This window comes from Phoca vitulina, unplaced genomic scaffold, assembly GCF_004348235.1.
Source record: "Phoca vitulina isolate PV1807 unplaced genomic scaffold, GSC_HSeal_1.0 scaffold12, whole genome shotgun sequence".
In the NCBI taxonomy this organism is placed as follows: Eukaryota; Metazoa; Chordata; class Mammalia; order Carnivora; family Phocidae; genus Phoca; species Phoca vitulina.
This window is the reverse complement of record NW_022589715.1, coordinates 9113919-9254595: the sequence shown is the minus strand read 5'-3', so window position 1 is coordinate 9254595 and position 140677 is coordinate 9113919. Positions and strand designations below refer to the sequence as shown.

General features: G+C 47.2%; 6 protein-coding genes and 1 non-coding gene across 11 annotated transcripts; 1 reads left to right on the top strand and 6 right to left on the bottom strand.

Moving 5' to 3' along the window:
* Positions 1-1443: 1443 nt before the first annotated feature.
* STARD7 (StAR related lipid transfer domain containing 7) lies at positions 1444-26975 on the bottom strand. The gene is made up of 8 exons (XM_032410414.1): positions 26168-26975; positions 15839-16047; positions 15444-15493; positions 13883-13993; positions 13720-13802; positions 13161-13260; positions 5669-5753; positions 1444-4821 (listed from the first exon to the last, which is right to left on the bottom strand). The coding sequence occupies exons 1-8, from the start codon at positions 26485-26487 to the stop codon at positions 4637-4639; spliced, it is 1143 nt and encodes a 380-aa protein (XP_032266305.1). The 5' UTR covers positions 26488-26975; the 3' UTR covers positions 1444-4636.
* Positions 26976-34800: 7825 nt separating this feature from the next.
* TMEM127 (transmembrane protein 127) lies at positions 34801-47374 on the bottom strand. 3 transcript variants are annotated; one of them, XM_032410413.1, is made up of 4 exons: positions 47057-47374; positions 46519-46836; positions 38029-38193; positions 34801-37240 (listed from the first exon to the last, which is right to left on the bottom strand). In XM_032410413.1, exons 2-4 carry the CDS (start codon positions 46760-46762, stop codon positions 36933-36935), a joined length of 717 nt encoding a protein of 238 aa, XP_032266304.1. In that variant the 5' UTR covers positions 46763-46836; positions 47057-47374; the 3' UTR covers positions 34801-36932. The 3 variants fall into 3 exon arrangements, with proteins under 3 accessions (XP_032266304.1, XP_032266303.1, XP_032266302.1); XM_032410412.1 differs by having other exon boundaries at positions 46519-46861; positions 47220-47374; XM_032410411.1 differs by having other exon boundaries at positions 47220-47374.
* Positions 47375-47504: 130 nt separating this feature from the next.
* Positions 47505-53046, top strand: CIAO1 (cytosolic iron-sulfur assembly component 1). Of its 3 annotated transcripts, none has more exons than XM_032410410.1 (7): positions 47505-47840; positions 48432-48580; positions 48734-48845; positions 48953-49041; positions 49288-49489; positions 50143-50230; positions 51048-51194. In XM_032410410.1, exons 1-7 carry the CDS (start codon positions 47702-47704, stop codon positions 51109-51111), a joined length of 843 nt encoding a protein of 280 aa, XP_032266301.1. In that variant the 5' UTR covers positions 47505-47701; the 3' UTR covers positions 51112-51194. The 3 variants fall into 3 exon arrangements, with proteins under 3 accessions (XP_032266301.1, XP_032266299.1, XP_032266300.1); XM_032410408.1 differs by having other exon boundaries at positions 47506-47840; positions 51101-53046; XM_032410409.1 differs by lacking the exon at positions 47505-47840 and adding an exon at positions 47848-48039 and having other exon boundaries at positions 51101-53046.
* Positions 53047-53845: 799 nt separating this feature from the next.
* On the bottom strand, positions 53846-53981 carry LOC116636494. Its single transcript, XR_004300344.1, has one exon. It is a non-coding gene; the product is annotated as a U4 spliceosomal RNA (small nuclear RNA).
* A 554-nt stretch (positions 53982-54535) lies between these two features.
* SNRNP200 (small nuclear ribonucleoprotein U5 subunit 200) lies at positions 54536-84269 on the bottom strand. Its single transcript, XM_032410407.1, has 45 exons — positions 84089-84269; positions 83419-83582; positions 81887-82058; positions 80772-80964; positions 80018-80073; positions 78122-78220; positions 77602-77754; positions 77394-77493; positions 77108-77244; positions 75838-75921; positions 75572-75745; positions 75145-75282; positions 74748-74903; positions 73812-73982; positions 71682-71875; positions 71345-71468; positions 70114-70263; positions 69804-69914; positions 69119-69250; positions 68766-68954; positions 67992-68189; positions 67425-67577; positions 67229-67309; positions 66888-66971; positions 66140-66246; positions 65713-65831; positions 65282-65436; positions 64976-65165; positions 64596-64769; positions 63264-63424; positions 62728-62955; positions 62169-62360; positions 61899-62077; positions 61558-61709; positions 60615-60723; positions 59591-59699; positions 58887-59076; positions 58627-58791; positions 58281-58402; positions 57915-58058; positions 57635-57811; positions 57162-57322; positions 56964-57045; positions 55205-55297; positions 54536-55017 (listed from the first exon to the last, which is right to left on the bottom strand). The coding sequence occupies exons 1-45, from the start codon at positions 84131-84133 to the stop codon at positions 54874-54876; spliced, it is 6411 nt and encodes a 2136-aa protein (XP_032266298.1). The 5' UTR covers positions 84134-84269; the 3' UTR covers positions 54536-54873.
* A 10163-nt stretch (positions 84270-94432) lies between these two features.
* Positions 94433-129639, bottom strand: NCAPH (non-SMC condensin I complex subunit H). Its single transcript, XM_032411136.1, has 18 exons — positions 129133-129639; positions 124018-124237; positions 123773-123863; positions 123016-123108; positions 122547-122685; positions 121762-121886; positions 114757-114946; positions 113324-113415; positions 112389-112594; positions 106913-107061; positions 106404-106510; positions 105733-105855; positions 103013-103123; positions 101604-101780; positions 100649-100762; positions 98872-98963; positions 98404-98479; positions 94433-94988 (listed from the first exon to the last, which is right to left on the bottom strand). Exons 1-18 carry the CDS (start codon positions 129149-129151, stop codon positions 94929-94931), a joined length of 2184 nt encoding a protein of 727 aa, XP_032267027.1. The 5' UTR covers positions 129152-129639; the 3' UTR covers positions 94433-94928.
* Positions 129640-132954: 3315 nt separating this feature from the next.
* ITPRIPL1 (ITPRIP like 1) lies at positions 132955-138408 on the bottom strand. Its single transcript, XM_032410406.1, has 3 exons — positions 138176-138408; positions 137908-138011; positions 132955-137087 (listed from the first exon to the last, which is right to left on the bottom strand). Exon 3 carries the CDS (start codon positions 137071-137073, stop codon positions 135430-135432), a length of 1644 nt encoding a protein of 547 aa, XP_032266297.1. The 5' UTR covers positions 137074-137087; positions 137908-138011; positions 138176-138408; the 3' UTR covers positions 132955-135429.
* Positions 138409-140677: the final 2269 nt, after the last annotated feature.

Below are 140677 nucleotides of genomic sequence, written 5' to 3'. Positions count from 1 at the left end.
TTTTTTACTCTTTCAAGTTTATTAGAAATCAGAGTTCTCAGATTTCATTAGGAATATTTACATTCTGAAAGGAATTTCGACTCCTGTTCTACCATGCTGAGTACAGAAACTGGTTACTTTTTAACTAAAAATTTTTAAAAAATGCTACAAGATGTCCACAAGAATATTACCCTATCCCTTTATATTAACCCATATGTCATGACAGTGGTATATATCCTCAAGTTTCCAGGAAAGAAAGTTTATGTTTCTGACACTCTAAGTAACAGCACCACCAATTAACAATTGGATGGTGGAACTAGCGGGTAAGGAGGAGGCTTAAACCATATAAAATTTAACAAGAATGGGTAAGAAGAAAGCCTATGATCCAGGTTCCAAAATAAGTCAACCACCCTGGGAAGGAATCTAGCCTAACAGTATTTATGAGGAACTAACCTAAGTGTGAAGACATGCTGCTAGAGGGGTCTTTGGAGAGCTCAAAGCTAGGTCTGCTTTCTGGCTCTGTCACTTCCCGTGTGTCCTTGAGCAAGAGAATTCCTTAACCTCTGATGTCATTTCCTTGCTTATAAAACAAGGATAACTGTTACATACTCACAGGGCTGTGGTAGGATTAGATGAGATCCTGCACAAAAGCATGAGGCATGGTGTCTGGCATCACAAGTGCTCAGTAATGGTGGCTATTATTAGCTGATCCCAAGCCCAAGCCCACAGTGTGACAAGACTGGTGACAAATTAATGACACCTTAGCCTGTATTCAAAGTGTGCCGATCGAGACTGTAGCCTATTTTTTTTTAATCTTTTGATTGCATTAACATTCAATACTTACACCCTCAGCAATACTGATGTAATTGGTCTGGGGTGAGAACGCAGCATGGGAATTTTCAAAGCTCCCAGGTACAAAGTTTGAGAACCACTGCACTACACCGCACTATCTGAAGGCACCCAGGAAGCTACATTACAAACGACTGTTGACTTAGCTACTAACACAACACAGCATACTTAATTGGATCCTGGATTTGGGGTGGGGGGTGCTGCAAGTCATTTGGGGGGTAACTGGGTAAATTTTAATATGGACTGAATTAGGTATCAATGGACACCTGGGTGGCACAGTCCATTAAGCATCCAACTCTGGTTTCAGCTCAGGTCACGATCTCAGGAATGTGAGATCAAGCTCCACATCGGGCTCCACGCTCAGTGTGGAGTCTGCTCAAAACTCTCTGCCTCTGCCCCTCCCACTCATACTCTCTAAAAATATAATTCGTTAAAAACAAAGAATATTAGATACTATGTTATTTATGTGCTACTAGTTAGTATGGTTACAAGAACATCGTTATTGTAAAAAAGCATATCCGTGTTTAGGGGTGAAATATTGTGGTTTGCAACTTATTTTCAAAAGGTCATGAAAACTACTCAGGCTACCATAACAAAATACCATAGACTGGGTAGTTTAAACAACACAACTTTATTTCTTACAGTTTGGGAGGCTAAAAGGCTAAGATCAAGATGCTGCCCAATTCTGTTCCTGGTGAGAACACTCTCCTGGCTTGCCAACAGCTTCCCTGTGTCCTCACAATGGTGGAGAGGGAGAACAAGCAAACCTCTGGTGTCTCTTCTTATAAAGGGATTAATCCCATCATGGAGGGTTCCACCCTCACCACCTCATCTAAATCTCATCACCCAAAGGCCCCATCTCCAACACTATCACATTGGGCATTAGGGAGACACAGTTCAGTCCACAGCAAAGTGTATATATAAAGACAAAGCACACACCATAGCAAGTTAACAACCAGCAATGGTAGGGAAAGGGTATACAAGGTTTTATTTTAATTTTTCAAAATAGAGTTGGGAGGACTTTTGAAGCTGCTGGTGACATAAAGCCTGGGAAAAGGTTAGGGTCACATGAGCACTGTCTTCAAGAATGTGAAGTACTATCCCATGGAACATTTTTCTTGTGTCGCTCCAAAGACAGGGCTTGACCCGCTTGACCCACTGGTAGACGATGAGGTGGCACATTTAGTCTCCATGTAAAGAACTTCCTGAAAGACACAGCTGTCCAACAATGGAAATGTTGCTCTCAGAACTCAGATGTTTCTCAGTGGAAGTGTTAATACAGAGCCTAGAGAACCACGTCAGGGAAGCCACGTGCATGGGCCTCTGTAGCAGGACGGAGGCCAGAACCACCAACTTTCCAAATTTAAGGTTATATAGACACATGTGCACCCATAAGCATTACAACGTCTAACAAGTAATCTACAAGTACAGACAGCTTTCCAGTGATTATCTTAAAACAATTTGGAGAAAAGAGTTTTAATAGTTCAGGTGTACATTTCTGTTCACCTATTGTTTCCCACAGGCAGAATCACACATAAACTCAAAATTCAGGTTATGCTCTAAAGTAGCTCTAATGTATCAATTGCCTTGCAACAAACTGACACTCTAGCAAAACTGCCTGTGTGACCCTACTTCCCACCAAGTCAAGTGGGGTTTGAGCTCACCACCCTCCCTCTCCAGCCAGAGCCCTGGTCTGCCTCCTACCCTAGACCTGGCTTGCTCAAATCCTCTCCTCCTTTCCTTGCTCCCTTTCCAAGTTTCACTGTCAGCAAAGCTCAAACACTATTTCCTCAAGTTGATCCTTCTTTAAAAGCAAAGGATATGGGTTAATAGATCAAGACAAGGAAATGGAAATAGATGGGTTTGTTTTCAGTTGCCAAACCGATCACCTGGAAAGGGCTCATGGTCAAGGCAAAGTGGTTAGTTGTGTGTCAGCCCTACCAAGGAAGACCACACCCTGCTACTTCCACGAGCCAACCCTGAGTAGAAACACTCTTTTCAACTTTCTGATCAGGAAGAAACAATTAGTCCAATATACAAGATTTCCCACCACCACATGTCCAAACACAAACACTCTTTTGTACCAATCTTTATATATTTATTCACACATTTGATAAAAATGTCACAGTTAGAAGTGAAATCATTACAATGACGTGACTGACCCCAAGTAGAGAGTCAAGTTGCCAAAAATCAGAACATGAGCAACACACAGCTCATTAACACCTGTGCACTCACACACTCTGCCCACACCCATCCATGCCCCAACAATCACAGGTGCTAAGTTCAGACGTAACCCAGGGAAACTTTCCCTGGCTTCTGTCAAGTCCTGGGGATGAGAAGAAAGAAATGATCAATGAAAAAGAAGTTGGGACCGGTCGACATATCTTTCTGTTCTGCCAGCCACCCACTCAGAGAAGTCAAGACATGAAAAGATGGGTGCAGTTATTTCCTTGGCACAAAACTTAACAGGCAACAAAAATGTCAAGGGCTTTAAGTCAGTCTGAGGTTTAGATCCCCCTTTCAACACAAAAGGGCAGCAAGTAGGGAAAAATCCAGCCATTTAAATTCTAGGGAAAAAAGAGGAGGGAGTATTGAAAACTTGATCCCTATTCTCCTGTCAGATTGCAACATGACCAAAGCAAAATCAGCCAGGCCAAACTGATACCATCTGATTGTGACTTTATCCAAACAGTGTAGTCTGCTTTCATTTTAACTCTGAAGAGAGGAAGAAAAAATTTTCAGAGGAACAAGAGGGTCAGATAAACCACATCCCCATTATATTAGTATCTGGGGGAAGATTACATCTATTTGTTCACACGGCTTGTCTACAGCTCTGAGAGCTCCAAGGGAGTGGCCCAACCCCATTCCTCTGCCTTTAGCCTTCCAAGATGGACAAGTCCTCAGCATCCAGTCAAACCTGAAGTGTGAAAAATAATGCCTGAATCCAAATGGTGTTTTCTATACAGTGGGACTATGGAGAAATCCTATTCCATTTCCCAATTCCTACTTGACACAAAGGTTAAAAAAAAAAAAAACCTAAAGTGTGAATGTTTTGAGAATTGCCATTAACCCTATCAAAACACCGATGACACAGAAAACTACCATCTGAAAATACTAATTTCCCAGTGTTCTTGGTGAATGCGCTAAGGAAGGAGGCGATGATCCAAATTAACATAGTCCATGAATACAGAAGAACTGACCAATGCAAAAGAAACTGCTTTGGGTAGGGCGAGTCAATAGGGTAGTACTGAGAGGCAGAGAAATTTCTTGGTACAAACCTGATGTCCCTAAGATAGAAGCAGGGTGAGGACAAGGCACTTACACTGCCAAACAACAGTTCACGTCCATTCAACACTAGAACTGTTACCAAGAGCACTCCCCATGACCCCTCACTGAAGACTCAACCAGCCAACTGCACTTTCCAGTTGGACCTTCAGAACTGAAGGAAATCCCAAGTGCTGCAGAACCAATGGTGGGAACTGGAATGTTGGCAGAGGAAACCACTCAGAGGAAGCAAAAAGAAGTTGTCCCCTTCTGGCCTGAGGTGAGGTTTGTTCCAGATTAGCTCAGTGAAATACTGAATTTCAAGATGCTTGGCCTGAGAATATGACAACGCCCCCATGGATGCCTCCTTCTTCTGTTTTGATAAAGAGCAATAAGGGCTCTGAATGAAACTGGACACCACTTACTGAGTTATCTTGCCCTGGTGGTTACAGCAGACGCCTTCGAATACATGTCCCTGTTCTGTAGCAGATAAGGGACTGAGACAGGGCTAGAAGCAGCCTGTCCCTTCTTATCCCAAAGCCCTTCAAGCGTACTCGATCCGGGCAGGGCCACAACTACCCTCATTCTTCCGCTCAGAAGATGGGGTGGTAGCCTTGGCTTCACTACCGGTTTCCAGAGGCTTAGACGAGATATAGTCCTTTACTTTGATCTCCATGTTCTTGGCTTTAAGAGTGGCCATGTGCAGCTTCTCCAGGAAATCTGGCATGCCTGGTGGGAGAGGGGGAAATATGGGTAGGCTGAAATACAAACCAACAGTAGGCTCAAAATTAGACGGCCTATTTCTTTCATGGTAGGGAGCCAATTCCTTCTTCTAGAGATCACAGCCTGATTGACAACCTGAGTGATAGTTGCCTCCCAAAATGTATGGGAAGTGAAAACAATCCATGACCTTTGAGATCCTCAGAAAAGGGGTGCCAATCAAGCCAATAAATCCCCAAAGCCTTTTAGGTGATTAAAATCACTTATCAGCAGCATAGCCTAAATATCTGCCAATTTTATTTAGACAAATATCAAACAGAAACACCTAATCTCTCCATTCTCCCTCTGAGGTATCAGAAGCTGCCTACAGAGCAGCAGAAGAAAGAAAATCACATGAGAATGCTTTTTAAAGCAAGGAATTGGAACGAAAAGGTGCAGTTACAGCTGTGATGTGTAGCCTTTGTCAAGACACATGGTGGCCCCCTTTCCCAGAATACTATCCTATAACAACCACATTTTCTACACTAGATTTTATGGCCTCCAACAGGATCTAAAAAGAAAAAACGATTAAGTGCATTAATGTACACAGTCCATATTTAAGGAATTAAGCAAATGTTCTCAAAACTCCCTTCTGGGCACATGTTGCTTTCTGGGATTCCACAATTTTCATCCCTCCAAAGCCCAGCTAGAGGCTTCAATATCTTCGTAATATTCAAGAATGGACTTGCAAGGATGTTTAATTTCCCCAGAAGTGCTCCCATTAGATAAGCACTAATCCTCTTGCTTGCCATTTAGAGCTAGAGAAAACAAAATGCTCAACCCAGGCTCCAGGCCCTGTATACAAGTGCCCACTCACCACTGGAAACCATCCAGCTAACGCAGTAGCGAGGAAACACAGTCTGGGGATTGTCACTGTATGTCAACAAGTAGTCAAAGCCATTCTGGAAAAGAAAAACAGCAAAAATAATGATACGTGAACTACCCACCATAGCTTCCATATCCAGTACCACAGAATAATCATGATGTGATTCTGGGGCAGACAGTGCCATTTTTTTAAAGAGTTAATACTGAAGACCACATAGGTCGCTATCCACAGAAAGGCCAGCCTGCGAGGTTGACCCTCAGGTGGTGTCAGGGAACTTGGCTCCCAGAGTATTCCCAGTCAACAGTGTACTGGTAAGAATGGCTCCCTGTGTCTTCTCTGTTCGTGCAAACATTACAGTTTATGCTGAATACCTGCTTTCTTTCTGGCACATCAGGGATTTTGGTATATGCTATGTAGAGGATCCCTATGTGACCAGCCCTCAATAAAAATCTTGGGTGCTGAGCCTCTAATGGGCTTCTCTGGGCAGAAACATCACAGACATGTTGCTTTTTTTTTTTTTTAAGATTTTATTTATTTGACAGAGAGAGAGACAGCGAGAGAGGGAACACAAGCAGGGGGAGAGGGAGAAGCAGGCTTCCTGCTGAGCAGGGAGCCCGATGCGGGGCTCAGGAGGGGCTCGATCCTGAGCCGAAGGCAGACGCTTAACAACTGAGCCACCCAGGCGCCCCTTTGTTGCTCTATTTTTGCTGCTGGAAGAAGAATGTGCTCTGTGTGACCTCTCACAGGAGAAAGAGCAGGAGGAAGCCTACATGTGGATTCCTACAGGCTCTGCCTGTCTCTTCCCTTATGATGCAGCTGTGTATCCTTACTACATGACTAGAACACATCTTAGTCAAGAGTACAACTATATGCTGAGTCCTATGAGTCCTTCTAGCAAATTTTCAAATGTAGGGTGTTCTTGAAAATTCCAACACATACCCTCAAATGTTTAAAGGTCTTAATCTTTACCAAAACAGTATAAACTCTACTACTACTACGACTAATAACAGCAAATATTTATAGAGCACTTAACAGCGAACTGCTTCCAACTTGGGACAATCCTGTAACGTAGGTACTGTTACCTCATTTTACAAAGGAGGAAACTGAGGACAAAGAATAACTTTGCCCAAGGTCACCTACATACTCAATGACAGCCAAGATAAACCCAAGATTCTGACCACAGGGCCTATGCACCCACTCTTTTTGGCTCAGCCCTCTCATTGCCTATTACAGTGAAGGACAAGGAATTAAGGAGATTTCCAGGTGTCTTGATCCTACGAGAGATCTGAACCAATTATGATCCACGGAAAGGGGTAAGAGATAACCACTTTTATGTCTGCACTTTTTAAAGCAGACTGGCCACAACTCCACATGGCAGAACTACAACTTTAAATTCCCATGCTTTTACTCCAAAGTCCATCTTCTTTTTCCCCTGAATGAATTGTTTAATCTTTTATTCATTTACTCAACATGTATTTAAATGTCTGCCTCATGTCTGGCACTGTATGCTAGATACTTAGAGCAAACAAAAATGTGCTAGTCCCTGCCCTCAGGAGCTTTCAACCGATAGAACAGATGCCATAACAGAGATACAGAATCAATACTACGGAAGTAAAGAGAAAGGAGAGGGGCGCCTAGGTGGCTCAGTTGGTTAAGCATCTGCCTTCAGGTCAGGTGATGATCCCAGGGTCCTGGGATTGAGTCCTGCGTTGGGCTCCTTGCTCAAGAGGGGAGCGTGCTTCTCTCTCTGCCTGCCGTTCCCCCCTGCTTGTGCTGACAAATAAATAAAATCGTAAGGAAAAAAAAAAGGAGAGGTAAAACCTGTACAGTGGAAACATTAACACTATCCATCACAAAGGCTGGCTGTAAATGAGTTAATACATATAGAAGATTTTATTCTTCCCATAAAACACTTGGATTGGGAAGTCAAGAGATCTGGGTTCTCAACCACCACTGCTTATATTTTATTTTTTTTTAAAGATTTTATTTACTTATTTGACAGAGAGACAGACACAGCCAGCGAGGGAACACAAGCAGGGGGACTGGGAGAGGGAGAAGCAGGCTTCCCGCCGAGCAAGGAGCCTGATGCGGGGCTCGATCCCAGGACCCTGGGATCATGACCTGAGCCGAAGGCAGATGCTTAACGACTGAGCCACCCAGGCACCCCGCTGTTTATATTTTAAAAAAGGAAACCAGGGGTGCCTGGATGGCTCAGTCGTTAAAGTGTCTGCCTTCGGCTCAGGTCATGATCCAGGGTCCTGGGATCAAGCCCCCTGTCGGACTCCCTGCTCCGCGGGAAGCCTGCTTTTCCCTCTCCCACTCCCCCTGCTTGTGTTCCCTCTCTATCAAATAAATAAATAAAATCTTAGATAGATAGACAGGTAGGTAGGTAGGTAGGTAGATAAATAAAGGAAACCAAACAAAACCAATTATTACCCATTGGAAGAAGGAAGGAACAGGGATGTAAGCAAAATCACTCTGAATAGTTATTATTTTACAGATTTGACTTTGGAAGCATAAGTTTTTTTCATAATTTAATAAAGCAAAATTAAATTTAAAAAGCAGTATCTAAAAATCAAAAGTAAAATAGAAAACAAGGAACCTAACTATGAACTGAGTCAGCAGGAAAAAGCACAAAGACAGTACCTATTTCAAGTAACTTTAAAACTCAGTATTTTGGTGGGGGTTGGGTGGCTCAGTCCTTAAGCGTCTGCCTTCGGCTCAGGTCATGATCCCAGGGTCCTGGGATCGAGCCCCACATCGGCCTCCCTGCTCAGCAGAGAGCCTGCTTCTCCCTCTCCCACTCCCCCTGCTTGTGTTCCCTCTCTCGCTGTGTCTTTCTCTGTCAAATAAATAAAAACCTTAAAAAAAAAAAAAAACCACACAGTATTTTGTACACTGCGTACACATCCTAAGGATAAAAAAAAAAATACAAATTTTAAATCACCATCACTGGTGATCTTGGTGGTATTATTCTGAGGCTGGTGTGTGTGTATTTCAGGTTAAAGCTGATGAGTAGTTATGCTCAGGTGATGAGTTGAATTTTCCAGCACAGGAAAAGATGATAGATGTAAGATATAAAATATAAATAAAAACTCTCCAGTCTGAAATATGAATTAAAAATATTAGCACATGCTTAGGATTTATCCTTAAAACAAATAAGCAACATTTATTACTTAGTTCTAGCTTCAGGCCTAAAGACAATGAGCAAGCCAATAGCTATGAGTACTCCTAGAAGCCAAATTCTAGTATTTATTTTTAAAGATTTACTTATCTGAGAGAAAGAAAGAGAGAGAGAGAATCTCAAGTAGACTCCCTGCTGAGCACGGAGCCTGACGCCGGGCTAAATCTCACGACCCTGAGATCATGACCTGAGCCGAAATCAAGAGTCAGACACTTAGCCAAATGAGCCACCCAGACACCCCTAAAGATTTTATTTTTAAGTGATCTCTACACCCAACATGGTGCTTGAACTTACAACCCCAAGATCAAGAGTCACATGCTCCACCAAATCCTGGTTTAATTTAAATGACATCTTCTTAAAAGGAACCAGGGCTCCCTAAAGAAATGCTAATTTCTAGGTTTACAGCTAAAACTATACTACAAGATGAACCTAGGACATCTTATAACACCAGAAAACAAGAGAGCCCCTGAGGTCAAGTCAAAAGGACAAGCCAGTTAAAAGAAGGCTCCTAATGGCCAATACTGGGGCAATTTGAGTGTCAGTAAGAGTAACTGTAATGGGGCGCCTGGGTGGCTCAGTTGGTTAAGCGACTGCCTTTAGTTCAGGTCATGATCCCAGGGTCCTGGGATCGAGCCCCACATTGGGCTCCCTGCTCCTCCCTCTCCCACTCCCCCTGCTTGTGCTCCCTCTCTCGCTGTCTGTCAATTAAATAAATAAATAAAATCTTAAAAAAAAATAACTGTAATGGATTAGAACTAACCAAGCATGTTAAAAACTGATATACCTATAGAAGTCTTCTATTGGTTCTTCTATAGCAAAGACTAATGGTATTTCTTTTTTTTTTTTTTTAAAGATTTTATTTATTTATTTGACAGAGAGAGACACAGCGAGAGAGGGAGCACAAGCAGGGGGAGTGGGAGAGAGAAGCAGGCTTCCCGCGGAGCAGGGAGCCCGATGCAGGGCTCGATCCCAGGACCCTGGGATCATGACCTGAGCCGAAGGCAGACGCCCAACGACTGAGCCACCCAGGCGCCCCTAATGGTATTTCTTTAAAACAAAAACAAAACTTAACCTTTGGAGGATCCCTGGTTGAAAGAACCAATTCATTATTTTCAAACTCATAAATAAAGGAAACAAATCAACCATTTCTCTTACTTCCCTTTCCTATGTAAACTAAAGGAAAACAAACAGTTGGTGAGAAAATTCTTCCTTAATGTATTTTAATAAGTGGAAATAAATGAATTACAGAATCAGCATTTTGTTATACCACTAATGAAATAATGGATCTGAGCAATAATAATTTCTAAATTCACAAAGAGACAATCAAACATCACCTGCCTTCTAATAAAGTGGTCTTGCCCAAAACAACCAACCAACCTGAATCTGTTTAAGCCTCAGGTTTTATCAATAACTACCAATACCCAGGAAATACAGGCAGGGGACAGAGGAATATGTTAAATAACACTATAGATACAATGGGGAAACACACAATCATCAAGATCCAGGACAAAGAACCCTGCTTCTTCAACAAATACAATTGCAAAAAAAAAAAAAAAAAAGGGGGGGGGAAACTTACTGACTTCAAAAGACTCAAGAGATAGTATGAACAAATTTTAGTGTCTGGGTCATATTTGGGTCCAGATTCTAATAAACCAACTCCAAAAAAATTTCATGGACAATCAGGAAAATTCAAACACTAACTAGATTATTTGATACTAGGGATTATTAGGACACTGAGGTTATGTTTTCAAAAATCTCTTCAAGGGCGCCTGGGTGGCTCAGTTGGTTAAGCGACTGCCTTCGGCTCAGGTCATGATCCTGGAGTCCCTGGATCGAGTCCCGCATCGGGCTCCCTGCTCGGCAGGGAGCCTGCTTCTCCCTATGACCCTCACCCTTCTCATGTGCTCTCTCTCTCTCTCTCATTCTCTCTGTCTCAAATAAATAAATAAAATCTTTAAAAAAAACAAAAATCTCTTCAAGATAAACACTTAAGTATCTATAGAAGAATTCTTCTATAGTGAAGCTAGAAACTGCTTCAAAATAATCAGGATAGCAGGAAAAGGAACAAGAAAGGATACAGATAAAACAAGTACGGCCATGAGTTGATGACTGTTGGAGCTGGGGATGGATACAGAAGGTTCATTATACTATTCTACTTCATCTTTCATATACATTTCAAATTTTCCCTAATAAAAAGTTAAACAAAACACCATAACTTGGCTCAAGGATCCCATCTGGCAGTCCAAATGCAGCCACCTGGTTTTCAAGTACTCTCTGTACATGGTCAATGTAATTTATCACTCCTCCCTAATCGCAACTGTCCTTTCTAAGTGGTGAGTCTCTGAACATATTCATGGCTCATTCCTGTCTTGATTTTAGGTATATCATGTCCTCTACACATCCTGTTGTCCTCTATCCAGTCTGCCTTTTCATAAGAATCAACTCAAATCTTACCTTTTTCGTAAGAGCTTGCCACAAATATACTAAAGGAATTTTACAGATAACTCTTACTGTTCCCCCACCTCAGCTGAAAAATTATTTATTTTATCCCTACTTAGATGCAACACACTCTGCTAGGTGCTAAACAATGCTTTAGCTGCTTCATGGTCACAATTTCTAAAGGTAGCAATGCTGGAACTCAATTCAGTTTTGTCAATTGGAAATAAATGGACAAGGTCCAAATTTCAAAAGCAATGTAAAGGAAAAAAGTGAGGCCTAAGTCTGCCTCCCACACTATCTCCAGCCTGACCTAGGCTCCCCTTCCTAAAGGGGACTAGCCATGGAAAGTAACCTTGCTTCTTTTCGATCTTCTAAAGTAAGGACTTTCAAACATTTTTAACTATGACACACTGTAAATAATACTTTTTACACTGCAACCAGTTCTCTCTCTCAGCCTCCTACACACACATTCATACATATTTATCTAACTAAAGTCTCATGAAATATGCTTACACTCAGATGATTTCTTTTTTTTTTTTTTTTTTGTTTTAAAGATTTTATTTATTTATTCATGAGAGACAGAGAGAGAGAGAGAGAGAGGCAGAGGGAGAAGCAGGCTCCCAAGGAGCAGGGAGCCCGATGTGGGACTCGATCCCAGGACCCCGGGATCATGACCTGAGCCGAAGGCAGACGCTCAACCATCTGAGCCACCCAGACGCCCACACTCAGATGATTTCTATTCTATGTATTCTCTCTTTTTAAGCTGATCATAATGCACTAAAATAGTTTTGTCTTCCACTAATGGGGAGCAATTCGAGGTTTGAAAAACACTGCTCTAAAAATACTACACAAGTAAACACACAGATCTCCCTGTTAAGAGTCAAACACCACATTGACTGAAATGAACCACCACTTCTATCATATTTAAAGTCCCATTTCAGGCAGTATAAATAGAACAACTTGTTGAAAACAAAACCATACTAAAGTACACAATTCATACACCATGAAAACAAAAGTAATGGGGAGAAAACAAAGCCTTTAGTTATAAAGTGAAATACAACTAAAAACAGCAACCAGTGGAATATGTAAACTCAACAGAAATTTGGCTAAAAAAAAATAAATAAAACACTCCCTAAGTTAAAAAAAATATTCTTCTCAAAGAAAGGTCAACAGAATTTTATTTTTATTTATTTATTTTATTTTTTTAAAGATTTTATTTATTTATTTGACAGAGACAGAGACAGCGAGAGAGGGAACACAAGCGGGCGAGTGGGAGAGGGAGACGCAGGCTTCCCGCTGAGCAGGGAGCCCGATGCGGGGCTCGATCCCAGGACCCTGGAATCATGACCTGAGCCGAAGGCAGACGCTTAAGACTGAGCCACCCAGGCGCCCCCAACAGAATTTTAAAGAAGGCTGAGAGGATTAGTCTAACCCTCTCATTTTACAGATAAGGATACAAAAGTCCAGAAAGGTTTTAAGTGTTCTGCCCACTGTGGTGAAATTTTGATGGAAAAGGTGCTCCCTTCAGTTCCTAAAGAATGCTGCTAACCACAAGCCAGTCTTCTCCTGTCTCTCCCACGAATGGGAGTCGGTGGGTCATTAGTCTCTGCCCTGGGGGATCTTCCAGGTATATCACCCAATAGCAGTGGTTCCCAAACCAGGAGCATCAGCCTCACCTGGGAACTTCTTAAAAATGAGAATTCTTGGGCCATACCCAAGCACTGTATGTTAACAAGCTCCAGCGGACTGTGATGCATGCCAAGTTTGAGAACCACTGCCCTTCTCAGGTCAGACAAAAGGCATTCCTTGAGAAAATCCCAAAGCCACTACACATCCTCTCTTGGATGATGTAAAACTCACCTCATCAAATGACTTGTGGGGACGGATAACCATCTGGGATTCATACGATCTGACCCTTACAAATTCTGGAGACTCTGGAACACTAGGGTGCTCCACAGCACTGGTAAGGAGAAAAGTTAAGGAAACTCTTAGTAATGTCTACAAATAAGAAAACAGCATGAGAGCTACAGTTAAGAGGAAAATCTAAAAAGCTGGCTCTAATTTTTAAAATAAAACAGAAGAGTCACTAAAATGAATTAATACAAACTAGGTTCTAAAAACAAAGTGAGTTTCCTTGGTGATTCCTGGCTCACTAGGCTTCGTGTTGAAGAAAAGAGCACTTCTTTTTTTAATTATCAACACTAAGGAACTAAAGAAATGGTTTAATGAAAAGCGTACATAGATCCCTTCAATCTTCCTAGACTGTGGTCACCAGTCACAGCCCACTCATGTTCTAGCTGGGATGGATGGGGTCTTAGCATCACTCATAACAGCACTGAGAACATGCAAACTCCCACCAGACATAAATGAAGGACACAGTTAAAGGAACTCAGCAGGAGCCACAGGTAACCACACATACCGTGACACCAACACCATCACATTGTTTTCCTGATCCACGCTATACCGTCGAACATAAACATAATCCCGGGAGTACATCGGATACTAAAGAAAAGGATAGGCAGAATTAGTGTTATGCCCCACGTAGATGTGATAAAAGTAAAAACAGTAGTAAAAATACTCACAGGAAAATGGGTTACCCAGTGAAGAACCTCAGAACCACTAACCACATCCCTCTCAATCACTTCCAGCTTGATTACCAGGGCATCCCACTTTTTTCTATATTCTGTATCCAGCTGCAGAAAGAGAAAAGATATGAAGACCCAGGTAATCCGAAACAAAGTTGCAGAAGGCTTCTCCAGATGCTTGGACCTGACCCAAGGACCTTACTCTGAAACAGTAACCTGACCTAAAAGTGGCAAAGTGTGAAAGACAGGGCTGTGTTTACTAGAGATAAGTCTTTTAAAATCCTTTCTTATAGGCCAATAGCATTACCTTGAAAGTTAATATTAAAAAAAAAAAAAGGGCGCCTGGATGGCTCAGTCGTTAAGCGTCTGCCTTTGGCTCAGGTCATGATCCCAGAGTCCTGGGATCAAGCCCCCCGTCAGACTCTCTGCTCCGCGGGAAGCCTGCTTCTCCCTCTCCCACTCCCCCTGCTTGTGTTCCCTCTCTCACTGTCTCTCTCTGTCAAATAAATAAATAAAATCTTAAAATAAGACAAAGCAAAGGAAAACGTAAGAAAAAAAACACTGTGATAGACATGTCTCAGGAAAATGCAATAGGTAGTGATATAAACGTGTAAGGGCAAAACAATTTTTTAAAGTTTTAAACAGACAAAAATACCCAAAGTATGAGCAGACACCTCACACAAAGAAATGCAAGTAACATATTTTTTAATTTCTAGCATGACTAGTAAGTAGGGAATTTCAAAATAAGACGTATCATATACATCCAAACCAACCAAATGAATTGGTAAAATTCAGTGCTTGGGGGGAAGTGTGCACTTGCGTATTACTAGTGGGTGTTACAATCATCAATTAGTTCCAGAAAGCCTGACAAAACAGTGAAATATCCAGGAAGGAAAATAATTTTTTTTATAGAACTCTGGGTGATCCCATCTCCCCTTTTCATATGTTTCCCAAGGAAGAAAGCAGTCTTCGAAGAGATACTCTTCATCTTTACTAAATAAATACCTTCACTATGGAAATGTTCCAGATTCCTAAATCCTGACTGGATCTGTATTGAAGAGGAAAATGCTACAAAGGACGTCATTGGGTCAACAGATAAAAACCAGAATACAAGCAGAAGATTACATAAGAGCTGCATCCATGTTAAATTTATAGACTTTGATAATGACACCATGGTTAGGAGAATATGTCTAATTTTAGGAAATACACATTGAAGGATTCTGGAATAAAGGGCCACATATGTAACTTGCCCTCAAAATTATTTAGGAAAAAATAACTATAAAACCTTATAAAATATACTAAAAGCACTCAAATACATTCCTCTATTTAATCTTCCCAACAGCCCTGTGAGAGGACAGAATTGGTCTCATCCCCACTGGACAAAGAATGGTAAGCCCAATGTTTACCCAGATGCTATCTGACATGAGATGAAGGGTACAGAGATAGATGGATGTACTGAAACCATGTCTTCTGAGTCAAAGAAATTATTCATGTGGACAGTAGTTGAGTGGATTTCTAGGCTTAGAAGCTCCAAATCTGAGAAGAAAAATTTACTCACCTGAACATTGAAGAACTGCCGAGGTGTCACATCTGTGTAGGTTCCAAAAACTAGAATGACAAGAAGAACAAGAGATGTCTGCCACACCCTCATCACTCACCTTATTCCTATCGCTTAACTGCATTTCAATTATAGAGTACTGACAGATCTTAAAGGCAGATTCAGAAACTAGACGTCATATGGGGCAGCAAAGTAAGACAAAGACAACCTACAGCAAAGTATAGTAATGAAGACACTGAGATGCTTGTCATCTGGGAGAAGAAAAACAAAAAACAGGAAACCATGGCAAATTTTCTGAGCAACAACCAGAACAGTTTAGAGAGTATGAAGAACACAAGTCCTGCAAATCTGGGCAATCACAGAAAACACCTGCAAGGCAGCCAAGCTGGGCTCACCTCTGTACTGGTAAAGGTGGGTGCCTGTAATAGGGCGCCGCCAGAGCTTAAAGTGTTTCTTATCCATCACCATTTCCCATGGCTGTTCTTTGCCCCCTGAATCTTCATTTCCTTCTCTCTGTGATTTTGGTTCTGGAGGGTGGCATTCAACTCCAGAGCGCTGAAACGTATGTGACATTTCCTCCAACCGTTTCATTTCATCAACGGATCTGCAAAAGGAGAAAAATAAAAGGAATGATGCAGGTGGTTGTAGTCAATCCTTGTTCATACAATGACTTGTATAAGAATGGTGTGGGTTGGGGTGCCTGTGTGGCTCAGTCGATTAAGTGTCTGCCTTCAGCTCAGGTCATGATCTCAGGGTTCTGGGATATAGCCTGCCATCGGGCTCCCTGCTCAATGGGGAGCCTGCTTCTCCCTCTCCCTCTCCCACTCCCCATGCTTGTGCGTGTGAGCTCTCTCTCAAATAAAGAAATAAAATCTTAAAAAAAAAAAAAAAAGAGTGGTGTGGGTTTAAAACAGTATAAAGTGTAGTGAAAACTCGAGTTCCTGAGTTTGAATCCCAGTCCAACATTCATTAACTAAAACACTACTTAGTCCCTATTCTTAATCTGTAAAATGAGGATAATAATAAGACCCACCTCAAGGGTTGATTATAAAACTTAAACAATTACATATTTTCCCTCTTTTAAAAATGTAATTCACATTCCATAAGAATCATCCTTTTATAGTTTACAATTCAATGTTTTTTCGTATACTCACAAGGTTGTGTAACCATCACCACTAATTCCAGAACACTTTCATCATCCCCCCAAAAAACCTGTACCCATCAGCAGTCACTCCCTAGTCCTGCCTCCCCATAACCTCTGACAACCACTCATCTATTTTCCGTCTCTATGAAGTTGCCTATTTTGGACAATTCATATAAAGAGAATCATACAATATATAGTCTCTAGTATCTGGCTTTTTTCACTCAGCATATTTTCAAGGTTGATTCATGGTATACTTTTTCCCCTCTTTTTCTGGCTGAATATTTCACTGAATGGATATATCACATTTTGTTTATCCATTCATCAGGTGATGGGCATTTAGGTTGTTTCTACTTTTTGGCTATTATGAATAATAATGCTATAAACATTTGTGTATAAGTTTTTCTGTAGACACAGGTTTTCAGTTCTCTTGAGTAGGTTCCCAAGAGTGGATCTGCTGGGTCATAGCAACTCTATGTTTAACCTTTTGAGGAAGTGCCAAATTATTTTCCAAAGCAGTTGCACCATTTTATAGTCATGACAACAATATATTAGGGTTCCAACTGCTTCACATCCTTGCCCACACTTGTTATTAGACAATAACTATCTTCCGGATTCTAGCAATTCTAGTGGGTGTGAGAAGTATATTTCATTGTGGTCTTTGATTTGTATTTCCCCAGTGACTAATGATGCTGAGCATATTTTCAAGTGCTTATTGGCCACCTGTGTATCTTCTTTGGAGAAATACCTACTGAAATCTTTGCCTATTTTTAAATTGGGTTGTCTTTTTATTGTTGAATCGTAAAGAGTTTTTATATACTCTGAATAATAGTCCCTTACCAGATATGATTTAAAAATATTTTCTCCCATTCTGTGGGTTGTCTTTTCACTTTTTTGATAGTGACCCTTGATGAACAAGTCTTTAATTTTGATGAAGTCCAATTCATCTACTTTTTTGATTACTTACGTTTCTGTTACAGCTAAGAAACCCATCACTTCCTAATCCAAAGTCATAAGGACTTACATCTGTTATTTTCTTCTAAGAATTTTAGTATTAGAAAAGAGTTTTAGTATTAGTTTACAGTTTGATCCATTTGGAGTTAATTTTTGTGTATGGTGTGAGGTAGAGGGTCTAAACTCATTATTTTGCATGTGCATCTCCAGTTGTCCCAGTGCCATCTGAAGACTATTGTTTCCCCATTGAATTGTCTTGGCACTTTTGTTGAAAATCAATTGGCCATAAGTTTAAGGGTTTATTTCTAAACTCTCAATTTTATTCCAACAATTTATAGATCTATCCTTATGCCAGTACCGTATCATCTGAACTACTATAGCTTGCTATTAAGTTTTCAAATCAGGAAGAGTGAGTCCTCCAGCTTTGTCCTTTTTCAAGACTGATTTGACCATTCTGGGTCTTTTTCATTTCCATCTAAGTATCAGGATCAGCTTGTCAATTGGCACAAAATAGTGTGCTAAGATTCTGATAGGGATTGTGTTGAATTTACAGATCAGTATGACTAGTATTGCCATCTTTACAATATTAAGTCTTCCAATCATGAACACAGATCTTCCATTTATGTGTTTTAAAATTTCTTGCAATGATCTTTTGTAGTTTTTAGCAAAAACATGGAGTACAATGTTGAATAGAAGTGGTGAGAGCAGACATCTTTGTCTTATTCCTGATCTCAGGGGAAAAGCTTTCAGTTTTTCATCACTAAACTATGTTAGCTGTGTTTTTTGTAGGTGCCCTGTATCAAATTGAGGAAGTTTCGTTCTATTCCTAGTTGTTGAATGCTTTTTATTTTCTTTTATCATGAAAGGAGGTTGGACTGTCAAATGCTTTTCTGCATATACTGAGATGACTATGTGGTTTTTGTCCTTTATTCTATTAAGGTATTGTATTAAACTGATTTTTATATGAACTAACCTTGCTTTCCTGAAATAAATCCCACTGTTCCTATTCCTTTTTATATATTACTGGATTCCATTTGTTAGTATTTTGTTCAGAACTGCCTAAAGCTTTAAAACATTCAAGATATTTATTATTATTAAACATTCCATATATTTTTTGTGCTGTTTTATACCTTTTAGGGACGTATACATATAAAGACAAAGGAATACAATACAACTAACTGGGATAGATAATCTGGGGGACAGAGGAGATTTCAACTGGGCAAAGGTAGAGAGGAGGCTTTACCTATATTTTATTTCTTAAATATAACTATTTGGGGGTGCTTGGGTGGCTCAGTCGGTTAAGCAACCAACTCTTGGTTTGACTGAGATCATTATCTCAGCATCCTGAGATGGAGCCTTGCATAGGGCTCTGCACTGAGCAGGGAGTCTGCTTGGGATTCTTTGTCCCAGTCTCTCCCTCCCCCTCTGCTGCATGTGCGCTCTCTCTCCTTTTAAAATCAATAAATAAACTCTTTAAAAAATATATAACTGCATTTGTAACATTCACGTTAAAGTTTTTTTATATATCTGAAACATTAAGTTGTTGTTTTTTTTTTTTTCTAAAGAGAGTGCACGAGGGGGTGGGCAGAGGGAGAGGGAGAGAGAATCTTAACCTTACCCACATGGAGCCTGGTGAAGATTCTCTCTCCCTCTGCCCACCCCCTCACACACACGAGTGCTCTCATTCCCTCTTTCAAATAAATAAAATCTTAAAAACAAACAAAAAAAACATGGCTTGTATTTTCCCCTTAACCTTTAAATAGCAGTTAGGAAACAAAGATTGCTGGCTATCACATACAACTCCTGCTATTCAAGACTGAAGAAGACACTACTAATATACTGTCTGAAATGCCCACTCCTCTTCAACCTTCAAAAAATACGTAAGGTTCAAGGTTAACTTCCAGGCAGAGTTGACCATATACATTTACTTTTATTCCGTACAGACACATATCACATTATATTATAATTAATCCATCTTTGTATCTGCCTCCTTTACTAAACTATGAATTCCCTAATGTCCCAGAATCAGTCTCTTTCACATCTGTATTTCCAGCTCCTAGCAAGTAAGTACCTGGTAAACATCAGGCACTCAAATGTTTACTGAATAAATTGAGTAAATATGAAAGTAGGCCCCAATAATTCAAGTTCTTATTGAAAGATTACATTAATACATTACTTTAAAAGCCAAAAATTCAAAGTCATACTGGTAACCCAAGATTAAAAGTTTAGAGCAACCCAAAGTAATGGTGACTATAAAGATCTGTGTTCCAGTACTGACTCTGCCAACTGGCTGTGTGATCTTTTTTTTTTTTTTTTTAATTTTATTTATTTGACAGAGAGAGAGACAGCAAGAGAGGGAACACAAGCAGGGGCAGTGGGAGAGGGAGAAGCAGGCTTCCCGCGGAGCAGGGAGCTCAATGCGGGGCTCGATCCCAAGATCCTGGGATCATGACCTGAGCCGAAGGCAGACGCTTATCGAATGAGCCACCCAGGCACCCCACTGGCTGTGTGATCTTATGCAAGTCATTCTACCTGTAAAGCCCTCACTTTTTCCACCTATAGTTAGGACATTATTTCTTGAAGGTTTCTATTAGCTCTAAAATTCCATTTCTCTGAATTTTAAACTTTGGACTTTGATAAAATATTTATACAGGGGACATTTTGTTGTTTTGACTGCCCAAAATCTTGTCATATTGAGGAGAATCCCAAAATAGGTGGGATACAGCCCCCTCTCAAGCCCTAGCAGTTAGAGCACAGCACCTAATTTAAGTGAGGTTAATTAGACACTTCTGGTAGAGGGTATGAATCTTGAGGAAATAATACAAGGCACAGGATCTTTTGGAGATTATTCTCAGTGATTTTGAAGGAGTTGAGTGTCCAGCAGTGCAACCAATCTAGGGAAAACAAAACCAGCAACACTGCCCTGAGGAGATTATCCCTACAGCAGGTCTTGGCTGTTCTCTTGGCCAACCTGTATTCTGGCCTTCTTGTCAATGCCCTGAGTGACCTAACACCTTTAATTAATCCCTTTGATTAATGCCTTTCGGCTTAAGTCAACCAATAACAGCTTCATTTGCAACGAAGAACCCTAGCCAATACAATTTATACTGATGTTCTGATGAAAAAAGTTTAACCATTTTTTAATTTGAATTAAAAATTGCAAAACAGGATTCACTGCTACCACTGCAAACGCATATAGAAATAGGGAAGGAACTTTACAATACACAATAGGATCTTTCATGAGAAAGCAAAAGGAAAACCACAGCTAGACTTGCTTAGAGAACAATTCAGGCATCACATGGCACCAATTATGACACTTTTCAGGACTAGTAAGTCATTCTTCAATAAAAATTAAGCACCACCCTTGAATGTCATTCTTATCACATAATGAAGAAGGGCAGAAATGCCTTATTAAAACTACATCAGAGGGGCACCTCGGTGGCTCAGTCGTTAAGTGCCTGCCTTCAGCTCAGGTCATGATCCCAGGGTCCTGGGATCGGGCCCCACATCAGGCTCCCTGATCAGTGGGAAGCCTTCTTCTCCCTCTCCCAGTCCCCCTGCTTGTGTTCCCTCGCTCGCTTTGTCTCTGTCAAATAAATAAATAAAATATTTTAAAAATAAATAAAATTACATCAGGGACTCATAAAATTACATAGTAATAAGATTTTAAGAAAATTAAACTATATGACTTATGCAGTATTTTTTTTAATTTTTTTTATTTTTTAAGATTTTATTTATTTGTGAGAGAATGAGAGACAGCATGAGAGGGAGGAGGGTCAGAGGGAGAAGCAGACTCCCTGCTGAGCAGGGAGCCCGATGTGGGACTCGATCCCGGGACTCCAGGATCATGACCTGAGCCGAAGGCAGTCGCTTAACCAACTGAGCCACCCAGGCGCCCTATATGCAGTATTTTTAATGGTCTGCTAAGGTGGTACAGAGCTTCAGACCCACTGCTTAATCAACCTCTCCTATATAATTAAAGGTCACTACATGGCCTTGATTAAAATTATGAGACTAAGTCCCCAGAGGGGGAGAAAAATGTCTTGTGAAGAATGACATTCATTCTTGAAATAACACAATTTAAATGCTGACCCAAGACTGCATCATGAAATGCAAATGATTCTTGTCCCCAGATTCAACAACCTCTGAAGGGTCTCAACTTCTAAATGCTGACATAACAGACATAATTAGCACACAGGTGCCCGAAGTGGGCATGTATGTGGAAGAAGGAAAACCTCTCACCATACATCTCTTTGGCCTGCTGCGCCAAATCTTGTTTGGACAGGGTGGGTGTCTAAACCTTGTTATCTGAGACTTAAATAATAAGAAAGGACAAAAGAGATTATTCCCAAATAGTAACAGCGGATTAGTAAGAGGATCAAGAAAAGACACCCAATGCTTCCCTTTCTCCAAAACTAGTCATTTCAATATGTGAGAAAGGCTGGACTTAAAGGTATGGAAGCCGAAGGCATAAAACTATTAAAACAGAGTAATAAGTATAACCAGTTTTGGCTCATGTAGGAAGGAGGTCCTGACGTTAGTATATAGAGTTTGATATAAAGGTCCAAAATGATTCAAATGAAGCCATCCCTGTAATTAGTAATTTCAGCAAGACAACTGCCTCATTTCACATAATCCCTTCCTTAAATTCCAAATCACTGTCAAAGTTAGGGACTTTCAAGTATAACTGTCATGAGACATAAGGAATACAACACATCAGGGCGCCTGGGTGGCTCAGTCGTTAAGCGTCTGCCTTCAGCTCAGGTCATGGTCCCAGGGTCCTGGGGTCAAGCCCTGTATCAGGCTCTCTGCTTGGTGAGCCTGCTTCTCCCTCTCCCTCTGCTGCTCCCCCTGCTTGTGCGCGCTCTCTCTCTGTGTCAAATAAATAAATAAAATCTTAAAAAAAAAAAAAAAAAAGAAATATAAGACATCAGCTAGTTCATTGCAATTCTGGGCCAACTGGTTAATGGTAAAATAATGAAGACAATGTAAAAAATTCACGTCAGGTTTTATGTAGTTCTGATGATCTAAGGATATGTCAGTAAAAAAATCTTTAAGTGACAGTGGCAAAAAAGAAAAAGGATTTTTTTGTTGATCATTTATTTATAACATACTGAAAAGTTAAAATTGTTGTAAATGCCCTGACAGACAAAAATGGGAAACAACAATTTTCTTTATGAAATTTACTGGCACTTATTTACTCAAATTTCTGGAGCAATGGACTGTAACTTTTTTAAAAAGAGGAGGGGCTAATGGAACATTTTCCCCTAGCCTTTCATATTTCTTAACTTCCTTCCTCTTTTTGTTCCTGTAACTTTTTTTTTAAGATTTTATTTATTGGGGCGCCTGCCTTCGGCTCAGGTCATGATCCAAGGGTCCTGGGATCAAACCCCGCATCGGGCTCCCTGCTCGGCAGGAAGCCTGCTTCTCCCTCTCCCACTCCCCCGCCTGTGTTCCCTCTTCGCTGCGTCTGTCAAATGAATAAATAAAATCTTTAAAAAATAAAAAAAGATTTTATTCATTTGTCAGAGAGAGAGCACACGTACAAGCATGCACAAGCAGGGGGAGCGGAAGACAGAGGGAGCAGACTCCCCTCTGAGCAAGGAGCCCCATGTGGGACTCAATTCCAGGACTGTAGGATCATGACCTGAGCCGAAGGCAGACGCTTAACCAACTGAGCAACCCAGGCGCCCCTCCTGTAATTTTTTAATGTTCCAAAACAATAAAAAATTACTATTGTATTTTTCCAAAAGATCTGCCTTGGGCTCAAAGGACGAGTGATTCTGTACCAAAAATAGTGACTGAAAGTTATTCTGTTTGACTTAAGTGAAACCAATTGGGTAAGAATCCTAGACCAACCATTAAAAGACCTGATTTCTACACCTGTCCCCCATCAATCAAAGTCACTTTGTACAAATTACTTCTTTTCTCAAATTTTCTTGCTGTTGCTAGATAAATGAGATTCTATTTGTGAAGATGTTCTTAAGCACAAGAGAATTGAAAGTAAGGTTATTCCTTTTCATTCTGAATAGTACTCAAATAACATAAGAAAAAACACATACCACATTAAAGCACACATTCAAAGAGAGTACTAGGACAAGACAGTACAGAAACAGCACAGAAAAACCAAATGCTGTGATTTAGTGGCCATGGTACAATCATGCTCTTCTTCCATTATACAATGGAAAAAAAAAATGCACTTGTCCTGAGGCACATTTAATTGTGCTCCATTATGGAAGCCACCCAAAATCCTTTCACTAGAACAAAATCTAAGATGTTCTAAACTAGGGGCCCCTGGGTGGCTCAGTCAGTTGAGTGCCTTTGGCTCGGGTCGTGGTCCTGGGGTCTTGGGATCGAGCCCCACGTTGGGCTCCCTGCTCAGCAGGAAGCCTGCTTCTCACTCTGCCTCTCCCCCTGCCCGTGCTCGCTCTCTCTCTCAAAATAAAAATCTTAAAAAAAAAAAAAAAGATATTCTAAACTAGCTATGACAACCTCAGCAATGGCTCTTTTTTTTTTTTTTTTTTTTTAAGATTTTATTTATTTATTTGACACAGAGAGAAAGACAGCGATAGAGGGAACACAGCAGGGGTAGTGGAGAGGGAGAAACAGGCTCTTGGCTGAGCAAGGAGCCCGATGCAGGGCTCGATCATGACCTGGGCCAAAGGCAGACGCTTAACGACTGAGCTACCTAGGAGCCCCAGCAATGGCTCCTTTAAAATAAACTGAATACCTAAGCAAAGAAAATTAACCTGAATCCGAAATATTTTATTCAATAAAAGACAAAATATTAGAAACATGAGAAACCTCCAGAACCACTTTACAATAAAGATACAGTTAATAGCATATTTGTCGCCCTAGAAGGTAACAAGCATTTTTTTAAAATCCGCAAAATGGACACCATCCAATTTTAAGTATATGACTGAATTCAGGCTTGAACTGGAAAATGAAGTGTAAATGAAAGCCTTTGCTAAATAACAACTCTGGAGGATCAAAAAGGCACCTTATGTGTTCTGCCTGACCTTAATCTGAGTTTATGATATTCCCAAGTGGGTTAACAGAGAGCAATACCTTTTCAGGAGTTGGATTTGAATAAAAAATGTTTGAACTGCCCCTAGGTTTCAGAGACAGCCCAAAAAGATAAGAGAGGGAAATAGAATGAATATGGGGCCTGGTGATCAACTGGTCTCTTTCTGCCACAATGGGTAGTAACTACTGACTCAAATGTTTACCACATTCATTTTTTATCTCGTTTTTTTTTTTTCTAGCTCCTGCTAACGGCAGACCTACTAAACAGAGGCTCCAGGATATACTATCCATAAAAACACATGAAGTAAGCCAAAGAATGTCATCTACCACCTAGGAGCCCAACACTATTCAATTCCCACCCAAAAACATCTTCCCTCTCTTTTGCACCAGGTAGGCCTTTTCTGGTCTTTCTCCCCTCCTGGGAATTTTCCTCTCAAATTTGACTACTGTGGAACACGGCTATTTCATCACCAAAAACAGAATGAAAATTCAAACAGTTAATTGATAATTTAATTTAAAAGTTTTCCTCCCATAAATATTCTCACACCTGAACCTGTTTCATTAGACCAATGGACAAGTTGCAAAATACTAACAAATTAGGCAAACTCCCTATCATGCTTTATTATATTAACATTTTTGTGAATAATATTGTTATAGTTTTAAATTTATATCCTCAAGGTGGACGTTTAGTGACTACTAATTTTCTATTTACTTATATACTAATAATATCTACTAATGCAAGAATCAGAAAACCAGTCTAGGACCAACCACCTATTTTTGTAAAGTTTTATTAGGAAACACAAATTTAGGAGGAAGGGAGAGCAGTTTAGGAACATCGGTTAAAAGGAAAGAGAGACATCGTAAAGTGAGAGCTAAATCAAATCAGAGCTAAATCATGACATTACTTGAAAACTGTAAGGGCTCAGATTTAAAACCACAGATTAACAAATTCAATCAGTGGTACTGCATTTTTTCACACAGAAGTTTTGATGATGATGACAGCGTGATTTCAGAGCCTAATGAAACAGTATTTCCTAAGTTCTAGCTAAAGCAGCAAAAATCTGACCTAATTTTTGCAGGTTAAAATGTCTGAGCCCCTGGTTTATCTGAGGAAGACAAAAATCCCTTCCAGCCACAAGAGTCACGATAACAAAAGAGCTCTCCCGGCATTTCTCACGAAATCCCATGAGGAATGAAGTAATTTCGTAATTGCATAACCATACCCCTAGGTCAAATTTAAAACCTATTTTGAGTTTGCACCTTTCTGGATGAGTTAGAGATTACGTGAACAATGGGTTACCTTCAATATCTAATGTATTTTTTACAACGTTATTTCTTCAGTGTCACGCTCCCTATTCAAAGTCTTCCCTCCTACGCTAACCTATACTTCGTTATTTCTAACCCGACAAGTGAAATTAACAGAGAGACAATAAAAACGTGATTTGCGAAAACAGGATCAAGTTACTGCAACGCCACTTCAAGTACCACCGGGTGAACGCGAGACACTGAGCCAGAAGGCAGGCCCCAGGGTTCGACGTGCCAACCTCCCAACCTGACCGGCCCCCACCCCAGCGAACACAAACGACTTCGCCGCACCGCTCACCTCTGCAGCTCCTCCTCCTGGATCCTCTCCTCGTCCCACACGAAGACGCCAGCGAGCGCCGCCATCAAGGCAGAGGCATGGCCAGGGCGGCCTCGCAGCCGGCGCCAGAGGCGTCCGAGGAGGACGCGGCGCGAGCTCTCCGAGTAGAGGCGGCCGTACAGCTGCGCGATCTGCTGCGCGCGCCGCACACGCAGGCCCGTCACGAAGCGACACTGATTGGCCAGCAGGGCGAGCAGGCCCCCGCCCCGCGCCCCCGCGCGCCCCGCCGCCGCCGCGCCCGCCAGCCAGGAGGCCAGGGCCGGCGGCCTCCGCAGGAACATGCCGTCTGCGCGCGCTCCGCCCAGACTCCCCCTTACTCACCCCCGCCCCCGCCGCGCGCCCGGAGGCGAACTAGGCCTCCCTCACAGGGCAAAAGGAACGAGCCCGGGAAGGCGCTGCGGCCTGATGCCTAGTGCTCCTAACTGGCCGACCCCGAACTCGTCTCACGATCTAACAGGCTTTTCATCTCTCTCTGCAGCAACCGCTGAGGAAGAGTCCCCTTTGCGGAGAGAGTCGGTCATGGCACAGCAGCGGGGGTGGCCCCGCAACCGCTGCCAAGAGGCGTTCGTAGGCTAGGGCCGCGAACCCGACGGACCGACGCCGGTCAGCCCCGTTGGCCCCCTGCCTCCTTGGCGTCCTCAACCCGGCTCCAGGGCTCGTGGTGTAGAGCGCCTGGGAAGCAGCGAGGTGGGCGGCTCAGTCGCGGCAGCAGGTGAGGTCCCAAGCGTTCCGCGTCCGCCACATGCGCTGCTCGCCTACAACCTACCCTCTTCGCGGCCGCCCGGGTCCTGATTGGGCGCGGCCCGGGCTCCTCGGTGCTGATTGGCGCTGCCAAGGACTCGTCACCGCTCCTTCCCGCCCCTTCGCGCAGCGTGCCGGGCCCCTGGCTAGCAAGGTAGGTGGCGCACCAGAGAGCTAGTCAAGGGCGCCTGAGATTGACCCGCGGACCCGCCATATTCCCGCCACCCGACCCCACCCCGCGGAGGGGCGCGACCGAGTGCCAGTTAGGTTCCTGCGCGGTGCTCTATTGGTCTGAGAGACTGGGGAGCGTCGCCTCTTTTAGTAATTTGAGTGTAGGGTGGGATGGGGTCTCAGCATTTCCTCTGCGGAGTGCTGGGGGTGTCCAGGTTAGGGGGGAGGGCGGGGGCGGGACGGTGTAGACGCCTTTGGTGAATGGAGACCCTGCTGAGACCTAGAAGTAGCTGCCATCAAAACCTTCTTCGATCTCTCCAGCTGGCTCTGCTGCAAGGTACCGAGACAGTCTCCGAGGATCAGAGTCTTAGCACTCATCTTCTCTCCGCGAACCCCACGTCGCTAGAGTGGGCCGTTGAGACATCCTTAGAGCTCAGGACACTACAGAGAGTTACGTGGGCAGGTGGCCTGTCGCAGGCTGGAAATGCGGAAGCCTCTTGGTAAAAGGGCAGCAGGATGGAGTTACTTAGGGCAGATGCCCCAGTTCGGCTAGTAGCTGTCCGACTCCCTTGACTCAAAGGTAACAGCGTGAGAAGGTGAACAGGTTTCCTGAAACCTACTTCGCACCACCCGTGAGCACCCTGGCTAAATGACCTCGAAGGACATTATTATTCTGTACCCAAAAATGAAACTGTTGGATGTCCAGTAGGGGAACCTTACACTAAATTGTTTCCTTATTTTTTTTACAGTTACATTAATACCTTAGAGACAAAAAAATATTGTAAAAAAAAATATTGATACAAAAGGAGTTGTGCTCATTCCAAGATAATGCATTTAGAAATTTTACTCTTACTGTAGCTATTTGAGCAACTGTAGATGTTCTTAATAAAAAGTGTTTCTCCAAAAAGAAAAAAATTAAGCTTTATTGGAAGCTGAAATTTAGATCTATCCCGTCCAGACTGATTTTACTCTGGGGATTCCTATTGATATTTATTTTCCCTTGAAAGCAAGTAAGGAAAAGGGGTATGTAACAGAAAATAGTATTTGAAGCTTTGTTGAGTCAGGCTTTTCTCAATGATGTGAGGAGGTATGGGGAAAGAGGTTGAACTTTCCTGCTGTCTTGCTTCCATTGATTAAAAGCTTAGCTCTTCTGCTGGTTTGGGGGTTTGGGGTTTTTTTTTCTGTTTTTGTTTTGTTTATCAAAATGTATTCTCAGGAACTCCAGCTGAGCCACTCTAATCTGGCCATTTTTCTCCATCTCTACTGCCTCTTTTCCTTCAGTACATAAACACAAGTCCATCTTCAAAAAAGCCTTGGAAAAAAAAGAGACTTTTAACTCCTCTTTCCAGATACCACCTTTCTCTTTTCAGAGCTATGATTTTGTTTAAGAGAATGGCATAAATAAGCTTGCTGTCTCCATTTCTGTGCCCACTTATCAATTCTTCCTCTTTAGAATTTTATAAATCAGTTTGTTCTACACCATTCTCTCTTCCACTTTTTTGTTTAGGCCCTAACAGTATTCTATAGCCTGACCTCCCTTACAGTCTATTATCAACAAACTGTTTTTGCTTGTGTATCTCCAGAACAAGTTGAAAAACTTTATTCCCTTTGTATATTTTTAAGTTGACCCAAAATTCTTCATCATGAGCTTGTCTTATGTAAGTTAGCTTCTGCCTTTCAGACCCACCAAAACATTGAGTAGGCCCAGCAATAATTCATTAGTAAGACGGAAGTAGTACATCCAGAACTGGGTATGAACAGGATCAGAGGCACAAGTAAGCTATACCAGCAGGTGGCCTAGACATCCATATCATCTACCATTTTGGACCAAAGCCTCTCCATCAGCCCATACGTATGGCTGCATAGGAAGTGACAAAAGAGGAAAAAAAGCAAAACTTGATTTGCAGATAGGTCAGAATGGTATGTGGGTACAAGCAGAAAATGAACTGTGGCTGTACTGTAGCCCTACCCTGAGGTGATCTTGAAAGACAGTGGCCAGGGAAATTCTCCCCATGAATAAATCCTCTCAGTGGTACACTTGGCCATTCACTTTGTGTGGAAAGAAATGTAACCATAGTTAGAATATATATGGACTGGCAGTTGGCTTGGCTGGTTGACTGGGGACCTGGCAGGAGAAAGATTAAAAAGATTAAGGATGAGAAGGTCTGGGAGACAGGTATGTATTTAGATGGACTTTGTGAGTGGGCACGAAGTGTGCAGATGCCCACCCGAGAGTATCTACCAAGAAGGAGGCACTAAACAACCAAGTAGAAAGAATGACTCACCAACTGATGTCAGATGCTATCAGCCACCTCAGTACCAGCACAGTGGGCATGTGAATGGAGTAGCCATGGTAGCAGGGATGGGAGTAATACATGGACCCAAGAGCATGGGCTCCCACTCTCAAAGGCTGATGCCACTGCTGACTGCCTAGCCTTGCAGCAATGAATCCAATGCTGAGCCCCCCAAATGGCAGTATTCCTCAAGGAGAGCAACCAGGTGCTTGACAACATTGGACACTTTCCACCCTGGAAATGGCATCAATTTATGTTGACTGGAATGACTACATTCTGGGTGTGGTTTGCCCCTTCTGTCTGTGGGGCCTCAGCCAGCACCAATATCTTCAGTGTTGATTGAGTGACCCAGTGACATAGGATCCCACATAAAAATGCATCAAACCAAAGGATCCACTGCATAGCCTTGGAAGCAGGACAGTGGCACATGACCATGGGATCCACTGGCCTTACCACAGTCTGTACCATCCAGATACCAGCAAGAACAGAAAGAAGGAATGGCCTGTGAAGGCACAGCTGAGGTTCCAGCACAGAGATGGTACCAACTAAGGATGGGATACCACCTTCTACAACACAGTGTACATTATGTCAACAGTCAATATGGTGCTATGTCCCAATAAGAATAGATAGGTCCAGGGAGCAAGGGGTGGAAGTAGGAGTGGCTTCACTTACCATTAAGCCCAGTGATCCCATTGGGTATTTCTGTCACTGCAAGTCTGAGCTTTGAGGGTTTTGAGGTCCTGGTTGCCAAAGTGGAAGTCTTTTCATCAGGGGCTATAGCAAAAATCCCACTGCACTTTAATTTATAAGTGCCACCAGGCACTTTGAGCTCTTCATGCCAAGGGACCAGCAGGCAAGAAGCAGGAGTCACCATCCTGGCAGCAGTAATTGACCCTGATTATCAGGAAGAGCCAGGGCTGCAGTTACACAGTGGGAGCAAAGAGGAAGATGTTTTTGGCATCCACACAGTCCAGCTGGCTGTCTCTTTGTTATACCCTTCCTCAATTTTGATAGTAGATACAGAAGTGCAGCAGCCAAGGCCTGAAAAGGACATGGTGACCAGGCGCTCAGCAGAGGTGCTTCCTGAGGGTGAGAAGCACCTAAAATGGATGGTAGAGGAGGAAGATAACAGTTGGGGGCTCAAGACCAGCTGTAGTGGTGGGAAATGTGACTCATCCCATTAACCATCAGCTTCCCCCAGAAAAATCAAGCTACCCCCAAAACTTATACAAAGAATTGGATCTGAGTAGTAGGCATAAGGAATATTGGACACAATGATATGCCATCCAGGTCCACCTTCAGGACTGAAGGGCTTCTTGCCCCTTGCTACTTTGAGTATTGTTAGCGAACAGCCCTCAGTTATCAACCCTCTTCAGGAATTGCCCTCAGGTGATAGATTTCCTCACCCAAGGTAACACCTTCCTCTCTGGGGACAGCATGCATCCAATGACTGGCTGAAGCTAGCGTATAAAGGCCTGATCCCCCCACCCCAATTCAGGACAACTCGAAAGGCCATCCCAGCTTCAGAACTTCTCCCTCTAACCAAGACTACTTCCTTCCCTTCCTCCATATGTGTTGAACCTGAGAGCACCTCCAATACCACATGCTAATCTTCATCTCTGTCTGCTGCCCAGGGGACCCAACCTGAAAGAGCCTCTGTCATCACGCTCAGTAGAGTATGTCTGTCCAGAGAACTGGTACTGGAAGTCAGGTCATGGGCTCTCTCTGCCTGGAAAGTGCTATGGACACTGCATACTTCCCTCCAGATGATTTTCTCTGGTATCCCTTCGCAGATAACCTTGCCCTCTGACCTGCCCTTCCTCCTGGCAGGTTCCTCATGCAGGCTCTAGGTCCTACACTGGACATCATCTCTCCTGGTTTGGGGATCTAGGCAGAAGTAGGAAGCACCAATTTATTGACTTAGCAGCATAGGTAAAAATCATTTCTCAGGCATTATACCTGAGGATAGGCATTCCCCAGAGAATTAAATGGGCCTACTATAAGTTAGGCTCTGATGCCCATGCCTTGGTCCCTTTTCCCCAAGTACTTGGAAAGTAACTTGTCTGAGTCTGATGCAAACCCTGGACTCCCAACTGTCAAGCAAAGCAGCGGCAGTAATTGCCTTCTCTTCCCTTCAAAATGGTATGTAACCCGAAGCTCTGTTCATCTATTATTCAGAACGGAAAGCATTGACAATATTCATCCACTTACTCATCCATATGTGCAATCTTTTCCTAACAGGCAGTTTCCCTTAATTCACAACTTAGAAACAATCCATGAAAGCATCTGTTTTTGTCATCAAGGATAGAGCTGTGTATGAAACCACCAGGCCAAAGACACCTCAGGTCAGCTCTTCCAGAACCAGATCAAAATCCCTTGGATAAAAGAGACTCATCCCAGTCCTTAAACAAGAGATTAGTGTGAGCCTAGGGCTGCTGTTGGCCATCTTCACCACCTTTAAGGAGAGACTGCCTGGGCCCATGAGCAGACCAGAGAGAGAGAGAGAAATAGTGTTGTGATGTCATCATCTGAACACCTGGATCCAGCCAGGTCACCTTTTCAGTTATGGGAAACAATAAATTCTATTTAATTAAGATAGTTCTGTGTTAAGAGTTCTGTATCCTACAGCTTTAAGTATTCTGACACCACCTTTGCATTCCAGGACCTCATGGGTTGGGTCCATCCACCTTATCACTCCCCTCCAGTGGATTATCACCAATGCTCAAAACACTCATTGTCCCCCAAAGCCTGTCCCTTTCTTTCCTGCTTTCACACCACTGATTACATTATTCTCTCATGAAAGCCTACCCATTCTTCAAGGCCCATATTAAGCCTCTCCCCCTTCATGAAGCCTTCCTGGACCATTACAGTCTCAAGGGGCATCAAGCGCCCTTGTCAGGTCTCTGCCTTATAGATTTCCTCTTTCCTGACAGCTGGACTGGAAGGCCCCTGAGGGCAAGGACTGTATGCTGTTAATAAATTTGCATCCTTCACAAAGCACATTGTGTTCATTGTATTTGGTGAGGGAACATTGCATAAGAAAACATGACCCCCTGGTCCTAATGAACTTATAATGTAAAAAACAAGATATAAAGCTTGTCAACATAATAGTGTATGTGTTCAAGTGGACATACAAATTTCTCTCACCACTCTACTACAGAGCGACTAGAAGCAAACAGGTGGGAAAGAACGAATAAGGGACAGCCTTCCCCTTTTTAAAACAAAGCCCACCTACCACCCCAAGGTTATTCCAGAGGCAACTTCCTGGCAATAGTGGTGGCACTAGAAATCTAGGTGAGAGGACCCCAAGAGGAAGGTAAAACCAAGGTGGAGGACTGAGCTACAGCGTCTAGTCAGACGTCACCATGAAGGGAAGATCCTTTACAGGGCTAGCTGCCATTTTTGCTACAGAGACAAAAAGAACAGGAAGCTTCCAAACAGGGCTGCTTACAGGCCCTGTGCCTTCAGCCCCATTCTCAGAGCCATACAAATCCTTAAATAAGATGGAACCGCAGATGTCTCTTTTAAAGTTTTTCATTACCAAACTCTTTAGACCACATTTTCCCCAAAGTGAGGAACTGATATCTTCTCAAAGTGTGTCCCTGACAGTGCTTTCACTTTGGGCACCCCATTCAAAGAGGGAGACATTTTCTCCTCTCCATGCACCTCCCAACCCCCATTAAAAACGCCACTCCTGGGGCCCCTGGGTGGCTCAGTCAGTAAGCGTCTGCCTTCAGCTCAGGTCATGATCCCGGGATCAAGCCCCGCATCGGGCTCCCTGCTCTGAGGGGAGCCTGCTTCTCCCTCTCCCTCTGCAGCTCCCCCTGCTTGTGCTCGCTCGCATGCTTTCTCAAATAAATAAAATCTTAAAAAAATAAAATAAAATGCCACTCCCAAGATTTTAAGCTATTTGAAACCAAGGGCCAAAAAGTGTATTCGTTCCTTTGTCTCCCCACAGAATCTTGAGACCTATGAATTTAGTGGCTGCTGGAGTGGACATTTGTGGGTGAGATGTCAGCTGAAGATTCTCTAGTCATTTTAAGAAAACTGCTCTTCCCCAAGATGCAACCACCTCTTCCTCTGTTCCCCAAGGTTCTCTCCTTGCTGCCCTTCACACCCTGCATCTTCTCATCCGTGAGCCCCTCTAGGCCCGCACTGCCGGCTCTGCCTCCATGTCGTGAGACGCCAGGCCCTGGGGGCCAAGACTGCTCTCTTCTTCCCCTTCTGCCAGCTACCAGGCCCCCACACCACTTCCCGTTTCCCATACCCTCGGACTCTTCCACGCAGTACGAGGCTGAGCTTCCTCCACACTGTCACCTGGGTCCCTCTTTTCTCAAAACCCGTCCAGGATTCCCCACTGCTTATGGTGCCTTACATGAGCCCCTCTCACCTTTCTAACCTCTTCTCTCACCACATCCTGGCCTCCAGTTGTGCTTCTGCTCTTGCTATTCCCTCAGTGGGAGTTCCCCACACCCTACCTCCAAACCCTCACTGCAAGCCTGGCTCAAGCTTCCTCCTCCACGAAGCCTTTCGTAATCGCTCAGGTCACAACCAGCCTCCCCTCTTGGCACAGCACTTTCCCCAACTGTCCATTAGACCACTTACTTCACTGCCTTTTTGTGAACAAGTCCATCTCCTGAACTAAGAATATCAAATCCTTGGAGACAGGGCCGCTGGTCATCACGTTTCTTCTCATGGGGCCTAACGGTGCCTTGTATACGTGTAACACAAGGTGCCATTTGTAAATGTCTGAAATGAAATGAGAGAGAACACATTCCTAGCTCTCAAGAAAGATGTATACTCTTCCAAAAGAACAAAAAAAGAGCACCTGAATGGGCTGCTCCTCAAAGGGAGCCCGAAGCTCTTTCACCATGATACCCACTCGGGGCCCAGTGTGTCGGCTGAAGGAAGGGAAAGTGGGTAACCATGAGAGGCACGGACACTAAAGAACTCTTCCACAAGTTACACTCCTGGAACTGACTCACATGCCTCTCCCTGTAAGTAATCATTCCCTGTGGTTTCAAAAGAAAATGCAGCTCCTTCTGTAAGTCCTAGCTCTGAAGAAGTCTGTTTCTTCCCACACAATGGCTGGAGTTCAGAAGCAGCTTTCTCTTCCGCAGCTAACTAGCAGCTGCAGAGAAGAGCTCAGGGTTTGAAGTCAGGGACTTGGGCTGGAGGCATCTACTGCTCCTGGAAGTGGTATGGAAGTTGTCAGGATTAGGAGGGTCTTAGAGGTGAAAATGCCTTGCATGGAGTAAGCACATGCAAGTCCCCCCCCCCCCTTTTTTTTAATTACACACTTCATCAATTTCTCCTGCTTCTCTAAGAGGAAGGGAACAAACCAAATCAGGGAGATTGTGACAGAAAAATGACAGGGAGCCATTGGCATTTACATTCTTATTTGTAATTTGTTTTTTTGTTTTGTTTTGCTTTTTTTTTTTCCTAGAAAAAAAAACACAACCAGGGGAGTTTATATGACAAACTATCAGTGTCAGGATGGCAGGGGAAAAGAGAAAGGCCAGAGGTATGGGGAGCTAATAAAAAGTGGGTTCTGAATCACGTGGAACATCTGGGTCCTCATGAGATGACTGGTCACTTTGGCATGCGTGTTTGGTGCCCGCTCTCTTGGTCTGCCTGCTTAGATACCCACGGTCAGAGAGAGCTGGCCACACCCTGGAGATCTGCCAAAGGCAAACTCGGCTTTACAGAAAGACATAAGACTTAATTTAGCTCCTTGGCTTTGTGCTCAGGTATCATACTGCAGTCTTTCTTGCCTAAGAGAAGAGTCTGGAAGAGTGCTGAGAGTCACCCTGGGACACACTTTGGCATCACAGTGAACTCCAGACAGCCGCTCACTCATGCACAGACATGGTCTTCACCTCCCACACAGGCATCTGTCCAGACATCCCCAGGCAGACTAGCTGAAGAAGGACGAGGGACAAGACAGTCCCCTTCTAGCCACAATTCAACAGTGGTATCCATTCTCCAGTCTTGCTCTGCCTATCGCCTGTGAAAGGAAACTGGGATCCAATCTGCTTTTCAGCTCAGCACTGGACACTGATTCCAAAGAAGCTTGGCCATCTGGATCCACACTGAAGGTCTCTCAAGTTTCTCCCACTTTGTGCCCCAGATCTCAGGGCCGAGTATTCAGCCAGACCCAGAGCCGTGTGTGGCAAATGGGACGGTCAGAGTGATGGCTGGGCGAGGAAGAGCCAGTAGCGTACTGCAAGACCAGAGTACATTCGAGAAAAGAAGAGGGGCATGCAGCAAGCTGTTGCCCCAAGTCACAGTCTAGGGGACACACTGAGCCTGAGGGACACAGCCAGGTCTGCTGGTCTGACAGGGTGGTTCTGACATCTCACGCAACGGGACCCCACTGGTTGCGGTTCCTGTGTGGAGAGTGGTGGGTTTCCTGCCCTGCTGTGGCTCCTGTTCCTGCACGGAGGCCAGGTTACATCTCAGTGCCACCGTCCTGAGGAGCACCACGCTGGCCAGCCAGCCAGGCCACCGTCCTCGGCCCCTCGGGGCCGACTGACAGGGCTCCGGGTTCCACAGGAAGGGCCCAGGGAGCCAGGTCCCTGTGGGGGAGGGAGCAAGGGAAGAGGCTGCATTCTGCTGGGAGAGATTCAGGGAGGAGCTGCCTGGGGGGGAGCTGTGGCCCAAAACACTGCTGAGCCAAAAGGAATGGGCTACATGTCTGAAAAAATGACAAAGTCTTGTCGCTAGTTTAAAAAGAGTATTGTTGCTGTTGGTTGGTTTTGCTTTTTCCTTTTAAAACCACTCACATTTTAAAAGGTGAAGGGACTAGGGAGACTTGCTCCCCCCCAATCTGATCCTTTATGGGCACCAGGGGGCCTCAGGCCCATACCAGCTGCTACTTTCCCTGCCTGGGCTCCAGCCACCCAAGCAAGGGCAGGGCGGGGAGAGCGCCGCTCTGCTTCCCGACAGCAATTCCTTCTTCCCGTAAAACCAGAACACACGTGATGGGAAGTCCAAAGACTAAAGTGCAGAGAATTCCATGAAGCGGGCGGCCCGGGGCTGCGGCACTCCAAGTAGGAATGGGGGGTGGGGATCAGTCCAGGGCTAGAGCAGTGGGACAAACACTGACTTTTATGAAGTGAGCCTACAGGGCCCAGTCCCCTTTCCCTTTGGACCTGCTGACACTTCTATCTGGGAGTGGCCATCGTCAGCAGCTCCCCAGGGAAAGTCCCAGTCTCAAAGCTATGGCCCATGAAGGGAGAAAACTTGTATGGCCATCCCTGGTTGGTAATGACTAGTGACCGCGAAGGGACAGGAAGGTGACAAGAGGGGGAAACAGTGCATTATATAAAATCAGTGAATCCCAGGTTTCGAGAGCAGGGATACATGAACAACCCTAAAGGCAGAGTCTCTCCTGGGAAGGTTTGGTGAAATGGTCAGGATCCTACCAGTGAGGCCTGCTGGGGAGAGGAGCTCCTCTGGGTATGAGAGGCGCTGCAGAGTGGGGAGGGGCTGCCGCAGAAGAAAGCCCTGGGCTGCCATTAGGGTGTGTAGGCCGGGGGCGGCTGGAATTGGTTGATGACCTCATACTCTGCTGGGTAGGGCTCGTTCTCCTCCATCTCGGAGAGCAGCTCCAGGGCCTGCTCCTCCTCCTCCGTGGGGTAGTGGCGCAGGAGGTTGGCTGCTGTGGCCAGGATTGAGGCTCCACCAGCTCCTGCCACCAGGTAGAAACTAACAGCGAAGGTGACATAGACCTGGGAACCATGGTACTTCTTATGTTGCTGCTGCTGGGCCAGGATGAGTTCAGAAGCCCAGTAGGAAAAGCCGATGACGGTGGCACACTGCAGGACTGGGGGACAGACAGACAGCAGAGAAGGGGAGTTAGTAGGCACCTTGCAGCCAGGATGCTTAAAGAACCAACTGAGCCTCTCTCCCCAAACCCCATTCTCAGAGAACCTGCCTGGTCCCAGACATTGTGATGGGGAGCTCTCTTCGCCATGGGATTCTCGGGCGGGGGCAGGGGCTAGGGCCAGATGCCTGACTCCTTCTGGGCCACAGTCTCTCTGTCTCAAGAATTTGGAATTGGGATACCAAGCTGCTAGAAGTCCCTGGGTGCTTGAAAGGGACAGACCAGGTCATGCAGTTTGGGGGCTGGGGTTGGCACCACCACAGGTCAAATCAACACACCAGCCCAGTCAGGAGTGAGAGGAGAAGCTGCATCTAAGCAGAGGAAGGTGGTGTGCAGACAAGCGGGAAGGAGAGAATCCGATGAGACCATGCATTCCAGGGGGAGGCACAGTGAGACACCGTGGTTCCTTCCCCGCTCGTTCTGGGCCCCATGAGCCCAGCTGAGCTCCAGCTGCAGTTCTTAGAGAGCACTGAGATTTCTTGTGGAATACTAACAATATTCCCCCTTTACAGCTGGGCTGAGTGGGTTCGTGGTCCTGGCAGGCGTACGTGCAAACGAAAGCAGCAAGCTGCTATCACAGTCCATTGCTTTGTGAAAGGCTAGAGCTGAAATGAGCATCTGGAATGGCGTCCGCTCACAGAAGCCCCTTCGTCCCCACCTGCAACTGCAGACAGGATGCCTCCGCCCTGCGGCAGTTCCTTCCCCAAGGCGAGCAGGCCCACGCTTACCTGTGAGGATGTGGGCGAAGGCATAGCGACGGGTGATCTTCAGAGCTGGATGCTTAGGCCCAAAGACATCTAGGAGGAACGCAGAGAGACTACACAGGATGCCCAGGAAGCAGAAGGCGGCGATGACCCGCAGGAGCAGTACCGTCTGGGGATTCATGCAGAAATCTGTAGGGGGAGAACCAAATCTTCAGGGCCCCAAGTGACACCCTGGTGCAGGAAGTCCTCCTGCCGGGAAGAGCTGGTCCCCCTCCACCACAGTCCTGGGGAACCAGGAGAGTACTGGGAGGCGCAGTCTCAGCTCCTGCTCCCAGCTGGCCTGCAGAGGAGACGAACCGCAGACAGGTTCCCATGTGCTTTGAGTCCTTCTTCCCTTTCCAACAAAATCACTCTAAGTGCAGGGCTCCACTTCCTTGTCCTCGCCACCCTCCGCTAACCATATGTAAAGACCCTGACCATTAGCCTGACACATTAGCCCACTCTGCTAAAGCGTGCTTTAGGCTGACAGGAAGAGCCCATGGACTTCTGATCTGAGACAGCCACAGAGGCTGATTAATGCTGATTGTCTATCCAGTCACTCATTCAGTCCCTTGTTCAGAAAGAAGTTGAAGCAGTTTACAGGAACACAGAATTAAAAGTGCTGAATAAATTCGGAAATATGGTAGACTAGACTGTCACATTTATTTCTGCTCTCCCTCCCTGCACCCTACTAAAACAAAAGGAAAAAGAAATTAAGGCATAAACCCACACAAAGAGAAAAGGGTCAAAACAAAATTCTGGAAATTAGAAACTAAAAGGAGTTGGACCTACTTAGAACAGACTCAATGGACTAGATAAGCCCAAGTATAAGCCAAAAGTGGGAAAAGCTAAGAAGTGACTAGTTTACACCACAGAAGCCTGACAGACTCAGAAATTGACAGCCCCCAATACCTTCTAAAGTGAGGGTGAAGCCATTGAGGGGTGCATGCCCTACCACAATGAGGGAGTGAACCAAGAAAAAGGAAGATGTTCAAACAGGTGACCCAACATTCAGAGTGTCCCCAGAGTCAAGAAGAAGGGAGGTCCCAGGATGACAACCGTACACCAGACACATAGAGCAAACTTCTAAGACTTTTAACACCTTCTTCTTTTTTTTAAAGATTTTATTTATTTGACAGAGAGAGACACAGCGAGAGAGGGAACACAAGCCGGAGGTGTGGGAGAGGGAGAAGCAGGCTTCCCGCGGAGCAGGGAGCCCAATGCGGGGCTCAATTCCAGGACCCCGGGATCATGACCCGAGCCGAAGGCAGATGCCCAACAACTGAGCCACCCAAGTGCCCCCACCTTCTTCTTTTTTAAAAGAAAATTCAACTAGATAGACAATACTATCGGTCCCGTTTCATATCTATGTAAACTACTAGCGCTCCCAGAAACACACAGAATAAAGGCTGATCCAAAAAGAAACCATTTTAAGCTTTGATAAAGAGAAATGGGCCTTAACTTCCTCTCTTTTCTCTAGTCCAGCCATGGACAAGTTCTTTCATTTAGGCCATGGGTTGTCAACTGATTTAGGAAAATTTGGAAAGGGCTGGCAATACTTAGACTATAGGCTCCTTTCCTGAGTCCTGATCTCAGGTTGAGCGGCTCTGGGATCATGGTCATCACTCTAGTGGGCATGAAAATCACAGGGGTGCTGGCTGAGAGCATGTTTCCAGGCCCCGCAGATTCTGAGCTCTTGGCCTGAAGCAGGGCCTAGGAATCTGGATTTTAGCAAGCAGCCCATGGTAATTCCCATGCAGGTGGGCCAAGCCCTACGTTCCAAGAAACACTGATCCTGGACCTAGAAGAAAGCAGACTGTTGAAGAAAAGTCCAAGAACCTAGAGACGGGACCTGAACCTCACAAAGCAGACTCAAACCAATGGACACTGACATCACTGGGTCTTGGGCAGAGAGTCTGGCCTCCCATACTGAAGAACCAGACCAGATATCAAGAGACTCTGGGACTGGGACACCTGGGTGGCTCAGTTGGTTAAGCGACTGCCTTCGGTGCAGGTCATGATCCTGGAGTCCTGGGATCGAGTCCCACATCGGGCTCCCTGCTCGGCAGGGAGTCTGCTTCTCCCTCTGACCCTCCCCCCTCTCATGCTCTCTCTCTCTCATTCTCTCTCTCAAATAAATAAATAAAAATATTTAAAAAAAAAGAGAGAGAGAGACTCTGGGACTTTGTGACGGCATGCATTCCCTGCCTCAGGCTCATAATTCACCAGGCAGATGTTGGCTGAGCCCACACAAGACTCATATGCCTTGATCTGGCTGCAGGTCATCCATTAAGCTGCCCCAGAACTATCTGTCACTCTGTTGTCAGCTAATCATCTGTTTTGGGCCCAGTCATCCAGCCTGAGAAATCGTCTGCAGCCAAGAGGCTCACCTGTGCGTTAGCTCTGCCAGCAGCCAGGGCCAGCCTTCACTTAACCCAGCCCTGCAGAGCCTAAGACAGCTGGCCTGGAGGAGTCTAGAAACCCACAGGCCTCACTGAAAGAAAAGCCCCTGGAGACAGACACGGTTTCCTGCCTTTATTTGTATATTGTTAAAGGCTCACCTTGGGCTCCACATGGCATGTAGCAGGGACGGGGCAGGACATGTTTTCTAGTGCATCCAAGAATAACCTGAGAGCGGTGTAAGGGCTTACATCACTCTGCGTTGCAGCAGGCTGTGTTCTGATTCCAGCAGCGTTACTTAATGTGGCCAGGTACTCTGAGTGGTGCTTTAATGGTGGTTCTTAAAAATCAACTAAATTTTAACAATTACCTTTTTTTCCCCCAAAGATTTATTTATTTATGAGAGAGAGAGTGTGCATGCATCGGGGGGAGGGGCAGAGGGAGAGAGAGTCCCAAGCAGACTCTGCACGGAGCGTGGAGCCCAATGTGGGGCCGATCTCAGGACCCTGAGATCACAACCTGAGCTGAAACCAAGAATAGGAGGTAAACCCACTGCACCTCCCAGGCACCCCAACAGTTAGTTTTAAAGGACAAAAGTAGTACAGTAGGGCTTCAGACACTTTCTTCAGCTGCAGAGCGAGTACAGGATGTTCATTACCATCCTTAAAAATGTACATTAATTATATATACTCCTATGTGTCTTATGTTTCGTAATACACTTATTTCAATAAGGAAAACTTGCACATGATAAAAAGCTTCAGGGAGGACATTCCTCCCTTTCCAAATGTCCAACTGCCCCTCCCAGGAGACAAACGTTGTTGGTCCTTTCTGGTGTACCCCTCCAGGAATAGCCTGTGCACACAGGTCAAATGTTATTTCAGTTGGGGCACCTGGCTGGCTTAGTCAGTACAGTGTGTGATTCTTGATTTCAGGGTCGTGAGTTCAAGCCCCACATTGGGCGTGGAGCCTACTTAAAAAAAAAAAAAGATGTTATTTTAGTTAAGCCTCACTCCACTCTGGGGAATTCATCACAAAGCTCAGATGAGGACTCAGAGAGTCCAGGAGGTTAAGTGACTTCCGCCAGGTCACAAAGCAGAGTTAAGACGCCAAACCCAAATCAGCCTCCCTGGCATCATGATGCTCGGAATCACCAAGCACCAGAGTTAGCTGTTTCATTTTTCCCTGATGGATATAATCAATCAAATCCTAAAGAGCTGTATTTGAATGAAGGGTCAAAAGTTAACATGAATGCTGTCAGAGTCATCCTTAGAGCCAGCAGCTGCTGAGCTCACTAAGGCGCTGGAAGCATGAAACCTATTCTAGGCAAGAAAGGTTGGGATCATTAAGCCATGAAAAGTGCTTACGCTGGGAATTACTGGGCAAAACCTGCTTGGTGTGGTCTAGGCTTCTGCAGCCATCAGAATCTGGCTCTTAGAAGCAGTGGGAACACCAGAAAGGCACCAGACTTGGCAACAAATCCTAGACGGACCACAGACTATGTCACCTTGAGCAAGTCACTTAACTGCCCTGCTCTCTCATCCAGCAAATGAAAGCTGTAACACCTGCTCCCCGTACACAGGGGTGTGCTGATAGTCAACTCACAGCACGCCAGGCATGAGCCCGTACTGCCTGCCACTAGCCCACGCCCTTGGCACGGGGCTGGTACAGCTGGACCACAGCTGCGTCATCCCTGGTGTGCCTGTCCTCCTTCTGCTGGTGCTTCGTCTGCACACCTCAGCCAGTGTGGGCCGGGGAAAGAGCCCATTAAAGCCAGACTAAGAATCTGCCCCACCAGAGTGATGATGTGGTACAGAGACGGAGCTTTTGACCCAAAATTCAAATGGGTTTTGTTTCGACATGACTGCCTTTCTCCACTCCAAAGCTGTGAGTGAACCCTCAGGCTTGGTGGGGAAGCCAAATACAAACTTCCCTTGGAGTGATGCTTATAGATACCCCAGGGGTCTGCCTCACGTCCCAGTTAGCCTCTCATCAGAGGGTCTCAGAGCCCACAGAGAAGCCAGGCAGAGTTATCCCAGACACGCTCAGAACCCAGCTCTGACTCTCCTAGGGTCAGGATTTCCATGTCTCTCTCTTCCCCCTGCCAGACATCAGTATGGCAGGGAGAGCAGAATATCCCCCACCTCGAGGGCTGCTAAAGGGAAACAAAATCCCCAAGTGTTACATATGTATTATTTTATTTGTGGAAAGAAATGGCACACGGGGCAGGGTCCTAATTTTAAGTTCAAACAAGTGGTGCAGTGTACTACACTCTGGTAAGACAGAGAACACATCCTATTCTCCAGTTGTGCTGTGTATTTTGGTAATTATTGCTGACTGTCCCCTCCAGTCACCAGGGAAGAAGGCAGCTGCTGTGTAATAGGATCCCAAGGAATTGACTTTGCCCAAGGTCACTGGTGAGTCACTGGGCTGGATTTGTTTTGAAGGCCCTGGCTCTTCCTGTCTACTGGCCCATTGCTCTCACCCCCTGCTGACCCAAACAGGCTGCAGGCAGGAAGGGTAAAGTGGCTTCTGGACAGTTCCCCTCTTCTGTCTCATCTTCCCTCCCCTTGCCCCTCACTGGAGTCCCTGTGAGTTAGAGCCCTTCCCCATGGCCCAAATCCTTCTCAGCGCTCATCCATCCCACCTGCCACTGTGACTTTCTGGCTTCCAGACAGGTTTCTGACACAGGATTCCAACAGGGCCCTCTAGTGCCTGGCTGGGTATCACCCCAGATACCAGCGCCTAGGAGAGCTGCCTCTGGGGACAGGCCGGGCCGGGCAGGTGTTCGAAGCGACAGCGGCAGTAGTCACCACCCAGCAGGCACCCTGGCCCTTCCTGGAAGGGCCTTGCATTTCCAGTGGCTTGTTGTCAACTGTGATTCATTGGCTTCAAAACCCAAACTTCCTCATTCTCCAAAGATGCTTCCCTTTGCTGGCCACACTTGACGGAGAGGGACTGGGGCTCAGGAGGAACGATTATCTGCCCCCCCCCCCCCCCCCCCCCCCCCCCCCCAGCTTGGGGCCACTAGCAGTCTGAGCATATCTCTGGACCTGGGCCTGGGGTGAGGAGCTGTGTGAGAAGCAGGCACCCCCTAGGGAGCGGAAGAATTCAGGACCAAATCTTGTGAGCCAGCATTTGCTAAAGCCTCCTGGGGCTCAGCATATGACAGCAGGAGGGTGAGCGGCTTTGCCTCAGGCTCACCAACTTGAGCCAGAATACTGGGGCAATGAGGGCTAAGAAGCACAGCTTTGGCTGGGCTTGTGAGAAAAACTCCACTAGGATGGGGAAATACTAAGCCTTGGGCAACTCTGACAGAAAGAAAAAGAAACCTAGAGTGTGCTAAGGTGCGATGGTGAGAGTGGGGTCCCCGGCGCGCACACCAGCTGTGCCTCCAAGCCCGTGGTACCTGACCTCCCCGAGCCTGTGACCTCTGTGGAGCGGAGGTGGGAACAGCACCTACCAAATAAAGATATTCAGGAGAAACTAAAGCCAGACATGGGGTGTCAGGCAGGGGGCTGAGAAACAGGAAGGCACTGCTCCAAGGCCTGCCAGCCCTGTCCACCCCCCTTCACCTGCTGAGACTTGATAAGGTCTGTTTTCCCTCCTGTAGCATCTATTGCCATCAGATCTGTGCCCCGAAGCTCTGCTCCCTCCCGAGATAGAGAATATCCCAGGCTTCCATCTTAGGACATGGGTGAGGCCCTAAGGATCAACATAGTTGCACAGAACAGCCCATGTCTAAAGGCCCACTGAGTAGCAAAAACCCAACAGGTACAGAGTAAAGGAAGAAGAGAAGCAATCGGGGGCCTCCTAATTCCTTGCCTTCTTCTGTGATAGTCTGTGATAGTTTTGTGATAGTCTGTCACCTCTCTTATTAATGGACACCCGTGTGTTCCTAGCTTGCAATAGCCAAGAAGATGGCCACAGAAAAGCAGGTTGAAACTATCCATGAATTGGGGCGCCTGGGTGGCTTAGTCAGTCGAGCGTCTGACTCTTGGTTTTGGATCAGGTCATGACCTCAGGTGGTGGGCCCGAGCACCGTGTTGGGCTCCACACTCAGTGCGAAGCCTGCTTGTCCCTCTCCCTCTGCCCCTCTCCCCCCTCAAATAAATAAAATCTTTAAAAAAACACACACAAAAAAGCTATCCATGGGTTAAGATCCCTAAACACATGAGTAAATGTAATGTAAAGATCAAGGCAACATGCTTTATAAAAAACAAAATCTGGCTTAAAAAATTTCTTAAAAAGGGCAAATATATACATAAACAAAGGAGAACCTGCATGAAGAATTTATTTTTATTTTTCAAATGCCTTTGACAAGGATGCACTCCAAAGTGGAATCCTCCTGAAATCATTCTCTACGACACTGAAGTAAAGCAAAGGTTAAAAAGCATACGACACAGCATCATTTTATATTGGAGTCAACAGATGTGAGTAGCCTCAGCTCTGCCCCCAGCTCTGTGGCCCTGGAGAGGTCACTTCACTTCTCCGAGCCACAGCTTCCTGGACCTCCAAACTAAGAACATGGGATCAGAGTGCCTCTCCCTCCAACACACAAATTTTGTGAGCCTCCCCAGGAATGATTTGAAAGGGAGAAGCACCATAAACTCTCTCCCAGTTTGTAGGTGATACCACGTTCTTGAAACACTGAAACTGCAGGGGATCGAGGGCAAAGACCTGGATAGGGTGGTGGAAAGGCAGCAGCTATGCTCCAAAGAAGGCAACGTGCTGAGGGAAAAACCATCCAGACTCCACGCAAGCTTGATGGCCTTTCTGCCACCAGCTACAGGCAGACAAAAGCTGCATGTCACAAGGCCGCCATCATCGTGTGTATAACTTGGGTCTTAATGAGCCAAACCAGCAAAGGCCACCATCATGGTGAAATCTGGAAATAAACTAGACACTCCCATCCTGTTCTCTACAAAACTACCCTAAAGCCTTAAAAACTCAGAGATGCAAAACAGCAAGAGAACTCTTAGAGAAAGACAACATTAGGCTACAAGCTTAGGGTTTTTCAGACCAGACCTGCAGAAGTGGTATATAATCCAAAGCACAGAAGGGAATTTGACCTTTTCCTCAAATCCCAGTGCCTGAATCCTTAAAGAGGCAATGTGAAGATACCTAATGCTTCTGATACATGTGGCAGTAAACATCTGGAATGCATCACAGCCCAGGGGTGGTCCAGGGACAAAATATGAAGACCTTCATAAATGGCTCAAAAGACCTTGGGGGTGACAAACTGTGCTGTTAGTAAAGGCTTCTTGGGGTCCTCTGACCATTTTTTGGGTAGAAGCCAGGCATGTGCAGTCCTGCCCTCACACCACACAGCCTTTCCTCTCATTACTGGAAACAGGGCTGGGCAGGATGACCTATGGGGCTCCCTGGAACAGCCCCCCACTCCCACTCCCACCCCCATATTGGCCCCCTCTGTGCCCAGTAAAGAGAACAGTCCCTTTCTCCTTTGTCTGCCTGCCTGTCTAGGAAGCAGGATGACGAACAAAGCAACCTTACCACAGTCAAGACCACTTGTAAAGGTTCCAAGAATCAAATTCCAATTGTTTTACTGACTGGCAATGAAACTGACTTCTGGTTATCGAAAATGCCATAGACTCCCTTTTTCTCTAGCAAAAACCCAATTATAGCAGAACTCCAAAATATCTTTTAAAATCTAGCCACATGAAAAGTTCCTCTTCCTCCCTTCAACAGGCTGCCCTAAAGAAACCTTCCTATATCCCATGGGTTCCTTGGAAGGGGGCAGCTAATTGTGATGCCTAGCACCCTTATCTGTTCTCGATATACAGCGCCCTTCCTCCGGCAGAATCCGAAAATAGCAGCAGTCCAGATTAGCATGGCGTGAGAAGTAGGTGCCTGGCTGAATAACATCAGAATTAATGAGGGGCCAGACCCCAAACAGAGCCACCTGGTGGGCATGAACACCAGGCAGGAATGGGGTTGTTTCCTTCAAGCCAAGTGCCTGCCCCTGGCTATCTCTGCTCCAGCCCGCATCACATTCCGCTCTCAGACAAGGAGGCTCTATCGCTCAGAAAGAAGAGGGCCGGCGCGCAGCGCCCTCACCTTTCAGCAGGTCCGGGTGCACGTAGCCCAGCACGTCGGAGACCCCCAGCTCCTGGCGGGAACAGGTGCCACCGTGGATGTGCAGCCAGGCAGGCTCCGCGAGGGCAGTGCACAGCGCCGTGATGGACAGGGCACCCGGCAGAGCCGAGGCCAGGCTACGCTCCGGCTGCTTGGGCAGAGCGCTGCCTCCCGGGCTCCTCCGCCGGCGCCCGCCGGGCAGCCCTGCGCCTCCGGGGGCGTACATGCCCGGGGCCGCCCGCCGTCGCTCCGAGGTCAATGCTGGTCGCCGCGGACCTCCGCAGGGCGCGCTGAGCCTGCCTGTCCCGGGGAGGAGAGCAAGGCGCTGGGTTCACAGAAGGGGAGACCGACACAGCGCTGTCAGGGCCCACACCTGAGAATAGGGGGTGGGACCTGGGGCCAAGCACAGACAGGAGGGCTGCAGGGAGTCGGGGGGGCGGGAGGGGACGGGGTCCCTGGAATGGCGCTGCGGAGGTGCGGAACAGGGACCCGGAGAGTGGGAGCTCCGGTATCGGCTTACCGATGCGAGAGACACCCGGCTCCAGAGTCTCGGCCAGAGAGTGCCGGGGGGTCGAGGACCAGACTGGGCCGCGGGGATCGGGAATTCGGGACTGGGAACAGTGTTCTGGGGTGCGACCTGTAGCTAGAAAGGACCCTTCCCCACACCGACCCCTGTTCCTCACCGGTCAGCAGGCCTCAGGGCCGGTATGGCGCCGCTCCGTTCCGTCACGGGCTCCGCAGCTGCCTGGGGCAGAGCGATCCCAGGCCCTAAACCCGCAACGCCCGGACCGACCCGGGCCCTATCCACTTCCGGCCTCCTACACCTCTGCCTCCGCCTCCTCCGGCACCCCGCCCCGTCCCCCTCGCGCGTCACAGCCTGGGCGCGCCGCCGGCTCCCTGCGCAGGGCCTCACGGGACTGGTAGTTCGAGGCTGCCCCCGCGATGCTTGCGGCCAGGGAGGGTAAACTGACTACAACTCCCAGAGGGCAGCACGGCCTAAGCCGCGGGCCCTTCAGTTCCCAGGGCGACCCGGGCCCTCGGGCGGAAGCGGCGGGATCCGACGGCCTTCGGGGGCCGGAGTGGGCGTCGCGGGGGTTTGCACCGTGGCCTCGCGGTCGGCGCTGCCGCCTCTGCCCACCTCCTCCACACCCTGCTCTGGGCCGCCATGAAGGACTCGCTGGTGCTGCTGGGCCGCGTCCCGGCACACCCGGACTCCCGTTGCTGGTTCTTGGCCTGGAACCCCGCGGGAACCCTGCTGGCGTCGTGCGGTGGTGACCGTAGAGTCCGCATCTGGGGCACGGAAGGTCAGGCCCGGCCGCGCTGCACGACCCCTGCTGCCGAGGGTTCAGCGTGCGCGTAGCGTGGGTGCCGGGCTCAGGGAGTGCGCAGCCGTTGGGGCAAGCCGACCGGGAATGAGGTTACAGGCCAGAGGGAAGGAGGGAGAAGCCACCTTCAAGTTAGACGTTATCCACTCTGGGAAAGACTTTTTGGGCGAAGGAGTCGGCAAGTATTGGAAGCAAAAACGTCGATAGGCTGGAACTGTTGAGGGAATTGTGATAGTTGCTGAGACCGGAAAAGGAGAGAAGGGTGGTAGGAATGTAGCCTGCAGAGTAATTTGCGACCCAATGTGAAGTTTAAATTTTATCCTGAGGGCATTTGGGAGCCATTGACAGTTTTAAAATCAGAAAGGTGACTCCTCAGATTTGTTTTAGAAGGATGTCTGCAGAGGAAGTAGTCAGTTACAGCTTTCTGAAAGCATGTTAAATACACCGATTAAGCCCAGCTTGGCTCCAGCTTGGCTCCCGTACTAATCCCCATTATCCAAGGGCATTGATAGTGCTTCTGCACCTTCTTGTGCACCCAGCTCCAGAGCTTGGCCTGTCCTTTGCTTTTAGGTGACAGCTGGATCTGCAAATCTGTCCTTTCTGAAGGCCACCAGCGCACTGTGCGGAAGGTGGCCTGGTCTCCCTGTGGCAATTACCTGGCCTCTGCCAGTTTCGATGCTACCACTTGCATTTGGAAAAAGAACCAGGATGACTTTGAGGTAACCAGGCTGGATGGGAGCAGGATTGTTGCCTTTTTGCTCCCCACGGCTGGTTCAGGAACCTGAGCCAACCTGGGCTAACTCAGCTGTACCTATGAAAAGAACGCCAGAGATCTTAGTTGCTTGATTCTTGTTCCTCTTCCTTTTTCACAGTGTGTAACTACTCTGGAGGGCCATGAAAATGAGGTCAAGTCAGTGGCCTGGGCCCCTTCCGGCAACCTCCTTGCCACCTGCAGCCGAGATAAGAGTGTGTGGGTCTGGGAAGGTGAGTCTAGATCCTTCCAGATGCAGTGGGGAGCCAGAGAACAGACATCCCCCTCTGTGTCCCAGACAGAGTCAGCTTGTGGGCTCCTTTCTTTTTCCCTCCCACAGTTGATGAAGAAGATGAGTATGAATGTGTCAGTGTCCTCAACTCTCATACACAGGATGTCAAGCATGTGGTTTGGCACCCAAGCCAGGAGGTAAGAGTGAGGTGAAGTTTCTTGGTGGGAAGGAATTTTGGTGTGGAGGGTTGTACCCAGCCTTCCTCTGCTCTTCAGCCTCAACCTGACTTTTATGGGGATCTCTGTCTGTGACCAAAAGACATTATTAATCCCTTTATAGAGACGGATCGCTGGGACTGTCCTAGCTGGGAGAGGTATTGGAACTATTGGCACGTCCTGAGCCACATAGACAAGTGCTGTGTTTCGCCCCCCCCCCCCCCCCAGCTGTTAGCCTCTGCAAGCTATGATGACACAGTGAAGCTCTACCGGGAGGAAGAGGATGATTGGGTGTGCTGTGCCACCCTCGAAGGCCATGAATCCACTGTGTGGAGCTTAGCCTTTGACCCCAGTGGCCAGCGCTTGGCATCTTGCAGCGATGACCGTACTGTGCGGATCTGGCGCCAGTATCCTCCGGACAACGAGCAAGGTGAGCGGCCGGTCAGAGAGCTGCAGGAGACTCCTCACGAGGTTCGCAGTCTGCTCAGGGTCTAAGACACATAGACGAATCACAGCAGATTGGAGTAGAAAGGGGGATGTGCCACAAGAGGGCTGCCCAGCGAGTGCTGGACAATCAGGGAAGGCTGTGTGGAAGAAGAGCCATTTCATCCGAACTGGAAAGCGTGTATAGGATTTTAACACAAGAAGAATTTAACAGGAGAAGAGACTTCTAGGTGAAAACAGAACAGCATGAGCAAAGGCATTGAAGGTGCAAGAGCCTAGATTTACGCCAGGAACCATGATTCCTTTAGATGGAGCATAGGGTGTAAAGGATCTGGGGAGTAATAAGGTGGGTCGGGTGGCTGGTTGGGTTGGTTGGTGGCCTTAAAAGGCAGGCTAACTAGTCAGACATAGTCTGCAGCAGAAAGTTTTTAAAGAGCAGGACCTCTCCTTCTCAGAATTCTGCTGTAAAAATCCCTGTGTAGCCACAGTACGTAAGGCAGATCAGTACAGATGGGGACTGAGGAACACAATGAGGCCTCCTGATTGAAGGGGGGGTGAGGGAGGGCAGTTGAGGAGCTCCTCCCCTGAGGTGCCCAGGACACAGACATGTCTGAGGCTCAAGAGAAGTCTGTTGTGCAGGGGTGGCATGCAGCGGCTCTGACCCCAGCTGGAAATGTATCTGCACTTTGTCGGGCTTCCACTCCAGGACCATTTACGATGTTGCTTGGTAAGACCTCCATCCCCACACCCACCCATTTGGAGAGATCTTAGAGAAGACAAAACCCCGTGCTTCTCTCTGCCACCTTTGGGAGTACATGGACATAGAGAGCAAGCCGCCCTCATTTCTTCCGACCAGGCCGACTGTCTACTGTGCTGGCCTAGGGCCGGCTGGCCTGAGGTTCACAGGAGCAGGGAACAGACTCACAGACCCAGGCCTATACCTACTTTTAAGATCACAGGCGGTGAGGGCACCACCAGCCTTGTGTTGGGGAGGGAGGGGGGGGGTCACACAGCCTCATACATCCAGAAATATTCTTGAAATTGGATTCATGGGTGCGGTTTTTATGGTTTGGTAACCGACTCTACCCTTATGGAGTCTAGAAAAGCCATACCATTCATACAGGAGAGTGGTCAGAGGGCAGTCCTAGGAATCTGTCTGGAGGAAATAATCCTAAACGGTGAAAATAGTTGATGTGCATCTAAGCTTTACTTATATTAGCAAACGTTTGGGAACGATGAAAGTGACCTTAGGGGAAGTGTGGTAAAATTCAGCGGCCTATTACTGTTTAAAGAAATAGTTAAGAATGACTTGCAATAAGGGAGGCTGCTTATGCTAAGTGAGAAAAGTACAGTTCAGGATCTTGGAGTTTTTTGGGTTGCCTGGGGAAACCTAACCTAGATGGCAGCCCTTGAAGAATTAGGGGGTGATGTTTGTGGCTGTGTGTTAGGGAAGCTTCTCAATAATAGACTTTGAGCTGAGGCCTGCAGTTTGGGAAGAGCTGCCCAAGGACTGCAGAACCAATCTCTTTTGCCTCATTTGCCAGGTTGGGGAGGGAGGAGCCGCCTGCATACTCACTGATGCCCATGTTCCTGCCAGGTGTCAGCTGACAGGGGCCCTGGCTACAGCTTGTGGGGATGATGCCATCCGTGTGTTTGAGGAGGATCCCAGCTCAGATCCACAGCAGCCCACCTTCTCCCTGACAGCCCACTTGCCTCAGGCCCATTCCCAGGATGTCAACTGTGTGGCCTGGAACCCTAAGGAGCAGGGGCTCCTGGCCTCCTGCAGCGATGACGGGGAGGTGGCCTTCTGGAAGTATCAGCGACCAGAAGGCATCTGAGCCACCTTGACTTTGGACAGAATCATGGTTCCCCAGAAAATGTCTTAAGACTTTCCCAGCCCCAAGAGGACCTGGAAGGAGCATCCTTGACCTTCGTCTAACTTGGCTCTCTCCATTCAGACTTGGGTAGAAGTGCGGAGCCACAGAACCACTCACTCTCCCCGCCCCCCCTTTGACACGGGGCCCTTCGTAAAGAGCTACAGAACATCAGTGCGTCGTGGTTATGCCACAGATTTTGCCTGCTTCAGGGCACAGTGTTCAATTTTGAGGGGTGAATATAGTATTTATAGTCACCATATCTCTGTGTAGAAGGGGTACATCTTAGGCTTTTCGGAAATTGGAAGCTTTATAGAAATAGGTCATCTGAGTCCCAAGTCCTTTTTCATAAGGACAGTCACAACTTAAAAGAATTCCATGGTGAGTCCTTTTCAGAAATAAGTCCTACCTTCCTGATTTCTGGGTAAATTCTTACATTTAAGACATTCAATCAGTATTGAAGGAAATTTTTTAACGTAGGCTGGCTTAGAGTAAGACATGCTTCTGCTTTCCCTTAGAAACTTGTGTATCTTCTGTGCCATCATGCTGTGGTGGCAACTGGAAATGCTGAAAAATAAATGGGGAAGGGTGTGAAGCCTAAGAGGGAGTTATTACTGGCTACGGGCCATACATTCTCAGTGGGGCTGAAAATCAGTTCTTGGGAAGGGGGCAAAAAAATCGTAGAGACCATAATTAGTGGCTCTCTAATGAACCACCACTATTAAATTTTCATGCTATGGGCAAATAGAAAAAAGACCTATAGTAAGGCTCATTAGGGGCATGATAATGAAAAAAGGTATAGAATCACTCCTTAAGCTATCACTTTGATCTCATTCAAATTGTCTTCTGGAAGTCACTTCCAAATGGGTTTTGACTTGAGGACCGTCCCCAAAACTACAGCCTTCACCGGATACCACAGAAATCACCACCTTAGATTTTGAAAAGACAGCTGAGGCGGTGCCTAGCGCAGTGGCTCTCAGAGGGTGGTCCCAAGAGCCTCTTAGGGGACCTGCGTGGTCAGCTGTGGCAGGAGTCAAAGCAGCGGCACCCCATACTAGTGGTCAGTCTTCACTGCCTTGCCCTCACCTCGCTTAGAAATGTCCTGGATAGAACCAATTAAAAACTGTGTTAAATCTTGACCTTGAGAACACAGCTAACATGCTGACAGTGGGAAGCAGGATAAAGCCCTTCCGCCGCACACTCAACTAAGACTGTCTTGACGAAAAGCAGTTGTGCAAGCTGAACTGTCCTCGTGGCCCCATCTTGAAAAAACTAGCAAATTATGTTACTTAGACTTGGCTTATCTGGCAGACTTTTTCTGGGAAATGGATGGAGTGAGCCTTTCACTTCAAGGGAAACTCGTAGCATTGCTAATGAAAAAATAAAGCTCTCAAGCAAAAATTAGAATTTTCAAAAACTTTTATTGCCACCATGAGCTTGATGTCTTCCCTATGTTTAGACTTTTCTGATGAGATTGGTGGTATCAACAGATTTGGAAGATATGCCTAAGTCAGTGAACCAACATTTTCCAAATGTCTAATGCATGATATTACAAAATCTTTCACGGTTAAGAAATTTATTAAAAGGGTAAGACCAAATAAAAATCTTTAAAAAGCGGGGGGGAGGGCACCTGGGTGACTCAGTAGGTTAAACATCTGCCTTCTGCTCAGGTCATGATCCCCGGGTCCTGGAACGGAGCCCCGCATCGTGCTTCTTGTTCAGCAGGGAGCCTGCTTCTCTCCTGTCCCTCCCCATGCTTGTGCTCTTTTTTTCAAATAAAGTTGTAAAAAGTGTAAGACCAGTGGGTTTTTTAAGATTTTAGAGAGCATGAGTGGGAGGGACAGAGGGAGAGAATCTCAAGCAGAGCCCAATGTGGAGCTCTATCTCACGACCCTGATCATGACCTGAGCTGAAACCAAGTCAGATGCCTAAGTGCACCACCCAGGCACCCCAAGACCAGTGGTTTTAACTGAAGCTTATTATTTGATGAGGTTTCAGATTCCACATTGCCTTTAGAAAAAACTATCACTTGTGGAGTCTCAGTGTAATATCAAATAGCTAATCACCCGAAAAGGCTTTAAAAACCCTTTTCTGGGGGCACCTGCGTAGCTCAGTTGGTTGGGCGTCTGCCTTTGGCTCAGGTCATGATCCCAGGGTCCTGGGATTGAGCCCCGAGTTGGGCTCCCTGCCCGTGGGGAAGCCTGCTTCTCCCTCTCCTCCCTCTGCTGCTCCCCCTGCTTGTGCTCTCTCAACTAAATAAACAAAATCTTTAAAAAAAATTATTTTTAAATGCATTAAGTTTTGTTTTAATCCTTAGTAAACATGAATAGATATAACCAAGATGATAAAATATCTTTGGGGTTCTTAATTTTTTGGTGTGTAAAAGGCGTCCTAAGATCCTATTACTTGAAAACTGCTGACCTAGAGAAACGCTTGAAAATCATCTCCCAATTTTATGCACATTTATTCCTAAATAACAGAAGGCAAGAATTTGAAGAGGAAAATTTGTAAATCTAGATCACAGAATTGGGAAAAGTTTTCAATTAGCAATAGTCGCTCCTCGGATAAACCTCATTGGCTACGATACTGCCACTGAGCAAAGAATTGGTTTACCAAGACTGGGCCACACCCAGCTCGTGCATTTTAATCCCCTTTCTGGTACTGCCTCCTTATGGGAGGGGACACTGCAGATCTTGAGAGACTCAAGTTCAGTGTTAGTTCTGAACAATGCTGATATCTGGGTAACAAGAGAGGTGGGAGACAAGGGCATAAATCTGACAGCTATCTTTTTTTGTTTTTTAAAGATTTTATTCATTTATTTGACAGAGAGAGACACAGCGAGAGAGGGAACACAAGCAGGGGGAGTGGGAGAGGGAGAAGCAGGCTTCCCGCCAAGCAGGGAGCCCGATGCGGGGCTTAATCCCAGGACCCTGGGATCACGACCTGAACGGAAGGCAGACGCTTAACTACTGAGCCACCCAGGTGCCCCAATCTGACAGCTATCTAACCTTGTCCCCTTCTCTACACTTGACTGGAAAGGCTGCAGGTGACAGCCCAACTAAAGAGCAGCCTTGTTCTCTAGAAGTATTCATTATAAGCAAGTATTCATTATAAGCAAGTTCAGTGGCTAAAAAAAACAAATGTTTTTGGCCAAAGCCTTAGGTAGAGGAAAGAAACTTTAATTTGGAAACACTACAAAGACAAATGGTTTTTCCAAGTTATTTTATGAGACTGTTTGACAAAAGGAACTACACAGAACATGCCTAAAAATGCTGTACATAGTTTATGCTTGACAGCGTACAGGACACCTGCAGACACTGGATCCCAAGTCTAGACAGCAAGGCAGTAAGAGGGCCAAGTAGTAGAAGGGGGCTAGGACAGCACCTGCACTGACTGGCCAGATCTCACCAACAGACCTGGTCCCCATGTAACTGTACATGTTCCTGATTCAGGTGCAATTCTTCTCTCCTGTTTGTAAGAGTAAGTGCCTCTGGACTCAGTCTGAGTCACTGTCTGTCTCCGCTTCCTTCACGTCCACACTGAATTTGTATTCCTGGTCACATCCCATGTAAGCATCACTCATGAAATACAGGGTGTAATTGTGGGCACCAGTAGCTGGAGCCACAAAGTCAAGCTTCACCTAGAGAAAGCAGGCAGAAGTCAGGGTGAGCACGGACATAAGAGGAAGAATTCACACCCTGACCCCATCTCAGAACAAATCCTGGGTCCGGTGTTCAGGCAGAAATCAGGCTGAGCACGGACACAGGAGGAAGAATTCTCACCCTGACCCCATCTCAGAACAAATCCTGGGGCCAGTGTTCACTCACCTTGGCCTTCTGCTGCAGGGTCAGCCTCTTGATGGAGATGAGGCTATTGGACTTGGCATCGCCGATCACTACCCACCAGCCCTCTTCACGTTTCTGCAGTGACCAAAAGCCAAGAATTTCAGCATGTAGAAAGTGATGGCCACGAGACCATGAGAATGGTTATAAGAGTAGGGAAACAAAAACCAGATAGAAAGCTTTCTAAAATTTCCTCCTGGAGGTGCCTGGGCTGCTCAGTTAAGTGGCCAACTCTTAATTGCAGCTCAGGTCATGATCTCAGGTCCTGGGATCGAGACTCATGTCCGTTGGGCTCCTCACTCAGCAGGGAGTCTGCCTGAGATGCTCTCTCCCCCTCTGCCCCTCCCCTGCCAGCATACGTGCTCTCTCTAAAATACATAAATAAGGGCACCTGGGTGGCTCAGTCGGTTAAGTGTCTGCCTTCAGCTCGGGTCATGATCCTGGGGTCCTGGGATTGAGTCCCGCACTGGACACCCTGCTCAGCGGGGAGTCTGCTTCTCCCTCTCCCTTTGCACCTCCCCCTCGCTCAAGCTCACGCTCTCTCTCTCAAAATAAAATCTTTAAAAAAAATACATCTTTTAGAAAACGAAATAATGGGGCGCCCAGGTGGTTTAGTCATTAAGCGTCTGCCTTAGGCTCAGGTCATGATCCCAGGGTCCCGGGATCGAGCCCCGCATCGGGCTCCCTGCTCCGCGGGAAGCCTGCGTCTCCCTCTCCCACTCCCTCTGCTTGTGTTCCCTCTCTCGCTGTGTCTCTCTCTGTCAAATAAATAAAATCTTTAAAAAAAAAAAAGAAAAGAAATAAACTAAAATACAATTTCCTCCTAAAAGACAATTTAGTATAACTAAGATTTTGAAACTGTCAAAACGTATCTCAAATGAACCTGTTTTTAAGTAATGAACTCATTTTTGGTTCTGGCTCATTTCCTTATTTATTCCAAAATACCTTCTCCTGACATTCAGTGCTTGCCAATGAAGCCAAGATTCCACCATTAGAGATGTAGTCTTTGGGGCCTGGCAGCTGAGTTCCTCAGAAACCCTTTTAAATAAAAAGCACCTGTGCCAGATAAGCAACACATGCTGACCTGGACATGAGCCTGCCAGTGGACAGGATCCAGAGCAGACCATCCCCGTCAGAAAGTCCAAGTATTCCAGTTCAAAGCGCTCTTTCCCCAGAGCCTATTAAACCACTAGTTTGTAAAACGAAACATTACAGTGTATCTGGTTTCTGCTTTCAGTCTTCAATTATTCTCTAATATAAGGGATCAGATTTTCTTTCTGGTGATAAAGAACCAAGTAACTGGACACAGAGTTAAATGGCAGTGAGAAAGGAAGAGAAATACCAACTAGAAAAGCCCAACTATCCCGGAGCCATTTAAAGAAAATTCCTCTTAACAATCCTAGAGACTGACAATACTATATTGTCACAATGACCAGTCACCTGAATTGTCTTCAAGCAAAAACAATGACAAAACCACCCATGGCCCCAATATTAATTCTTGGCCTTGTGTCTTGTCATTACCCTAAATTTCCCTCCCCCGGTGACAATGTACCCTTGAAATCTGAGCACTAGCCAATGGATAAGGCCTCCAGAAGAAACCTCATGCTGCTACTTAAAAATGGGAGTTCATCTGAGACACCTTTCGACGGTTTTAAAATCTTAGTTATATCAAACTGTCTTTCAGGAGAAGATTTCAGGAAGCTTTCTATCTGGTTTTTATTGCCGTCCTGCTACCAGGACCCACCTGCGGAAAGAGAGGCGCGATCACGGGGCCTGTGACTTCCTCCTCGCGCTCCAGCTGCACCAGCACCACCACTGGCCCGCCGCTGTGGGGGAGAAGAGCAGGGCAGTGCCTCAGCACCGAGGCAGGGGCTCGGAGCGCACCATCCCGCCGGGCCCGGCGGGGACCGCGGGGCAGGGCGCCTGGCCGGCCCGCGCTCACCTGCGGATGCCGTCCTTATCCACCACCTCGTAAGAAAGCTCGATGTTTGGGTAGCGGTTGCAGAAGCGGGCCACGTCCGCGATCTGGCTGTCAGACAGCTGAAGCAGCGCGTTTCGTTCTTCATCTTCCATCTCCATGATGTCAAAAACGCTCTCCACTCCCTGCAGGGGGGATTCGGAGGTCAGGGAAGGAGAACTCATACTAACAGCAAATGAAACCCGGCTCCAAACAGCTGCTAATTTTACTTCCTATGCTATCAGATCATCTAAAGATGCGGCTTCAGAAAGAACACAGCCCGCAACCGTACAACCACCGGACGCTCTAGTACCTCAGTACGCAACACCCTCAGAGACACTCAGAGAAACCCCAACTCCCCCCGACCGTGACTCCCCTCCGACAACCCCTTCAACTGCCCCCACCTCCCAGGACACTTGGCTCAGCCACCCAACCATCCAGGTCCAGGCCCAGCTCACCTTATCTGTGCACCGTTTAATATGCTCTGACGTGAAGTGTGGCAACTGTTTCAGGTAGGAGTCCTTGGACCACATGGCTTGGGTGACCATCTGGGCCAGCTCCATCGCTGCCAGGGCAGGGCTAAGCCACCCATTGCTGGAAAGGACGTCCACACAGGCCTGGATGAGCCGGATTGCCTGAATAGGGGTAGGAGTGCAAGAGAAGGCAGGCTCGGAACTGCTACTTCATAGGCCACCCCCGGCCCCTCCACTCCACACCCATACGGGCACCCACACCTACCTTGCTGAGGATTTCCTCCGTATCCGACTGCAGCTCAGCGCTCAGCTGCATGCGGGACAGGTGAGCCTGCAGAAGCAGGTTGGTCTTGACGTGCGGGTCATTGAACTTCGGGTTATTCAGCTTGTGGGGGACCTTCTGAGCCAACTGGAGGGGAAAGAAAAACAACTGGTGATGAACACATGGCCCTGCCCGAAAACAGCTCTGGGGCCCAAAGGACCACCTGCCCCACGCTCACAACCCTTCAAAACAGAGACGTGTGGGTGATGTGCTGGGGTCTTCCTGTGGTGACAAGGACACCATGTGCTCTGGGCACAGAGGCCAACTTTCAACTCCAAAGAGGTTGTCCTGAACCTAAGATGTCCTCACCTGCCGCAGGAGGTTATCTTCATGGTGCCGGATGGGAATGTTCTCATACTCCGCGGCATTGGAGATGATCTCAATAAGCCCTCGCACCTTGGTCTTGGCATTCAGGGACATGCTGAAGAGCTCTGACAGCCAAAGAGAAGAAGGAAGGGGAGGAGTCAGAAAAGAAAGAGGGAGGAGAGTTAACTGCCTAAGCTACCCTACCCCTGCACTACCCCACGATCCATCCCTCTGACCCACACACAGGGCACTGGAAGGCCTGGGCTCGCTCATCCCAGTGGGCTGCAGGCCCCTGCAGAGACTTCTTTAGCTTGGGCTCCCCAGACAGCATCCCCTGCCGGCCCCTCACCAATGGTGGTGTAGTTGATGTAATAGTAAGCAGCGATCATGCCCAGGTTCAGGGGTGCCACATCCATCTCGTCCTCAATGCTGATGCACTTGGACTGCTCCAAGTCACTCAGGGTCTGCTCCACAAGCTCGGACAAGTGGTCAGACAGGTGGCGATGGGAGATACCTGTGAAGGTGAAAGAAGCAAGGCGTCACTAGGAGATGGCCAGCAAGGGCTAGGAGAACCACAAAAGGACACTGTGCACCCCAGAGCCCACTGACCCTGCAGGTTGTAGTAATTGGGGTTCTGGGTCATGCGGCGGTACAGAAAGGTCCAGGTCAGGTAGTCCACAGCATCCTGCTTGTTCTCTATGGTCTTGGTGACAATCTCGGCATTGAAGTGGTCGTGCATACAGTGATCCAGATGGGACTCTACTGGCAATGGCTCATACAGGAACTTTTTGAAGAAATCCTGCGGATTGGAAAAGGAGAGATAGTAATAAAGAGTCAATGACAACATGGTCACAAAGGAGGGCCAAGGGAAAACCAAAAGGGAATGGCCCTCGCGCAACAGACACAGCTAATACAACAACGGAAGAAACCACCGTACTGACAAGGTGAACTGGGTCTGCACCTGGAAGTTTGGGTGCGTAAGCAGAATGCTGGGTGTCTGTGTAAGTGGTGTGTATGCCTGTTCCCACCAGCATCCCTGGTTATTCTTACAATGGGAACAGGGATATAGAAGGTCATGCAGGCCTAACAGTACCTGAAGTACCAGCCAGAAGGTAAGGACCTCAACACATGGAGTCAACAGCAGCAGCAAAAACAGAGGGCTACAAAATTCCATGTGAGGCTTATTACAAAAGCAATGTGGAAAATAAAAGAAACAGAATTTGATAGAAAGAATGTAAACAAGGAAAGACAACTATTAAAAACTCTACTGTGAGGCCCAGGATCTCAAGAGGGTGCCCGAGGCCAGGACTGACCTTTTTGGAGCCCTGGCACATGATAACACAGCGGCCCTCATCATCCTGCAAAGGGCGGTTGGCATGCCCCACCATCTGAAGCACGTCGTAGATGGGGTAATCCACATACCTAATGACAGAAGAGAGAAAAGGTGACGAAGGTGCATCAATACAGAGACCACAGTCAGGAGGCGCGGACTCCCTCGATGTCAAAGAATAAAATGCGAATATGGGAGACAGTGGCAAATTACAGCTAACCCCTGTGGTTAGGACTACTTGTGCTCAGGTACTAGTGTCCCTTGTTTATCTCTAGATCACTGTAGTTTTCAAGTGTAAGAGTTGGGACTTTGCTGCTCAGGGTCCCTGAACCAAAGCTAAACCCAGCGAATACCCAAAGCGAGTAACTCCCTAATAAAGGATCAAATATGTAAGTCAAGCTTCCCAAACAACTGCGTATTTCATGAGTTAGCAAGTCACCTGACTTAAATCTAAACCTAAAAGGAATTTCAGAGATTAAAGATAAGCCATAAGTAACATTCATTTCAGAAAAAAAAAAAATCTACATTTTGAGAAAAAAATATTAAGAATTAAATCATTCAAGGGGCGCCTGGGTGGCTGAGTCAGTTAAGCGTCTGCCTTCGGCTCAGGTTATGATCTCAGGGTCCTGGGATCAAGCCCTGCATCAGGCTCCCTGCTCATCGGGGAGCCTGCTTCTCCCTCTGCCTGCAGCTCCCCATGCTTGTACTCTCTCTCTCAAATAAATAAATAAAATCTTAAAAAAAAGAAAGAAATCATTCAGGCTTTTTCTGAGAAAAACCAAACCTTTTCCTGGTTCTCCAACTTGCTGAAATATGACAGACTAACCACAGAAGCAAAAGTGAGCGTAGGTCCTAAGACTAAAAACTCTCAGACACCTGGCTATGGGGGAATCTCAGCTGGCTGTTTATCTCCCTTAACACGTTTCCTTCATCATTTCTGGATCTGCAGATGTTACATTCATTTTAGGAAGAAGATTCCCATTAACGCAGAGCATAGTGAGACTCACGCATGAATCTTGCCATTGTAGTACTGGGTGTCCATGATGATCACCAGGTGGGCAGCCACATTCATGCCCCAGCAGAGACTCCGAGAAGCTACCACCACCTGGATGGCCCCTGAGCGGCAGAGGGGAGAAGACTGAGTGCAGGGCTCCCTGGGAGGATTTGTCTCCTGAGCAGGAGGAGGGCGGGAAGGGCTTATCTCGTGCTACATTTCAGAACTCACAGCAAAGCTTACTGGGAAAGAGCCCTAATAATGACAAAGGGCTAACACAATACTGTAAGAGGTCGCTCCATGCTGCTAACGCCCTGCTCGGGAGATTATGCTATAGGAAATGGGGTAATCCTGGAACAGAATCCCCAGCCCAGGGAAAGCTAGGCTTAGCTGTCTGCCTGACAGACTGGCCTTGCTGATCGGGAAGAGCCAACGCCGCCTCAGTCATGGGCTGGCTCAGTACACGGCAGCAAAACTGAGCCGTGAGGGACAGATTTGAGCATCAAAGAGCGCCAGTAACTGACTGCGGCAGGAGCGGCTCCACTGAACAGTGTCCGTGCACCGCCACAGGTCAACGAGGGACGGCAGCACACAGGCCACCCAGATGAGACTCACAGTTCTAGCATTTACTACACGTCTAAGTCTAACAGCCTTGTGAGCGTGCTATCCATGGAAAACCAGGTCTACTAGTCAAAGGTCCTGGTCGAGAAAACCAGGTTAAGTCATATCACCTTACGTGCCTGCCTGTCTTCTCATCTAGCAAGCAGACGTGATATTCTACCCACGTCACAAGGTTACTGAGAGGATCAAATGAAGTGAAAGAAAACATAATCAGAAAAGTATTTTGAAGATGATTAGTGTGCTGGAAGGAAGCATTACCCACATCCTAAAGCTGCGTACCCATCGCCTGTGATACTCTTAGACAGAACCTCCCTCTGGGCCACAAGACTTTTCACCTGAGCTGAAGAGCTGTTCCACCAGGCGTCGCTCCATGGGGCTGAGGCCCTCGTGCAGGTAGCCCACCCCATTTAGCAGTGTTTCCTTGAGCGTGCTGTCACTTAGCTTCTCCAGGTACGGGATCAGATCCTTCTCGGTGCAGTGCAAGAACCTAGGCGGCAGGGGCACGGATTCAGCTCAGAGCACTTCCAGTCCCTGGCAAGGCCCTTCCAACCGTGCCGCCGGCCGGCCCCTAGCCCGATGGGGCTGACGCCCACCCTCATAGGCGGAATGCCCTTCAGGGTGAGCCCACCTCAGTGACCCAACTCCCCCCTCCCACCCCGTCCCCACCCTGCTCCACCTCTGCCGCTGGATGTCCGCCGCACACGTGGTGAGGATGTCGATGGCAGTGAGGCGGGTCTGCTTTCGGGATGGAACAAAAACAATGACCGGCTTCTTGGGAGAGTGTTTGGTGATAGCGTGGTACACGGGCTTGGCCATGGAGAGCAGGCGGGTTTGTGTGTGGCTGATGTTGAAGCCCTGGAGACCGAGGGAAAGAGACAGAAGTGAGAGCTGGTCCTCCGGCACGAGGCCACGCGGCAGCAGGGAGAGCGGGGAGAGCGGGCCCTACCTGGATGTGCAGCTCCAAGGGCACGGGGCGCACGTTCGGGTGGAAGTTGAAAGTAGAGGTGGCGCTGCACCCCAGCCAGTGGGCCACATCCTTAGCGTTCGAGAGCGACGAGCTAAGTGCCACAATGCGAATGGGTCGCTCAATCTGGGAGGAGATGTAGCGCATCCGGGAGCAGATCACTTCTAAGACAGGCTGGGACATTGCGGGGGGGGGGGGTCACTCCAGGCCCAGGCACCCCATCTCCAGCCTGCACCCTGAGTTAGCCTTTCCATCCAGCCCAACCACCTCGAAATGACTGCCTAACTCTTCCTTCTAATTAGGAGCTCTCCTATCTTTGGTTCCACCTCCTCCATGGCAGCCAGTCTCCACTAAACAATGCTCTTTACTAAGATTACTACCAAAAAAGTCTCACACTGTCCCTTTGGAATAAAGTGACGAGCAGAACCCTCCTGGAAGAAGCAGCACCTTGTCTCTGGCCTCAGACCCAAACATAAGTCCCAATGCCAAGGCCACTCAGCCAATCACAGCCCCTCTCCTATGCTTCAAGGTCAAGCCATACCCCGTTCTCGCCCCCGATAAGGTGGACTTCATCCACCACGAAGAGGTTGATGTTCTGGACATTCTTGCGCTGCTTCCACCGCCGAGAAAGGATGTCCCACTTCTCAGGGGTGCTGATGATGATATTGCCCTTGCCTAGAAGCTTCAGGTCTGTGCTAGTCTCCCCCGTCAGGAGCACCACCTTCTTGTTGAGCCTGTCCTGGAACTTCTCATACCAGTCCATGTACACCTGGCATGCAGGAAGGGCAGAAAAACATCAGGCCAGGCCTCGTTTCATTTTTAACGAGACAAGCCTGAGAAGCCACACACAGAGACTTGTTGATCTGTACATCTCCAACTACTTTACAATCCCACATTAATCTTTAAGGGATGGTAGCGTCTTCCTTCAGTACACAAACTGAGGACATCAACAAAAGAAAACGGAGTCTTGCCACCACTGACCCTGCAAATTTCAAGGGCTTAGAGAATTCTGATCTGGGCTCAGAGGAAAAGAGCTTCCGGCCAAGTTCACACATGACACAACACCATGGCACATACCTGCTCCGCCAGAGCCTCCATGGGGGTGATATAGACACAGCGCCCCTCTGAGTTCTGCAGCAGCATCCGCAGGATGGCAAACTCTGCACAGATGGTCTTCCCGCTGCCCGTCGGGGCCCCCACAAACACATTGTCGTCACTGTTGTAGACGGTGTTGAACACTGGAAGCCGGCAGAGCAGCGGGGGGAACATCCAGGAGAGAAGAGACTCAGACCACTCCTCAGAACAGAGGCCACCAGGAGAAACTCAGCCAGCCAGCCGTCAAGTGCCAATCACGAAGGACTACCTGCAGTCGGCCTACTACACACACCTCTCCCCTTATTTTCTCCCTCTCACACACAGGCAACAGGGGAAGAGCCCGGACCAACAGTTCAGATAGCACGGGAGTTTCGCAGGATGGCAGAGGGAAGTAGGCCAAGTATCCTGCGCTTCTCTGCGGTCCTCTCAGGGACCGGGACGCAGAACAAAAAAGAACTGGCTACCTTTCTCTGCCCCTCCAACACTCTCCTCTGGTCCCTGGAAATGGTCTAATAAAGAAAGAAGGTAAAGCCTCAGTCCTGGCATTAAGACTGGTTAAAGTCCAAGTTCTGTTTATTAGCTGGTTCAGCTGAGGTGCCTTTCCCTGCCGAGTTTCCTCATCTGTAAAACAGGACACTAATAGTACCACGAACAGTAAATCCCTCACAGGACCGGGGGGAGGCACAAAAGAGAAAACACCCAAATGTACTCAGCCAAAAGGACTTAGAAAACAGGGCATGCTCTGGGAACGTGGCTGTTACTGAAAACAATGAGGGGAAGGAGGCTTCCGTCAATGCCGCGCACTCTGGCTCAATACTTGAGCAACAGGGGCATGGATCCAGCCTCCTGAGCCTGAGAAACAACAATGTACCATGGTAAGATCTTGTTCTACTGACCCTCCCCCCAGTGACATGTGCAGAAAAGCAAAGGAGGGGTGCCTGGGTGGCTCAGTCGGTTAAGCGGCTGCCTTCGGCTCAGGTCATGATCCCAGGGTCCTGGGATCGAGCCCCGCGTCAGGCTTTCTGTTCAGTGGGGAGCCTGCTTCTCCCTCTCCCTCTGCCTGCTGCTTCCCCTGCTTATGCTTTCTTTCTCTGTCAAATAAATAAAATCTTTTAAAAAAAGAAAAGCAAAGGAAATCGAACAGTAACCAAGGACTGAGAAGGGAAAAAGTCCTGGGGTGCTCCCACAGTCGGCTCTGCTGAGCTCCGTCTCCCTGAGCGCTCTACTGCCCTTCTTGCCACAGAAAACATCTGTCTCTAGGGGACCTTAAAAGGCACCCGAAGGAAATGACCGCCTGGGGATGGAAACGCTTACCTTGGGTCTGGATGGGGTTGAAAAAAGGAAATTTATCCTGGTAAAGGCTCTCAAAGGCACTATTTCTCAGGGCAGACACGGGCAAGGGCTGCAGGTCCAGAAGCTCAGTTGGAGGTGGGTACTTCTCTGGTAGGATCAGGTGCCGGAAGGAGACAGGCAGCTGGGTCTCACAAGCTGCCAGAACAGAAACGGGAGGGGTCATGAGCAGTCCTCCCTTTACCTGATGGCCCCTCAGAGCCCCTCCATGCACACCGGAAACCCCAAGGCAACAGAAGATAGGATCACTCTGACCCCAAAGTGCAGTCCAGTACAAAGGGCAAGACATGCTTACTATCCCCTGGAAGACCTGCCCGTCTGGGAGCCTGCAGAGATACACTCACAGAGCCAGCGGTCAGACACCACTCGGATGAAGTACTGAGGGGGCAGCGGTTCGAAGACAGGCACGAAGAACGTAATGAGGTGCTCGTCCTGGGCATACTTGGCCTTGAGTAGAAAATACTCATGGTGGAGTATCACCTCACTGTCCACATCCTCCACCAGAATCCAGAATGCCTCTGATGACCCGTGAACCTGTCAACACAAGCACAAGTGAAAGCACGTGAGCCAGCGTGGACGCACAGCTCCGATCCAGCTCTCCTCAGGAGGGAGCGCGCTGCAAGCAGGCCCTCTGCCGAGCAAGGCCTCACCTTTTCATCCCACTGGAAGTCCGGCGTGATGGTCAGCTCCACTTTCAGGGTGGAGCGCGTGATAGGCTGGAGGTGCACCGACAACTCCAACTTGGGGAAGAGGTGGACGTACTTGTGGATGGTCTTCCCCATCTTCGGCATGCGGATAAGCTCCCCTAGAAGGACAGGAGAGTACAGGGGCTGCAGCCCAGCCTACCAAGCACGGCTGCAAACTGGGCCCTGAGGGCGAGGGGCACATTCCACTCCAGTGCGCAGACTCCTCCCCTCACGCGCAGCGCAGCCCAGAGGTTTCGAAGGCCCGAGACCAAGAGCTGGCCTCGTTACTTCAGGGGGCTGTGAGAAGCGAACACAGGCCAAGAGGGCACCAGGCCTCAGAACTGCTCAGAAAGATGTCTGAGCAGTAAGGACAAAGAGGAGAGTTTCCCACATACCTATCTCATTATGATTCAGGTCATACAGGCGCTCAAAGGGGAAGTTTTTCTTCTCGATCTTCTTCACTACTTCCTCAGGGAGTTTCCGGAACTGGCGCAGAGGACACATGGACTGCCACCTAGCCAGGACGAAAACATCGCTGTCAGTCCCTTGCGTCACAAACTGCCCTCACCATAGCTTCCAACAGGTTAGCCGTGACCACACAAAATAGTCGTTAATGGAAAGCATCCGAAACTGCACCAGCAACGACACTTGAAAGCCATCACTCCCCACCCCTTTCCCCCTACCCCCGGGCTCCACCCAAAGTGCAAGTCCCATTTCATGAGTGAGGGCTGGAGATAAGAGCACTCCAAGGCTTCCCCAGCGTGCCCTCAGCCTGGGGACCTTAACTCATGCTGACCAGCTTCCAGCTCCCCGGGCCCTTACATGCGCTTGTCAATCATCTTGCAGAGGTTCAGTGTCTTGTCTGTAAGCTGCGCCCAACCTCGGTTCAGGACAATTTCAAAGATGGCACGCATCAACCGGCCAGCCGACTAGGGAAAGAGAAAGTATTCGCTCTGTTAAGTCCCTACTATCCCCAGACCTAATGAAGCCACCCAACACAAGGCTTCATTACCTGAAGGCCTGATGCAATTAGGCACACCACTCAGAAACAAAGTCCCTCTATAATTACTGTTCCCTTTTATATAGGAGATGCTTGCTGAACACAAAATAGTTAGAAAAGTGCTGCTCGAGCTCACTGTATACCTTAACCTAATACTCACTGCATGATTTTAAAGCTTCGGCTCACTTAGCACTTAGGGGTCTAGCAAGAGTAAAGATGCTAGTGACTTGCCCTTAGAGATAAAAACAAAGCAGAGCTGAGGGCCTTTTGCCATTTCCGGATTTACATCCGAGCCCAGGGGCCACAGTGGGAAGTCATTCTCTGTAGGGAAGCAGACACCATGTCCATGGCTCTCCCCAGCACTCTCTCTCACGGCCCTACCTCTCCACATGCTCAAGGTTGGTGGAACAGAGTAGCTATACCAGACACACATCAACCAACGAGCCTAAAAGGGCAAAACTTGGCCTTCTTTCCCCCTCACTAGGGTCAGGCCTCCTTTCTCCAAGACGCACACCAGCACAGGGCTGTGAGCTGTTAACGTCTCTTCGGGCAGCACCACTCTGCTCTCACCTGAGTGACATATACCATGTCCGCCATCAGCGCAAAGCCCTCCAACTTCAGCTGCGAGATGAAGGCCTGGAGCAGCACATTGATCTGGAAAAAAGCAAGGATGGTCAGAAGGTGGCCAATCACTGAACAGTCCAGTCCAAGAAAGCGCATCACACTTCTGTTCTGGAGTCCATGCCAGCTAAGATCTTGCTTTAAAGACATTAAATAATCACTACTCCACATAAAAAGAACACGTGAGAAGGATGCAAAAACTGGGAGAACGGAGCAAGTCACCAAACACAAACTCGAATTAGGAGATTACAAAACCACCGCTCCTTCTCCCCAGCAGGGGGCGTGCTCACCTTCGCGCTGGGCTCCTCAATGCTCTCCTTCACCGGGATAGGCACCCGCTCTAGCAGCTTCTGCAGCTCTAGCTTCTCCTCCTGCCACCAGAAGGAAAAATGTCACGGAAAAGCCAGGGAACCAAGGAGAGAACCCATCCAGCACCTCGGCAAGGAGTACCAAGCCCCTGTCCCAACAGGCTATGGGGGGACTCACCTCTCGCACAGTGATGTTCTTGAACTCTGAGGACAAGGAGAAGACTCTGAAAAGCTCAATCTCGCTCAGGGTGGGCTTCAGCAGCTGGTTGTAGGTCTGCACCGTGTCGTTGGTGATGTAGTAGTGGCTGGCGATGCGGCCCAGCTCGGTCACCTACGGGGGAGGACACTCAACCCAACAGTGATCAAGAACAAGTGGCCGAACTCTCACTGCGGACAACGGGTGCCCACCGGACGGACTCACAGCAACGCAAGCTCCCGGCCCACGCACATGAGCAAAGAGGGCACAGTACCCTGGCCAATGGTGAGCTGATACCCACACAGAAAAGACAGCTGAATTAGCCACCTCAACGAAAGTGACAGAAAGGAGGTACCGGCAGGCTCTAGTAGGCCATTTGGGAAGTTCCCAGATTCAAAAGCAATGGTCCAATTGCACCTGTTTTTCTACTGTTCCAAGCAACGGGCAATTAGACGGGCAGTACCCAAATCAAGAACGCATTTTGAAAAATTATCTCCTGGGGCTACCACTTTTACTGAGACCTTTGCCTCAATCCCTCAGCCCACTCACCTGGAAATTGCCTGTCTTCTTGTCATACTTGACCAGATTGTTCTTATCCAGCATCAAGGCAGCAGTATGAACCAGATCCAGTCGGCGCTGGTCCAGCAGGGGATCCCCCTTGAGGTCATCGTGAGAGATGCCATAGAGGGTTGGGGATCGGAGCATTCGGATATACAAGTAGGCATAGCCCAGCCAGTTCACCGCATCCTACAAGAAGAGAAAGCTTGTGGGTCTTAGCATGGAGAACTTATGTCCAAACGAAATGCTCCCATAGATTGCTTAGAAATTAATCCCCAGGGGCGCCTGGGTGGCTCAGTCGGTTAAGCGTCTGCCTTCGGCTCAGGTCATGATCTCAGGGTCCTGGGATGGAGCCCCGCATCGGGCTCCCTGCTCAGCGGGGAGCCTGCTTCTCCCTCTCCCTCTGCCTGCCTCTCTGCCTACTTGTTCTCTATCTCTCTGTCAAATAAATAAATAAAATCTTTAAAAAAAAAAAAAATCAATCCCCAACTATAAGAATGTGGATTTTATTGTCTTCTGAAGATTTTTAACATTTCATTATTAAAGAGACAGAGTGTGCTTTCTGAGGTCTCAGTAACAAGGTGAACCGTCTGCCACAGACTTGACAAGCTTCTAAGAGACTACTTACATCAAAGATGTGGGGTGCAGGGTTGGAGGTCCCTGGATGCCAGTGGCCCACAGCACCACACCGGAGACCATCCCACCCCTGGTACCTTGACTTCTCCTGAGAAAGCAAGAAGCGCCAAAAGCAGAGCCCTTGCCTACCTTGGCATTCTGCACGTTCCCCAGCACGATTTCGGCATTAAGCATGTCAGGCAACTTCGAAACCATCTGGCTCTCGATAGGAAGCTGCTGGTTGAGGAGGGACAGGTAGTACTGTAGCTCCCCGTGAGATGTGATGAGGATGCCTTCGCCCTTGGTGTCATACTGGGGTCTTCCAGCACGTCCGAGCATCTAGGTCAGAGACAGCAAACCAAGAGGGCTGTGGTCACAGAGCTTATGGATTTGTTCCCAGGCTTCTACTTTACAGAACCCCACCTTCCATCTGCCACTTTTTTGGCCCCCTTGCATACCCAGGATACTTTTCCCCACTGAAAATAACCTCAAAAGCTCTATACCTGCAGAATGTCCAGTGCCCCTAGTTCTGTCCAGCGCCCCTTCTCTGGACTATACACCTGGGTTCCTTTGATGATGACTGTATGTGCAGGGAGATTCACACCCCAAGCCAGCGTTGCTGTGGAAACTAAGACCTACAGAAGCAAGGCAAGGTAATAAGGAAAACAGATGTTACCACCGGAGGGTTAGTATCCCCTAGTCCTCTAGGAAACCGGCCTCAGAGCTTCTAGCAGGACTTGAGTGGGCCCCACACTTGTCAAGGTAACACTGGAATAAACAGGGAAGGAGTCCTTGGGTTCCTCATCTATTCAACAATTAACATTTCGCAATTCTAGAGATACTTAACAGGCAAAAGCGTAGACCAACATTAATCAACTTAAGATTACTAGACAATAACACGCCCTATTCTGAGAGAGAACAAACAAGGTCCTAACCTCACAAGGCCCTGCTTGGCGATATCTGGAGTCACCAACATGCTTCCTTTGTCATGCTTCTCAGACAATTTCCTAAAATCACTCACCTTCCCTCACGCAGTACGTAAAGAGCGGGCAGAGGGGGCACGTCCTATCTACTGTACTACCACACCCTCTGACCTGGTTTACCTGAGCCAGAAACAAAGTACTGGGCACAAACGTACGGCATTTGACATTTCAGGTCTTCTGAAGCCTACATTTTGCCCACCCTCACCTGAATGTGTTTATCAGCAAAAAGATCCTCTACAAGTGTCCGGTCAACTCTGGTCATGCCCGCATGATGAATAGCAAAGCCATACGGCAGAAGATCCTTCAGCTCCAGGTTCTGTGGGACAGAAAAAGAACAGGTGAGGAGGTGAGCCTCGCCGTGGGAACTCTACAGAGACTAAGTAGATCTCTTCAGTGAGACCCTGCCCCTTAACCTAGTCCCCATAACCACCCACAGTGCAGTCGAGGACTCTCTGGACAACCTTGGATTGAGCCAGTTACCAGGTAGGAACAGAGAACTGGGACTGTCTCCTCACCTTACACTGCTCAGCTTCTGTCCGAAGGACTTCTGTGGAGGCTGAGCCCTCTCTCAGAAACAGACCCAGCGTGTCCTTCTCTAGGCACATGTCCCGGATGGCCCTGGCCGTCTTCCCGGTCTCCTTCCGGGAGTGAACGAACACCAGCACCTACAGAAAAACCACTGTTGGCCACAGTCAAGAGACACGGCTACCGCAGCACCCCCTACGGCCCTGAGGCACCAGCAGCAGGAAGCAGAGGCTACACCATTATGAGGTGAGAAACCAAAGTCTAGAAGAGGAGCAATGGCAGGAACATATACTGACTCAGAAGCTGGCAAGACCCTATGTGAATGAAACTACAAAGTACAGTGGCAGAGTCCTGTAGCCGGGAAACTAGGCTAACTCTTAAGCACTCTATCTCTGAAACCATGGTTAAATATAATAAGGAAGCAAATTCAGGAAATCTCAATTACGAATTTGTGTTCGGGCACCTGACAGGATTCTAAGCCACCTGAGAAATGTGTCTGCAAAGTAACAGCTGAAATGTTGTATTAAATGGTGGGCACTAGACTTTATAAAAGGACCGAGGAAGTAAGTCTCAGAATGAGACTAGTACCATTTGGTAGGAAAGTCATCCAAGTATTTAGTGCCAAGAAAAGATTTGTCTCTTCATTTAAATTCATATGCTTTTTATCAGACAAAAATCTTATACACTATCTGTTGCTTTTTCTTAGTTTTTATCTTGATGTACTTAACAATCAATTAAAAAATTATATTTTTCTAGTAAAATGCTTTCACTAGTTTTTAATTTTCATCTTTATTTTTACTGTGTTACATTTTTAGTGTCAGCAACCCAAATCTTTTGTGGAAGGATCCCTGATAATGCAGAGACAGAGATTATCCGCACCTGGGGATTTCTTTTTTGGGAGTTTTTAAATTACAAATTCAATTTCTTATAATGGTTATGAGACTATTCAGGTTATCTATTTCATCTAGGCTTGAGTTTTTGGTAGTTGGTACTTTTGGAGGAATTGGCCCATTTCTTCTAGGTTCTCAAAATTTACATGTAAAGTCGTTCATAGTATTCTTTTATTACCCTTTCAATGGCTACAGATTCTATAGTAATATCCCATTTTATTCCTAATATTGGTGATCTGTGTGTGTCTTCTCTCTTTATTTTTGTCAATCTTGCCTGATTATATATCAAAAATTCAAAACAACAGAGTTCAACAGGAAACCATAGACAGACCTGATTTTTTCCAGCATGTTCCATGATTTTCTCATAGACTATTTCATTCATGATCTGGAAACGCTTGATAGCTTTTTTCTCTGTGATACCCACATAAGTCTGTTCCAGAGGCACTGGGCGGAAGCTAGAAGTTCAACAGTTAGACAAATGAGGCTTCTGGCATAGGATACTGAGGAAACAGTCATTTTCATTGCCCAGGAATGATACTCCTTTCTGAATTCACACCACATCAAAACCCAAAGACCCTTCTAATACCCAATCCAACAAAGCTCTTTCAAAAAGGGGAAGGGCAGCAAGAAGGTCACCCTGGTTAAACTTCTTCCACTTTTTCTCATACCTGTTGTCGAAGTAGAAGAGGCCTTTGGCAGGATCGACACGCAGGAAGGTAGCCACATCTTCATAGTTGGGGAGGGTGGCACTAAGACCGATGAGTCGGACATCCTCCTGGGTCATCTCAATGTTTCGGATGGCCCTAGCCACCAATGCTTCTAAGACAGGACCTCTGTCATCGTGGAGAAGGTGGATCTCATCCTAAGGAATGAGGGGGCCGCAAATTACCTCTAGGACCAGAAAAATGTAGCCCTCTTTCCAGAGAATAGTCCCGTCTTATAGTACATACTGGACATGGCAAATAAGGAAGAAAAGGGATCCCAAGCAAGAGAAACCCAAAGGGTGAGACAACATGCACTAGGAAATACTCCAGAAATTACCGTGCTGTGACCACTGAGCTATGTTGCTAGTTTAGTAAAACATGCTTTATGGCAAGAAAATCTGATACTTCAGGTAAAGGAGTTCATAACTTCACTCAAAGATAAATTTTTTTACTGAAAATGAAGATTCTGAGCAGACCATATTTATATCCAATAAGGCTTCACCTCTGCGCAGTCATCCTTACTACTCTGTACTTGCAAAAGATATCATGAATCAAAGGACGAGTTCTCATAGCCTAAGGCAGTGCTACCTGAATTTCAGCATGCAGCAGGGGATCTTACTGAAAAACAGATCATGGGGCACCTGGGTAGCTTAGTCAACTGCCCAACTCTTGATTTCCACTCAGGTTATGAGCTCAGGGTCAGGAGATCGAGCCCAAGATCGAGCCCAACATCGGGCTCCGTGCTTAGCACAGAGTCTGTTTGAGATTCTCTCTCTCCCCCTCTCTGTCTGCCCCTCCCCCAGCTCATGCTCACTCTCAATAAATAAATAAAATCTTAAAAAAAAAGATTATATTTCAGTAGGTGCGGGATGGGGCCAGGGACTCTGCACTTGTAACAAGACTCTGAGTAGCAAGGCTCTAAAGCAGGGGTTGGCAAACTTCATAAAGGGCTGGACAATCAGTATTTTAGGCTTGTGGGCCATACAGTCTCTGCTACAAACAGAACTAACCCTTGTACAACACAGGCTAGGGGTGCCCCACACAGTCGAGAATCTACTTGTAACCTTGATTCCCCAAAAACTTAACTACAAATAGCCTACTCTTTACCAGAAGTCTTACAACAACATAAATGGTTGACTAACATGTATTTCATACATGTTTTATATGCTGTATTCTTACAATAAAATACACTAAAAAAAAGTTATTAAAAGTATAAGGAAAAACACACAGTACTGTACTGTATTTTTTAAAAAATCAACATATAAATGGACCCATGCGGTTCAAGCCCGTGCTGTTCAAGAGTCCGCTGTACTTGATTCTGTCCCTGCAGCACAAAAGCAGCTGTAAACCACACGTAAATAAATGGGTATGGCTGTATTCCAAAACCAATAGCCACAGCTGGCCAACCCCCGCTCTATGATATTGAAAATCAGCACACGAGGCCTCCTTCCTGCTCTCCCGGACAACTTAGGCAAACTACACTCTGACTCAAAGTCATTTTTTCCTTGGTGCTTCTGTGTATATGGAACACAATATCCTGACTCCTTACTCGTTCCCTCTGACAATGGATTATTTATTTATAAAGCCCTTTAATATCCTGGGAAGACACAGTTATGTCTGTTTACATTTATTCAAAAAAAAAATTATGTTCAAAAAAAGACATGAATAACAACATGGCAAACACCATGCACCTTCTCAGAAATGCTTGTTAGGTGCAGATTCTCATTTAATGGTAACAGCAATGCTGACAACTGTCATCATACAGGCTAGTGACTGGAGGAAAGCATTGAAGAAATGGTCAGTGTTAAAACCCAGCAAACCCAGGGCACCTGGGTGGCTCAGTCGGTTAAGCGTCTGACTCTTGATTTTGGCTCAGGTCATGAGCTCAGGGTCATGAGATCGAACCCCGTGGCGGGCTCTGCGCTCAGTGGGCAGTCTGCTTGAGATTCTCTCTCCCCCCTGTCCCTGCCTCCCACCACCCCGGCTCACTTGCTTGCTCTCTCAAATAAATAAATCTTAAAAAAAAAAAAAAACTCCCAGCAAACCCTCCTCAACCAGGCCTGGTTTCTATGTCCCCAAGTACTCCCTGCTCACCAAAATGATGAGCCGCACGAGCTGGGTGTAGGTGCGCTCCCCACCCTTGCGGGTAATGATGTCCCACTTCTCGGGGGTGCAGACGATGATCTGAGTGGCACTGATCTCCTCCTTGCACAGCTGGTGGTCACCAGTCAGTTCCGCAACAGTGATGCCATAGGTGGCCAGGCGCTAGGTGGAGGGGAGGCACATCAGGTAAAACTGCTTCTAGGGGCCCTGCCACCACACTGTGGGAAGTCTGAGAAGAGGGTACTGGCAGGAGGTATCAACCCAACAGGGAAATATCAAATGAATTAGATCCATCCTACAAACACATACATGTAAAACAAATCAAGTTTACACTTAGGCAAATGAAGCAGACAAAGGATCTCTGGGGCGTCTGCAGACAAGAGGGGAAAATGGAAACTTGTAGATAACAGGACCTAGAATAAAACACTACTAGGTCGGGGCGCCTGGGTGGCTCAGTCGTTAGGCATCTGCCTTCGGCTCAGGTCACGATCCCAGGGTCCTGGGATCGAGCCCCACATCGGACTCCCTGCTCTGCTCGGCAGGAAGCCTGCTTCTCCCTCTCCCACTCCCCTTGCTTGTGTTCCTGCTCTTGCTATCTCTATGTCAAATAAATTAAGAAAATCTTAAAAAAAAAAAAAACATCACTAGATCTACTATCAACCATGGCCCCCGCGAGTGTTTCTTAAGTTCTTCAATAATGTAAATGATAACTACAGAAAACTGCTACACAGAGAATTAAAAAAAAGATGCTAAATCCGTGCAAAAGTCCAAGATAGATCCAGGATATTCTTGCTTCAGAAACACTCTGAACTTGGGTCATGCTCCACTTTGAAGTGGAAGAAAAATACCCTAGGAGGCATTCCAGGGATGGCCTAATACAAGCAGTGACACCCTAGACCCATTCACAATACCTTTCTACTCCCTTACCTTTCCAAAACTGCCCACCATCTCCTGTACCAGAGATCTCATGGGAGCGATGTAGATAATCTTGAAGTCATCCACGTTGATAGTGCCATCCATGTTAATGTGTTTCCCGATCTCTCGGAGCATACACATCAGAGCCACGTTGGTCTTACCCGCACCCTAAAACGGAGGTCGAGGATGAGGTCTGTTCACCTGCCCTCACTTCCACAGGCTTATCACCAAAACAGACACAAGAGCATGTCCTGGGAATTGTATCTGACCATTTAATAACTCTTCCATCAGAGAAGAACGAACTCGGGGCAGGGGTTGGGGGGGATGGAATATGGGTGAAGATGAACAATCCTGCCACCAAAAATAGCCAGCACTCCGCACAAGAGCGAGCGGTCAGGGCAGTTCTTACCGTAGGGGCACACAGCAGCAGATTCTCATCTGTCTCCAGAGCGGCACGGTAGAGTTTACTCTGGATCCGGTTCAGTGTTTTGAAGCCCTCAAATCCAGCCTGGGCATACTTCGGCAGCTTCTCCACTGGAAGCAGTTGCTAGAAGAAAGAAACGCCATTCACGTCCCACTGGCAGCACCCTCGTGCAGGCCGTTTCTGTGGGATGGCCAGGACCGTACTTCCTGCCCACCCCCCCTCCCGTAACTCTCCACTGAAGGAGATTCACTACTGTCCCAGGGCTCACAATCAAAACAGGGGACCTCTGAAGCAGCTCCCACATCAGGGATAAACTACCGATGAGACAAGGCCACATTTTGGCCAATGGGCTGAAATCCAAGCTGGAAGAGAGGTGGAAACTGAAGAAAACTGAGAAACGCAATTCACTCACTTCTTCTGAACCGAAGGGCTTGGGCTTCAGAGCAGGCACATGCACCTCTTCATAGCCCTTGCGCTGGCGGCGGAAGGACCCATCAGGAAGCTGACAACGTTTATTGGCCATGAAGTGGCTCCCCTGGGTAAAAACCAGGTCCTCCAAGTCCAGAACCTGCCGTGGAGCCAGTGCCTGGGAGTATGAAAAACAAAAACCCAAAGTGAGCAAGGTGAACAAATGAGTTTCCCATCCAGCACCGCCTTGGAAATGACCCTGAGACTTACCTCTCCACCCTGGTCCAGATCCATGGTTTCCAAGTCCGTGTCCATCCGGGACTGACGCACTCGCTCTCTCCGGGACCTTTCCTCCTATAATGGGGAAAGGCACAAAAAATAACAGTTCATCACCATTGTAGGTTCTGGTCCCTTTCAGTCCCTGCTTAGCTAAGCTTGATTCACAGATGCTGACCAGTAAGTCCCAAAACAGAAAGACGGCCCTTTATGTTCAGACACTTGCCACGGGGACCGCCAGAATGATGGAAGCAAGTAAACAGCTTTAAAGGGACAATGCAGGTATGTCTGGGTGGCTCAGTTGGTTAAACATCTGACTTCAGCTCAGGTTGTGGTCTCGGGGTGCTGGGATCGAGCCCCTCATCGAGCTCTCCACTCAGCGGGGAGTCTGCTTGTCTCTCTCCCTCCCCCACTCATGCCCGTGCACATGCACTCTCATGAATAAAATCTTCTAAAAAATAAACTTTCCTCTTAAAAAAAAAAAAAAGACAATGCATAGCACAGGTCAAAAGTAAATGTTTAACAATTCAGCATCAAGGCTAACCCTAAGGGTAGAAGTGTGGGTTCTGTGTTCAGCCAACATGTGCTCTATCCCTGCATTTTCAGTAGATGCCATGATTTACTGTGTCAACTGTGAAGGGCCCACGGTGCTGGTGAAGACAGCAGCAGGCCAGCAGTCTCTTGACCACACCAATGTGAATGCATTAATTCTATCTGTACCAGTGACAAAGCTCAAAGAATTCAGAGAAATACTTTACTACTTCAACCCCCTTTTTTTTAAGATTTTATTTATTTATTTGAGAGAGAGGGCGCTCAGAGAGAGAGAGAGAGAGCACACAAGGAGGGGGAGGGGCAGGAGAAGCAGACTCCCCATTGAGTGGAGAGCCCGACTGAGCTCATGACCTGAGCCAAAGGCAGATATCCAAACAACTGAGCCACCCAGGCACCCCTCAACCCCCTCTTCTAAGAGGAATTCAGCTTTACACTACAATTTTTTTTAAGAGGAAGAGAGAGAGTGTGCACACGAGTGGGAGGGGCAGAGGGAGAGAGAATCCCAAGCAGGCTCCACACTCAGCTTAGAGCCCAAAGCAGGGCTCGAGCTCACGACCCTGAAGAGCATGGCCTGAGAGGAAATCAAGAGTCGGACACTCAACCAACTGAGCCACCCAGGCGCCCCTAAGCTACAATATTCTAACTGATGTCTCTTTTCCAAAGCAAACACTCTAGCTTGGGAATCAGACAGATAAACCAACCCAGGCCTTACCCGGATCAGATCCTCCTTTTCAGTCTCGTGGAGCTGGTAGAGGAACTTGGAGAGTTCTGGATCAGCTTCCATCTTTCCCATGATCCTTTCCTTTTCTGCTTCACTCTGTGCACTGGCCAGTAAGGTACAGTATAAAACTGCCAACAGCAAAAGGACGAAAGGGAAGGTAAGGAGCAGGGGGTTGGGATAGAAAGCAAATTAACCAAAACAGGTGCCGAAGCTGAGTCTCCATCACACACGCACACATGCCGTGCATACACTCCAGAAAGGACCACTATATACTCACTCATCATCCTGTGCTGTCGCAACACTTTAATAAAATCGAACGTGTTGAAACCAAGGAGCAGAACCAGCTGGTTCTCACATTCCCGATCATCACTGGCTGTCTGCAGAGAGAAGGTAACGCCATGATTAAGAACACAGCCATCTGCTTCCTCCACTGTCCCATCTGCTAAGATACATACAATGAAAACAAAACAACATCTTGGCTGTACCTTCAAGATCTCCAACACTTCATCTGCCTTCTTCTGTGACACAATGGCATCATCATAGAAGCGACTGAGCTGCCTCTGTAGCCAAAATGCATCAATATCCCGAGGGTGCAAATCCTTCTTTTTGGAACTCATCAGTTCCCCCGAGGCTACAAGCTACAGAAATAACCAGGCAGTTAGCTCACGCCGTGTTTCCGTCTGGCCCAACTGCTTTCTCATCATCCTGCAACAAAGTTCTCCTTGCCACCCAGAGCCTACCAGCCTTTGAGGACTTCCCAGAATTTTAAAAACCCTGTTATACTGAATTCAGGAGCACACCAAACTAACATTTCATCAACACATGCCCTTGGGAAGGAGAATGAGTGACTGAAATCTTAAGAAAATCAAGACGTGAAAGTTTATTATGGCTCCTATAAAAGGCCAGCTTGGTAAGTTAAATAACAGGACCTACATACAAGAAACAAATGCTACACCCAGAAATCCCCTAGCCTTGCAGCAACAGGCAAGAACAAACTGTACTTACATTAGCCGAAAGGGTGCAACGCACTACAGCCTCGTCCCCTTCCATGTCATCATCAGATGCCTCTTCTCGAACCTCCCCATACACATCTTCATCACCTTCCTACAGAAACAGCCCAACCCCAATTCATGATTTGGAGGAGATCCTAACATCACCACAGATCCTCTCCCTTGAGTCCCTTAAAATTAGCTCCATGGCTGGAACAATGGCTCTGGGGGGAAACCAACAGCTTCCTGGAGCCACGGTCAGCCTTATTCCAGAGTACATGTAATTGAATGATCTCGTTACTCTAAGTCCACTTGGCATGGATTCATTAGATGCTTCTACTCTCTCTTCTGCTTCTTCCCTTAGGCTGCCACAATGGCAACCAACTGGATCACAGTCTCTCTCGTATATGCACAATCAATAAATGAAAAAATAGAACTATCAGCTAACAGGAGGGAAGAACAATACAGAAACTATGCTTGGGAAAACACATGGTGATCCAGAGATGTAGAGACCACTTAGCTTGCTCTCCACTGTCTTTATTCACACTCTCTCACACTGTAAGCACTCAATACTTAGCACAGGATCATGCTACAAACAGTAATTAGTAAGCATTTGACGAATGAATGCTACAAGCAAAGCACTCTTCTATAGTTTGTTGCCACTTTTTTTTTAAGATTTTATTTTTAAGTAATCTGCGCCCAACGTGGGTTTCAAACTTACAACCCTGAAATCAAGAGTCACATACTCTACCGACTGAGCCAGCCAGGCATCCCTAGTTAATAGGATTTTATGATTTTAAATAGCAACAAACAGAGCACATGGCTGGCTCAGTGGGCAGAGTATGCAACTCTTGATCTCAGGGTTGTGAATTCGAGCCCCACGTTGGGTGTAGAGACTACGTAAAAAGAAACTCAAATAAAATCCCATCGGGGCACCTGGGTAGTGCAGCCGGCTAGCCATCCAGCTCTTGGTTTCGGCTCTGGTCATGATCTCGAGGGTCCTGGGATCAAGCCCCATGTCGGGCTCTGCACTCAGCATGGAGTCTGCTTGACATTCTCTCTCCCTCTCCCTCTGCCCTCCCACTCGTGCTGTCTCTCCCTCTCTCTAAAAAATAAATAAATAAATCTTAAAAAAAAAAATCCTATTAACTACACTGCAGGAAGCAGCTTAGCAGTCATCTACTTTAGGCATCTTATTCAGCAGATGGAGGAACAAGCAAAATGGCCTGCCCAAGATACAGGCCCAAAATTCAGATCTCGTGGCTCCCAGCTGGGGGCTCTTTCCTTTGACTCTCTTGCGCTACCCCTACTTCCTGTCTTACTTAGTGTATGAGATTTCGAGGCCGGCACTTTACCTGAGCCAAACTCGCCCACTGAGAACTCTAAGGCAACTCTGAAAATTTTTTCAAGTGTCCCATTTGTTCCTATTTAGTTATATTCAAGAATTCGGATTAGGTGGTAAATCTCAGTGGCTGCTGCAACTTAGACAACCATGTACATAACATGCCCGTGCTCTTGGGCCAACATGCATGCTTTTGCAACTGGCAGCAAGACACAGTAGTGAAAAGTGGAAAATTCTCACCAGAAGATTAAAATGGAATAAAACAGAGTGGTGTACACCCTCACTGACGGTATACACTGTATTTCTGTCCTTCTTTCTACTAATCTATTTGGTTTGTTTTAAATTATTATATGTTTACATTTGTAAGTGTAAATTTACTTTATAAATCCCTAAAGATAACCATAGCAAATTTTTAGCAAAATAACATTTATGCCCAAGGTTGACACCCATATAACACCATAAAATTTATCCGGCTTAAGCTAGGGAGCTTCTTTATACCAGAAGTGGTCCCCTCACCTTAACAATTTCAAAAAACAAGGACAGACTGGGTCCGTTTACTTTATCACTCACCTCCTCATCAGACTCAAACTGAACATTCACACCGTATGTCTCATCAATGTTGTCATCTGCAACAATAAGGGATTGGAAAAAGACAACAGTGAGGGGCACCTGGGTGGCTCAGTCGTTAAGCGTCTGCCTTCGGCTCAGGTCATGATCCCAGGGTTCCGGGATCGAGCCCCGCATCGGGCTCCCTGCTCCGCGGGAAGCCTGCTTCTCCCTCTCCCACTCCCCCTGCTCGTGTTCCCTCTCTCGCTATGTCTCTGTCTGTCAAATAAATAAATAAAATCTTAAAAAAAAAAAAAAAAGAAGAAGACAACAGTGAATTAGGGAAATGAGGCACTATGGAGCTAATTCCTCCCCAACTACCTGACTTGCCCGTCCTCAGCATATATCTATGGTCTCAGGACCCACAAAGACACTTAACATAAGAGAGTCATCCATACTGCCACCCGTGAGGCCTTCTCCAACCCGCCAACCCTGGACATGGCCCTGCGCTGCGTGCTGAACCACTTGAGCACCCCCCAGCCCACTCCCACACAGGCTCTGCCCAAGTTTTCCCCCAGGTTCTATACAAAAGGTCTTAAGACTAAGAAATAGTTGCTGTAATCTAGGGACTCTGATTCACGGATCACAACTCCTCAGACACCAAACAGGTTATGGGAACTCATGGACACATTCAGAGGTTTTAATGACTGAGGCTTGAAAATCAAGTTTAGAGGTCAAAAGAACCACTTAATATGATATGGACATAAAGAGCTGTTACCCATATTCTGGATTTCCTTGTCTCCACCGTAGTCTGTGATCTTTTTGCCCAAGTTCACTAGCACATGGTATCTGGTATCATCTGTCTGACCCAACAGCAGGTCAATCTCCTTTCTTCTTTCCTTGTCCCGAAGCTTTTCATTCTTTAGGACAGCTAGAACTTCATCAGCTGCCCCACAAAGGATATCACGTGGCTGGTGGCCAAAAAAAAAGAAAAATTTTTAGAACGAGACACAGAACATCACTTGCCAGCTTTATGTAAGAATGGGATGTGAAGGGGCGCCTGGGGGGCTCAGTCGTTAAGCGTCTGCCTTCGGCTCAGGTCATGATCCCAGGATACTGGGATCAAGCCCCGCATTGGGGTCCCTGCTCGGCCTGCTTCTCCCTCTCCCACTCCCCCTGCTTGTGTTCCCTCTCACGCTGTCTCTCTCTCTCTCTCTATCAATTAAATAAATAAATAAAATCTTAAAAAAAAAGAATGGGATGTGAAGAGCCACACCTCTTTAAAACCTGAATACCATTTCTGACCATTTTCATTACTGTTAATTAAAAAAATGCCACAACTGTAGGAAAACCCTGTTTTTAAGATTAGGTAGGTGGTCACAGGAAGTAGGACCCAGCTTCCACAACAGTCTGGCGCATTTCTCCAGGCAACAGAGACACTGCTCTGTGCTCCTCTAGCCTACCAAACTTTTGGTAATTCTTCGTCCTCACTAGAGCCTCTGAGACTCATAAAGGCCCCTAATCTAATCACACATGTATAATGGTCAAAAGCACGGATTCCGGATACAAAATACCCAGGCTCATAGGGTGGCCCTGCCAAATACTACCTCTGTGACGTGGGAAAATTACTTAACTATTCTTTGCACCACATATGTCACCGGTAAAATGGAAAAAGAGTATTAACAGCACTTAATCACAGAGCTAATGTGAGGACAGAGAGAAGGCACGTAAAGCACTATTCTACATGAAGTGAGTGCTCAGTAAATACTAGCCACACTTCCACAAACTGCTATGGCCCACAAAGGAAAATCCACAGACAAGGTTCTGCTGGTACCTCCCAGTTGTGACTCTCTCCCTCTCCAAAAACGCAGCTTCACCCTCTGGCTTCCTCACCTGGTCCCCAAGGGCAGCCTGGATGAAGCTGAGCAGCACCTCATAGGTCTCCCGGGTCTCTTTAGTCTTGGGTTTATAGATGATGCCCACCATCTCATCGATTCCCTCGGACAGCAGGGTATAACCCTTCATCTTGTTAATGTCGTGTCGGTCCTCATCACGCTTTCTTCGCCTAATGAACACATGATGTTTAAGAGGCAGAACCTACACCCCAAAAGGCAAAACTAAATCAAGCCTACCCTCCTCTCCTCAGCTTCATGGACACACACAATATTTAAAAACATGAATCTGTACCTCAGCAAATGATTCCCACTTGGCCATCTTTATGGGAACACAGTAACAGGAAGGGAATCCTTTGTTATTCTCTCGCTAGACGCAATAAACGTTGCAATGAGACAGCCTCCTCATTCATTTGAAAAAGGACAACCCTTTTTACTTGGCATGACAACACTATATAATCGAATTTCGACTTGCCACCTCTCACACACATTTTCTTTTTCTAGCCAGAGAAACAGGCCCCAAAAGAATCTACTGCCATTGATTACCAACAAATTATAACAAACCTGGAAAGGAAGCCATACTCTGCAAAGTGGAGAATGAGTGATGTATTAACTCATTTCAGATATATCTAATCAAGAGGTGCCTGGCTGGCTCAGTCGATAGAGCATGCGACTCTTGATCCTGGGGTTGTGGGTTCAAGCCCCATGTTGCAGAAATTACTTAAAAATAAAATCTTTAAAAAAAAACAAATATAACTAACCAAAACTGGGCCTACCAATTTTTGAGACTTCATCATGGGAGAGGAGAAAGAGACAGAGATATCAGGGATTTCAAAATATAAAGATGAGGTAAAGTTCAATGATCTTTTAAGTTTTGAAATATATCCTCCAAAAAGAAAAACAACAACAACAACAACAAAACAAAAACCTGTCTTTCATACAATGGATGCTTGAATATTAGTCTATACCAACATAAGTAGGAAGTGGGCAACAGCAGAGGAAAGAAGGAGGGGTGGGAAGTTTGTAACGGAAGAAAAAGAGTTAATGAGACAGGGAATAGCGAGGGTCTTGAAAATACTGTGGAGAAAATTAAGATCTCTCTATGGGCCAGAAACATATACATTAGAAAAAGATCTAAAAGTTGTTTTCTCCGGGCGCCTGGGTAGCTCAGTTGGTTAAAGGTCCGACTTTTGATTTTTGCTCAGGTCATGATCTCAGAGTCGTGGGATCAAGGCATGAGTTGGCTCTCGCTCAGCACAGAGTCTGTCCCTCTCCCTCTGCTCCTACCCCTGCTCTGTCTCCCAAATAAATAAATAAATAAAATCCTTATAAAAGTTGATTTCTCACTTCAGTACACATATTGAGACCAAAAAACCTTTTAAATCTCATGTTCTGTTTTTACCTTCACTAAGTTGTTTTAATGCCACTAATGTCTCATCTTGCACCAAACATTTCAGCAAAAACACTGCTAAAATACTCAAGGAAAGGTAGATTTTGGATCCCAAGAAAAATCATTTTCTCCTTGGTACTCACTTGGCTCTTCTTTCCTCCTGCATCTGTGGTTTGGTCCGCTGAGCCTTATCTCCCATCCGGGTGCCCTCCAACTTCCCAACCAGGGACAGCACCTCTCCCGTGGGTTCATCCCGGCGGGTCCGGTCAATGAGAGAGCGGTCAGCTTGGAGGACAAGATTCGAGTTCTGAAAAGATCACAATGTTACTCAAGCTCTGACACGAGTAGGGCCACTTCCTGTATCACAGGAATACGACTTGACAATATCATAGTAAGAAATGCAGCAACTAAGTGCACATTCGGAATAAGAGATTTTCCTTAAGATGAAAGAGCGCCACACAACTGCACATGAGGAAAGAGCGATCAAATCAGTTGAACGATCCTTGCTCCTAACACTGCCCGCAATAACCCACACCTGGGAAAAGTGTTGGCACGCTGGGGGTGACACAGAAGGGGGCGGGTATGGCGCCGAGGGGACAGGGAACAAACACTCCTAGCAGAACTCTTAGTCCATCCCGCCCGCCCTAGACCCTAGTGGGCTTATTCATGTCGTCGTGTACCCCCACCTTCGCCCGGATCTAACTTCGTCTCCGCTTTCGTGGTTCACCTGCAGGCCTTCAGACTAAAACTCCCTCCGCCTCCCGCTCCCCAGTGGATTCCCCAGCCTGGGTCCTTCCGCGAGCCCACACGCACCGCCTTGTACTCGTACTGCAGGCTACGGGCGGTCACATCCGCCATGGCAGCGTCTGCTCGGGGATCTCAGAGCGCCGCTCCCCTCACCACACGCTACCAAAAGCCGTTGCCGCTCGCTCCCGCCCGGCCGCAACAACGCAGGATTGACGCACAGGAGAGAGAAAGAGACGTGCCCCCTTCCGCTTCCGGGTCACACGCCGGAAGTGTGGGTGGGGCGTGTCTCGGTGAAAGTGCGCAGCGGACCCGCGGCCTTCTGGGCGGGGCCGAGACCCCCGGGTCCGCGAATTCCTGGATCCCCGACTCGGGTTCCGGCCACCTCCTGCGACTTTAGGCCCACCGCGGATAGGCTTCCACCGTCGCATTGCTTCCAGGACCCCTCACATCGTAGCGAAACGTCCGCCTGCTTAGCCCCCTCTCCCAACCCAAGCGCTTTTCTACCCATTTCTTCCTGACTCTGGCCACCGTCCTGTGAGCTGTGCTGGTGAGGGGTGCTAACTAGCTCCTTTCCAGTTGAGGAAACGGAAGCACCCGGAGAGCGATTTAAGAGTGTGTGTATGAGAATTACCGATAATCATCCTTTGGGTTTCAATTCTGTATTTAACAATTGAAAGAAAACTCTTGTCTGCCACCTGTTCACCTAAAACCCATGCGTGTCAACAAGACCCTGTTCTGGGCCGGCCGGGGCCTCCTATTTGCACCCAAATGCTTGTCTCATTCCTTCGCAGAGCCCAGGCAGCTGCCCTCTTGGCAGGACCAGCTCCCTGAAGGCAGTGACTTAATTTCTTCCTCAGCAGCAAAGGCCCCGGGTCCAGGAGGCACCGCTGCCTTCCCACCCCAATCAACCAACCAGTTCTCACCTATGGAATGGCAACTCAGAGCTGAGCGGTTACCTCACTTAGAGCCTGTTCGCTTTTGAAAGAGGAACGAAAGGGAAGATACGTATTAAGCCAAAGGAATTCATCCTCTGTAGCAGTCTCTGGGCCAAATTTGACCTGCAGGGGTATTTTGTTTGGCTGTTTATTGACTCCTTACTTAAAAATTGGGATAGTTCTTGGAAAATCTGGACTTTTAGCATCTATGGAGAAATCAGAACGCTGGCCACATGAGACCCTCATTCCTACATGGCCTTCTTGCCCAGTGCTAATCAGCAACTTGCTGTTCTTAGAGGTACACATGCTCCTCCCACTGCTCCTGTTTTCTCATACCTGGCCCCTGTAGGCATGGAGTTTGCAGCCCTGACCGTGTTTTTGTCTAACTGGGCCTTCCAAGGGACAGTCAAGTCCTTGCGGCAGCTCTGCTCCTCAGTGGCTTTGTGACTTTGAGGTAGCTAGCTAGCTACCTGGTCTCTCTGGGTGAGCATCATTTTGTCATCCTTAAAATTGAGGCAGTAAAACTTCCCCCCATGTGTGTTGTGATTAAATGAGGTAGTGTGTTTAAAAGCACCAGTGAATTGTCTGACTCAAGGTGGGGGTCACTGAAGGTTATTTGAATCTGAATCCTCAAGACCGACTTTTATTTTATGGCCATCCTGTGGTTCACCCACTTGACACAAAAGAACCTGAAAAATATTTCAGGGATTCTGCTCTGCGTTTCTAGAGGAGTAGTATTCATGTTCACAGTCAAGCCTGGGCTGTGGGCAAATCCGTGAAGCAGAGGAGGTATGGGGAGTGACTACTCATGGGAACAAGTTTTCTCATTGGGGTGATGGAAATGTTTTAGAGTTAGATTATGAGGATAGGTGCACAACTCTGAATGCAGATTAAAAATCGCTGAATCATACATCTTATTTCTTTTAAGATTTTATTTATTTATTTTACAGAGAGAATGAGAGAGCACAAGCAGGGGGAGCAGCAGGAGAAGCAGGCTCCTCGCCGAGCAGGGAGACTGATGCGGGGCCTGATCTCAGGACCCTGGGACCAAAACTTGAGTGGAAGGCAGACGCTCAACCATCTGAGCCACCCAGGCACCCCTTGTTTTTTTTTTTTTTTTTTTTTTTTACTATTAACAGGATTATCCCCAGGAAGCTGAAGGACCCGAAGCACCCTGACAAGCACAGACCCTTGGTGGGGGGCGTTCATTACCACGTTGGATTCAGCTTTAATTTTCTTCCAGTCTATGTGTGCCCATTGAGCTGCCTCTCTCCAGAGATTGAGAATTCAATATTCCCTACTGCCAGGCCTGGACACAGGGTTACCTAGCCTCTTGGGCCCTGCATTCCTGCACCTTAAGACCTGTCACTTCATTTAGTAACCTCTCAAATATTATATGTGCACTGAACTTTGTGAGCACTTTTAGGGACTCAGAGAAAAACGAGACGCAGTTAGAACCTTTGAGAAGTTACAGTCTTGGAGAAATGAAACGTACCAGTAACTGCAATTAAAAAGCTAAGTGGGGGGGGGGCGCCTGGGTGGCTCAGACAGTTAAGCCTCTGCCTTCAGCTCAGGTCATGATCCCAGCGTCCTGGGATCGAGCCCCGCATCGGGCTCCCTGCTCAGCTGGAAGCCTGCTTCTCCCTCTCCTACTCCCCCTCCTTGTGTTCCCTCTCTCTATGTCAAATAAATTAAAAAAAAAAAAAAAATAAGTGGGGGGTGTCTGGGTGGCTCAGTCAGTTAAGCGTCCAACTCTTGGTTTCGGCTCAGGTCATGATCACAGGGTTGTGAGGTTGATCCCCACATCAGACTCCATGCTCAGCGGGGAGTCTACTCAAGATTATCTCTCTCCATCTCCCTCTGCACCCCCCACCACTCTCTCTCTCTCTCTCTCTCTCAAATAAATAAACCCTTAAAAATTTTTTTAAATAAAAAAAAAAAAGCTGGTGCACCTGGGTGACTCAGTCGGTTACGTGTCTGCCTTCAGTCATGATCCTGGGGTCCTGGGATCAAGCCCAGCATAGGGCTCTCTGCTCAGCGGAGAGCCTGCTTCTCCCTCTCCCTCTACCTGCAGCTCCCCCTGCTTTTGCTCTCTCGGTCTCTCTCTCTCTCTGTCTCTCTCTCTGTCAAATAAATAAATAAAATCTTTTAAAAAATAAAATAAATTTTTAAAAAACTGTAAGATACCAAAAAAGGAAAATTCCGTATGTTCCCATACCTCCTCACCTTCCCCCCTTAACTACAGCCCCCCAGCACTGCCTCTGTCAGAAAGTCTCTCTTTTGTGTCCCGCCCGCTGCTCCATTGCAGGGTATTCAGTAAACTTCTAGCTCCTTAAAAACAAACAAACAAACAAAAAACCCAAAAAACAAAAACAAACAAAAAAACCTGTGCAGTAAGCGCCACAAGGGGGCGCTGAGGGAGATCAGAGAAGTCACTTGATTCAGGGGCATGAACAAGAGTTCACAGTCCTAACGGATGGCTAGGATTTCAGAAGAGGCAAGGAGTGGGGGAGATTTCAAGGGAATACAGAAGAAGCAAAGTATGAAGGTGGGAAGACAAAGACATGTCCTAGGAACTGTTAGGAACTCAATTCAGTTGAGGGAAGGGCAAATGTAAGGAATGGAACAATGTAATATAATTTGGATAGATAAAATTTAGAATCTCTTGAAAACATAATGCCATTGTAAAGAGTTTTTACTTTATTCTAGGAGACCATAGGAAGCCAGACAGATTTCGGGGGGGGGGGGGCTGTTTGTTTTTTGCAGCTTTATAGCAGGTGTTTGATTAGAGGGAATAACATCTAGATTAAGCAAAAACTTACTATTTATCACATGGCAAGCATTTTCAAAGTACCACTTTGGCATACATGGTCTCATTTAATCCCCATAAAGCCCTATTAAGTATATTTCCCCCATTTTAGCAATGAAGAAATCGAGGCCCAGAGAAGATAACTGACTTGCCTGGCCTCACCTACCTCAAAGCCAGGCTGTCTCATTCCAGACCCTCTGTATAGGGGCTTCCTCACAGAGCTGGGCAGGAGGAAGGTGATTCCCATAGTGCTAGGTAAGATGTAGGTGAGAGAGTGGGGTGTAGGGGGTACTAGAGGCAGAGAGTACAGCTGGGAGGCTATTGAAGGAGGCAGAGCAAGAGATGAGGTGTGCCTGATAGGGGTGCCACAGGCAGGGGGAATGAAATGTTAGAAAGGTGAGCGAAATTCAAAGGGACTTGGTGATTGTCTCTAGTGTGTCCAGGAAGCCCTTAGGTCGCCGGAACTCTTGGGGTTGGATAAGAGGAGTGCTGGGTCACCGAAAAGCCCCTGGTAACTTGCGTACCAGGTGGTGAAATGCCTCCTGATCTAGGATTGAACATTCACATTCTGGGGTTCGAGGGAGGCTGAATTGAATGACCCCAGTAAACACCATGTCCTCCATGGAGAAGGGATTCAGTAGATGGTAGTTTCCTCTCCATTAGCCTAGAACATCAGATCACCCAGTCATGCACACTTTTGAACTACTCCATTCCTTTACTTCTTCATTTAGCAAAATTGTATCGTCTCCGTGCCAGTCATCACACTAGGTTCCAGGGCTGCACCAGCAAACAAAACATTCTATGCAAATGAATGTTTAAGATTTAACCAGGTCGTGACAAAATTGATTTTCTAATTAATTCATCTGGTGTAGGTCTCTAACAGGCTTTGCTCCCTTTCAGGTCTTTGCCGTCGGGGGCAAAGCCCTTGTATTAACCAAGAGGCAGTTTGATGTAGTGGTTAAAAGCATGGACTCTTGTGTCAGGCTGCTGGGGGGCAAATCTCAGCTTCACCCCTTCCTAGCTGTGCATTCTTAAGTCAGTTCTTAGTGCCTCAGGTGCACCCCCTGTTGAACTGAGATAGTTTTACCCACTCCAGAGGAGTGCTGGGCACCTAGAACTCCGCCAGGAAATAACAGTAAGGGTTAAAGGACTGTCCAACAGAGCTGCGTTTCTCAAAAGCATTTATGAAATACTTTGTGTCTAGAGGCAGTCCGTGATTGAACACAGGAAAACTGTCTCATTCTTTGTCATACCCTTGCTTTCTTATTATAAATGGTCTTACCTGATGGCCCTTCCACCCAAAACTTGGTTCTGAACGGCTGTTGGCTCTTCTCCAAACTGCAGCCCTCACATGGAAGATGACAGTTCGCCAGGACCAGGCGTCTCCAGTAGCATGGCTGTAGGCTGGCTGGCTGTGCCAGAATGTTGTGTACTGGGGCCAGAGTGTTAGGCTAAGTATGTGACCTCACCGGGTGACTGACTGGCAGGGCCTCCCGAGAACTCATCTTGGGGTGCAAGTGGCCATAGGCTTGTTGAGAAATGAAATAACGTCCTAACTATATATGAGGTAGACTCCTTGTAAAGCCAGTCACACATCAAGGTGCGGCTCATACTGGTTCTGTGATGGATCCGTTCCTAACGAGGCAGCTGGTGGCTTGCAGTTTCAAGGACTGGCTTCTGCCACAGATGGAGGACAGACGGTTGTAACAAGATGAGTCTCCTCCTTGTACTGGGCAGCTCCTCTGTTAGGCTTCCCCCTCCCTACTATCCCATTCCCTCCAGTTTCCATTGCAGAATAGAGCTTTTAAAAGAAAAAACAGGGGCACCTGGCTGCTTCGGTAGGAAGAACATGCAACTCTTGATCTCGGGGGTGTGAGTTCGAGCCCCATGTTGGGCGTAGAGATTACTTAAATAAACTTTAAAAGAAAGAAAGAAACAAAGGAAAAAAGAGAAAGAGCAAACAGGCCATATCTGCACTGCATCTCACCACACCCCTGCCCACCTTCCTCTCTGGGCCCTGATTTTCTTTCCTCTTGACAGTTCCAAGTCTCTGCCCGTTAATCTCCCCAAGCCGCAGACCGCCAGCTGGGACGAAATCCAAATCCCAAGCCCCAGTGATTTTTTCCTGAGGCACTGTAGCCTTCTTAACTGTGTATCCAACCAACTTTTTAAAAAGCCAACGAGCATGGACCCAGCACTTGTCATGCACTTGTGACTGGGCCCGGTGAGAGGAGGGTCACCACGTGTGAGCTCTTCTCAGGGGCAGACACCAGCAGCTGGGGCAGGCTGAGTGAAGGCTTAGAATGCTAATTCCTGCCAGAGACCAATGTGCCAAGGAAATAGGAAGAGAAAGCATACACCAGTACCTCAGGAGCCCCTTGGGGGTCCTCTGCAATTGCTCTTCTCCCCTCTCCCCACCAGAGATAACCACTTCCCTGACTTTTTTTTTTTATTAGCCAGGCCCTTGCTTTTCTTCATAGTCTTACTACTTATGTATGATCTCGAAACAACATATTGCTCAGTTTTGAAAAAATGAGTAGCAAGCACAATACCCTGCCATGCAAAGAGAGGGCAATATGGTCCCAATAGATAGAGGCAGCAGAAGGTCAAAGCAGAATGCCTGCATCAGAGGCTGGCCTCAGTTCCCCTGAGCGTCTCTGGGGCTACTGCAGGCCGTGGGCGGGTGAGGCCACAAAAGAGGCCTGGAAGCACAGGGTTCGGGGCAGTTGGGCATCTAGCAGGGTCGTGGTATGGACAGGTACAGCTTCTTGGAAAGGGGTACATGTGAGGGGTTTTCGTTGTCATTATTTATTTATTTTTTAAAGATTTTATTTATTAATTTGACAGAGAGAGAGAGAGAGCACAAGTAGGCAGAGTGGCAGGCAGAGGGAGAGGGAGAAGCAGGCTCTCTGCTGAGCAGGGAGCCAGATGCGGGGGGCTTGATCCCAGGACCCTGAGATCATGACCTGAGCCGAAAGCAGCTGCTTTACCAACTGAGCCACCCAGGTGCCCCTGTTGTCATTTTTTAAAACTCTGCATGGCCCAAACTCTGACTTTATTCTACTCTCACACTTGTTTAGTAGTTTGGCTAAGTATAAAATTCTAGATTTGGAAACCATTTATCTTCTTGCTTCTAGTGCAATGCTGAGAAGGCTGACACCCTGCTTCTTGATCCTGTGTGTGTGACCTGTTTCTGCCCTGAAACTTGTAGAATGCTCTGTCCTGAGTGTTCTGAAACTTTATGATAAAGTACCTTGGTGTCAGTTCATTTCCATCCATGTGCTGGACACTCAGTCTCAGTCTGAAAACTCATGTCCTCCAGCTACAGGATACAGGCTTTATTCCTTCCTCGGCATGATTTCCTCCTCTCCATTTTCTCTGTTCTTTTTGGGCCCCCTGATTGTCCTATGTGGGACCTACTTGGCAACCCTTATAATTTCTCTCCACTCTTTTCTAGCCCTTGGCATTTTCACTCTAATCTGGGGAGATTTCTTCTGTTTTACCCTTCAGTCTCTATAGCACCCGCCATGCTTGTACATTCCCCCACTCCACACCTTTGCTCCTTTGTCAGCCAAGAACACCTGCGGCCAGTCTTGACCCTTCCAAGGCAGATGGGCCACCACCTCTTCCTCAGGGCCTCCCTGGCCTCACCTTCAGAGTCAGTTGAACATTTACCAGCTACTCACCGAAAATAGGTGAACAAATATAAATAAATACTATTTCAAACAAAAATAGTAAGGAAGGATCCTAGAATCCTTAGTTATGAGACCTCCCCTGTGCTGGCTGTGAAGTAATCATCCTTCAGCTCCAAACCCACCTTCTATTCTGGGCCACCCTGCACACCACATTTCTGCTCTGCCAGCCACTCCCAGTTAGGTTATGCCAAGGGGAGGCACATGGAGGAGACTGCAGGGCTGGAGAAAAAAGCACTTGCTCCCACTTGTCCGCTTCCCGAGCCTGTGAGCGCCCCCCAGCGGCGCTCCTTCGTATGGGCGGGGGCAGTTCCTTCCCACAGCGGCAGTTCGCAGAGCTTCCAGCGTGCGCGTGCGCAGAACCAGCTACACCCTGTCCCTCGTCAGACGCCCGCACCAGCTGAGCAGCACCCCTCCTCTGGGGGCAGTTTCTGCACTGCAGAGCCCTCTTGAAATCTTTTTGATGTTTTGCTCTTGGTTCCTTTTGTTTTCCCGCCCTGGGGTGGTTGCTTCCCGCGGTTGCTACTTGATACTTGAGATGCCCTACACACCTAGTCAAGTTCTTTGTAGTAAGTTCTTGGTTCATGTTACAGGTTTGTCTCCTGACTAGACTCTCACTGTTACAACTCCCACCTTTATTTTACAGAAACTCTCATCTTTATCTTTTTTTTTTAAAGATTTTTTTTTTTTTAATTTATTGAGAAAGAGAATAATAGAGAGCATGAGAGTGGGGAGAGTCAGAGGGAGAAGCAGACTCCCTGCTGAGCAGGGAGCCCGACGTGGGACTCGATGTGGGACTCGATCCCGGGACTCCACAATCATGACCCAAGCCGAAGGCCGTCGCTTAAACAACAGAGCCACCCAGGCGCCCCTCTCATCTTTATCTTAAAGGAGGTGATGGAGACAGAGGGACACTTTTAAGGCAATATCCTGAATTCAGTGCTCTTGTTTATCCATAAGAATAGGAGATGGTTTCCCCAACGGGGCTTCCATTTTGACAAAGTAATAGTTCTCTCCTGTTTTTGCCAAGGACATCTACGGGTGAACCTGAGCATTTCAGCCCCCAGTGGCTTCATTTCTTTTCCCACACTGGCCACATTTCTTCCTGGCACAGGGGGACTTTCCACCTTTAGGTCTTCAGGTGCCCACTCTCCTCCAATTACCTTTTTTGTGTCCTGATCACTCCTTCATCAGGAAGAGGGAGGGCAGCTCTGATTCCTTAGCGTTTCCTTCCAGGGAATGGCCTCCCTGTTCTCTGGTTCTGCAATATTTTTAATTCCTAAGGAACTGTCACCAGATTTCACTTTGGAAAACCCAGTTGTAAATGAATCCCACTCATCCTTATCCAAGGAAAACGATCTCTAATGTTACGGAAAAGATTTGTTATGAAAAAGTCCTCTGTGCTTGGATTCAGAAGATCTGGAACAGCTTGCTCCCAGAGCTTCCTGATAAGCAGGGAAATTTGGGAAACTGTTCTATTTCCTTCCTGGGGAAATAAAAAAAAATCTTGTTTAGCAGAGCTCCAGAAGGGAACTTTCCAGTCAGCCATCCCCAAAGGACAAAGCAAATTTATCTTCATTAGAAATTCAACCACCTCCACCACCCACTGCAGCTCCACACAGTCCGAATTATCATTGCAGAGACGGGGCAGGGACAACATAAACAAGAGAAACTTAATCCGGAATGAACAATGTTGAGATATCAACCCACTGAGGCTCTATACAGCCTATGACAGAGATACAAATGCAATACTGTCCCGTTTAATCTGACAAAGGTTTTTCTTTTCATCCCTGATTTGAGGATATGCTCATGTGGAAATTTTACAAAGGTATGCAAATGAAACCACAATCTTTTCTTTCATAAATCATTCTTATCCAAAAGAATAAAATGTGATGAACTCAGGACTGTTGGAAGAATCCAAGGCAATTTGGTGACAGTGGAACCCAGAGAGGAGCACTCTGCTTCTCTAGTCAGATACGAACAGTGCATCTGGGATACCCGATGAGCACATGAGCAAATGGGCTCTGCTTTGCTCTACTGAACAGAATCATCCCTGGCAAACAGGACGAGAGAGAAGTGTGCCGCACTAAGAGAGGGCACGGGCTTGGCTAGTCGCACTCCCAGGAGTAAGAGCAGAGCAGGGGGACGGCACTCACCTGGCATGGGGAAAGGTGTGGGATGCTTCATCCCCAGCAGGACAGGTATGGATCCTCACTCAGCATCACCCCCTTTTCCATTAAAGCATGTTCACAAGTCTACCCTCTCAATATAGCAGAGCAGGTAACATTTTGGGCACAATTTGGGAAGCACATTGTGGGGTGTGTGTTTTGTTTTGTGCAAGTTTTTGGCTCAGAAGCAAGTTCTTTATTATCAAGAGTTATCTCCAATTATATACTTCACTGCCTCTGATCCAAGATCTCTATTTACCTAAAGAATGGTGACAGGGTGCTCTAGCAGAGACCCACGACCTGCCAAGGATAGAATTACTTGGATCAACATCTACAAGCAGAGCCTATGATCCGAGCAGCATATAGCACAGTAGCTAAGAATGAAGACTTTAGAAGCATATTACTTGGTTCAAGGTCAGTCTCTGACGGCTGTCTGCCCTTAGGCAGTTTCCTTTACCTTGAAGTACCTATTACTCTCTGTAAAATGGGAGTGATAAAAGTATGTTCCTCTCAGAGATGCCAAGAAGGCTAGGTGAAGTAATCCACAGAAGGTACTTAGGAGTCACTTAACAAAGGTTAGCAATTTTTACTACCATCACTCTCCAGCAGAATTCATAGGCCCAAGGGACCCAATCTGGAAATCTGACCTCCAGCCAGTGGTTCATCTCTCCTCTACTTTGCTACAAGACAAATCCTCTCAGCCCTTAAGTGTTTTCTGCCTTTACTGACATGTGGCTATCATCTAGCTAACAAGACTACATCCCCCCTTAAGGGAAAGGACCAGCTCTAACTTATCTAGAATGTACTCAAATATTTTGCCATGCGTTGTCATTAAGAATGATTTTATTTTAAGGATACACAATATATATACATTTGTTAGTGCACATATGATGTATTTTATGTACATGGCTTAGATAGCTGTTTAAAGACAACCAGTGCCTACTGGGAAATTATTTTCCACAAAAGTGTGGAAAACAACAAAGGTCAACTTAGGAGACAAAAATTAGACATGGATACAAAGTAGGGATATAGGTTTTCCTAATCAAGAACAGTATCCTCACCAGCTCCTCCCTGCCAGGTGGTCACCCCAGGGCAGAAAACTTTAATCACAGACGGAGCTTCAGGGTGCTGGTGCCCAGAGTGTGAGGGCGAGAAGGAAAGAGCGACAGACAAAGCAGCTGCTGCTTTGGTAGTGGGCTACAGCCTTGCCCCCCGCCCGCCGCACGGCAGCACCCAGACCGGACACATCCTGGTCACTGAAGAAGCGATGAGCCCCCTTCTGCCAACTTTTCTCGGGCAAATTCAATCCCCTTGCCTCACCAGAATGTCGGAAAGGTCCTCGGTTCCTTCCAGCTTTAGATTCTGAAGGAAGACCAAACACATGAACTTCAGCATACTGAAAATACAAGAATCATAACACAGATTCTAATCAAGGTAACAGGGGAGTGACTATAAAGAATGAGCTTTGCCCCAGGACTGTAAGTAAAATTATATAAAAGCAAATCTAATTTGCATGATAAAGCTAATTCCAAATCCTTGCCAACTGCAGGGAAAAAAAGCAAAAAGCAAGACTTCCTTGGCCCTGGGTCCGGAAGCAACCTCTCTCTGTAAAGGGCCCAAGAGCGAAGCTCTGTGCTCTGGCAGGAGCTAAGAGAAGTGGACGGCCACCAGGAGACACAATACGTGCCTGTTAACCGCGTCCATGCGTGGCCTTCCCCAGGCCCTCCCCGTCACTGCCCATCGCCTCAGCCCTGGGGATGGCCACGACAGCGCCCTTTCTCTCCCACCTGCGCAGGCCTTTCCCTACCTCGCAGCTCTTCCCCACCTAACACCCCCACTCCCACCCCGTGAATTCCCCACCAGTCCGGGCACTTGTTTCCCTCAGGATCAACGACTGAGCTCGCCACCAGCACACTGCCCCCTCACTGGGCTCCGGAGGCAGGCACGAGGCGCGGGCACTCAGCGACTGCCCTACCCTTGCTGCTGCACCTTCCTGTACTGCTAACGAGGGAAAGCTGAAACCACAACCCCCCCAAGTGTGGCTTCTGCGGCCTGGGTTCCAAGTGGGTTCGGCCTGGCTAATCAGCTGCACCATGCAGCCCCGCGTCCATCACTGCGTCCCAAGCCCTATCACACCGCACTTCCCAGGGGAGCTCATTACCAGAGTGGCCGCCGAAGAGTCCAGATGGGAGTGAAAGACCGTGAGAAAGGCCACAAAGAGTCATGTTCTCGTATTAAGTATTATGAGATTTCTCTTGGTGGCTCTAAGCTCTGAGTTAGCACAGATCCCTGTAGATGATCATGGTCGCTGACACGGCCAGTGGTACCAGCCAAATTTTCTCAAATAGCCCAAAGCCAAGCCCCAGTAACGGCCTCAGTGCGGAGCCCAGTGGTTCCCGGTCTGGTGCATCTCCCCATCCTTCAAACGCTGAGCGCTCTGGGCCCTAAAGACACACTTGATCACAGCAAAACGAACAACCCCGGCCCCACTGCTGGGGGAAGCAGAGCTGTGCTGGAGCCAGAGCATTATGGGCCCCAGCGAGGCCACAAAGTCATTAATGCTTTTTAGCAGGGTTTCCTCGGCCCCAGTCTACTTGGGAACCAGTGAGGACCACAGAGCTGCGCTCTCACCGGGGAGAGGCAGGTTTCTGTGGAGACACATAGCCCAGGGCAACACTGATTCTCAGACTGGTGCAATTGAGTGAAGTCAGTAATTCTTAATCTGGACACAAGATAAGGGTTTCTGAGCTTCAGAGACACCCATGCTTTCAGAGCCTGTGTGTGCTAGGAGAACACACCCAGTGGGAGAGCTCACCAGCACCTACGTCCATAAAGATGGTGTGAGGTTCCAGGCCATCAGGCAGTCACACTTCGGAATGTCAGAAAGATGGATGGCTTGTGTGCCCTCCTCCTCTGATGGGGAATCCTCCTCAGAGCCACTTGTGGATTTCTTGTCAGGATGGTAACAACATTACCTTTTTATTCATTTTTTTCTCCTAGTTATTCTTCCTTCATGTGGTTTGCTTCTGACATCAGGTAACTTAGGCTGCGTCAGGAATGACACGGAGGCGTTCTCACTGCCATCTCCCACCACCACGGGTGGGGCTGCATGGCCCCCAGCCTTGTCTTCGTGACTTCTGACCTGGACACACGGTCTCTCCAGTCAGCCGTTGGTGCTTCCTGCCTTCCACCCAGCAGCCATGTGAGTTCAGTGCTCCTGGGTTACAGCCACCCAGAGTGGCTCTGATGCACAAGGGTTCCCTGACAGGGCCGGAGTTGGGCTGTTCTGCTCATGCCTCAGCTGAGAATGCCCAGGCCTGGTGGTCGGCCCCGTGGCCAGACACACGCAGCACTTGTCCTGGCTCACTGGCCCTTCCACGTCGCTTCCCTACCCAAAATCAAAAACTAGCTTCTGCCAAATGGACACTGTCTTCTTCCTCAGTGAGGTCACGAGCTTAGAAGGAGTCCCTGACTCGCAGTGGCAGGTCCGCTGGGAAAGGCTGACAGCTGAGCTACACAGTCCGTCCTACACGGGGCCCTCTCTCCTCTGGGCCTGGCAGTCAGTCCAAGCAAAGCCAGACCTGGGACACAGAGCCGACCGTCACCGCATCACCTTCACCATGAGGCCAGCGGTCAGACACGGACACACGGGAAATCCCGGGCACTTCTACAGCACCCCGTTTGTGCTAGCATTCCAGTACAATCCGATCGACCCGCTCAAACCACACTTCAGTGTTCAGACAGGTGCCACACTCTAAGAGCCCCCTCTCAGCTCGGGCAGGGGGAGGTCAGAATCCACACCAGTGGTGCACGAGAGCGGCGAGGCCTAGTGACGCTCTACTTCAATGCCAACGCCTGCGTTAGGGCACACAGAGGATCCCCCACGTCCGGGCTTGTGGCGGCCGCGCTGGGCTGCCTCCTAGGTAGCACCAGCAGACTCTCGACAAGATGGGTCCCTGCCTGTCGCACTGATCACTGCCACAGCGGCTCAGCTCGGCTGCTGGCGCGGCACACTGTGGAGCCTGAGACACGGTCACAGTTGGCACTTCTCCTGCCTCCCGATGTGACAGGCACGCTGGTCCCAAGCCCTTCTTCACAGCTCTTGGTGGTCCAGCTGGGCTGGCCATTGCCTCCATGTCTTACGACTCCCTCCTCCTGCATCTGTCTTCCTCTCGCCCTCCTCTGTCCCCTCTGTTCTCCCCCACGTTTCCATGTGTCTTGACTTCAGCACCGGCAGGATTTGGCCTTGAAAGCCTTTGACACCCAATGATATCAAAGCGCTTTATGTTTTGAAATTGGGAACTGATAGATCACAATTCAGCATTTAAATTTTCCCATTTGGGTCCTCCTCATTATTTTCATTGCTATTCATACCCAATGGCCTTTTTCTTTTTTATTATTTTTTTTTTTTTATTTTTATTTATTTATTTGACAGAGAGAGACACAGCGAGAGAGGGAACACAAGCAGGGGGAGTGGGAGAGGGAGAAGCAGGCTTCCCACCGAGCAGGGAGCCCGATTCAGGGCTCGATCCCAGGACCCCAGGATCATGACCTGAGCCGAAGGCAGACGCCTAACAACTGAGCCACCCAGGCACACCCCCAGTGGCCTTTTTCTAAGATACTTCTAAGTGCCTGGATATCCTCTGGGGTTAAAAGTACTGCATAAGTCACTGTATTTAAGATGTCCTATGAGGTTGCCCATGAAAGATCTAATAAAAAAACTCAAACAGGTTGCTATGAATAAAGAATTACTCTCGTGCTTACCAAATTTACCTACCTTTTCATTGGCTAAATGTAGGAGACAGGCAAAGGCCAGAGGTATAGAGAGGTTCTGAGCCATGAGAGGAGGCAGGCTGAAAAACAAAGAGGCAAGTATTTAGCTAGGTCACTGTGGTTCTAGGAACAAAGGCTCTTTCAACAACTATCAATACACATGTCCAGTGAATAAACTAATGAGAAACAAAGAAATATTTCAGATGCATTTTATAAGCAGGTTTTTCCAGTTTCTTATTTGGAAATAAAATATCACTTGTTCCATTCCAGCCAATGGTACAGAAAAATGCCTTTTTTAAAATTGGTCTATATTAACTCATTTATCAATGCAAAGAAGAAACAGAAAAACTGCCCCAAATATTAAAACAGCAGATTGTGTAAGGATCTGTCACACTAGCAGCTCAGGCTAGAGCACTCTCAGCCGGGGCTCAGAGCAAGGGGTGGCGAGCCCCCTGCATTCCCTGGCACGTACCTCTTCTGCAGGTCCTTTGTGAGCCCGCTGAGCATCTTTTCATCAGCCACCTTCACCGGGTCCTCTTCTTTGCCAGTTTCCCTGTGGTTTGTCTAACAGAAGAAGGATATTGACAATTCAGACATTGAGAGTCAGTTTACTTTTGAGAAAGCAACATAAATTTCCAAGTTCTATCTCTGAAAAGTTCACATCTGAATGAAACGAAAACATTTTCTAAGTTACATCTTGAAGGGGACCCATGCCTCAGCCCTGGACCATGATACTGAACTCCATGCCTCAGCCCTGGACCATGATACTGACTACCAAGTTATGGTAAATGTGGATGTCAATGGCTAGTATAATCCCAGTAAAGGAAAAATTGCAAAGAGGCTTCTAGGTTCCTCTGAAGAAAAAAAAATACAAAATAACAAAAGCCATGATCATTTATAGCTTCAATTGGACTACACAACCAAGGGCAGCACAGAATCCGTAATCTATCAGGCAAGCAATTATCAAAGGATATCGTGTTTGGTATTTGCATTAAAATAACCTAGAATGTGTACATGATGAGAGGGGTGGGGTGACAGGATAGGATGGGTGACAGTTTAGATAAAACAGTCATACTTATTGGAAGTAGGTGTTCACTATACTATACCCTCTCTACTTGGAATATGTTTGAATATTTTCCTTCTTTTTTTTTTAAAGAGTTATTTATTTGAGAGAGAGAGAGAGCGCATGCGTGAGTGGGAAGAGGGGCAGAGAGAGACTCCTCAAGCAGACTCCCCGCTGAGGGTAGAGCCTGATGCGGGGCGCGATCCCAGGACCCTGAGACCATGGCCTGAGCCAAAATTAAGAGTCAGATGCTTAACCAACTGAGCCACCCAGGTGCCCTGTATGAATATTTTCATGATAAAAAACTTTTTTAAAAAAAGAATAAATCCTTCATTAACCAGAATCCCTGGAGAACACGGTATTATAAGTCATTTAAATTCCAAGTTTAAGTAGAACCCCTTTCCTACCTCTAAAAAAGCACATTTCTCTTACATTTGTATACTATTCAGTTTTAGTTGATAAAACCTTATGAATATGACTGAAGCTTTATCTGATATCCATGACTACACAACTCAGGGTCCTCAATCAAATCATGATTTTAACTTCTCAGCCAGCAAGAGGAGGTTTAAAAGAACAGGTTGAGTTTGGAAAGCTCAGAACACTGCCTGAGCAGAAGAGGTCCAGAGGAGAGGATGGAAGGATTCTGGTTAACTGAGAGTTCCATTTAGTTGGAAAGAGTTAGTCAACGTTTCACCTTGTTTTGAAGGAGAAAGAGACAATTTGACAGCAAAATAACTTTTTTTTTTTTTTTTTACTACTTTTCTACTTAGAAGACATTTCCCTATTAGATCAAAGGGCTCAAACATTTTACGGCATGTGAGATGTTAGAATTTGCTTTCCAAAAGAGTCATTCATCAACCTAAATTGCACCAGCTGTGAATATGTACTCCAAATTTTTCCTCAACTCCGTTTAATTAATTGCTAAAGCTATTTTAAAGCAGCATAAAATGCTTTGATTTCTATTTTGTGATTACCAGCAAGGCTGAATAATGTCCCGTGCACTAGTTTACCATCTGTATCACCTTTTGTTCATATACTTGGTTCATTTCGCTTTCAGAGGGGTGAGATCTTCCTTGTATTTCTGAATGAATGCTTTCCGTATTTGCCCTATTGATCTTGGAGCCTAAACCATGAGCCATTCCCCTCCCACATGCTGGGCACCTAGAGAGTGAGCAGAACATGTTACCTCTGTGTCGGCTTGCTTGGAGGACTTTGTCAGCAAACTCCACATGCTCTGTTTCAACTTCTTCATGTCCATCCTTTTGGCAGTCTTGGCATAATGAATTTCAATTTTATTTACCTGAAATAGATATGTGACAAAGTAAAATTAAGCAAAATAAAGAAACATTTACCACCAACCCATTGTAAAATCAAAAGTCTGGAGTTCAAATAAAGAATCTGGTTTAGTTTGATCAACAGAGTTACAGAGCTTCCTTTGGATATACCAAAATATAGTCCCTCATTTCAATCTAATTTCTTGTTGATCAACTGCAATCTACATTAAGACTAACCTGGAATTCCAGTGTAAAAGAGATAGGTCAAATATATATGAAATCACCAAGCCGGTCATCTGGTATGGGACAGACAGATGCTTAATGCATCATCATTTCATATGAACTGAATCTGGCCAAGATTGATTTATTTCCTTCCTTCCTTCCTCCCTCCCTCCTTCCCTTTCTTTCTTTTTTTTTGAAATATTTTATTTTTAAATAGAGCACTCTACACCCCACATGGGGCTTGAACGCACAACCCCGACATCAAGAGTCTCATGCTTCATGGACCGAGCCAGCCAGGCACCCCTGGCCAAGATTTTCCAGAGCCAAATAGCTAGCCTCACCCAAACAGCACAGAAACTGATTTTCCCTGCCTGCAGCCTTCATTCACATACTTTACCACTTGCCTCTAGTCATATGGTTTATCACCATCTCTAAAGAGATGGCTAGTTCCATACAAACTTAATTAGCCATCAGCTCATTCTTAACATGGCCCTATTTAAAAGTCAGCCACTTGGAGAGCAACAGGTTAAAATCGAGAAAGAAAAAAAAAAAATCAAGTCCAGACCAATGTGATTCTCATATAGGAGGAAAATTAAATAGTTCTCAGGCAAACAATCTAACATAATTCTTGGCTTTCACCTTTACCTTCTGAGGCTCAGCTACCAGATTTGACTCCCCATAAGTGGTGATGTCCAATCCTTGGACTTCAGGCACGTCACCATTCTCTTGTGCTGTCTTAGGTGGATGGCAGGATGTGAGGTCAAAGGTGCCACCTGGTCCCACAAATAAGTCATCCGACTCTTCGTAATCACTGTCAGCAGCCTGGGCAAGGAAACAGTTCTTCAAGTTTGGCAGAAGCTGCCTGAGAGGCTTTGAAGTATCCTTGAAAAAGACTCTGTATTTACACATTAAGAGCAGAGCACCTGAGAGTTCATTACATGAATCAAGCCTAGGATGGACTCCTAGGTGCCTCCAGTGATCTTCCTGTTATACATAAACTCTATGAAGAAGATATCTGTTAACTAAGACCGCCAGAGCAAGTTAGAAGGAATAATCACAACTGCCAGTGTCCCCTTTGGCTTCTAGCCAATTTAAGATTTCATTTTATGGGACGCATTTCCAAAACACCAGAGATCTGACCCACATGCCTCACCCAATGTGAGCACAAGAGGTGCCAGGGGACCCCAGCTGGCGGCAGGGGTGGGAGCTGTGCCTGGGAGCTGTGAAAAAGTCATTCTTGGAGCAAGCCCAGCAGGAATGGATCAGATCTCTGGGCTGGGACCCAGGACTTCGGTTTTTGAGCAGGCTCTCTGGGTGATTCTTATACCCCCTGAAAATGTGAGAAGCACTCTCCAAGAGGTCTGGATTTTCACTAAAAGTTCACAACCCAACTCACCTCCAAGGAAGATGATAAGGTGAACAAACTATTCTTCAGTTCTTGTCCCTCTCCCCTCAGGGACACAGAGGAGACCTAGTATTTTTCCCCCTTCTGTTATTTACATTTGCCATCTCATTAGTAGACTCACCAAAGGGATAGTGAGATTATTTAGTCTAAACCAAGATCTAAAAATGGGGAGTGGCTTGTACAAATTCACAACGTAAGAACCAAAATCAGAGCTACAAGCCCGGTCTCCTGAATCTACCCCATCGGCTTTTCCCTTTCAGATCACACCATCTTCACATGTCTACATGTCCTGTCTCCCTAGGCAAAAATAGTAGCTCCTAAAAGCAAGAGGAATATTTTCCTCTGAAATCCCAAAATAGCCAAAATAAGTGCTTTGTACAGGCTAAAGACATTGATTGGTTTGTTGGAGTATGAACATTCGCTTTCCAGATACAGGGCTTGAGGTAAAGCAGGCCTAGGTTTTGGCTGTTTCCTCAGCTTTGCTCCATTTCCTGATGCCTGGGGGGCGGGGTAGGCAGCCGTAACAACCCCCCCCTTCCCCGCCCGGTTTAGAATTTCCTACAGCCTTCCTCCATATAGAGAGAGCAGATGGGGAACAGGAAAGGCTCTTCCACTTACGAGAAAGGACAGAGCTCTTCTCTCCTTTTACCTGTAATCCAGGACAAAAGTTGGAGGTGTCATTAGGGTTGTTGTAATCATAGTCTCCAATTTCTTCATAATGTTCAGTTCCTGCTCTCTGGCCTTGGGCCATCTTAAGTAACTAGAATGAAGGAAAGAACAACTTGCAGAAAGCAATTTCTAGAAAAGCAGCTCTAACCTAGGTTGGATAATAACCCTAGTTCTCATGATCAAGCTCCTAGAATTACAGAATTTTAGAGTTCTAAGGGCCCTGAGAAGTCATCTAATCCTGACAACTTCAGCTGCACAACTCCGTTCTAGAGCAAGCCTCAGGGTAGAAGGGCTTGGAGACTCCATCCATCCCAAATAAACCAGAGCAGCTGGTTTGCAATTATGTCTGCACACAACTTCATTTGAAAAAGGGTTCATTAAAAAAAAAATTATATTAAAAAAAAAGAAAAAGGGTTCATTAAAAACAAAACTGCCTACAGCTATCTGAAAAGAAGTCAACTTGTTGCTGCTCAAACAATTCTGAGAGAAAACCCACTCACGATTTTAATTCACAGACAGCTGGTGTCCCATTTCTGGGGCAAACCCTGCTCCCTACATAGCTAAAGGGAGAAACATCCAGCTCTTCTCCCCGTCATTACACCCCCAGGTCCTCGTTCTGCCTTCCAGTGCCTCACAGAACAAGTCTGCCTCCTCTTTTGGGAATGCCTGTGACCACACTCCTTCAGATATTTGCTGGCCATTAGACCAGTGATTTTTACCTGGGGTGTGTCTCTGGGGTGAAGGAAGTGAGGATGAAGGTATGTACAGTTTACAAGGCATATTGAATATTTTAATACAACAATATACTCCAAAAGCAGCCAAAAAAAACCGCCCTCACAATGTTTTTGTAATAAAAGTCCAAAAATAATATTCAACGATAGGTATTTATTGACTTAAGAAAAGTCCTCTTTCTTCCACAGTTCCTCATATGACACCATTTCTAAATCCCTCTCCATTTAGGATACTCTCCTTTAGGCATACTCTAAACTGTCCATAGTCTACAAGAAGTGTTTCAGGAAGGGGACGTGACCCCCTCTGTATCAGCTGGTTGCTACTAGAATCCCCCTATCAGAATATTAAACTAGATGGTTGATCTGTACGGTCTCTGGCCAAACAGTGCTTATTAACCCAGCATTTAATTTCCAGGGTTTCCAGAGTTTAAGTCATTTTCCCTGTGTAGCTCTGCTGGCAGGACAGGGATCTCCAGCCCCTGCTGCCTGGCTGCCCCACCACACACAGTGACTTTGACCCTGTGGACAATCAGAAGCAGAAGTTCTTGCTTTTATAAGAGATAACTCTAAAAAAACCAAAAAAACCCAACCACCCCTGGAATGTAATGACCTAATGAATATGCAAATTCCCACCTAAGGGCACAATCTTCAAATTCTCATTATAAGGGCTGAGGGGTAGGGGGGTGGTGGCTTGCGGCCACAGAAAGCAGCTCCAGTCTGGGCAAGGTTTGGTAGAAGCGTCCTACTGTCCTGCTCCTTCTGCCGCAGGGCCCCATTTTCCCATTAGAACACGAAGGGGCTAGCACCTAACCAACACCGACTGCAGCCATCGTTTCTACTGCTCTGCAACGTTGCATCTCTTTCTGCATTTTTTAAAAAGATTTTATTTATTTATTTTTATTGATTTGTCAGAGAGAGAACAAGCAGGGGGAGGGGCAAAGGCAGAGGGAGAAGCAGGCTTCCTGCGGAGCAGGGAGCCCGAGGTGGGACTCGATCCCAGGACCCTGGGATCATGACCTGAGCCGAAGGCAGACGCTTAACCAACTGAGCCATCCAGGTGCCCCTCTTTCTGCATTTTTAAGAGTATTTCTGTTAAGTAAACAGTATTGATTAAAAAGAAAAATATATTAGTGTTGGTTTATAAAAACACAATGGGAGATAGTGAATATGGTATACATTATCACTAAGGCCTTGTAGAGAAACAGGCAAAATAAGGAAGAGGAAACTGAAGAGTTTGTGTCTATGACACCACAAGACCAGAACACCCAGGAATGCAAATGAGCAGAAGGTCCAGATAAAACGGAATTTAGCAGGAACCACTGCCTGGTAACCCTGGCAACAGTGACACGCGCTTGCTGCCAGCATCCCCAGAAGAGGCACAGGCAGAAGAAGTGAACAGCGACTGGGGTCCAGCTCCTGGTGGTCTAGATGCTCATCGGAGCAGAGGAGCCTCGTAGGAGCCCGGGAAGATGGCACAGCATTAGGGAACTCCCTGAGGACTGCATGGTCAGGTGCTTGGCACTCACATTACCCCACAAGTCACAGTGGGGCTCGTGTCTACACCATGATCATGAGGAAGGCCGTGTGGCCTGGGGAAAGCATCTGGCTAGTGAATCCACAACTTCAATGAGAAAGTGAGAGAATCAAGAAATAACTATCACCATGTCCAACATGTATCACCTCAACGAAAGACTGTCCCCCTAGCGTTTCAGCACGGAGCCTCAGCAGTCTCACCAGCTAAAGTATTTCCAAATCTTTAGTGTGCCTCGATCCCATAAGCTTTCCCTTTAGCTTTGCTACACCCGTTGCATCTCCCGGTGACTGCCCCTGGCTAACACACACCCCTCCCCGCGTGCTCTCCTTTCCTCGAAGGCACGGGCTGGCAATCACACTGCCAGCCATCTGATGCCTCCCTTGCTACCAGCATGTTCGACAGTAGCAGCCTGGAGAAACGAAGGAGCAGTCTTACCCTGGTGCCTGGTTTGAGATGCAGCTGGACAAGATGATCAGTCTCATAGAGGAAATCCGTGGGAAGAGTGGTGGCTCTCCAATTCTGGTTCTCCAAAGTGGACTTGGCCAGAATAGTAGAAGCCTATTAATTAAAAACAAGTTTTTAGGCATTTTTTTTTTTTTGAGAGAGAGAGAGAAACTGAGAGAGCACACGTGAGGGGGGAGTGGGAGGGTGGCAGAGGGAGAGAAAGAGAGAAAGAATCCACACTGACCAGAGAGCCTGTTGCAGGGCTCCATCTCACAACCCTGAGATCATGACCTGAGCCAAATCAAGAGTCAGATGCCTAACGACTGAACCACCCAGGTGCCCCTAGGCATCTTTAATAAGAATGGTCAAAACATATATATATTTTTAAGTAGCTCGGGAAGGATTTGGGCAGCACTAGTCTGTCAGAGTTCCCAGTCTATGTAAAAGAGTGATTTTGCTAGACATTATTCATATTCTAAACCTGATTCTATCTGCCACTGAGTTTAGGACTATTTCTCGATTCCTCTTGAGTTTGAGGGAGAATGAAACCATCCATTTACTCTAAAACTTAAATTTGTAATGAATTAAAAAAAAAATCACATCTGAAAAGAGTGAAAAGAACAATTTAAGAAAGCATAAATGCTAATAAATCTAGCACAAACCTTTGTTTTTTTAAAATATACATCAAAGTCAATATCATCGTCAAAATCAATTTCAAAATCTTTCTTTATACTCTTCTTTTTGTTCTCTGATTTGGAGGAAGCATCATCTGCAGAAATGAAGACAAATGTCAACACTGTTCACCTCTGTGGACAATATTGTGTACCCATTTTGCAAGATCTTAACCGCAAAAATGTCGGCATTTTTGTCTGAGCATAACAGCATTAGGAAAAGCAAACCATACACCTAGTTTCATCCTTAACTTATAATTTGTGGTCTTGCTAACAAAACACAATTAAAAATACGCTAATTAATCCCTTCTTTTCAAAGAGAATGCAAAACACATAATACTGGCATGGCCCTTCAGAGTTCTAGAGTCCTGCCTTATAAGCCTGTGGTCATTCCCACGGATGGCCACTGTTCAAAGTCACGTGGATACTGGATGATCATCGACACTATCTCTTAAAGTTCATACTTGGAAGTACATACATTCAAACTTAGAAGTACATACGTTTGAGTCGGGGTCTAAAGCGCCAGTGATCCGGGCCAGCCCACATCGACATGGTACGGGGACTAAAATAGGAATATTCTCCAGGTTTCATGGACAGAAGGGGGCACATGGTCCTAATGTCTCCATCCCCCAGGGGAATCATTTCTTCCCTGTAACACACATGAAATGTTTTTACATGACCAACTGTGTACATGTCAATATACATAACACAATCATGCCATTTACATGCAAAGCAGCATGTGATGAAATTGAAGACTCCACCTACCCACTTCTCCACAGATGAGCAGCATTTCTAAGAGTAAGTTCAATATAAATATTTCATCTTAATAATTCCTTAGTTTTTACTTCATCAAAGTGCTTTTCTCTTAATTCTATAACATTATGATCATAGCTATACAAGGTTTTAAAGTGCTTCATGAAATGCAAGTTTACTCATTTGAGAGACAAGAAAGAGTGGCAGAGAGAAAGTAAGTTGTTTTGTTTTGTTTTTAAATTTTATTTATTTATTTGAGAGAAAGAGAGAGCACAAGAGAGGGGGTAGCAGCAGAGGGAGAAGCAGGCTCCCCGCTGAGGAGGGAGGCGCATGCGGGGCTCAATCTCGGGACTCCGGGATCATGACCTGAGCTGAAGGCAGACACTTTAACCGACTGAGCCACCCAGGGGCCCTGGAGATAAAGTAAGTTTTTATGTAAGACTGCCAGAGTTGGTAAAATGCCAGAGCTGGGAGTAGGACACAATTCTCTGAATCAGCCTCAAGATCTTTCTTTACACAAGGCTTCCTGCCATACAAGATGATAATCTCTCAGTCTTTCTTTACCATCCTTCCGTAAGCGAGGGCTCCAATAACACTTGTAGTGCCTACGAAAAGTGAACAGATGTTATTCTGATTTGTCCCCTAACTGATTTGGGGGTGACACTTATAATCTGTTAAGCCACCTAGCTTTATTTTGTGCTGTGTGTGAAGAGTCTAACTGGCCAGTCCAGCATGGTAGTTGGGTTTGGTTTTTCAACCTTTCTGCAATGTCCTAGTATGTGCAGGTAGCTTTCTCCTAAGGCCTGATACGTCACAAAGTATATCAGTGCTGCTATACCGCCCTCTAAAGGTAAAGGTAACAAGGAAACCTCAGACGCCGAGCAGCTTTTTATCTACACTGAGCCATATGTATACATCCTCTTTACAACAAGCTTCGTGGAATAAGGTTAAAAAGCTTTAAAAGAGGACTTTGCTTTTATCTACAGAATCTTTACTTTAAAACCAGGAAACTGTATTTGTCTATTTATTGTATAATTAAAATTTAATTTTATTATTTTTTAAAGGTTTTTAAGTAATCCCTCCACCCAACGCGGGACTCGAACTTACAACCCCAAGATCAAGAGTCACAGGCTCGGGCGCCTGGGTGGCTCAGTTGGTTAAGCGACTGCCTTCGACTCAGGTCATGATCCCAGGACCTGTAACGGTGGGTGGGGGTGGGGGTGGGGGGGAGTCCTTGCTCAGCAGGGAGTCTGCTTCTCCCTCTGCCTGCCACTAACCCTTGTTTGTGCTTGTGCGCACGCGCTCTAACAAATAAATAAATAAAATTTAAAAAAGAAAATGCACTAAAAGAGCTCATGATCCCGGAGTCCTGGGATCGAGTCCCACATCAGGCTCCCGGATCAGCAGGGAGCCTTCTTCTCCCTCTGACCCTCTCCCCTCTCATGCTGTTTCTCTCTCTCTCAAATAAATAAATAAATAAAATCTTAAAAAAAAAAAAAAAGAGTCACATGCTCTACCAACTGAGCCGGCCAGGCGCCCCTAAAATCTAATTTTAAAAATTAGAAGATATGAAAAAAATTCACATTTCTAGTATGTAGAATGCCTATATGTTACTAAGTAACAATTGTACTGCACTGTGAGCTCCAGAGGGAGAAAGAAGATGGCTTCAGTGGAATCTCTGCTCTATTCTCACAGATACTCTTCTCTTTTGGCAGTCAGGCTGTGAATTTATTGGGAACTTACAGGCAAAGCTATAAAGAGCTTGGCTCCCATTCCCTGAGAATCTCTGGGCCAGGGCGGCACTAAGGCCCTTGAGGCTTGAACTCCAGCCATTTTGTCTTGCAGTACACAATGCTATGTGGCAGGTACCCTCTTGGTCCCAACTCCCCAACTCAACAACTAACCTACTTCCCAGTCTCCTCAGTTTTCCATCAAACTGCCCCTCCATCAAACTTCTCTAATCCCCTCTGGGGGAACTATTTCTTCTACCTGCCCCTCAACCATAGGGCCCTTCCAAGTTAGCACCAGTTTAGCACATCACATTAATACCTGCAGGTTAAAGGTCTCCTCCCAGCTGGCTCCGTGAACATAGCAGAACGCCTCATTCCTGCATGCATGGAGCAGGCTGTGGTGTGGGCCTGGACCACAGACTAGGTCTTTAACCATAGCAAACACCTGTTCCGCAGAGACTGGCTACAGCACACATGGGCCACTGCTGCAGGAAGAAGCAATGTGCCCAAGCTGCCATGGGACATACAGCACTTTGTTAGGCCTGGCCTTGTTAACGTATGGTGCGCACAGTGGTCCAAGGGTTGCCATCCAGGGACTGGTAACATAGGGCACCCTACAGAACACTGGCATTTATGATTCAGCACTGCCCTACCCCACCTCGACCAAGAGAAGCCCTTAAAGACCTTTCAGTCCAGGGACGCCTGGGTGGCTCAGTCAGTTCAGCGTCTGCCTTCAGCTCAGGTCATGATCTCAGGGTCCTGGGATGGAGCCCCACGTTGGGCTCCTTGCTCAGCAGGGAGCCAGCTTCTCCCTCTCCCTCTACTTGCCACTCCCCCTGCTTGTAGTCTCTCTCTCTCTCTGTCAAATAAATAAGATCCTTAAAAAAAAAAAAAAAAGCAACCTTTCGGTCCAGTACAGTGTTTGCAATCCTGGGTGCACACTACAATCACCCAGGGAGGTTTGGGAAATGTGATGCAAAGCCTGGCCTCAGGGACTCTCAGTTAAATGCTCTGGGGTGGAGCCTACTCTCCAAAGTTCATTACATGCAGCCAGAATTGGTCAAAGGTGCTGAGTGATACCCAGCTCCATCCCATTACTTAACTTCTCTGAGCCTGTTTCCTCATCTGTGAAATGGGGACAACAGGACCTAATGATAAGGTTGTTGCAAGGCTTAAGTAATTACATTTTCTATTTTCTGTAAATTATGTGAGATAACGTGGGTAAGGCCCCTGGCACAGTGGCTGGCACAAAGCCAGAATAATAAAGCGCTCCATGAGCTCAGACATTACTATTATCATCTACACTAAACCCTTCATTTTGCGGATAGGAAACAAAGATCCCAAAAGGTGATGCCACTTGCCTCTGCCCCACATCTCACAGCTATGCACAGCAGAGCCAAGTTTGTGCAGTTTAAATACCCAGCTCTCGGGGCGCCTGGGTGGCTCAGTCGTTAAGCGTCTGCCTTCGGCTCAGGTCATGATCCTAGGGTCCTGGGATCGAGCCCCGCATCGGGCTCCCTGCTCGGCGGGAAGCCTGCTTCTCCCTCTCCCACTCCCCCTGCTTGTGTTCCCTCTCTCGCTGTGTCTCTCTCTGTCAAATAAATAAAATCTTTAAAAAAAAAAAAAAAAAAAAAAAATACCCAGCTCTCGGGAAAGGCCAGCGCCATGCCAAGGATAAGGATTTCAAGTGGACAAAACCTTAGGCTAGAACCTAAGCGCCCTGCCCCTAAAGCTAAATCTTAGGATGGATCCTAAGATTTCGTTCTGTTTGAAACTGGGAAAAGAAGTGCATGTATTTGTTCAAAATAACAAAATGGAAGTGACTAAAGCCTTTTGCTACCGTCAGAGTTCCTCAGATGTCAGGAAAAGTGGCAGCTGTTCTTTGACATCTGAAAATGGATTAAAAGAGGGGCACCTGGGTGGCTCAGTTGGCTAAGCGTCTGCCTTCGGCTCAGGTAATGATCCCAGGACCTGTATCTGGGCGGGGGGGGGGGGGGGGGGGGGTCCTCGCGCAGCAGGGAGTCTGCTTCTCCCTCTGCCTGCCGCTAACCCTGCTTGTGCTTGTGCGCGCACGCGCTCTGACAAATAAATAAATAAAATTTAAAAAAGAAAATGCACTAAAAGAGCTCATCCTCCCAACCTGCCTACCATTTCTCACTTTGTAGAAGACACAATGGGCCCAGGGACAAAACTGCAGGTATATCAATAGTACAGATCAGGAGAGGAAAGGAGGGTGCCAAAGGGCCTCGATGGTAGTTTTGCCTAAAGGTGCCAAATGTTTAGCTGTCAACTTCTACTCAGATGTGAAGAGACATTATCAATCTAATCATTTCCCACACGAGCAGACAAGTTATCCTGGACAACTTCTAAGGTTTTACCCCATACTAAACCAGCTTGGCTGTCCCCTGTCCCAGGAATGCGAAATTGTTACAGGCACAGGAGTTAACAGAGGGGCTGTTCACCGCGGTCTTATGGAATCTCCTACACCCAAGCCTATTCACCACCTTTAGAGGCCCTTGGTGCCACAGGATTATGGGATCCTGCTTCCAAATTGTATTCAAAATTAAAACAGTACTCATCTCTTAAGTATATATAATAAAGGCCAACAAAGTTCTGATTTTCTTCTAGGTCTACTAGAGTAATAAAAAATTGAAATTGAGGGGCGCCTGGGTGGCTCAGTCGTTAAGCGTCTGCCGTCGGCTCAGGTCATGATCCCGGGGTCCTGGGATCGAGTCTCACATCGGGCTCCCTGCTTGGCGGGAAGCCTGCTTCTCCCTCTCCCACCCCCTCTGCTTGTGTTCCCTCTCTCGCTGTGCCTCTCTCTGTCAAATAAATAAATAAAAAAATCTTAAAAAAAAAAAAAAAGAAAAGAAAAAGGAATGATAACCAGATATTAAAAAAAAAAAATTTAAATTGCTAAAGACCCAATTCTACCACCTTTCCTCCTGCCCAACATGCTTGGTTTTATCTGCTTATTTAGTTTCCCCTGCTTTGCTTGTCCCTGGTCTGCCTATCTGGTTAGCCCAACACTGCCCAGCCCCTCCTCTTTGCGTGACCTTTCAGGCAGGAGCCACTGTGTTTCTGTAATCAACATAAGCCTGTTGCTGTCTATAACTGATCTGGAGTGATACAACCAAAAGCCAGACTACACATCGTGCGGAGAAAGCACGCTCCATGCTACCAAAATGCAAGTGGTAACAACAGCCACCACCGAAGTCGCTCCTATATTCCAGGTATTTTTCTCCGGCACTTTACATATCTTAATTTTATCCTTACAAACTCCTGCAATGTCACCAATAGGTGGCTGAGCCACCATTCACAGGTGAGTATGATTCCACCGTGAATCAGAATGGCTCTGCCTGCGAGGACAACGTGGCCAGCACACCAGGCTAGCCAATCTTGGAGATGAAATGAGACTCTCCCAGCAGGAAATCTGTTAAGAACCAATAGAAAGTTCGTCTGGGAACCTCTTCCGTGGCCCTGAGAACCTTACGGGCAGCTTTGAGCGTGGCAGGGCTCCTTCCAGCTCCTGAATTCGGTGTGATCCCCAGCGGCACTGTGCTCAGGTTCATCGTTCACATCAAAGTCGTCCTCCACGGGCCCATCAGGGAAGTCCTCGCAGTCACTCTCCTCTACCTTGGCGTTGACGTCAAACACCTGCTCGTTTTTCTTGAACTTGTCTACCAGGGCAGAGACAGACTGGAGAGGACAAAGAGAGGGTCCTCTAGTTCTACCCATCCCCGCAGCCACCCCAGGCACCGCTGGGGTCACAGCCTGCCTGGATGTGCCTTCTTAGCCCTAAGTCCCAGGTTCCAGCTTCTCCTCCCCCCTCCCCTCCCCAGAGTCAAGGTTCTCACAAGAGTAAAGCGCTGAGGAAGTTTATATTGTGCAGCACAGGATGAAGCTGTATTGTCGTTAGGCACATTTCGTAAAACATGAAACAGGAATCTGCATCCATTAACCAAATGTTTAGAGAAAACAGTTTTCCATGGAGACCATCTATTCTGGAAGTGATAGTAAGTAGGCTAAAGGGGGCCATGCTAAAAATATACAGAGAAAAGCTTTACACATGACAGTTTCTCAGGAAACTCTGTGCCAAGGGACTCAACCCCGAAGAGCAGGAAATTCCTTGAGCCTGACAGCAGCCTGAGACCAAAGGCCTGGAATTAACCGTGTTCAAGGGGATAGCCGATTAAAAAAAAATGTGCACCCAGGAAAGACAGGGCTGCCTCACCCTCCATTCCTACCCCCCGGGTTTTAGTCCCTACAGAAGTGCCAAGGGAAATATTTTCTGTACTCCTGGCTAAATAAAAATGATGTCATGGTTTTGGTTCTCACTGGGCAGAACTTGTCTTGGGCCATGTCACTGAAACCACGAGCAGCTGGACAAATGCCCAGAGCCCTCAGAAGTCTAAAAGTTGAACTCACCTCATTATGTGTCTCACTGTCCCATTTCGTGAACTGGAACCCGGCCAGGGAGGGGCAGATCTGGCCGTCCTCCACACACTGCTGCATGGGTGCTGGAGAAGACGGGAGATGGCAGAAGAGTATGGAGGGAGCAACCCCCCACACTCAGAGTGACCAGGGCAGCATGATGGAGAGGCTCAGTCACCCCCTGTTCTGTGGCAGAGGCTGGCTCATGGCCAAGCTCCAGGTCACAGACTTCTGTCCAGGGAGACAACATATACCCACTCTAGAGGTAGGCTCCACATTGGCACTCCAGGAATTAGTAAAACATTAGGGCAGAAGCCTGAAGCACAGACATTTGACTCTGAAATGGACTCCGTGCCCTATGCTGGAGTTGGGAAATCAAAAACCCTTCCTTAAAGTGTACTAACCGCACAACCAATCACGCAGTGTTACTTATTTTAGTCCTAAACTAAACTGGCTACCTCACAGAATTAAGGTCCCAGTTGAGAGCATAAACTTCGAAAAGAGACTGTTAGCACAAATACTTGCACTAAGAATTTAGACAAGAATGGAAAGGAGGAAAGTAGGCCCTGTAACATCTGCGTAGTCCCGTAGGCAAAGGGTCAATTTCACGTGACACACGAAAATGATGCATGCAAGTGCAGCTTCCGTATTCCGGCACCTGGCCTTCCCGCCACCCACGGGGGTCACAATATTCTCAGACGATCCCCCAGAGGGGTGTGGAGGGTAGGATGGGCGGGGGAATAAAATCCTTGCCAGGCCAGTAAAAGGGGCTGACAAAAGGACAGGTCCAGGGGCGCCTGGGTGGCTCAGTCGGTTAAGCGGCTGCCTTCAGCTCAGGTCATGATCTCAGGGTCCTGGGATGGAGCCCCGCAAGTCTGCTTGCCCCTGTGCCTGCCGCTCCCCCTGCTTGTACTCGCTCGCTCTCTCTGACAAATAATAAATAAAATCTTTAAAAAAAAAAAAAAAAGGTCCAGTCTCAGACCACCAAGGTAGAGTCTGAAAATAACTCACAATGCCCTCTCCTCCTCCGGACGCCCCGGATTGGTTAACAAATAAGAACAAGGCCTCTCTGGCTCAACAAAAGCCTATGAAAGCCCCTTGCCCAAGTCCAGACTCTGACATTCCTGGCTGGCCCCGGGCCCTAAAACATCACTGTGAGAGCTGGCTGCTAAAAGGGGCGCGTGAGGGATGTGGCACATACGGACCAAGAGCAGTGGCGAGCGTTAGCTACTGCTGTTAGCCTCCGTGCCGCTGACGGGGACAGAAGGCCGTTTCTCCTAAGGGGATGCCCAGTGTGGCATTCCAGAGGAACCTTCTGGGTAATTTAAACAAGCAACATCACGATGGGCGTATTATGGAACCCATGGTTGTACGGAAACTTCTCTGATGACTGAAATGCTCTGGTGAAGTGCATTATGTGTACTCACCTTTTAAATCTGTCATTTCCACCCAGCCTAAATCTGGCAGCTCCAGGGGTTCTTCGGTGGACAGAGTCTGCACATCGGAAGGAAAGAGCAGCTCACTTCTATAGTCGTGGCAGTGGAGGGTCGAGAGAAACACCCCTGCTGTGCTGCACTCATCGAATGAGGCCGCCGTCTTCTGAAACATGGGATCGATCTGACCATACAAACAGAGAGAACCGACAAATTACGGGATGCAGCCAAAGCAAACAAAATCTCATTCACTGGACCCTGCTCATTCACAGCTCTATCTGCTGAACTGAAATATCTCTGCATGTGATCGAAATAGGGGGAGGGCTTTCTAATTGATCAATAAAATCCCATCCTAGCAGATACCAATTGAAAAGGAAGCCTGTGCGTGGTCAGCTGAATAAATGTGCAGCGTTCAAGTACACAGTAAGTGGGAACGAGCTTCTACTGTGTCATTCTGTTTATAACCCACATGGACAGTACCCTTCTGCTGGTCTCTTTCCACAAGTCTCTGTTTTCAAATGGCTATCCTAGTTGAATGCTACCACCACAAATTCTGTGGACTTAAAAAGCCTGTGTGAAGGATCTGTTCACAAGATCCCATTATGACTCTGGGCAAAAATATTTGTAGATTTGGAGAACACAACCAAGAGATTCAGGGGAAAGACAGGCAGAGTCAGCAGGACTAGATGGATGGGTAAAAGACGGGACAGGCTGTAAGAGGGCCCCACGGCTGGGGGAAGGAGCAGGAGTGGCACAGCCAGGTGACAGCAATCCCAAAAGCAGACCGGGGCACAGTGCACGAGAACAAGGACAGAGCAAGACACAGGCACGTGTGGCAAGAGGGCAGAAGCCGCCTGATTCTACCAGTGGCCCTGGGACAGGAAACACATTGGGTATTGGGTTCACAGGTCTCCTTTATTTCTCAGGACATAGCTACTGTGGAGAGAAGGGGCCTCAAGGAGAAAGACAGATGTGGCTTCTGGCTCTTTCCTGGCCCCCTTAGCTCTGAACCTGACCTCACCGGAACTGAGATTCTTCTCTCGCCTTCCCAATAAGCCCGTCTCAGAATCCTTCCAGCCCCAGAGTATCACATACATCACCTCCACGTTCTCCTTGTCTCCTGACCCTCAGGCAGTCAGTTACACAGCCTGGTGGGTCTCCCTCCCAGCACATCTCTACCATCTACCCCTTCCTTCTTCACCCCTGTTGCCACCAATACAACCCACGCCTGAGTTAACCCTTGTCTCTGGTCGCTCCCATTTCCTATCCTAAAAATACTAGTGTTGTTACTCCCATTCCCTTCCTCAAATGCCAACCACAGCACTGGCTTCCCACCTGAAGCCCCACACCCTGAGAGGTCCTGTGTGGGTAGTTAGTGAAAACTCAGCATTTCAAAGAGTCAACACAGAAACCGTAACACTAAAATAAAGCTGAAAACACTAAGATAATTGTCCTCACTTTTGTCTAGAATTACATCATGCAAGGTGAGAACAATGGTTCTTTCATATAAATTAGATCTCATTGACATTTTTGAGTTATTTGATGGGAAAATGAATTATTGGTGACTGCATAGTTTAGGTAGATGAACCTTTTGTCTTTTTTTTTTTAAGTAATCTCTACACCCAGTGCGGGGCTTGAACTCATGACCCCAAGATCAAGCACTGCATGCTCTACAGACTGAGCCAGCCAGGCACCCGAGTAGGGGAACCTTTTGAAACAAGGGTCCACAGCAAGGAAGAGAAACATTAAAAGGAGACCCTATATTCCCCACTTCTTTCTTGAAGGTTCTCTCCACCTACCAGCTCTAACTCATTCATTTTATATTATTTTTGTTTATTTTAGAGATTTTATTTATTTGTCAGAGAGACAGTGTGTGCACAACAAACTGCATGTTTCACCCTTGTGAGTAAATCCTGGCCTCTAGCCAAACTTGTACACTGTCCAGCTCCTTAAAGAACCAGAACTTTCCTATTTCACGGCCTTTGCTTGTGCCTCTGCCCAGAATCACCTTCCTGGCAAGGTCCATCTGACAAATACCTACCTTGCCTTTAAGGCCCAGTTCAAATTTCACCTCTTTCATAAACTCTGACCTCCACCCACTCTGATTTCCTATAGTATGTGCCTTGAACTTCCTTGCATTGTGCTCTTGTGGTATAAAGAACTGGAGCATAATCAGGTTGGAATCTCCTATGACAGCAAACATTTTGCACACACAGAGCTGTGTCCAAAACAGATCAGCTCATACACAAATAAGAGTTCTCAACTGGTCTAGACACACCCACAGAACATTTGCTTTCTCATTTCCACGCCATCTCCAAGAGAATATGGGTTCAAGAAACAGTTGAAATTTCAAATTCTAGGTTTCTGACAATCCTTTGTTCTTGTTTATCTTCCGAATTGGGCTTTGGGCTATTACAAGTTTACAGCAGCTTACAGAGCAAAAAAAAGCTTTCTAGGATTGGGGTACTCGGTGTTTCTTCAAGACTAGTGGTTTCATTTGGCATAACCGTGGCTGACCGCCACAGGATGAGAGGGAGCAGCGCTGCCTGCCCTCTCATTTTCTCTTTAGAACGGTGGGAAGGGCTAGTTAGTACAAGCCTCCTCAGGCTCCCCAGAATTGGGTCTATCTGGTTGGAAAAAAGATGATTGGAAACAGCATTTCCAACCACATTGTTGAACTGACATTTCACTTCAGAACCAGAAGCAGAGGCAAGAATGATAGTGAAATTAATACTCAGATTATCTAAGAAGGGGGAAAAACATGGAGAATTGGGGAGGTGAAAGGAAGGTGGGAGAGAATTATATGGCTCCCCTTCAGATGTATACAGATGTATACAACATATTGCCATGGATAAAGCACTTTGCCAGGAATAGATTCACTACCACAAAACCCATATGTGGATGGAACTAGTGTTAACCTGTTTCTACAGTTTAACAAAGTGAAATTCAGAGCCTTTTCCCAGGGCCACACAGCTAAGATAGCAGAACCAGGATCTGAAATTTATATCCGCTGCCTCCAAATCTGGTGCTGTCCAAGGTCAAGGCTGACATATGGATAAATACAACTCCCTCCCCACAAAGTACCTGCCACCCTTGTTTCCCCCCTCCCTCTCCAGCCTTGGCCTCAGTGTTCCCACCTCCACGCCCATCCACACACAGTCCTCACACCAGCACAGGCTGGAGCCACTAGGCAAGCCCAGAGCAGAACCACCCCATCACTCAGAGTGAACCCAGCAAATCTCCTCACTCCTAGCCCCCTGCGTGCTCTGTCTCTACCAACTACCATCTGCCATGAGGCCACCAGGACTAATCTCATCATTGTCCTTGATTTAGTTTATTTATTAGTCACACATAAAAGACCCAGGACCCCCCAGAATTCTACATTTCCCAGGCTCCAAACCTCTTTGGCCCCCATCTCCCTCTCCTAACAATGGATATTGCCCCCCCAGGACCCTCTAGAAATTCCCTATATTCCCCAATTCTTTCTTGAAGGTTCTCTCCACCTATAAGCTCTAACTCATTTTACTTTTTGTTTGTTTATTTTAAAGCTTTTATTTATTTATTTGTCAGAGAGAAAGAGAGCGTGCACACAAGCAGGGGGAGTGGCAGGCAGAGAGAGAAGCAGGCTCCCCACTGAGCAAGAAGCCCAATGCAGGGCTCGATCCCAGGACCCTGGGATCATGACCTGAGCTGAAGGCACACACTTAACCGACTGAGCCACCCAGGTGCCCCTAACTCATTCATTTTAAATTGGGGACAATATCATTCTCAAGGAAGTGAAAACTAGTTTTTGGGGGAGGGTGAAAAAAAATCTTAGAAATTACAATGACTTGTGGTTCTCCAAGCCTCAACCCTACCTGATAAAATCTTATTCCACAACCATTCATTTCAAGGGCAGGGGGAAGGAAGAAAAGATCTAAAAAAGCCCTGAAGGGGGAAGAAAATGACAAGAGGCTGAGGAGCACTGCTCTAATGGAACCCTGCCTGCCCAAGGACAGGGCTTCTGCACAGGCCAGCGCTGCAGTGCTCCGACCGCTGGCCTAGATGTGGAAGAGGGGAGTTCCTTGTTCCTCATCACGACTTCCAGACTAGTCTCCTAAGTCCTCCTAAGTCCTACAACCCTCCGCTTTGAACACAGTAAGGTCAGACCTCACCAGCCTCTGCCTATCTGTGTTTCGCTCACCTTCCAATCCCCAGGTCTTCCCCCTTCTTGGAAGATTTTAATATTAGCTCTTGGCTTATTATTATTCTCCAACTTTACTGCTGTCCTAGTTTTCAGTGGTTTCATTATCCATATATTGATCCATCCAACACTCTGGCCTCTTAGTTCCTTGATATCCTCACCTTCAATGGTCTTGAGCTTCATCCTGAAAACCCAGGACTTCAAGAGATCCCAGCATGAATGCCACCCCAGGACTTCAAGAGATCCCTTGGCTGTTCTCTGAACTGAATCAGAACCATGACTACAGCCTCTCCATATGCTCAAACTCCAAGCGCCCCTGGCAACCACCTCCTACCTTTCCAGCCAACACCTTCTTGTCTCAAAAAAGTCTTTGACCCACCGTGCCCTACAACGCACTGCTCACATGGCTTTTATGCTGTCTCTTACTCCCCTCTTTTCCTGGCCAAAGTCCCATAGGCAGTGATCGTAAGCACTCCCTTGCATGTGCTCTTCACTCCAGTGCTCCTTTCTAGCTGTGTCACACTGACTCAGCAAAACACAATCCTGTGTTCAATCCCACTTTCTGCCCATTTCATGCTCACACCCACACAGCTAACTAACCATGGCTGCAGAAACACACAAAGTTACGCTGACTGGCTTCGCTTTAAATCCATCTGCCACGGTCCTCAGGTCAACCCTGAGTGCTGTCTGGCAAGCAAACTATACTTCCCCAGCCCATTCGCTCACCCACCCTCCTACTTTTTTCTCTCTTCAAACCTTTACCTTTCCTCCTCCACACTCAGTCAGTAGATGCTCTGGCTTCCTATTTCAAGGGGGGCACAACCAGAAGGGAATACGTGGAAGCTCCCACATGTGCACACTCTCGTCCCATCCCTCACCAGCCACGGGTGTCCCTTAGCCAAGCTCTGCTGGTGCTGTCCCTTCCCTTCCCTTCTCACGTGCTCAAGGACTCCACTCGAGCAACTCTCCTCTCTTCTCCACTAGACTGTTGCTATCAACAAGTAAACATGCTGTTAATCCTCCCATTAAAAAAGCAAAAAACAAGAAAACCCTCTAGATTTTACTTTCCCCTCCATTTGCCACCCATTACTCTGTTCCAATCTACAGCAAAACTCTTCAAAAGACCAGCCCATACTGCCTTCATTCCTCTCTTGCCATGTGATTGCCCCCATTATTATGAAAAATTTCAACCTTACAAAAGTGTTGAAATAGTAATAAGAACCTCTGTGTAACTTTTACCTAGATTCCCCACTGCATATTAGCTTTCCCTCTCCACCCCCCCACCCCAAACCTTTTTGAAAGTAGATATGCTGACACTTTACCTCTCTGCCAGTTAAGCTATTGCCTCTCAGCCCCCAACCTACCTTCTATCAGCCTCTCTGTGATGCTGGCTCTGGGACCACATCTGGGCTTTGCCAGCCGCTCTCTGGTAGGCTCCACCAATAGGGGGCACTAGAGGGAGACTGCAAGGCTAGAAGGGACTTGCTTCTTTCTGTAGCCTTCCTGGTCCTGTCACCCAACAGGGCTTCTTCAGCCCAGATGCAGCAGGTCCTACCCTACCTGTAGCACTAACTGAGTTCAAATTGCACTTTTTCTCACACTCACAGAACCAGTCTTATCATATGCTCCTCACAGACACCAGCACCAACCAGCATGCCCTCCTCAGAGGTCTGGGTCCTGGGCGCACGAGCCCCTCTAAACTCAGGGACACTAGCGCCAGCCAGGCAGCACCCCTTCCCTGGAGGTCTGAGTCTCAGCTCCATAGGCTCTTCTCCAAGCTGACCAGTGGCCCCAGGCTGCCATTTTGGCATGGCTGATCACTATCTCCTCCCTGACACTTTCTCATCTGGGTGCCACACTCTCTTGGTTTTCCTACCTACTGGATGTTTCTTCTTTGGCTCTCTGAACTCTTAAGATTGGGGTATCCCAGGGCTCAGTCCTTTTTCCACAGACGCTCATTCCCTTGGTGATCAATTCCAGTCTCTTGACCTTAACTGCCATTTACAAATGTTGTGGAGGTGGGAGAAAGGAATAATCTAGTCCACTGTAGGTGGGACAGTAGGCTGGTACAACCTGTTTTTGAGGGCAATGGAAATTCCATGACTCAATGTTCTTATGGATATAGTCTCGGAAGAGCACAAAGATAATATGTACAAGAACATTCACTGAGATACTGCTTTTAACAGCAATATTCTTAAAAAGCTTATACCAACACTGTTGCTTTAAATTAACTATGCTAAAGATAAATGAGGCCTCTGGCTTCCTTTAAGTAGAAATTCCTTAGGACCTGCCAGATCATAAAGCTGTTTAGAGCAAGGACTCTAGAGCCAGGCCACTTAGCTTCAAATCCTAGCTTACTTAACAAGCTGCATCATTTGGGGCAAGTTATTTAACAGCCTTGTACTTCGATAACCTCCTCAGAAAATATAACAAGGATGTTGTGAGGATTAATTGAGGTCACACGGCTCACAGACTTAGGGCAGCACAGGGCGCTCAGTAAATGCACAAAAAATGTTAGCTCTCATCATCTCTGCTGCATGTTCCTGGAAAGAAAATCAATGGTTTAATTGATCAGAGTCCTCAGTAACGTGCCATCTCTTTCTACTCAATCATCCTGAAATATTGTGGGAAAAGCAGGAACTTACACCCTAGAGTCTTAATGTGAAGCTAAGGGAAGATAATGCGGATGCCACTTATATATTTGACTCCCATGAGGCCCAAGCAGGCACATACCAGTAAGGCAGGCGTGGCCCTGCCAAGTGTCAGCCACTGAGGCTCTGAATTAGTCAGAGACCACACTGTACACAGTTCCTCACCTCACACTTCCGATCTGCTTCGGAGACATTGAGGTTGTTTACATTCTGCTCAATGGTTTTGTAGGAGTGTTTCTTCTTTGGCTTTTGAGCCTTTTTGGTTGTTCCTGTTTCAGTAGCACTTCCATCTGAAAGAAGAAATAAGACTCAGTACTGCAAGGACTGCTTTGGGGCATGTAACTGAACTTACATTAACTCAAAAACTCTAAAGAGCGATTACAACTGAAACGGGCCATTCTTTCAAAGTAACAGGCACGGGGCGCCTGGGTGGCTCAGTTGGTTGGGCGACTGCCTTCGGCTCAGGTCATGATCCTGGAGTCCCAGGATCGAGTCCAGCATCAGGCTCCCTGCTCAGCAGGGAGTCTGCTTCTCCCTCTGACCCTCCCCCCTCTCATGCTCTATCTCATTCTCTCTCTCAAATAAATAAATAAAATCTTTAAAAAAAAAACAACAACAAAGTAACAGGCACATCTCATCTGCAGCTTCAGGAGAAACCTGAAGTATTTGGCTTCTAATACAGGTCAATTTCTAAAGCACCCCCAAATGAGAAACTCTCCACTTGATGCTTACTCAATGTTGCCTAAATAAGATCTAAAAGGTCCTTCTCTTTTCCGAAGAAAAACAACTCTAGGGTCTAAGGATCTTCTCATAAACTATTCCGAAAACACTCATGTCTTCAATCGAATGAGATTATTTCTTACGACTTCATTCATTCCAGTATACTACCCAAATAACTACCTGCTATGCCCTTAAGAAAGCCCCTTGAATCCAGATCCCAACCCATGTACCTGCATCATGGCTCTCTACTTCTTCCGCAGAGGGTGCATCTTTGCCCAGCCCCCCAAGGACTCTGTAGACATCAGCATGGACCGCATCCACGCGCACTGCATAGATCTTCGTGCTGGCGTCCAGAGTGCCAGCAGCCACCTAGTCCAACAAACAGAGCTCTGCTCACTGGACGCATAAAAAGGAACCGCTGAACAGGCAAAACACAGCAAGCTTCATAAAATATTGACTTGCTCTTAAGAAAAAAATGACAAAGATTCCCCTACGACTGATACAGAATAAACAAAATACAGCAGAAAGCTATCTTCTCCCTATTTCATCAGTTTAGGAAAGAAAGGAAAGAAGCTAATAAAATGTCTCACACAAGGAAGGTTCTCATGTATTTGCAGAATTCAATGATGGTGCTGTGCCCAATATTAGAAATAACCATCATTAAATTCAGATACAAGAGAAGGTGAACAGCCTTCTTACTTTAAAGTTGGTCGGTTCGGTGTCTTTCTGTTTAAGAATCTCTGACATGAAATCAATCAAGTGCAAGCCAAAAGCATTCTTGGTCGTGATTTTCTGCAAACAGAAAAGTGCAGGAAGGTTTGTTATTGACAGCCTTGGCTCACGTAAATAATGCAACTCTAATAGAGGAAGTTACGTTTTTACATGGTAACAGCCCACATCTCACCACACGTATCAATTCCCATAAATACTCGGTGACACGGCCTAATCCATACACATAGTTCCTTATTCTCAAGAACTAGAGTGTGACAGCACACTCCTTGAGTTGTCACCGTGTGCAGACCCTGTTCTAAGCACTGCACACAAAGGGACTCAGTCACCCTCAGAACAACTCTATGAGACAGGGACTATTCACATTCTCGTTTTACGGAGGAGGGCCTTGCAGCAGAGTGGTCAGGTGACTTGCCAAGGCTATAGAGCTTGTGCACGGCAGAGACTGGGTTCCAACACAGGCTGGCTTCAGAACTCACATTATTAACCCCTAAGCAACACTCCCTCTGTAGACACGCTGCAGGTGGCAGGCAACCTGCCAGAAAGAGCACCGAAGGCCCATAAAACACAGTAAAAGCATACTGACAAACATCAGCATTGAGAAGAGTCGCTGGAGAGGGAAAGCACACAATTACCATCAATTGCGTGTTCTGCACAGAATCAAGAAGGCTAGACTTCCCTTGTGATCAAGTAGCAAAATCTTTACTGACAATCAGCAGATACTCACATTTTCAGTGGACAGCTTGATACAGGTGGAGTAATGTTCTGTAATCTGTGTGTTTGTAAACTTAGGAACCGTGGCTGAAGTGTCAATATTCCTAAATGAAAACCAAAACCAAAACCCGCTGTCAGGGATCCACTCTAACTTTTCAAACTCCAGGCCCAGAACCCACGAGGTATTGTGGAGATGCTGGGCGCACGGCACCCACGCCAGGGCGGCCACCCCGCGGAGGCAGCCCAGCGCGCACGCACCTACTGGACGGGGAGGCCAGCAGGTGAGGCGAGTCTGCGCTGAACTGCAGGTCCAGGACTCGGGAACGCCGCCGCTGCAGCCGCTCCTTTTCGTCATCATTCTGGGGAAAGTCTTCAAGGACGGGGGTGCCAGGAGTATTGAGAGGGGCCTTCCGGGGCAGGGACATGGAGAACACCCGTTCTGAAGGTGAGGAGGCGCTGTGGGGGTGCCCACGGATTTCTGAAGAAAAGCAATTGATTATGGCTGACAGCGATGGAAGAGAACCCTTGCTCAGGAAACCTGCCACGGAATATTTCCTATGTCTAAAGTGGGGCTTGGGGGCTCTCATAGGGTGGAAGTTCACTGCACGTTTTCCACCAAGATCTTTTCCAACTCTAATATTCCTCTATAGCTTAAGTTTCTTTGTCGGGGGATGGGTTTCTGATGCTTCCTTGCCAAATTAATGAGGGGTGCAATGAGGTCAAATTAGGGAAGGACTGAGAATCAATCATTGGATTTAACAACCTAGAGGCTATTGGTGACCTTGACAACAACAGTTTTCCTAGAGTAGCAGAGGCAGGAGAAAGTCAAATGGGCGTAGATTCCAGAGAAGAGAACGAACAGGAAGAAGAGAAATTGGAGACAGCAAATGGAGACAAGGTTTTCAAGGACTTACAGAAAAGGAAGGACAAAATTGGGAGGGAAGCAGTTGAAAGGGAAGTGAGGTTGAGAAATTAATTTTAAGATGGGAAAAACCCCAGCTTGGTAGAAAAATGAAGCAGAGATTTTATTAGTTTCCTATTGCTGCTATAACAAATTACCACAAACGTAGTGGTTTAAACCAATACAAATGTATTCTCTTGAGGTCCTAGAGTCAGTCTAAAATCGAGCTGTCATCAGGGCTGTGTTCTTTTTGGAGGCTTTAGGAAAGAATCTCTTTCCCTGCCCTTTTCAGCTTCTAGAGGCTGCCTGCTTTCTTCCCATCACTCCAACCTCTTGCTTCTTTTTTTTTTTTAAAAGATTTTATTTATTTATTTGAGAGAGAGAGAGAGACAGCAGGAACAGGGGCAGAGGGAGAGGGAGACGCAGACTCCCCACTGAGCAGGGAGCCCGATGTGGGGCTCAATCCCCAAGATCATGACCTGAGCCAAAGGCAGACACTTAACGGACTGAGCCACCCAGCTGCCCCTCAACCTCTTGCTTCTGTCATCACATCACCTTCTCTGACTCTGAACCTCTTGCATCCCTCTTATGAGGGCCACTGTGATTGCACTGAGCCCATCCAGATAATCCAAGATAGTCTCCCCATTTCAAGGCCCTTAACTTAATCATAGCTATAAAGTCCTTTTTACCATTTAAGATACCATATTCACAGGTTCCAGACATCTCTGGCAAGGAGAGGGCATTATTCAGAGATCATGCAGAAGGGTAAACGTTGCTGAACAATACACTCAAGCAGGAAAAGGGGCTGCCTTTCCTGAGATCACTGAAAGCCCACCCACAGCAATAGGAAGGAAGCCAGACAACAGAGGCACAGATGCAGGTCAGGGAGCAGGTACAATGGTGCGCTTGTGGATGTTCCTTTTGGACTGCTTTTCTTAGTAAAATAAGAAGCCCATAAAAACCAAAAACTGAGTAGCTAAGGGTGAGGGCCGGGGAAGGAGGTACTGGAGATTTCAGGAGAGAAAGGAAGGTATGGAATAGTCATCTAGGAGAAGATGAGTGGGTGAACGAGGGAATAAGCATGACTGCTGGGCAGCTTTAGGGTTCCCTTGAGATCACTGAGTGAGCAGGGGCCAGGGCAGAGTAGGCAGAGTTGGAATTAATCAGGGTTGTGATTTTGTCAAGAAAGTATAAACAGGCTAGAAGAGGGCAAGGGGTTATGAGTGTATGAAAGGGAGTGATTATAGTGATTGACCATGGAATGTAAGCTAAGTAAGGAAGGGAACAAGGATACGAGAGACATTAGGGACAGAGAAAAGCAAAGAATATACATCTGCTGGGTCAAAAGATGGAGTTACTGGAGTCAGGGAACAAGAAGGAGTGAGTTGGAAAGATAGGAGTGGTACTGAGGAGTGGGGTATTTAAAAGTGAGATGACAGTGGTGTAGCTACTGATAATGACAAGGTCTAGGGTGTGACTATGGTAATGAGTGGCTATTGCCTATTTTGGTAGGGCAGGAAATAAGATCACTGGGAGAGAGATGAAGGAACTGAGAGACTTTGGGGGAACATTTCCAGATTTAAGAATCAAAAGGCTTGGCTTCAAACCCCAGGTCCATCGCTTACTAACTGGAGAATTTCTTTCTTTTTTTTTTTTTTACAGTCAACTCTACACCCAGTGTGGGGCTTGAACTCATGATTCTGAGTTCAAGAGTCGCATGCTCTACAGACCGAGCAGCCAGCCAGGCACCCCAGTAGCTGGAGAAATTTTAAGCAAGTAAATGCTCTAAGCATTTGCTCCTTCTCCTCCAAATGGAAATAAGAAAGCGTGTCTCAGCTGGTTCTGAACTGGTGATATGAAAAAAAACACACAATGTAACACATATTTTATAGGAACACATTAAAAATAAAGGGATATGGGCGACTGGGTGGCTCAGTTGGTTAAGCGACTGCCTTCAGCTCAGGTCATGATCCTGGAGTCCCAGGATCAAGTCCCGCATCGGGCTCCCTGCTCAGCAGGGAGTCTGCTTCTCCCTCTGACCCTTCCCCCTCTCATGTGCTCTCTTTCATCCTCTCTCTCAAATAAATAAATAAAATCTTAAAAAAAAAATAAATAAATAAAGGGATATAAGGGCACCTGGATGGCTCAGTTAGTTAAGTGTCTGACTGTGGCTCAGGTCATGATCTTGGGGGTCCTGGGATCAAGCAGGAGTTGGGCTCCACGCTCATCAGGGAGTCTGCTTGTCACTCTCCCTCTCCCCATGCCCCTCCCCCCGTGCTCTCTCTCTCTCTCTCTCTCATAAATAAAATCTTAAAAAAATAATAAAGTGATACACAATAAACACTAAACGGTTGCCCTTGCCCATGTAAGGGGAAGGGAACAGAAGTGGTGTATAGGGATAAAAGGAAATAAAAAAAATACAAGGAAGAACTTCACGTGTTCCCCTGATAGCTCCCCATAAGCTCAAGAGTATGGCTAACATACCTCTCAGCGGAGGTCAAAATAAAAGAAAAAGAAAGAAGAATGGAAAGGAAGGAGGCAAGAGACATTTTTAGAGACTGAATCAAGAGGACTTGTTACTATCTGGGTGAGGGCACTTCAAGAGGAGGGGAGTTGGACCTTGAGAGGAGACTTTAACAGAAATAGGAAGCACTGAAGGAGGAACTTGTCTAAAAGGAAAACTCAAGAGGGGATCAGAGGCCATGCTTCAATTCTTGGAATATTCCTTCTCTCACTTCTCTCATTTAGATGGTTACTGAGCTCAAAGACACTTTCTACATCTATTTTCCTTCTCTCCCATTCATTTTTCAACCTGCTATGGTCTGGCTATCATCCCTACCACTTTATGAAAACTATCTTGACACAATCACCTACAACCCCCATGTTGCCAAACCCACTGGCTACTTTTCAGGCCTCATCTCTCTTGAGATTCAGCAGCATCTGAAACAGAGGACAACCCCTTCAAGTGCTTCTTGAAACACCCCTGGCTTCTATGACACCACTCTCTTCTGAGAGAGTTTTCAAGCTCTCCCTTCTCCGTCTAGCTCCTAAATGTTGGTCCTGAGTGTCTTCTCTACAGGTTCTTCCTAGGTTCTCACCTGTTCCCATGGTTTTATGATCTATATGATGATGATGTCCAAATTTATTTCTGAGTCTGTGGGCCACTTCCCTGAGTGGCCTGTATCACTCTCTGAGTGTCAAACTCTTATCCAAGTGTTTACTGACCCCCTCACCTGTCTCTTGCCTAAGTCATTTACCATGTCCAAAACAGAACTCTAAATTTTCAAACCTTTTACCAAGACCAAGGCCCTGCCTACCTCAGCAGCCTCACTCACTGTTCAGTCACGATGTTCTACTTCTAGCCCAAGCCAGGCTCTTTCCTGCTTGTCCTTTTTTTTTTTTTTTTTTTTTTTTAAGATTTTATTTATTTGACAGAGAGAGACACAGTGAGAGAGGGAACACAAGCGGGGGAGTGGGAGAGGGAGAAGCAGGCTTCCCGTGAAGTAGAGAGCCCCATGTGGGGCTCAATCCCAGGAACTTGGGACCGTGAGCTGAGCCGAAGGCAGATGCTTAACGACTGAGCCACCAAGGCGCCCCCCTGCTTGCGCTTTTTTTGCACTTGCTCCTTCTGCCTAGAACACGTTCCCCAGTCTGCTCTAAGATCTTCCTTGAATCCTCAACCTGAAGGGGCCCCTCCCCTCACTCTGTTCTTCTCAATCAGGGCACTCAGCCTCATCTGTAATTATTTCATTTGTTTACGGTTTCTCCAACTAGAATACAAGCTCCAAGTGATGCCTGGGTGGCTCAGTCGTTAAGCATCTGCCTTAGGCTCAGGACATGATCCCAGGCTCCCGGGATCGAGTCCCACATCGGGCTCCTTGCTCAGTGGGGAGCCTGCTTCTCCCTCTCATTCCCGCTCATGCTCTCTCTCAAATAAATAAATAAAATCTTTAAAAAAAAAAAAATACAAGCTCCAAAACGCTGGATCTTATCTGTTTTGTTCTTTACAGTATCTCTGCACCTGACAGTGGGTTTGGCCCAAAGGGAGCGCTCAATGCTTGTTGAATGAATGTACAAATAAGTGCATGCGTGTAAGCATTCCGCAGTAAGCACAACGCTTTCATGGCCCTGAACTAACATGCATCCCAGGAAAACCACCTTTCAAGGGAGAGACATCCCGCACGGTGTAGGTAGGAGCCCACGGTAAAGGGACTGAAGAGTAGGGATCGCCCCACGCGCGCTCCCGACGCCGACCCGAGCCGCGTCCTGATTGGCGGGGCACACCACCCCCTCCCCGCCTCCCGCCTCTTCCTCCCTGCGCCTGCCTCCCCCTTGGCCAGCGGAGCGCAAGGCCAACAACTAGGTCGAGAATATCCGTACCCCCACTCAGGTCCGCCCGCCGACCCTGCCCGCCCGGAGCACCGCTTCACGCCGACCCCTTCCCGCGGCGCCACCCACCCACCCAGCCTCACCTGGGCAGGGAGGTCCCATTTTGCTCTCCTTCGCCAGAGCTGGTTTTAAATCGCGCGCCGAGAAGCCTTAGCGTCGTAACGGCCGCGGTGACGTCTATCGTGGGCGGGGCCAGAAGCGCGCCTGCGCAGCTGCCCCAGTCCTCCGCTTGTAAAGGGGCGTCCAGAGCTGTGCGGCTGTGTGTCGTGTGGAATCGCTGGCTTCCCGCTCTGCTCCCGTGGGTGGACTGTAGAGGGTCCGTGGACCACCGTCCCCCGCCTCCCTTCGAGCGTTAGACGTGGAACTGGGCGCTGAGGACCCAGTGTGGAGCAGGACGGGAGAGGGCTCTGCTTTCACGCAATTTACCTTCTAATGGGAGGGAGGGCAGATTTCTAGGAAACAAGGTTAATTTCCCATAGCTACCTGTTCTGTAAGGGCAGAGGTAGAAGTGGAGGTAGAAAGTAAGGGATGGGGTGTGGGACGGAGGTGAGAAGGAGTCAACAGCACAATGAACGTTCCAGGCAGGCGAAGGACAGGTGCAAAATGTTTTATGTACATTTTTAAATAAAGGCCATCGTTTTTATTCAGATTCTTGTGAAGAGCTTCCTGGATATCTACTCCCCCCCCCACACACACACACCTCACCCCCACATACCCCACCACACCAAAGAAAAGCTTACGGTGAGAAATGAGCTGGACAAAATTGCCACCTCTCCATTCTGCTTCATCTGATCCCAAGAATTGTTTTATTTTATTTTATTTTATTATTTGAGAGAGATAGAGGGAAGGGAGAGCACAGAGGGAGAGTGAGAGGAAGAAGCAGACTCCCCGCTGAGCAGGGAGCCCAACGCAAGCCTCATCCCAGGACCCCGGGATCATACCCCATGCGGAAGGGAGACACTCAATCGACCGAGCCACCCAGGCGCCCCCTGCCCAACCAAGAGTTGTATTATGGGAGGAAACGCCAGGGCAATTCCCCCAAATATCCCTAGAACGTCCTATCATTTCTTTTTTTTTTAAATAAAGATTTTATTTATTTATTTGAGAGAGAGAGCACATGAGAGGGGGGAGGGTTGGGAGGGTCAGAGGGAGAAGCAGACTCCCTGCCGAGCAGGGAGCCCGATGCTGGACTCGATCCAGGGACTCCAGGATCATGACCTGAGCCGAAGGCAGTCGCTTAACCAACTGAGCCACCCAGGCGCCCATGTCCTATCATTTCTTATAACACACGTCAGGTATTTTATGCAGTGTTTCCCCTGAAGGGTGCTATTGGCATTCAGGATGAAACAATTCTTGACATGTGGGGCTCTTTGTAGGACACCATTTGTCCACTACACGCCATCAATGCCTCTCAGTCATTTTGGCAACCAAAAAGTACTACCCTTTGTTGAAAACCACTTTTTAAGCCTATTTGCTTTTGCACAAACTTGTTCTCCCAGTGACCACCATCAAATCTTTAGCATAAGGCAGCGTGGAATAGAGAAAAGAAAGCAGGTTTACAGCGTTTTTCATCTCAGGGAATAATTCTACCAGCCACCCAGGAACCCAAATCAGCACCCAGGAGCCATCCTGGATGCCTCACTCTCCACACACAACCTATTGTTGAGCTCTTTTCACTTCCTAAGAATCTCAACCCCGCATCTCTTTTTCACCCATATTACCTTCTTGCTGGTCTGCAGCAGCCCCATGCCTCCTCTGACCCCCTTCTCATTGGGCCCTTGTATGGTAGTTGTAAGTCCCAATCTGACTTGTTCCTTCCAAAGTCTCAAACCATTCAAAAGTTCCATTGCTCTGGGAACTTCTTTTTTTTTTTTAAAGATTTTATTTATTTATTTATTTGACAGAGAGAGAGAGAGAGAACACAAGTAGGCAGAGGGAGAGGGAGAAGCAGGCTCCCTGCATAGCAGGGAGCCCGATGCGGGACTCGATCCCAGGACCCTGGGATCATGACCTGAGCCGAAGGCAGCCGCTCAACCGACCGAGCCACCCAGGCGCCCCACTCTGGGAACTTCTAAAGTGATCTAGGAGGCCCTGCAGGGTCTGGGCCCTGCAGCCTCTCTGACCTCGTCTTGCACCTTGCCTCCCCTGCTCCCTGCCCTCCGGTCACTTGGACCTTCTTTCAGACTCGCTCTCATCCTGCCCGCTCCCACCACAAGGCCTCTGCACATCTTCTCCTCATCCCCATCTTCACCCAGTTGGCTCCTGTCACGTTTCAGCTCACATCACTTCCTCAGGGAGGCCTTCCCTGATACACTCAAGTGTCCTTACTGGAGGTTTTAGTGGGACTTGCCACCGTTGAAATTTTACATCCACTGGGATGACTATTTCATGTCTAGCTCCTCCATAGATTGTCAACTCCATGAGGATGAAGCCATGTTTTGCTCGCCATTGTTTTCCCAGGGCCTGGTGCTAGCCCCAGACACAGCAAGTACTAAATATGTATTGCATGAGTGAAGTCGGAAGACAAGTTTAAATCCCGGGTCGGGCATCTGAACCTCTCTGGGCCTCCTTTTCTTCTCCGTCTATAAAACAGTCATGATAATACCCCTTCACTGGGCTTTATGAGGAATTAGGTAACAGATTAAACTCTTGTGGGCCCATTGGCTCAGTGTACACTGGGGTCCCTGTTATCTCACTTGTCTTCTCTGCGCTGAGTGCATTTGAGGAGAGTGGTTGTGATCCTCTGCACCAACGAGGAGCAGTGTGGGTTGGGAGGGGGGGAGGTGGCACTGAATCAGGAGCCCCTGAAGAACTGGCTTGGAAGTCCCTGCAGAGGAAGACTGCTGGGTGACCCATTCGGTGAGGCATGAGGCTGTTCGGTAGTTACAATGGCGCCTCGTGAGCTGACTGCTTAGGGCTCCTTGTACTGGGACAAAGCCAGCTCCACCCCTGCAGGCGGCTCATTCACCACCCGCTCTGAATGCTGTCTTTGTTTTTTGGGTGGGGGGTTAGTTCTGTGGGGGGGTGCCAAAAAATTGAATGATTTATCAGTGGTATCAGTGGTATGCAGAACTCAATTCCTCTGTACAAAACTAAAGTAGTGGGCCACTCCCCCACTCCTTGTCGGCCAGAAAAGCTGGAGCCATTCCCTTTCCCCATTTCACTCCTCACCAAGATTCTACTTCCCCAAAATGAATGGCAAACAGCTTTAGTTTAGGTGAGGAGCAGTACTGTTATCAGTTGGCTACCTGGATAAACTTTTGGATTCAAATTTTCCCTGATCTTCCAGCCTGCAGCTGGCTTCTATCATAATGTAGTTCATGATATAAACCATTGAGCCACTGGGGGCCAACAGGCATGTAGTTCAAATGGCTTACATTCATTTTGGCCTCTGAGCCTTTAATTTTTGTATGTGATACGAAATTCCTGACCTAAAGACTGGGCTACGGACCAACAATTTCTGTCTTCTAGAATTTCTTTTTTTTTATTTTTTTTTAAGATTTTTATTTATTTATTTGACAGAGAGATAGTGAGAGCAGGAACACAAGCGGGGGAGTGGGGGAGGGAGAAGCAGGCTTCCCGCCGAGCAGGGAGCCCGATGTGGGGCTCGATCCCAGGACCCTGGGATCATGACCTGAGCCGAAGGCAGACGCTTAACGACTGAGCCACTCAGGCGCCCCTCTTTTTTTTTTAGATTTTATTTATTTATTTGACAGAGAGAGATAGCGAGAGAAGGAACACAAGCAGGGGGAGAGGGAGAGGCAGACTTCCCGCCGAGCAGGGAGCCCGATGTGGGGCTTGATCCCAGGACCCTGGGATCACGACCTGAGCCGAAGGCAGACGCTTAACGACTGAGCCACCCAGGCGCCCCCATCTTCTAGAATTTCTAAATGACATACCGCCCTTTATCTTAAAATTAATATAGTGCTTTTCGCTTTTCAAAGCATGTTAACCCCTACGTCTTATTATTCCCAAGACCATGCTGGAAGGTTGTGAGGACAGGTACTTTCTTCCAGGGTCTGCCTTTTACTGGCTATGTGACCTTGGAGGAAGTGGTATAGTTTCTGCGCCTCGGCTTGCTCATAGGAAAAAGGGAAGGGATAAAGCACCCACTTCATGGAGTTATGGTGTGAGGATTAAATGAGTTACCAGATGTGAAGCATTTAGGACGATTGGCAATGCTCGATGAACGCTAAGTATTCCCATTACAATAACTGCTGTTATATCCTGGGTGCCAGCCAGGAATTGTTTTAGAATAAAGCTCAGCTTCCTAAATTATCTGGAGAAGTTTCCCCTTTCATTGTAAGAGTACTCCCAGAGCACAACAGCTCTGTTCTTTCCATTACTACTTGTTTTTTCTATACTCTTTCTTACACCCTTGGCCCCACCCAAGCTTCGCTGACTATTCCCTTTGTAGTCTTCTGCCCACTCCTGTTTTCTTACCTCTTACTAGACTAGAAACCTCAGAGTGCTAGAACATGATACTGCCTTTCTACTTGACAGATTTATGCCTTCTACAGTTATGCATGGTTTTTTTTGTAGCCACTAAGATCTTTTAAATTGGCTGATATTTTGGTTTGAGCACCATGAGAATGAATAACTTAGATGTTCCTTGACATTCTGAATTATTCTTTCCTGGCTCCTGGCCATGCCACTGGGAAACCTCGGGGCAGACTGGTTCAAGGTGCATTGAGAAATACCAGGATGTACTGGATGAAGCTATCAGGGTAACAGGAACATCTGGGGACAGGCACGTGAGAATGCTGATCTTCTGTGAGTGTTATTACATTGATTCCAACTGACACACAAAATAGCATCCTTTATTGATTTGGAACTAAAACACCAGCAAATTATTTTCTAAACAAAAAGAATATAGATGTTTATAAAACATCAAAATCCCAACGGCATGGAACCAACCGTCACTGCATCTTAACTTGAAAGCGGTACCTGGCAGGTATCAGCAGACAACATGGGAACACAACCATTACTGTGCAGTAGGAGTCTCAAATATTGACTGGCATCAACTCCTGGGACATAAACTTGTAATTTACTTTTGCTGTGGGGAGGATGTGGATAAAACCAAAGCCCACAAGAACACCATCTAAACCCCCCTGCGACTGAGTTAAATGTGGGGCCAGGTTCTCCTCCCCAGATCTTCCTGGCATGCAGGGCAGGAACAGCATTGTTATTTCCAAAACAACCACACCCACAACTATAGTCACTTTTCTTAAGCCTCCGCATCAGGATGCCCAGGATTTTGAAAGAAGGGAAAAATCCACCAATCCTATCTCAAGAATCACAACTCTGTTAGAGCTGAACTGCTCCACAGTCTCTTCCTGTCTGACCCTGGCAACGGGCCTGGATTGTGATGACCCCACTTTGCAAAACCACAAACATAGTTCAAAAAATCCCTTTGTCATCTTTGAAAAGAGAGTACAAAGGCATTAACAGACTAAGAAAAAGCACAGCTACGCATGGTGGCTAAACCTTTTTTTCATTTGACAAACAAGTGGCTCCCTTTAGAAACAGTAATTGTTCATCTCAGAAACCACCCCCCCCAAAGATTGTCCTCATTAAGGGTTTTACAACGTTGCTTCCAGGCACTAGAAGCTCGTTAGACGCTAGCTATTTCATTAATTTTAGTAAATACATTATCTCGATTATGAAACATCACCATTGACTTAATATTTGTTTGTGAATCAATGCTAATGAACTGCTTGGGTAGTACTGGAGTTTTCTTTCAGATGCATAAAAAGAGCTATATTATGTTCTATTTCATAGACTATACGAAAATAGGGCTAAATTGAGAAAATGGAACATAAACATCTTGGATATATCTTCAAACAGAGAAGGTCTGAAAAATTAGATCCTAAAGTACGAGACGTTACCTTCACAGTATTTAGGATAAAATGCTTGGTGCTATCAGCTTGGATGTGAATTAAGCTAACAATTCAACAAGGAAACCAGTTTACAAGGAATGTGCTGAGCGACATTCACAAAAAGGAATAAGCTGGAATAGAGGTATTCTCTGGTTCTCTTTCACTTCCAGTGTTGCTACAGAACACAAAAACCTCACAGCCTCTGTCTGGTCTCAACTCTAGCTGTGAGATCGCCCCCTAACATCCGTTTCCCTGGGGTCTCTTTGGGTCATGCTAAAAGTCAGGAGAAGAAAACCTCAGAAGGCACACCCTAGATTAGGCCCTACAGGTTGGACCCCATCCTGATGAGCACTTCAGGTGCTCCTTAAAGTGTCTTATCTATCGCAGCCCCCTCACTGGCAAGGTGAAGGTCACACATACCACTGATGTGTCTGAAAAATAAACTCTCTGGCAGCCTGAGGAGTCAGAAATACCTTCTCCCCTTTTTTAATGGCCTTTACATTAATGTGCCCCAGCCAACGGGGCACAGGGCAGCGTTTTCACTTGGGTCAGAAGGTGGTGGAATTCTTCCACTGCCTGCGAGTGCGCCGTAGGGTTTAGCACCAGGTGTTGGAAGAGATTGACAGGCTCAGCATTCCGAAATGTCTTGGGGATCGGGATGGTCAGGGGCAGGAAGGTGTTACCAATGAGGAAATGGTGGAGGGACCTCTGCTGGAGGCCGCGGCCCAAGAACCAGAGGACGTCCTGGAGCCGCTGGGAGAGCATGCTGTGCTGCCAGTCTGTTAGGGGCAGCCGCAGCAACAGGTGCATGAGGGCTGTTTTGAAGTGGTAAGAGGTGAGGATGGGACGGGATGCTCCCTGGGGTAAGCTCTGAAGGTCCCGGAGACTTAAGATGATCTGGAGGCACTTGAGGTGACAGGTGTTCTCTGGAGCAAAACGCCCTACCAGCTTCAGGAACAAGTGTTCACAGGCTGCAAAGGACTCGGGCCAGTCCACGCTGGTGAGCTGTTCCTGGTCAGGAGCCTGACTCACCAGATAGACCAAGGTGTCTTCCCGTTGCACCCCCAGGACCAAGCTGATCGAGAGAAAGCGGCCTGAGCGGTAGTCCAGCCTGAGCTTGCAGGAGGTGGTAGACGGTGGGAGGCTGAGCTGAAAGTCATACTTGTGGGCCACAAGGGCCCAGGCATTGCCCACCATGTTCCGAAACCACTGTACCGTCTTGAACACGTCCAGGTGGGAGCCAGTGCAGACAGCCACCTTGATGGAGCTGCTACACTTGCTCAAGACAGCCGAGTGATCCCTGTGGTGGTGCACCAGGCACAGCACGTCCCCCAGAAGCTTCTCACGCTTGCACACGCATTCCGACTCCACCAGCACACAGCCGCAGCGGCGGCCTGGGGCCGGATCCCTCATCTCCAGCACAAACATAGTGCCCTGCGGGGGAACAATGGGCACCAGAATATCAAATTTCTGGGTCTCGTGGAGGGTTCCCCATTTCTCAAAGGCAGCCCCGATGCCCAGGCAGTCCTCCAGCTGTGGGTGAGCCTCCCGGCGGCTGAGCACCCGACAGGCCTCAATGAGGTCGTCCACGAAGCTCTCCACGAACTCGCAGGTGCAGGGCAGATCACGGGTGACATTCTGGACATAGTGTTTGTAAAAGGATTCCAGGGCCTCCCTCGAGGGGAAGTCAGTAAGCCAGTTGTAGGAGGTGACAGGCACAACACGGACTTCCTCCTCCTCCTCATCGCTGCTGGAATCAAAGGCTGGCTCATGCTGCATGTTCTGTCGCAGGAGCTCAAAGATGAGAAAAAGGCAAAAGAGGCCAGCATTCCACAGGTTTCCCAGCATCCAGCTCAGTGGCCCCTCCTGGCCACCAGCCTGGAATGGCCAGCCCATGTCTTTCTTCCCTAGCACTAACTGATCACTGGATGTGCCTCCTCTCCAGAAGTTCTCTGCCTTCTGCTTCTGCTCAGCTGCTCGCTTTCTCTCTTCAAACTCTATCTCCAACTGGCGCATCTCCTCGCTCATCCGCTTCTCCAGCTGCCGACTTCTGGCTAGTGTGTCCAGGTCCATGCGGTCACTGACCATCAGGGGGTGGTGAACGACATACATCACTGCCAGGAACACAAGGCTTATCACAGCCATGGAGGCCTCTGCATCTGGAGAAGTAGGAGGGTGGGAGTCAGTGGTGATCTTCAGGATTCATTTTTTTCTCCAGTGCATATCTCCCAGAGCCCTGGAACCCCAAATCCTGGAAGTTAACTACTCAGGAGAAACAGGAAGCTCACAGAGCTGGGATTGTACAGAGCACGGGTCTGCCCAGGAGGTGGTTTGGGAGAAAGGGGGTCAGCAGGATGTGCCACTCAGTCCTTCTGCTTTCCTTCCACATGGTGTGGGTGGTATTTAGGTTTCCAGAGTATGGACATAGCACTGTTTTCATTCCTGTGTAGGAGGGGGAGGGGGACCCTTGTGGTAGGGTGGCCTCACCCGACTCATCAGTCCCCCGTGGGCACCAGGTGTGCCCTCCTGATCCCAGAGGCTCCCTTCCAGCGGCAGAAAGCACTGATCTGCCTGGGCGACACCTTTCCTCTTGCCAGGCAGCCAGCCCCAAACCCCAGCTATGGCATCCCACTTCCTCTGTGACTTCACAATCCTCATTCTGCTCACCCTGGGTCATCAGACCACTCAGCCTCTCCTCCCTCGTGCCAGTGGGGCAACTCCCAGTGGGCGCCAGGGAGGCACAGAGCCACCAGCCTGCTCTGCGCTGCTTCCCGCTATGCTCTCTGAGGTCCTAAGGCTGGAAGCCCCGTCGACGCCAGGCGCATAGGCAGGCACGCCTCCACCTCTCAGCCCAGGAAAGTTCCCGAAGAACCAGGTGCCCAAAGCCACTTGACAGCCGCAGTAGTCGGATCCTCTGCCTCCCCACCCACCACGAGGCCGGAAGCTTCTCGCATTCACCCCACAAACTACCGGGCTTACCGAGATTATGAAGGACTATGCCGTGTGGACGCTGAAGCCAGGTGGGGGACTCTCCTCCCTTTGAAACTTGGCCTTGCTTAGTCTCACCGCCTGCTCCAGGAGCCCTGTTAAAATTTACAAGGTACCTAGCGGCTGTGGCTCAAAGCAGGGTGCCCCCCTCCCGCTCCCGCCATTCATAACTTTCCCAAATTCCACGCCCAGAGATCTGAACTCTCATCCGCCTTCCCTCTCGGGGGTTTCTCCCCGGACCTGGGGCCAGGTTACTCACCGTCGGTGTTAGCTGGAACACGGTCTTAAAGAGACAGCGCGGCCTGACTGCCCCCGCCTTTTCGCCGGCGGGGTGGGGCCTCCGGGTGCTTCGCCGGGGCCGCCCGGGGGAGTGGACCCGCTCCCCTCTCCCGGGGAACGCACCATCTCGTCGGAGGGTCAGAGGGTCCCAGGGTCTGTGCGCGGCCCGGCCCGGACACCCCCAGCGCGCCGCGCGCCGCTCCGAGGGCGCCAGCTCCCGCCGTCCAGGCTCCGCCCCGCCCAAGCTCCTCCCAGCCCAGCCCCGCCGCCGAGCGCGCCGCCCTGGGGCCCGGTGGCCCGGGTCGCGTAGGCGCGCCTTCGGTGCGCCGCCCAGGCTCCCGCGGGGTCGTGTGCAGAGCGGAGGGGCTGCGGCCCGGGACTCGCAGCCGAGGGAGGCTCGCATGCCGCAGCTGCTCGGCCTCCCGGGGGTGGCGCCAAGGGCAACAGCAGTGCGGGCAGCCGGCTTCACGCAGCTCGGTGCGCCGAGGGGCAATGCACCGTACTTACACAGCGACGAGGATGATGGCATAACTAGGAACTGACGGGGGCAGGGGGGCGTCATTCCCAGTCCGGGCGGGTCCTGCGCAAAATGGCACAGGAGCCGAGGTGTGTCGTCAGCGTCCGTGTTGTGCCTCACCCCCAGCCCCCGCCCAGACTCAGGTGTCTTTCCCCACCTCCTTCCTATCCAGTGGCTGTCGTGAAAGGCCAGACGGCACGCGAAGACCTGGCTTGTGGCCTTACCTCTCACTCACTAGCTCTACGGAGTAAGAATCCTAAACTTCCAGGGTAGCTCTGCTGATGAGATGGGCGTATAAAGGAAAACTTCATGAAGTGTGGAGCCTGGACAAGCCTTATGATCCACTAAGATATCCCCACAGAAGGGGCTTCCCGGAAAGGATCTTCGGAGTATCAGAAAGAGCCCCCAGCCCTCCTGTCCTGTGTCAGCTAACCGAGGAGAAAAGGAAGTGCTATCTTTTCATACTTACTAGCTAAAGTCCTTCTGCTGAAAGACAAGTTTCAGCCCTCCTTATCCAGTGGCAATGTAGAGGGGGGCCCAAACAACGTGGACAGTGCTTCCAAAAATGCTGACTTATTTCACTGTGGAGGGGGAAAGACTGTCTTCTGACTGGCCATGACTGAAGTTCCAAAGTTTTTTTTATAAACTTTGGGGCTACTACCACTAAGCATTAGCAAAATCACACGGTGACAATGAAATTCTCTTTATTTCCTAGCTTATGACAATGTTGGGATAAAAAATACATTTCAGAGTGTGCAAACAATGGTGTTGAAAGCCATGTGTTTAGGGGCGCCTGTGTGCTCAGATGGTTAAGCGTCTGCCTTCAGCTCAGGTCATGATTTCCAGGTCCTGGAATCAGCCTGTGATGGGCTCCCAGCTCAGTGGGGAGTCTGCTTCTCCCTCTCCCTCTGCCTCTCCCCCTGCTCATGCTCTCTCTCTGTATCTTTCTGTTTCAAATGAATAAATAAAATCTTAAAAAAATAATAAAACCATGTGTTTAAAGGTGTGTGTTCAAATAAGGGTTTGTATTAAAAGTGATTGTCGTGTTAGACGACATTTGCTAGTTCGTGCTCATGAAGTTGGTTGCTATAGCAAATAGACTCCAAGCTAGAGAACTATAATCCATGTAAATATCACACTTAAATGAACAAGAAGCCCTCTGGCAGTGAACATTTCTTGGCCTGTTTTTGGTGATTTTTCTGCTTTGGCGTGATGTGAAGTGATTGTTGGCTTAGTGGGATTAAAAGAAAACCGAGTCATTTGGACACCCTGGCCTTCATGCTAATTGGTGATTGTACAAAAATGACATGAGCAAACTGTAGCAGTGGCCACTCATTTAACAATTGAATTCCACAGTGGTGGGATTTACCCTTGTCAAGCAAGGAAACATGGTAGTCCCCACCCAAATAATTTTATTTTTATCATTAAAAAATAAGTACAGAGAAAGCAAGTACCTTCATAATCTGTGTACAATTCTGCCTCTTGGCCCACAAAACCTAAAATGTGTTTAAGACTACTAGTGTTTATTGGGGCACCTGGCTGGCTCAGTCAGAGGAGCATGTGACTCTTGATCTCAGGGTTGTGAGTTTGAGCCCCACATTGCGTGTAGGTAGAGATTACTCAAAGAAAAAAAAAAAAAGACAGTTAGTGTTTTGGTGAGAACAGTTGCTCAAAGATTTGAAAACACTGGGAGAAATATCAGTAATCAATCTAAAAACAAGTCACATGATTCTAAGTGATTTTCCTTGGTTTGATAAATCAGTAAATGTTGTCAGTTGTTGCTGTTTATTCAGGAAGCCAATGCAGAGTTTGCAATTACTGAAGAATTAGACTTTATGAATAGTCTGCATGGGACAACTAGAGGCAAGAATATTTAAAAAGAAGCTGAGAAAACATTAATTCAGTACAACCTGACATGGAATCTGCTAATACATGTTACTACCGATGGTAATAAAAATATATGTG

Coding starts and splice junctions, on each gene's coding strand:
- STARD7 (XM_032410414.1), bottom strand. CDS start 26,487: ATGTTCCTGCGGAGGCCGCCGGCCCTGGCCTCCTGGCTGGCGGGCGCG. Junction 16,048..26,167: donor CAGGAGGAGGAGCTGCAGAG/GTGAGCGGTGCG, acceptor CTCCTTTTGCAG/ATCCGTTGATGAAATGAAAC. Junction 5,754..13,160: donor CCCACAAGTCATTTGATGAG/GTGAGTTTTACA, acceptor TTTCTTTTCCAG/AATGGCTTTGACTACTTGTT.
- TMEM127 (XM_032410413.1), bottom strand. CDS start 46,762: ATGTACGCCCCCGGAGGCGCAGGGCTGCCCGGCGGGCGCCGGCGGAGG. Junction 38,194..46,518: donor GCACCCGGACCTGCTGAAAG/GTGAGGGCGCTG, acceptor CTCCCCCTACAG/ATTTCTGCATGAATCCCCAG. Junction 37,241..38,028: donor CTTCGCCCACATCCTCACAG/GTAAGCGTGGGC, acceptor TCTGTCCCCCAG/TCCTGCAGTGTGCCACCGTC.
- CIAO1 (XM_032410408.1), top strand. CDS start 47,702: ATGAAGGACTCGCTGGTGCTGCTGGGCCGCGTCCCGGCACACCCGGAC. Junction 47,841..48,431: donor CCGCATCTGGGGCACGGAAG/GTCAGGCCCGGC, acceptor CTTTGCTTTTAG/GTGACAGCTGGATCTGCAAA. Junction 48,581..48,733: donor AGAACCAGGATGACTTTGAG/GTAACCAGGCTG, acceptor CCTTTTTCACAG/TGTGTAACTACTCTGGAGGG.
- SNRNP200 (XM_032410407.1), bottom strand. CDS start 84,133: ATGGCGGATGTGACCGCCCGTAGCCTGCAGTACGAGTACAAGGCG. Junction 62,956..63,263: donor TGGAGGCTCTGGCGGAGCAG/GTATGTGCCATG, acceptor CCTGCATGCCAG/GTGTACATGGACTGGTATGA. Junction 60,724..61,557: donor GGAACAGCTCTTCAGCTCAG/GTGAAAAGTCTT, acceptor TCTGCCGCTCAG/GGGCCATCCAGGTGGTGGTA.
- NCAPH (XM_032411136.1), bottom strand. Junction 101,781..103,012: donor ACTTTTGTCCTGGATTACAG/GTAAAAGGAGAG, acceptor TTCCTTGCCCAG/GCTGCTGACAGTGATTACGA. Junction 100,763..101,603: donor TGGTAGCTGAGCCTCAGAAG/GTAAAGGTGAAA, acceptor TATCTATTTCAG/GTAAATAAAATTGAAATTCA.
- ITPRIPL1 (XM_032410406.1), bottom strand. CDS start 137,073: ATGGCTGTGATAAGCCTTGTGTTCCTGGCAGTGATGTATGTCGTTCAC.